Here is a 144,179-nt window from a genome sequence, read left to right on the forward strand (position 1 = left end):
TTCTAGAATTCTTATGGTTTCATGCCTTACATTTAATTATTTTATCCATCTTGAATTAATTTTATTATTCCCATTTAACTGATGAGGAAACTGAAGCAGACAGAGGTAAATTTGCCCAAGGTCATACAGCATGGCATAGTTTCAACTTTAGATCTTTGCAAATTAATTCCATCACCTCCTTCCTAGTCTTTGCCCAATGTCACCTTCTCATTGATGCCTACCCTAAATGCTCTACTTAAAATTGTAACACCAGGCTGCCCCCAGCTCACTGCACTCCAAGTTATATCCTGCTATAAGATACCGCATAATGTGTTTATTTATTTTGTTTATCTACCCCTACTAGATTATAAGCTCCATGACAACAGGGGTTTGATCAGTTTTATTCACCACTGTATCCCAAGTGTTTGAACAATCCCTGGAACATAGTGAACGCTCAATAGATGATTGCTGATTAAATAATGAACAGTGAAGCAATGACTGAAGTAATGGAGCTGAGTTTCAAACCCTGTTGGCCTGACTCCAGAGTCCACGTGCCTACTCTTCATACCATATTCCCTGCTAGCTTCAGGCAGAAAAACGGCTCTGTCCTCTGTCACCAGGAGGCCTATGGACTGAACTGATCCAGATCCAAAGTTACAAAATGGAAGAAAGGGTAGGTTATTTAGCAGGTCCTTACTTTTCCAGCCTTATCTCTTTTGCCTCAACTCCTCTTTTGTCTGAAACACTTTTCCTCTTTACTTCTTTGCATGACTAACCCCAATGTGTCCTTATAATTTCAGTGTAGATATAAGGTCTCCTAGGAAGGCTGCCTTTATTCATCCAAAACTGTGGTAGTTGCTCCTTCCATGTTGCTCATTGACCTCTGTGCTGTTGCCCTTGTAGTTTGCCAGACTGTGTTGTAAATATCTAACTAAACTGCACTATGCTTTTCTCAGAGAGCTCCCCCATTACCTGGCCAAGACTGACATCTAGTAGATGCTCAAAAAATTTATTAAACTGAATTTAGTAACTTTAAGTTATCCTCAAAATATAAACACTGCATAAACAGATTGAGTTCTGGTCTATAAAGAGTTCACACTGCTTCGGAGTTTTCTGAATCACCGCTACAAACAGTTTAGCTTGAATTATGTTATAATCAAGGCAAGCCTCTGTTCTTACCCATCCCCATAGCTCTTAAAGAGCTAAACAGAGAAGTAGAGTTCAAATTCTAAAATCCTCTGAACCACTGAAAATGTATAGTTTAGATTAAAAATCCCTTTTCAATTGGCTGAAGCCACCATAATTGAAGCCAATTGAATTTGAATGTAAACACATCTGAGTTGTGATAATACAGCCAAGACTGTGTTTACCACATACAAAAATTTAAGCAATATGGATTATTTGGTAACGTAAAGGGAGTTTTAGAAGGCAATTTATATTCTTTAAATTACTGGAAATAAGACCTTGAAAGAAGATCTAACTACATTTTTGTATTGACATTTTAGGAAAATTTGTAGTAGCAATATACTAGCATATAAACCCCACCAATGAACTAATCTGAAGTTTAAATCGAAATAACTTGTATTGGTCTATTCTAGTTTCTGATGATTCATTTTTTTCTGAGATGTGGAAGAACAGCAATATAATCTCTTTTATGTAACTAGCATAATTTTTCATAAGTAGCCCTAAGGTTAAAGAAAAAACTTGAGAATATAATATGTAATTGAATCATCTTGGAACAAGAATGGCAGAAGGTAAATGAAGATTTAAGTAGGGGATGGATTTCACACTGTTCTTCCTACTTTCCTTTGCAGTCACATCAGTGAAGCTAAGAATTCTGGTTAGAAAAATCAATAGGAATTTACAGCAAACCTTGGAGGAGGGCATTCTGATGTGACTAAGGAACTCTGAAGGCAATTATTACTCAATGCTGAAGCAACTCCTTTCTATTGCTGGGAGAGGGGATAAGTGGATGGGAAAAAAATTGAGTGATGTGAAAACCTTGGCTGAATAGTAATAAAGAAAGTCTCAGGAATTCCTTTTTATTTTTCTGCTTCTTCCTTTCTTTTTTTTTTTTTTTTTTTGTATTTTTTTTTTTTGTATTTTTTTTTCCAGTTGTTTATTCATCCACTTATTTATTCATCCAAATGTTTGTTGCATACCTACCATGGACCAGCCTCTCTAAGGGAATGTGTAATCAAGAAATAAATAAGACACAAGACCTAACCCCAAGTATCTCACAGTGTAGAGAGAGTCATACTAGAAAAGTAATCTTAAAATGCGCAGTGATAATTGCCATGGTAGAGGTTATGTCCCTGCTGAGACTTGCCTGGCCTATGGAATCCTGGAAGGAATCCACAGGAGGCAATACTTGGGCTGCATTTTCATTGAAAGTGCTAGAAACCTGCTATGAAATAGCATTCTAGGCAGAGGCATCAGCATATGTTAAGAGCTTGGCACTCTATCGGGTAGGTTTAGTTTTGGATGTAAGTAGCAGGAAAACACCAAATAATAGTGGTTTAGGCAAGAGAGACATTTATAAAGTTCCAGGGCTAGTACAGTCCTCAAGACTTTTTCTAATTCACTTCTCTACTATCTCTGGGTGTGACCCTCATTCTCTTGGTCCAAGTTTTCATCTGTCTGTAGGTAGCAGCTTAAAGAAAAAAGTCACCGTATGACACTCTCTCTTATATCTCATATCCCAAAACCTCATGGCATGCAACTGCAAAGGAGGCTGGTATTTGTAGTATATATTCCCAGGGGCCATGAGTCAAATGAAAATTCTATTATTGTGGAGGATGAGGAGATGGGATTTGGGATGAAAACAATAGCCTTAGCTATAAACAGAAATACCTTTGGGTGTAAGCAGGAAATAGTAGGATGCTCAAAAAATGGCAAATGTTTCCACATAATATAGACTGAGGGTTCAGGAAGTGGGGGGGAGGGATGAAGAGGGAGAAGGGTGTGACCTAAAGTTGGAGGCATAACTGTGGGCTACACCTGAAGAGTCTTTAATGAATCAACAATAAATATTTATTGCACCTTTAAAAATATACCAGAATGATTTATGTATATGGTCTTCATCAAGCTTCTAGATAACTTTCCTCTTTAGATATAAGGTAACTGAGGGTTAGAGGTTAAGTAATTTGCCTACAATTATTTTGGAGTATGTATAGAGTTGAGAATTGAGTTTAGGTTTGTCTGACTCCACAGTCAAGAGTCCTAAAGAGCTTGTTGTGCCCAAGATCTTGAACTTCACCCTTTCTCCTGTGACTCTATGCCTCTGGAGATTTTTCTGTATTTTCTGAGTATGCTACCTGAATGCACTGAGCAGATCTCATTCTGGTTAGAATCAAAGTGCCTGAGAGAAAGAGAGCAGTAAACTATGCCTTAGTAGCTTATGACATGAAATAGGAAAGGATTCTGCAAATTAAGTCTTGGCATTTCACCTCACGTTTTCATTAAGCTTTAACTCTGTATATAAAAAAGTTAATTATATGGTGCTTTAATCCTATATAAAAGGTCAACCAAGTCCTGTATTATGTAAGGCGTTAAAGCAATTCTTGAAGTAGAAACACATTTGAACGGTTGATCAAGGTAAATCATAGGCATTTCATGAAGCACTCTTGAAATAAGATTCAATTATTTCCAATGAGAATTTAAGTCTAGTGAGTGGGCTGCCTTGCCTACTGTAAGCAATACGAATCTTACCAAAGACAAGCTATGATACTCACCTTTATATTTTATAGGTTTATTTTTAGCAATGTATGTTTTCTGTGTGTGATTAGAAACATATATTCTCATTCTAGAAAAACTGGTGAACACAGAAGCCTATGAAGAAATAAATAAAAAAATCAGAGAACTACCACCCAGAGAGACTTAATGTTGCAATTTTAGTATATTCTTTTCTAATTTTTCAAGCGATTTGTTTATGCCTGTTTTTCATAGGTTGGAATCACATTGTTTAAAATTTTATTACTATATTTTTAAAAGATTATATTGCAAATATTATTGTCATTAAAATGTTTGTAAATGTCACTTAAATTATCACATGGTATCCCATCTTGGGAGGATACTGTCATTTAAGTATTTTTTACAGGGAATCACTGTAGTCTCTGTGTGTGGATGTGTCCGTGCACATACCTGTGTATGACTAAGATGTCTGTGGAACAGAACAGTGTTGGTTACAGTGGCAATGGATTTGGATAGACAAATGAGGCCTAGTTTCATAGAATTTTAGAGTGTTTTGCTCTTTATTTATCTTTTCCTTCTAAGGTTGAGTTTGTCCTTCCTCAAGTCCAAAAATTCTGCCCAAGTTCCATTTTGGTGGTGCTTTTAGTTAGAATGGTTGAATAGGCAGGATTCAAACAATAGCAATGTGGGGTGGCAGACCGCGCTCTTGATCACTCATCATAATGAATTATGTCATAATACTTCTGTTTGATCTAGAGATAAGTCATCCTTTGCTCCCAAATATACTATGCATTTTATGTTCCCATGCCTTTCGCATGCTATATCTTCTCTCACGTCCATGTGGTACTATTATTCATCCTTTAAGTCCATTGCAATTCACCTTCCTTCAGCTTTACTTCATCCACTCTTCTCCCTTTTCCACCCCAACTGCAGGCACAATAGCTTGCTTTCTCTGATCTGCCCCCTACCACTTGGTTCATACCATTTGTTATTATGCTGAGCAAAATAATTGTTTTCTTCCTTCATGAGGCACTCTCCTCACTGGTCTCAAAGTTTCTGAGGGCAGAGATTCAAACTCAGTGTCATTCTCATAATCTCCTGTGTCTGGCTCCTAATCTGTCTCCTTACACACATTGCTTGTCATGTTGGGCACCCAGAAAAGGCAAATTGGGTCTCAGATTTTTCATTTCTGAAATGGACATTATAATGCCAGTCTTTCACAGAGCCATTTTAGGGAGGTGTAGTGGTGGCAGTCTTATTTTAAGACAGGGTTCCTCAATGGATGTTCAAAAGTAGTGCTTGCCTTCAGGGTTCCTACAAACCTGTGACTTGGAAAATTCTTATCTTTCCCCCTAAATATATGACTAATTTAACTCTGGAGAGTTGTTCAATATAAGTACAGGTTCCAGGAGGATATTATAAGAGTGCGAGTATTTCATTGAACTAAAATATCTGAACTAGAAAAGGTTAGAACATTTCAACTACACTCTGGCACATTAATTTGATTTTCAAATGAGACAACTCTCTTTAAAAGATTTCTGTCAATAAAATGCCTGTTAATACTTGCCCAGTGGGACTTAGGGGGAGCTAATGAAATATGTTTGTAAATCATGTTAAAGATGATTAATAACTTCTATTTCAGTGCTTCACTGAATGATTTCAAAGCACTTTCTACTATAAAAAAATACTGTTCCTGAGAGAGAAAGACTGAGACTTAAAATGAGTGTGAATCTCCACAGACCACAAAATGGGACCCCTTTATTTCAAACATGTAGTGTATGTTTTAATTTCTCTCACTTTAAAATAAATGAAGGAAATGTCAACTAACATTTCTTGACTATCTCCATTGTACTAGGCATTGGCAGGAACAGAGAAGTAAATGTGATCCCAAACCTGCCCTCAGGAAGTTAAAACACTATACTTTCGATATCTTGTGCTAAGTGTATTTATAGAAGAAAACACAGAGGCAGAAAGAGCATAGCGGATGGACTGTTTGTCTCTATCAGGATCAAGTGGTACAGAATCAACTACCTGAAGAATGAATGATTTGAGCTGGATGTTTCAGGAAAAATGGAAATCTTCTAGGATTACAGAAAGTAAAGTACACACATGGAAGCGTGTCGCAGCGTAAAACTTCCCGAGAGCTAGTAGCAGTCTGAAATCACTGGATACTGTAGTGTGAGAGTGAGGTAGTCACAGGCAGAGAGGCCAGGCAGAGGTTGGCAGGGATCAGGGTAGGAGAATTTTAAAATGTCATGTTGTGGACTTTGGATGTATACCATAGAGAACAGTGAAGTGTTTTAAGGAGGGAGTAGGCTGAAGAGTTCTGTATTCTATCACTATAAAGTTGTTTCAGTCAGCTTAGGCTAAGTTATGCTGTGATAACAAATAACCCCGGATTCTGAATGACTTAACATTTCAAAATACATTTATTGCTAATGTCACATACTCATTTTGAGTTATGCATAACCCTATTCTAAGTCATATTTTCTCTGAGATGTGAGCAGCCTCTATCTGGGCATTGTTTTTTTGGAGGAAGAAGGAAAAAAAGAGACATTGAAAACCATGAGCTTGTACTCAAATCTTCTCAATAAATGACATCTCTTACTTTCATCCACATTTTATTGTCCAAAGCAAATTCTATTGCCACTCTTATGTACACGAGAAGATAGATGTATAATCTTTGCTCAGGGACAATAACGCTATGGAGGGACAGCACATATTATGGACAATAATTCAGCCTACCACAGAAGATCATATTGGAGCATATTCCAGATATAGGAAGACCTCCTTAATAATTCAGGAAATAGGCTAGTATAAATTAGAGACAACTATGAATTAAGTATTATGTTGTAAATTACAGGTTTGATATTTTCAAGTATATCCAGAAGCATAACACAAACAGAAATATATGGCATGGCTAGATTTGCTCATTGAGAGTTAATAATTTGTAATCATTATCATATTATCACTGCTGATAATTGTAACTTATCCTCTGCTGAGACTGAATGTCTTTTCATTGACAATGCAGACACATTCTCCCATTTGTTTCACAGCCATTCTGTGAGACACACAAAGACTATTATCCCCCTTTTACAGAGGGCTAAGTTGATGCTCAGTAAAGGTCACTAAGTTAGTTACTGAGTGACATACCTGAACTCAAACATAAGCAGCTCTGCCTTCAAAATTATTATTAAAACTAAGTGGGCAAAGACAGTTTAACTTAAAGGATTTGATTACTGTTCTGATAATATTATTCATATAGAAATTTGCTAAACAGCTCTTTTATGCCACAATTTAAAGATAAATATCTGCTTTTCACTGTTGTACTTATCACAAATCCTGAATCAGTGAGATCAAGTTAATGATTTATATTTGGTACTATGAAAATGGAGGCTCATACTATTTTAATTGCATAAATATTTTACTATTACCTATAAAATTATTTTTTAGCAATTAATGAAGATTATTAATATGTATTTATCGTAAAATAATCCATCCAAGTCCAAAATACACTGTAGTTTTTTCTATGCATATATAGGTTTTATTAGAAAACACTAGCCTCTCTTGTTCTTTAATCAGCATTTTGTCAGATCTCTGGTTCATGTGCTTTGTCAGAAAATACTCTGTCAAAATGAATTCAAACACTCCTAGAACACACTTCACATAGAAAAAGTTATCTGCAAAGGTTGCAATTGCTTTATAAAGGTTTACTCTAAAAAGGTAAAAAGAGAAAAATCAGTCATACCAGCTTTTTAAAAAAACCACACAGACCCTGATTTCTCATTTTCTGACATCTGAATAAAAAAGAAGCATAATGAAGGGAAGCAGTGTGATGTAGCAGGAAAAGGACAGTGTTCAGGTTACTGGAGATAGGCATTCTAATTCTGAATCTACCTCCAAGTTAGTGTGTGACCAGATAATCAATCTCCCTGGGTTGCAGCAATCCTATGTGCAAAAGAAGCATCAAATAGATGAGCCCAGATCTCTCTTATAGTTTGAATTTTCTATTATTTTAATAAAACAGGGTATATCCATTCAGAAAATGCTTATTACATCAATCAAGGTAATTTTTGTTAAGTGGCTACTCAGTCAGGCCCTATGCAGATTCCATGAATAGAAAGCAAAATAAGGCATGTACAGTCATGGTCACTGCCCTCAAAGATCTCCCACTCTGTTGGAAAGAGGCAATCAAAGAAAGTAATGCTGTCAGCACAGTGAAAGTGCAGTGCTGGAGAATGCAAGGACAGGACAGAGAGGGGCACAGAGGAGGCTTTGTATCAAGTCTAAAATTTGTTACAGCACAAGTTCATCTAAAATAATTTTTCTTCTATGTGCCATGTTTGTCTTTAGTTTGTCCCCCTTTATTCTAAACATTCCCCACTTCTTCTTACTGCTCCTGTGTGCTTTGTACATAATAGCATGTTCTATTGTTGTATATTCACTTAGATATGAGGAAACTGAAGCTCAGAGACTGAGTTGCCCAAAGCATCATGAATGTGAAATAGGAAAGTAGCCTTTGAGGCCCCAGTACTTGACTTCAAAGCCAATGTTTTTAACCCCATACAAGCTTTGTGAGTGTGTACATTTTGAATACTTTATGAATTATTTTTTCTCTGCATCATTGATTCCCTTGTCTAATTTGTAAAGAATTCAACTGCAGTTGCTCTAGTGACGGATGAGATCAGATACACATATTTTTCTTTGCAAGATTCAGTCTCCTGCTTGTTAAGGACTTGCCTGCCTTCAGCTTTGATGATGGCCCTGATTGGGAGAAGGAGGCAATGATAATCCTGCAAAGAGTTACAGGGAGGCTGGCAGGAGGTACTTTGCTTTCGCATTCAGACCACTGAAGGAAGTGTTCAGAATAGAAACAACTCATTCCCTTCTGGCATTTTCACTCCTGGATTAATTTTGCCAAGATGGATGCACAGCACTCTCACTTCCAGGCCACTTAACAAAAGCCCCTTCAAGTGCAAAAGAAAATGATTCCTTGAGGGGCCAAAGAAAAAGAGTGTGAAAAAAGAAAAAAAGTGGTTGAGTGTTAAAAGATGCCTATCCCAGGAGCCTTCTTCAAATTCACTAGCTGAACTACATGGAGCATGAAGCAGCATCTGTAGGGGCTGCGGTCAGATGGAAATGCAATAAAACATAAAGACACATATAAATTTAGCCCTCCAAAACCCATTTCAGTGACTTACAAAAATCCTCGAAGGCCCTTGTACTTAGTTACTTCAGACAGGCATGGGCAGTCTTTTCCATTTCTTTTTAATGCTCCTGGGTGTCTGTGTCAAGGACTTTCAATGGTGATGAGGTTAAAAGGTTTTGCTGGAAGTTTCTCAGGTATCAGGTCCCTGCCTTCCATATACATATATGTGTGTGTGTGTGTGTGTGTGTGTGTGTGTTTGTGTGTGTATATATATATATATATATATATATAAGAAAATTGGAACTGTGAAAGGCCACCCTCCCACTATGTTCGGTCATCACCATGTCAGCTCCTTGAACCACACTTACAAGCCTCTCTGGAGTAGAGGAAGTTCAAAGTATGAAGTGCCTACCACATGCCCAGAGCTTGATTTTACTGATGTGAAACAAAAGTTTCACTTGGCACTTTTCTGTTCAACTAAATCCATCTCCCCTCATTAAAAGATATAAGGATATAATAGTATTGCAAAGTATAGATAAAAAAAAATCAGAGCTAACTATTTTTCAGTGCTTACTATATGTGTTATACAATTTACAGATATAGTTACCCTCAAACCCTGAGTGTTACTGGCATATTTCTCATTTGTTGTTTGTTTTTCAGATAAGATAACTGAACCACGGAAAAAAAAAATTAAGTAATTTTTCCAAAGTCAAAGAGAAAAAGCCATGGTTTGAACTTGGCTTTCCAACTCTAAGCCATTTATTGCATTATCTAATATGTTTACCTTGGCCCTGATAGTGAATATCACATGACTCAGGACGCATTTAAAGAGAAATAGGTCTTTGGATTTAAAGATGAACTCGTTCATTTCATGGATAAGAAAACAGAATCCCCAAAATAATGAGTCCTGGTTGGAAGAGCACTGAGTACGCCATCAGCCATTTGGGCCTCCAGTTCTGGATCTAACACTTACTCCCTTGTGACCTTGGGAATGCTACTTAGTGAAACTCAGTTTTCTTGTTTGTGAGACAGGAGTCTCAGGGTGCTATTTTACCTCAAAATGGCTTCATCCCCCCTAGTTTCAAGCCAATCCCTTTTATTCCTCTTTACTATTCGACTCACATGTAATTTAATGGTCAGTGGATTATTTCATCACAAAAACTTCCTCTTTAGGACTCTAATGCTTTTCTTTTGCAGAGAGAAATTGATTGTCACCACTCAAATCCATTTGAGATGAAGGCTATACTTACTTATATAGCTTTAAAGGTTTCCTAAGGGTTCAAATGCTTCTTTATATATATATATTTTTTTTTCTCAGTGGAAAGTGAACTAGTATTTATGATATTTATGATATTGAAGGCACATTACATATGTGCCTTCAACTCTGTCAGATTTGTTAAATATACAATTTCATTCAGTCCTCTTAGTTTTTACACAACAAGGTAACATCATCCCCGATTTAAAGATAAGAAAGCTGAAATTCAGCATGTTGTAAAGGTCTTAAATTTGTACAGTTTTGAAGTGACAAAAGTGAAATGCAAACTCAGGTGTGTTTTTATTTTCAAGGTTATGCCTTTCTGCACTGTCACATAGCTCTAGGCCCAAAGCTTGCCATGTTGCAGTTGGATAGAAAACATGGAAAGCTGGTAATGACCACAGGGTGGGCCCTAGTGGACCATGACTGGTTTTCATTTGACAACCATTAAATCAGAGATATCTTTTGTACAACAATTGTTCCAGAGTTAAAGTACCTCAGGTGCTCTCAAATAATGTCACTATTTTTCCCTCCTCCTCCTATACCCATAGGGCTCAGAAAGGCAGTGTAGTAACTTGCTGCTTGACATGAGATTAATTCCATGTTTTCTTGACAAGTGAGGTCAATGTCTCCTTGTCTCATGTTCTTTTAATGGACATTAAAATTTAACTTATCTTAAATATTTCAATTCAAATGATACAAGCTCTCCTTTAAAAAAGCACAGTCTTAAAACATGTAAGAATAGTTCTTGCATATCCATAAATTAGTTGCCTCTTTTCCTTACTATAAGATGGGAATAATGCTAATATGGACCTCACTGTGGGCTTAAATCATCCATCCATTCTTGTGATAAGAATTTGTGTGCATCATGTGGCACAGTCTGTTGAACAAGACTGTTACATTCTGACTGGAGAAGCACCTTGCCAAAGTAAACAACAATATGTGTTGGCTTGTTGAATCTGCATCACTGTTTATTATCAAGTTCCTTTTGTAGTAGAGCTCAGTGATATTTGAACTACAAACCCAAGCATATACAAATGTCTGCTATTTTGATATTTTCATTAAAAATGGTAGGCATTTATTTAACTAAGAAGTCAATACTTAAAAACTTTAAGAGCAACTTCAAAGTAGCCTCACTTAGTGCTGGTAGAGAACACAAGTGGTTGTTTAAATTGCATGGGTGTAATATGTGAAAATAAACTCTCAATAGTCTTATGGCACATATATAGACTTACCACACAATTACCACATACATACACACATGCATACATGCGTACATACATATAAATACACACACACGTGTCAACTTCACCAGAATTTCATGCCAACATAAGAAAGACTTCAGCGTGGTAAACACAGTCACCTTTCAAGTAGAAAAAAAGGCTTTTGCTGTCATATTAATAGAGCTTTCCACAAGAGCTCTTAAAAAGGGATTAATGATAATTAAGCTACATAAATATGTGTTCATATTGGCTACAAATAATTTCATTTTCTTAACAAGATTTTTAAAATTTTTATAGTAAATCTAACATGTATTCACAGTTTTACAAGCTTATTAAAACTCTGTATGCCAGGGCTGGTTATTATGGGCTAGGAGTCTTGACAATTTGGTTGAGGAATCTCCAATCGTCACCAACTATGTGAGTTTACCCAAGGGAAATCCTCCACTCCCTTTCCTGGGAGGACTGAGTCATGGTTGCCAGGTGTCTGTGAGTTGAGATGTGGGTGGGGCTGAAGGCAGGCTCAGTACTTGAGTCCCACAGCTTTTCTATGTGAGATCTCACTCCTGTTTTAGCTGAAACTCAGCTCCCATGCCCAGACCATAGCCTTCAGCTCTCAAAGACCCCAGTGAACAGACCATAATAACGAAACGATTATTTAACAAACATTAACCGTATATTTAGCAATGATGATTTCAGGTACTTTGCTAGACACTTCACGTAGAGTATTGGATACAACCCCAGCAGCACCCTTGCCATGTCCATGCTATGATGCTTATCTCTTAGAAGAGGAAACAGAGGTTAGTGAGGTTAACTGATTTATCCCAAATTATGCATATTATAAACAGTGGAGCTAGCAATTGCTTTTAAGCTTGTCTAACTCTGAAGTCTATGCTGTTTCTACTTGTAAGACAAGAATAAAAAATTAAAAAGAAAAGATTTTTTATTATGCATGGTGACCCTTGGCCCAGATTATAATCTGTGGTTTTCTAATCAAAAGTATCTGGATACTCATTACCTGTAAACTTATTTCATGCACTAAATTTACCACTATAGCCTTGCTGAATATCCAACATTTTTGAAAACGCATAGCCATCCTAGTGGGTGTGAAGTGATATCTTGTGGTTTTGATCTGCATTTCCCTAATGACTAATGATGGTGAGCTCCTTTTCATGTGCTTATTATTCATTTGTATATCTTATTTGGAGAAATGTCTATTCAAGTCCTTTGCCCATTTTTAATTGGGTTTTGTCTTTTTATTATTGAATTGTAAGAGTTCTTTATACAGGCATGCCTCATTTTATTGCACTCAACTTTATTGTGCTTCACAGATATAGCATTTTCTTTTTTCTTTTTTTTTTTTTTTACAAATTGGAAGTTTGTAGAAACTCTGTATTTAGCAAGCCTATTGGAGCCATTTTTTGGAAAGCATGTGCTCACTTTGTGTCTCTGGTCACATTTTGGTAATTCTCACAAAATTTCAATTTTTTCCTTATTATTATGTTTGTTATTATAATCCATAATCAGTGATCTTCAATGTTAAATCTGTAATTCTTTTGGAGTATCATGAACTGTGCCTATATAAGACAGTGAACTAATAAGTATTGTGTATGTTCAGACTGCTCCACTGACTGGCCATTCCTCCTTTCGCTCTCCATCTCCTGGAATATCTCTATTCCCTGAGACATGACAGTATTAAAATTAAGCCAATTAGTAACCCCAAAATGACCCCTAAGTGTTCAAGTGAAAGGAAGAATTGCATGTCTCTCACTTTAAATCAAAAACTAGAAATGACAAAGCTTAGTGAGGAAGGTATGTCAAAAGCCAAGATAGGCTGAAAGCTAGGACTCTTGCACTAAACACTTAGCCAGGTTGTGATTAAAAAGGAAAAATTCTTGAAAGAAATTAAAAGTGCTACTCCAGAGAACACATGAATGATAAGAAAGTAAAACAGCCTTATTGTTGAGATGGAGAAAGTTTTAGCAGTCTGGATAGAGATCAAACAAGCCACAGGATTCCTTTAAAATAAAGCCTAATTCAGAGGGAGTCCCTAACTATCTTCAATTGTATGAAGGCTAAGAGAAGCGAAAAGCTGCAGAAGAAAAGTTTAAAGCCAGCAGAGGTTTAAGGAAAGGAGCCATCTCCATAAGATAAAAGTGCAAGATGAAGCAACAAATGCTACTGTAGAATCTATAGCGAGTTACCCAGAAGACCTAGCTAAGATAATTGATGGATATGGCTGTACTAAACAACTGATTTTAAATGTAGCTGAAATAGCTTTCTATTGGAAGAAGATACCATCTAGGACTTTCATAGCTAGAGAGGAGAAGTCAATAACTGGCTTTAAAGCTTCAAAGGGCAGGCTGACTTTCTTGTTAGGGGCTAATGCAACTGGTAAACTTAAATTGAAGTCATTGCTCATTTACCATTCTGAAAATTTCAGGGTCCTGAAGAGTTATGTTAAATCTACTCTGTGCTCTAAAAATGTAATAATAAAGCATAGATGACAGCATATCTATTATTTATGGCATGGGTTACTGAATATTTAAGGTCTACTGTTTAAGACCTACTTCTCAGCAAAAAAGATTCCTCTCAAAATATTCCTGCTCATTGACAATGCACCTGGTCACCCAAGAGCTCTGATGGACATGTACAAAGAGATTAGCATTGTTTTCATGCCTACTAGCACAGCATTCATTCTGTAGTCCATGGATCAAGTAATAATTTAAACTTTCAAATCTTATTATTTAAGAAATACATTTTTTGAGGCTATGGCTATTATATATAGTCGGTCCTCTGATATATCTAGGCAAAGTAATTTGAAAACCTTCTAAATATAATTTATCACTTAGATACCATTGAGAACATTTGTGATTCATGCAAGGTAAAAATATCAACATTAGCAGGAATTTAGAAGAAGTTGATTTTAATCCTCATGGATGAATTTAAGGAGTTCAAGACTTCAGTAGAGGAAGTAAATACAGATGTGGTGGGAACACAAAGAGAACTGGAATTAGAAGTGAAGTGTACAGATGTGGCTAAATTGATGCAATCCAATGATAAAACTTGAACAGATGAGGAGTTGCTTCTTGAGGAAAGAGCAAAGAAAGTGGATTTTAGATATGGAACCTACTCCTGATGGAGATGCTGTGAACTTTGTAGAAATTATAACAAAGGATTTGGAATATCACATAAACTTAGTTGATAAAGTAGTGATAGGGTTTGAGAGGATTGACCACAATTTTGAAAGAAGTTCTACTGTGGGTAGAATGCTATCAAAGAGCATTGCATGCTAAAGAGAAATCTTTCATGAAAGGAAGAGTCAGTTGACAAGGTGAACTTCATTGTTGCCTTATTTTAATAAATTGCCACAACCACACCAATCTTCAGCAGCTACCATACTGATTAGTCAGCAGCCATCAACATAGAAGCAGACCCTCAACCAGCAAAAAGATTATGACTTGCTGAAGGTTCAGATAATTGTTGGCATTTTTAAAAATATTTTTCTGTAAGATACATATTTTTAGATATAATGTCTTGCATGTTTAATAAACTACAGTATAGTCTAAACAAATTTTATATGTACTAGGAAACCAAAAATTTGGTGAATTGCTTTATTGTAATAGTCATCTTATTGCAGTGGTCTGAGGTATGCCTGCATATTCTGAATACAAGATTCTTATTAGATATGTAATGTTTTGATAATGTCTCATTATTTTTAAATGTTCATCCATATTATCTTTAAAAGATAACTTCTAATATTTTAATGTATTCAGAACATTAACAATAAAGTGTGAAAAAGCTTTCCAGGCAAAGATAAAAATGACTAAATATCCAACCATAGAAGGATGGTTAAACTGAATAGAGTGAATCCATATTCAATGTGATACATTAGTCTGGTACCCCATTAGATTGCCCAAATAAATTATTACATTAAATAAAATCAGTCGTGGATTTTTAAATAAAGTTTTATTTTTTATTTTATGACAAGAAATGGAAAATTCCCTTTTATATCCAGTCAAAAATCCACCCTCATTCTTACCCTACCTCACCTGCATCAGTTAGTATTAAAAATAACTTATTGATAATAATGTTAGTACTTTTCATTCAATGAATATTTGTAGAATGGCTATTCACATGTGCTAATAAGAGCATTCCTCAATATTACAGCATTTCCCTTTTTTATACACCAATGTAGGGACTGATAAACATCTAAAAACTCCTCCCAACTCCTTCTTCATAGACGTTTTACAATTAATGATTTTAATATAATTGCAGTCTTCAGTCTTCAAATTAGGAATGGCCTTCTTAATGTTATTACTTTACTTTAAAATAATTGTATTCAGACTTTTTTAATATACATTTAATACTGTCAAACATTTAACTTTCACCTAAAAGGAAGAGGTAATTTGTTATGATTAGGTTTCTTTTATGATTAGGTTAATATTTATTTTGTAGCAAAAGCAAGGGTAAGAAAATCTTGCTGCTAATGAATTCACAAACATTTATTGAGCCTCCAAACAAACATTTATTGAGCCCCCAAAGTATGCTAGGAACTGTGCTATGCTCTAAGAATTCAAAAATAAAATAACCATTCTATGCCCTCAAGGAACTTACATAAATGCACAATCAATTACAGTGTCATCATGCCATTTTTACACATTCCAGTGGAAACAAAAGGAACAAAATTCCTAAACTGGCTTGTGTAAGTCAGGAGCTACTTCATAGACGAATTAGATTAAACTGAGCTTCAAAGAATAAATTGCAGGTTTGCCAGGTAGATAAGCTTACAATAGAGGTGGAAGCTATTCCTGACAAAAGTAACACCATAGACAGAGATTCATGGAAGTATGAGAGAGGATTTATGAGAGAGAATTTAGTGTTGCTAAAACATGAAATGAAAGAGGAAGGAGCAACAGATGAAGCTGGGCAAGGAGAATAGGTCACGATAACTTTTTAAGGTAAAGGATCAGCATAAATTCAGGCTCAGAAGCAAGTTTGATTTAGGAACAATAATTATATTTGCTAAAGAGTTCATGTTCTTTTCCATCCTAATCCAATGACCTGGAAAAGACATAATCATTCTGACTTGCCACCTTAGACCTGTGTTTCCTAAGCAGAGAATTCATATATACTCATTATGAAGAAAAACAACTTTATTTGACCTTTGCTTCTGAATATGTTTCTGGAACTCTTGATTCAGTTCTGTCCAATGCAGCAAACATTTGTTCAATACTTGCATGTGGCAGATGTGATGTTAAGTCAAGAGGAAAGTCCCTATCTTCAATAAAATTCTTATATTTCAAGGAAATGAAATTGCAAATTAGTATTTGTAACAAGAAGTCTATATAAGGTATTATGGTGAGAAAAAAATGAAAGAAGTAATCTTTACCGGGTTTCAGAGAAGTTAATGCTTAATTGGAATGCAGAAGAATATGTCCAAATTCTAGCACAGAGGAAAGATAGCTCACAAAGTAAGATCAAAGAGGCATATAAAAATAAATATATGAAACAATATACTCATTAAAAGGTCTATAAATTGTTCACCTGTAATAGGAACTTAGGTACCAAGGGGAGAGTAATGAAACTTGAGAATAAAAAGGCAAGTAGATGCCAGATAAAGAAATTGGTTTAGAAAGTCAAATTACTTCTCCTAGGTCCTATAACTAGAAAAGAATAAAAGCAAGATTTAAACCAAGATTAATCTGACTCTAAAGCTGGCATTTAGACCATGTCACTTTTTTCATGATACAATTATAAAAATGATGTAATGTTTCCATATGAGTTCCAACATATAGACATGGTTTTGAAATCTATGTCACAGCCGTGTATAAGCACCATTCCCTCTGGCCATGTCTGTTGTAGATTAGATATGATAAACTCTCTAAAACAGAATAGTATCTATGAGAATAGAATTTCTGGATAAGTATGTTGAGAAGAATACTGAGGCTATATTAAGGCTCAAGAAGAAAGCTTGGAATACTGAGTTAACAATGTCTGGTATGGCTGCCAAAGCAACAAGTGAAATCCTTTCCAATGCTACAAGAAGTTTTTGTAACCACAGAGCCTAGCATAAAAGAATTTAAACGATGACTGTGTTTAACTCTTCTGAGTTTTTAGAGCCACCATTTAGAGCTCAGTGGCTACTAGAGCTCAGTGGCTACTAAAGAAAATAATATTGTAGTGAAGTAAATGTTGTTTCAAGGAGCAAACAAAGGCTTGAATATAAGTTATTTAGCATAATATCTGGTACAGCACAATGAATAAATATTATCCTTGTCTCCCAACCTTGAAGGGTAAAAATTCCTAGGGTTACATCATTTCTACTACTAATGCCCATGAGGTACATATGAGCTGATTCTCTTAAAAGAAATCTCTTAAGAGAGAAAGGACATCCAGAATGGAGAAGTAAGGAACTTGGAAAATCCTCTTTCCAGGAAAATAACAATTTTAACTGATGTAAATTATTCTGAAAACAATCATTTAAAGCCACTGGAATGTGTACTAAATGTATACATCTAATAGAAGAGCATTCATTCAATAAAATCTACTAAATCTTGTTGAGAACAGTGAGAGTATTTGGCATGACCCACTCCATGACTATTGCCCCCCCATCTCCATGTTACAGAAGCTTTACTTCATATAGGTATAGCCAAGAAGGTGGAGCTTCTTCTCCCCCAGATCCCAATCTGTGGCTATAGGTTCACCCCACGAGGGTCATGCTGCTTGCATTTCTCATTCACTCTAGCCTCACATTGCAGAATCACTATTTGAGATGGAGTAGATGCAGCTGAGAGGACTATGTGATCTCTCCCCCCAGGTCACCCTTTATCACCACCACCAACAAAGGCTTTAGTCATAAAGTGGAATCTCTATTCCAGGTGTGGAAAGCCAAGAATTCTTTTGCCCTGAATGCCATCTCCCCAACTTGTTCATGAGGCAGAGGTTCCACACCGGCACAGGCCAGCCAAGAAGACCAGAGACATTTCCGAGTACTCATCCTCATAAAGCCATCTGATCTTTCACACAACAGACAAAAACATACTCTGGGGAAAAGAATCCCTATTCAATAAATGGTACCAGGAAAATTGGATAGACATATGTAGAAGACTGAAACAGGATCCACACCTCTCAATTCTCAAAACATCAACTCACTTTAGATAAAGGACTTTAACCTAAGGCATGAAACCATAAGAATTCTAGAAGAAAATGCTGGAAAAAACTCTAGGCAAAGAATTTATGAAGAAGACCCCAAAAGCAATCACTGCAGCAACAAAAATAAATAAATGGGACCTGATCAAATTAAAAAGCTTCTGCACTGTAAGGCTGGTGGCAGGCACCCCTCTCTTCCCTAATGAAAAAGAAGCCCCTCCAATACCTGAATACCCACCCTAAAGATGAAACAAAGAAATTCCTCACTCCTCGCTCTGAGACATCTCCTGGCCAAAGAAGCTCCCATCCCCCATCCCTAAAAACATATATAAACCCACTCAGACTTCTGGGCTGGGCAGCTTCTCTAGTTCCACTCATGGGACTGTGAGGCTCGCCCGGGTCCCTCTCTTGGGAACTCGTTACCCCCCACCCGGGAACGCTCCAATAAAGCCTCTTTACTTATCCCTTTCAACTCTGCTCGTCTTTCTTTCTCTGGCGCCGGCTACTTCAAAAAAACCTTACATGCACACACCCAAGGAAACAATCATTAGAGCTAATATACGACCTACAGAATGGGAGAAAATATTTGCATGCTATACATCTGATCAAGGGCTGATAACTAGAATCTATATAGAACTCAGGAGAATCAGTAAGAAAAAGTCAAATAATCCCACTCAATATTGGCCAAAGGAAATGAACATAGACCTTTCAAAAGAAAAGAGATTAATGGCCAAGAAACATGAAAAAATGTTCCACATCTCTAATCATCAGGGAAATGCAAATCAAAACCACAATGAGATATCACTTAACTCCAGTGAGAATGGCCTTTATCAAAAAGTCCCCAAAACAACAAATGTTTGCATGTATGTGGAGAGATAGGAACACTCATACACTGCTAGTGGGATTGCAAACTAGTACAACCCCTATGGAAAGTGGTATGAAGATACCTCTAAAAACTAAGGCTAGAACTACCATTTGATCCAGCAATCCCACTACTGGGTATCTACTCAAAGGAAAAAAAAATACTTTTTATAAAGAAGACATCTATACTTGGATGTTTATAGCATCACGATTCACCATTGCAAAGATGTGGAAACAATCCAATGCCCGTCGATACAACAGTGGATTAATAAAATGTGGTATATGTATACCATGAAGTACTACTCAGCCATAAAAAGATGGTGAAGTACCTATTGTATTATCCTGGATGGGGCTGGAGCCCATTCTTCTAAGTGAGGTATCACAAGAATGAAAAAACAAACACCACATGTACTCACCATTATATTGGTACTAATTGATTGATACTAATGTGTACATATGAAGTAACATTCATAGGGTGTCATGCATGTTGGAAGGGGATGGAAGGGATGGGTCAATTCATACCTAATGGATGTGGTGTGCACTGTCTGGGACATGAGCATGTGTGTAACTCTGATTCGAGCGATACAAAGGCTATTTCTGTAACTAAAGCATTTGTACCCCCATAATGCTTTGAAATAAATAAATAAATAAAATTATAATTAATTAAAAAGACATTCCCTGATGAACAAAAACTGAGAGAAAGCGTTGTCAATAAACCAAAATTTCAAGAAATAATAGAGAATTTGTTTAGGCTGAATGCATTTGACTCCAGACAATAATTTGAATACACTTCAAAAAAACAAAAGGCATCAGTATAACTATTTATGTAATTATAAAAATAGCATAAATATTTATTTCTTCTCCCTTCTTCTCTTCACAATTGTATGAAAAAATACATACCTAATTGTAAATTTGGACTTATAACATATAGAATGTAATATATTTCACAATAACACCACAAAGGAGGTAGGTGGGAGCAAAGTTTCTTTGAGTAAGAAAAAAAAAAAAGATACCAAATTTTCATTCACATATCCAGCAACGAATTGATAGAATTAAACAGAGAAATAGGAAATGTCACAATAATAGTTGGAAACATCAATATCTCATTTTTAATACTTGGTAGAAAAACTAGGTACAATATCCATAAGGAAAATGAAACTTGAAAAATGCTATATAACAACTAGAGCTAATAAATACCCTCCATCTAAGAAGAGCAAACTACACATTGTTTTCAAGTGCAAATAGAACATTCTCCAAGATAGACTGTTTGTTAGGACATAGAACAAATGTCAATATACTCAAAAGGATTAAAATTATTCAAAGTATGTTTTCCAGCCACAACTATATAAAATTAAAAATTAATAACAGAAAAAAATGTGTGAAATCCTCAAATACATGAAAATTAAACAATATATTCTTAAATAACTGGAGTCAAAAAAGAAATCACAAGGAGAGTTACAAAATACTTTAAGATGAATAAAAGTGATGACACAAAATAACAAACTTGTGACATACATGTCTCTCATAGAGGGAGATTATAGCTGTAAATGCCTAAAAAAAACTCAAATCAATAATGTAAACTTCTCCATTATGACACTTCAACACATGGAACACTAAACTGAAAGTAAACCAAAGTGAGAAAATAATAAAGATTAGAGTAGAAATAAATGATATAGAGAAAAAAACAATAGTATAGAAAATAAAACAAGATTTTTGTTCTCTGAAGAGATCAACAAAATTAGTAAACTTTCAGCTACGCTGCTCAAGCAGAAAGGAGAAAAGCCTCAAATTATTAAGGTCAGGAATGAAACAGGAGATATAACTACCTACTATAGATAATTATTTTTTTTATTTTATAAAGGAACATTATTAGTAAGTTTATGCCAACACATTAGATAACAGGTAAAATGAAAAAATTCCTATAAAGAAAGAAACTATTGAAATTGTATCAACAAAAAATAAAAAATCAGAATAGAACTATAAAAAGTCATGATATCAATTTCTTAAGCAAAAATTCTCTCATACAGAAAATCACAGACACAGATACCTTCACTGGTGAAATTTACAAAACATTATGGCAAGATTAATATCATTTCCTCACAAACTCCTTCAAAATATATGAGGAGGAAACATCTTCCAAGTTATTCTGTGAGGCCAATGTTACCCTGATACCAAACCAGACAAAGATATCACAAAAAAGGAAGAAAAAAAAGACTAAGATCTTTGATGAAAATATATGCAAGAAATTACTAAGAAAATACAAAAAAGCAGTTCCAGCAATATATTATTATAAAAGAATTATACATCATGACTAAATTGTATTTATTTCAGGAATGTATTGGTAGTATATCATCTTAAAATCAATTAATGTAATATATTAATAGAATAAATGAAAAAGTCACATGATTATCTCAACGGACACAGAAAAAGTATTTGACAAAATTCACTACCATTTTATTATAAAAATACTCAAAAACTCATAATAGAAGGGAACTTCTGCAACTTTATAAAAAGCATCTAAAAAAACCCACAGCTAACATCTTAGTGGTAAAAGACTGAATGCTTTCCCTCCTGGCATTAGGAATAAAATAAGCATGTCTACTGTTCTTGCATTGGTCATTTTAATGATGGTTCTAACAAAAGCAATTAAGTAAGTTTAAGAAAAGGACTCTAGATTGGAAATGAAAAAGTAACATTATCTTTATTTGAGTTTTACATAATTGTGGACAGAGACAATCCTAAATAATTGACTAACAGATTATTAGAACTAACATGCAATTTTAGCAAGGTTACAGGATACAAGTTTGAAATACAAAAATCTATTGTATTTCTATACATTAGCACTAAATATTCTGAAAATGAAATTAAGAAAACAATTCCATTTATATAGCAGCAAAGTAATAAAAATATTTATGTATAAATTTAACAAAATAAGTACAAGACTCTTACCCTGAAAACTCCAAAACATTGTTGGAAGAAAGTAAAGAAGATTGAAATAAATGGAAAGATACCCCATGTTCATGGATTGGAGATTTAATCTTATAAGGAGTCAATATTCTCTAAATTGAGCTATGCTGGTTCAACACAATCCTTACTGGAATCCCAGTTGGCTTTTTGGCAAAAAATGACAAAATAATTCTAAAATTTGTATATAAATGCAAGGAATCAAGAATAGTGAAAACAACTTGGACAAAGCAGAACAAAGTTAGAGTGCTCACATTTTCTGAATGCAAAACTTATTATAAAGGTACAGTAATAAAGATGGTATGATACTGATATAAGGATAGATATATAGATCAATAGATTAGAATTGAAAGTCCAGAAATAAACCCATATATCTATGATCAATTGTTTTTTTGACAAAGTATCAAGATTATTGAATGGGTAAAGATTTCTCTTTTCAACAGCTAGTACTTAGAAAGCTGGATAAACATATGCAAAAGAATGAGGTTGGACCCATATACAGGCTTTACAAAAATTTACCTTTTTTTTTTTACATTTCTGCATTTATAAAAATTTATAATCTCCAAAAAGTAAATTAGTGGTTGCTTAGGGTTGGCTGAGGGATGAGAAGGATGGGAGTGACTCCTTAAGGTCATGGAGTTTCTTTCAGGGGGGCAAAAATATTCTAAAATTAGATTTTGGTGATGGTTGGACAACACTGTGAATATGCAAAAAAAGCATTGCAATGTACTTTAAGTGGTGAATTTCAAGGTATGTGGATTAGATATCAATACAGTTGTGGGAAAATATTAAACACATATATACACAATCACCATCACCTGAGAACTTTATCCTGTGACCACTTAAGATTGATGCTGTTAAATACTGAAATGGTCTCTCTTCCTACATGTTCTACTCTCCCAAAACTATCCTTTGCTTTGAGGTAAAATTATTATTTGACACCACTTAATCTTCCCAATGCACATTTTTAAATCCTATTAAAATAATGTGTATTTATTTTCCTTCTGTTGATATTCCCAAGGGAAATTTAAGAATCTGTATGTGAACAAATAATAACTTCATTATGCAAAAGAAAATAAAATTGCTGCTATTGGCAATAGAATTTAAAACAGCAAATCATGGTTGACTTCTTCACAAAGTTTAGTTTAGTTTTTTTTCCAGATGAGTTATTGAGTGATTTTTAATGTCAGAACAATTATACACCTGTCAGAAACGATGATTCGATTTCTTCTAATTGATCTCCAGTGAATTCAAAGCACTATTACACAGTTCTGCCTATACTATAAGCTGTTAAGGAAAATACCAATGGAAAAACAAGCAAACTACCAAAAACGGCAAAGGAAGCAATACAACTTGAGAACTTGTTATCTGGGACTGTGGTCATCAGCTTCTGAAAAGGAAAAGTTTGCTGTCATTTTGAGATCCCTCACAATTGACTCATTAACTTGTAATAGCTATTCTATTAAAAGTATTATTTGTCATTCATGTGGCATCACTTAAAGTGAAAATTATTTGCTAGAAAACCAACCTAACCTTCATAGCATCTCCACCTTAAATATATTGATTCTTAATCTTTTATTGCATTGAGAAACACATTGATACATAACAGAAAAAAGCATTACCATAAAATAGAGATATCAAGGTGTAGAGCACCAATCCAAGGCTTCTCTATTTTTTTCTGGAATTTATCCACTCTCCAATGTTTCAGAATCCTTCATCTTTGAACTTTGCATAACATGAAGCACTGGGGAAATGAATAACACAAACCCTCAAATATGCCAAGCAATGTCTTACTTCTCTGCCTTTACAGACGTAGTTCCTTTTGCCTGAAATAAACTTTCTCCTCTTCTCCTCTTTCCTGCCTGATAAACTCTGTTCATGCTTCAAAATCCTGGACATATATAATTGTGAAGCTATCTATAACCCCACTGAACTACCTACAAACCCCATTGGTAATCAATGTATTAATATATTCATCTTCGCTGTGACATTTCTCAAAATTGGTTATGTGCTGTAGTCAGTGTTATATTTCAAGTACATTTCAGAGTTATATTTCAAGTTACCACAATACTTGGCCAATGGCATTTTAAGCAATGGAATCATATTTCTTTTCCTGAAAATAAATTTAACATTTTTTCTTATTCTATCTATACTATGTATTCATTCTCACTTTTATTTTGTTGATTTTCTCAAAATATACTCTGCTTCTCTGTCTAAATTCTAAGTTTCATGAAAATACTAAATGTATTTTCTACCACTATGATTTTTCTATAATGAAAAATAATCCTTTAATTTCTATAGCATTTTAGAGTTTAAATACTATGTTCATTTTTATTTGATTTTAAATTTTTATAATAATTCTGTGATGTGGTATTGTTATTCCAATTTTGCTCATGGGGAATCACAGCTTGGTCATATGTCCAGAGGAACATTTTGACCAAGTGCTAAATTGATTGCAGAATTGGCAACTTGCAATTAAATTTTCTGAATCCAGCACAGGGACTACCTCTTGTGAACAAATAATTATTTTTTCAATAAGATATTTATTGGAAAGACCAGCAAGTCTACTGACCAAATGGCTTTATGTCTTTACATATGTATATGATTTTCTTACAATACTCAAAAGTTATATAGCTCAAGACCAGAATTTAAACAAAAAGTTTTCAATGTACTCAGTCTGCCAAATATCTTGTTTAGTTTTTGTATGTCCTTGGCTAAAATATTAAACTATATTCTTCCTGTGTGTAAAACATTTTGAAATTGACAGAATTATCTTCCATCTTCTTGTCTAAGAGAGGACCTCATTGTTCTTCTAGACATGAAAATAGTGTTAATTTTGATTCTGCAGATATCAAGGGTATGTTTAAGTCTTCGGTCACAGGTTCAGGACATACTACTGACATGTATGTATATATTTACATGGATGAAAACATTTTGATAGTTTCACTTACCATTATACTAATTTGTCTTTCTCATGTGATTAAAATTATTCACTTACTGTTTTGAATGTCTATGTACATTTTTACCCATTACCCACTTACAATCAGATTTTTCTTGATTTTCAAAATGGTAAATAATATCCTGATGACATAAAATTTATGGATCCAATGATATGGACATCTTTAAAGATTTTTAGGCTTATTAACCAATTGCCTTTTAAAATCCTAAATTACTGTTGTTCATTTTTTCCAAATCCTTTCCCTAGGCATATACTAAATTACTATTGTTTATTTCTTCCAAATCATTTTTTAGACATATACTTTCCATTAAAATTGGATTCATAATCAGATATGCTGTTTCTAAATTGAGCACTTAATATTGAGAATTGTATCATCATTAATGCTCTTGAACAACAGGATTTTGATGGCTGCATACTATTCTATAACAGGTTACATCATAATTTAATTAGCCTTTCAACTGTTATGTTTACATTTGTCTCTACTATAAATGATGTTTTCATGTACAACCATGTAAATAAATAAGTGATTTTTAAAATTTGTTTTTAATGAATGATTTAAATTCAATGGAAAGACAATTCTACTTCTAGGGAGAATGCTATCTATATCATAGTCTTAAGACTCAACATACATAAAGTTTTATAAATGCTAGATTTATCATTTATTTTTATTAAATCATCCAACCCAATGCTTTCCATATAGCAAACACTCAGTTAAATTTTTGTCATGTGAATTAATAAATGAATTTATGTAACTGCTATAGCCTTGTTCGCAGCTAGTATAATCAAACTTGCTGATAATTTAATACATGAGAATTTTTAAATGAATGTGAGGTGTTTTGTTTTGGTTTGATTTTGTTTGGTATTTCTGCCATCTGTTTAATTCAAAAGCAATAAGACTTTGAGCATATTTTTCAAGAATGAGTGGTCAATGTGGGCTAATAACTAGCAACTTCTTCTTGTACACTCAATTCCCTTCCTCTGATCATTATTCCTGCAGGGATTCTTAATGCCTTGATCATTATAGTATAATGAAAGGATCCTGTGTTATAGGAGGAAGCATAAAAAAATGAAAGATCACCAGACTTAACATCTGAGAGCCAAACCTTCACAAGACTCCATATTAATCAACTCTGGAGAGTAATATCTAAACTCAATGATGAGCAAAGAGGGAGTATTTGATTGGTTCCTTGAAACAATTCTGTTTTGATAACCCCCTGATATTGGTTTGACTCATGCTTCTGTCATCATAAAGCCCCCTATAGTGTGAACTAATTGGAACCTCACAAAATGGTGTCACTTGAATAGCATTACTCCTGCCTGATTGCAGGCAACTCTAATTCCCAATGTCAAGATCACATTTCACTTTGCAGTTATATGAGTCACAACATGAAAAGGATTAATTTCTGGTTGATTACCCTCTGCTGCTATAACATGAAATGCACTTCATAGCAAGTGGGCTCTTTGCATGTTTGCTAATCTGCCACATTGGCAATTGTTTTGAGGGTCCTCTGAAGAATTCTAATGAGCATTTAAAAGGAAGTATACTTATACCATATAAACCAATGATGCAAATGATGTTAAAAGCTGTATTTTGTGAGATTGGGTATATTTGTATGTGTGTGTATGTATTTACAGGATTAATTCAATCAATTCTCTTGCAGGTTGCTCAACACAATGCTCAGTGTACAATGCATTCAGAGAAATCATTTAGGAAATGTAAGCATTTAAGAAAGAAAATTGTGAAAAACTGATATCCTAGTGTAAGTAACAGGATGTTGCATAACAAAATTCTTTTTTTTTTTTATTTCAGCTCATCATGGGGGTACATAAGTTCAGGTTATATACATTGACCATGTGCCGCCCATCCCCCTGAGTCAGTGCCTCAAGCGTGTCCATTCTCCTGACAGTGCTCCTGGCACTCACCATGTAGTCATACCTCCATCCCCTCCCCCCACCCCCCACCTCCCCGGGTCAGCACCTTCAAGCATGACCTTTAAAATATCTAAGAATCCATACAACAAGACATTGTGGTATAGTTGGTGCAATCTCTAGAACCTAGTTTAGAAAGTTGGAACATGCAGAGGATATTATAACAGTACAATAATTTATCAACTTTGGATATTTGAAAGAACTTGTAAGACCCCACCAAGCATATACACATAAAGCTTTTATTTAAAGACAGAGAATATTTATAATAATAGAAAGATAGTATCATTGGTAGAGAAACATCCAAGCTTAAGATCCTTATGATCCTTATTCATACATGGAAACCCTCTGTGTATGGACTGAACCTCCAAGAACTGTGCTGTGAATCTTGGCTTCAAAAGAACTCAAAGTAGAAATTTCCAGTGGTTTTTCTACCTCTCTTGTCACATAGCCAAGCCAGGCTGATTAATCCGTTGTTCTATATTAATCCATCAGAAATAAACTGACCCTGGCAGTTCCTAGTGGAATTTCTTTTTTTTTAATTTTTTAAATTTTATTTCAGAATATTACAGGGGTGTAAATGTTTTGGTCACATTTATTCTTTTGCATCATTTTAGTCAAAGTTATAAGTGTTTTAAGAAGAACATGACCAATGTCACTACCTTTTCATGGCCAGAAGTAAAAACCAGACACCAGCCAATTACAGAGATAAGCATAGAGCTTAACTGGTTCAGCTATAAAATGACCTTGTTCTCTATAAATAGTAGCAGTAATGATGACAGTAAGTAGCCATATTTCTTTCCTATTGTTGCTGTAATAAATTGCCACAAACTAAGTTGGTTAAAACAATATAGATTCATAGTTCTGGAGATCAGAAATCCAAAATTGTACCTAAACAACATATAAAAATCTAGCAGAGTGTTTGCTCTATTTTATATACTAAACAAAAGAGAACTTTTCATATCATTTTTGGGATCATTAAAATATAATATTCAACTATTTAAATCAATATTGTTTGATGTTACAATGTAAGTAGGTATGGTGTTTTTCAATACATAAATCTCTCTAAAGATTTTTTAGGATGTGCTTAATATGGCTCCCTTTAGTCCCCCTGTGTTTTTAACTATAGCATTTGAAAAATCAACTAGCATTATATTCATATGAACTCATATATGGGATATTTTTATCCCCCCTACACAGACAAGAATGCAAACACATGCATGCAAAATATATCTTTCTTTTCAATCTACTTTTACACAACAGCAACACAACTGCCTTAACAAAGAATAATTCCAAAAAACAACTAGATTAATTTGGGTCCAGAAAACATACAGAAGCCATATGACTTAAGGAACTGTGTTAATATTTGCTGACCCTTTCTTAAGAAAATGAAGTGCTACTTGGTAGTTCCAACTAATTCCCTGAAAAGTAGTAGTTAGTCTTCTGTTTCTCACTGAATAGGATTTTTTTTTCAAGCAAAAAACAGTGAATCAATGTTTAAGAAAACCTGTAGAAATTCTTATAATTTTATAAATGAGCTGGAATATATTCTCTTTTTAGAGGTCCACTGTTAATTTCTTGTTGCACTAATGTGTTTATGGTCCTTCAGACATTATAATTCACATGTTTATGCATGTACTTCATCAGCTTTTTGTGCATATGCCAATTTTTGCTTCTAATAAAACTATACAGTGAGTATTTATCCAACTATCTACCACTGTGTTGTGTCAATCACCATATTCTTTACATTTTTTAAATTCAAAAGAAATTTTGTTTATCATTTGCTTCAAAAATTTTAAGGACTCAGCAGGCAATTTGCATATGTCACTAGTTTAACTGAGTAAGGATTAGCAAATTAAATCTTAATTAGCTAATTTTTGCATAATTTTAGGGAAATTATATGCTTTGTGCAGATGACAGGTGGGAGGTAAGACATTTAGCTTGTATTGAATTGAAGTTTTCCTTGGCTTTATGAATTTTAATAGAAAAATACCATTTAACAGTTAAAATGTGTCTCAAAGTGAATAGATCCTATCTGGAGCCACTAAAATAAGAAATTATTTTATGAAAGAAAATCAGTGATAAGCGTTTAAGTATTCCTAATAATAAATACATAAGAATTATTTTGAAATTAAAAGGTAATTTTTTTCAAACAGGTTTTATGGTTCATAGTATATGTTCTGGTTTGTAATATGATGATAAATTAATGGAATGTGAATGCTAAATCACAGTTTACACATATATTTACAATAAGGTAACAGTTGATATTAATTCAGTGTGTTTTAATATGGGAGACATCATAGTGCTGTACCACAGTAATTATAATTGTATTAACTCACAGGGGGGTGGGGCTAGCGTTTGTGTGGTAGGCAGCAGCCTTCAGATCCTTTGGCCTGATGTTAATAAGGCTGTTCTCACTTTTGTGCTTCTTCTTGTTACTGGAATGTTTCCCAGCTACTCTTCACACTTCATCTTGATATCAAATCGTCTCTTAAACCTTCAGTTAAGCATCTGTGTGCAGCAGCGCTTTTCTCATCCTGCTCTATCTTGCCAATGATGTAACTCCCCTATTCTTTTTGTTTCCATAGTTCCATCTGCCTCATTTTTATCATCATTGCATTAATCACACTGTACTACAATTGTTAATTCACTCCTTCACTCTCCTCGCTGGTCCCTTGAAAACAAGGACTATATTTGATCCACCTTTGTATCCTTTCCTTAGAGGTTCGTTGAATAAATTAAGAAAGGGACCCTTACTGTCATATTTCAACCACCTAAATTCAGTTCATTTCAGTTGCGTTCAATTCAAATCCATTCTCAAAATCATTTTTGAATGAAAGCTATGGGTTTAATATTTTATTATAAGGACAAGTTCCTGCTACTCAATATTGCATTTGTTCCCACTAGGCTTGGTCATGGAAGTCATGACTTGCTCCATCTATTCATATAGCATAGGTAACCATAATATTAGAGATTAATACCTCATTTTCTTCAGAGCACATGAGACTTTCAGAAATAAGAGAAAGCATAATTTTGATCAGAGACAAGCTGGAAAATTCTTACTAACTGTAAATGGTTATGAATAGTCAGATCAGTATTAGAAGGCAGCAGTTTTGCAAATGATTCTTTGAAGAATAGCTGTCGTGTTTGAGTATGCCAACGGTAAATTCTATATACACACATAATGTATGTGTATATGTACACACATATATTACACACACACACACACACACAGACATGAAAGGGACTATTGCCATCCACTTTGCCAGTCACTTCATTTTTCTTTAATTCTTTTAATGCTGGAAATTCAAGTTTTCTCCATATTTTCCTGACAGGGAACTAAGACTCAACCATATTAAACAATTAGTTACAGAAAGATATCAAAGGGGGACAATAGTGCATTCCCAGTAGTATGTTTGTTTTTGTTTTTGTGTAGTATGCTTGTTTTTGTTCTTGTTTTCCTTTTCACTAATCTAGGAAAGTAAGCTCTGCAGTCACATTGACTGGGCTTCAGCACTGCTATTCCTCTTACTAATTATGAATATGTGAACTTGGACAAGTTATTTAATCTTCCTCTGCCACACGTTCTTCATTTGTAAATGGTATAATAATAATAATAATCATATCTAGTTGAAATAATTACGCTAGAGATTGAATGGCTTTATACATTTAATATTCTTGGACAGATGCTGGCATTTAGTTAATTTTCAGTAAGTATAGTCCCCTAAACAAGCCCACACCCTAATCCCCAGACCCTGTGAATAAATTACCTCATGTGGTGAAGGGGACTTTGTGTATGTGCTTAAGTTAAGGATATTAACCAAGGAGATGATCTTAGTATCACTACAACGTGGGCCCAATGTTGTCACAGTGTTCTTACAACAGCAACACAAGAGGAATAGAGTTAGCATTGGGAGATGTAGTGATGCAAGCAAGAGTTGGGAGTGATATGAGGAAAGGACCACGGGCCAAGAAATGCCTGTGATGTCTAGAAGCTGTGAAACACAATGAAATGGATCATCCCCTCAGAGCCTCCAAAAGGAAACAGCTCTGCTTGTTCTAGAAACACAACACTTTGACTTTAGCCCAGTAACACTGATTTTGGATGTCTGCTCTCCAAAACTTTAAGGTAACAAATTTGGTCCTTTGGGCAACTACATTTGTTACAATGTGATACAGAAGCAATAGGAAACTAATATAGGCCAGGCACAGTGGCTCACGCTTGTAATCCTAGCACTCTGGGAGGCCAAGGCTGGCAGATCGTTTGAGCTCAGGAGTTCGAGACCAGCCTGAGCAAGAGCAAGACTCCGTCTCTACTAAAAATAGAAAGAAATCAGCCAAACAACTAAAATATATTCAAAAAAATTAGCTGGGCATCCCAGCTACTCAGGAGGCTGAGGCAGAAGGATCACCTGAGCCCAGGAGTTTGAGGTTGCTGTGAGCTAGGCTGACACCACGGCACTCTAGCCCAGGGAACAGAGTGAGACTCTGTCTCAAAAAAAAAAAAAAAAAGAAAAGAAAAGAAAACTAATATAGCTACTTATTTAATTACTACTATTATTTTTAGAGAACTGAGTCCAGTTTATTCTGCTTTCCATCCAGTTGAAAGGGTAAACAGACCATGCCCTTTCAGGTGGACTCCTCAGTCTGTGCACTGAATCTAATTTCCTCTCAGCTATTCTCAGACTTCCTGTCAGCAAGTATCCCACTCTCTTCTGTATCATTAATGTTTCTCTCTTCATTTAATCATTTCTATCATATTTTTCATTTTGAAATTAAAAAATAAAAGAAACAAATTCTCCTCAATTCCACATTCCCTCTGCTATGACATCACTTCTCTGCTCCACCCTATAACTCCCCGAAAAAGCTGACTCCTCCTGGTTCCCATTCTTCTCCTCCAAGTTCCTCCTGAGCCCGTTCCCATGAGGCTTTCACACCCATGACTCTACTGATGTTCTTGTTATGAAGGTCATCAGTGATCTCTGTGTTGCTAAATACAGTCTCCAATTTTGGTCTTCATCTTAGTTTTCGTTTAGTAGAGTTTCACATAATTGACGAACCCCTCATTAAATTCTTTCTGCACTTGGCTTTGGAGGCACTATACTATATTGTCTCACTTCCTATCTCACTTGCAGCTCCTTTATAGTGTTCTTTGCTGGTTTTTCCTCATTGAAACCACATGTAAATTTTGGAAAAGCCTATGGGTTAGTCCTTAGTCATGTCATTTTTTCCACATATATCATTCATCAGGTCTCCTCTAGCATTTGTTAATAGTTTCAAATATCATTATATGGGAACAGTTGGTAACATTATATAGTGACAATTATATCTACAGCTCCACTACTCCCTACTTCCAAAGTCTTATGTCTAATGGCCTATGTAACATGTCTATTTGTATATCTATTAGGGATCTATGACTAAAACTGTCCAAAGCTCATTCCTTGATCACCAAAGATAAATCTCAACTTCCCACGGTATTTTCCATTCAGAAAATGGCAATACTATTACTCTAACTGTTTAGGCCAAAAGCTTGCACTCATTTTTCAATTTTCTCTTTCTTTCCTAAGTGAGTCCCGATATGCCAGCTTATCCTATTAGTGCTGGTATAAAAATATATTTAAAATTTGACCACTTTTGACTACTTTTTTGGCTACTACCCTGACCCAAGCCATTATTTCATTAGTGGAGTGCCTTTTTTCTGCCATTTCTCAACCACCAGCTGTTCCCACCTCTAGGCCATCTCAAAATCTTCTCTTAACAAAGAAAAGAGAAGGATCTTTTAAAATTGTAAAATTCTATTATAATAGTCTTCTAGTCAATAATTTCCAAGTATTTCCTATTCACTTCCTTATTTGAATCCCTCTGTAAATAAATATCCCTTTCTCCCAAACCAATTCTTCTTTGCTTTTTCTTCTCCATAGCCCTGATCACCATGGGACATGTTAGGTTAAACCATATATAATTGCTGATATCCAATAAATTTTTACCCACAAAAATGAGTTTCATCTGGTTCAAATAACATGTACTTATTTAATTACTTCTATATCCCAGTAGACTGTAAGCTCAATGACAGCAGAGACTTTGTGTATTTTAGTAACTGCTCTATCCTCAAAACCAAGAATATAGTCTAGTACATAGCTGGTAGGTAATCTGCAAATAATTGTTAAATGAATAAAGTAATTATTGAACGAACTATAAAAGACAGGAAGGAAGGAAGGAAGGGTAAATGTTATCACACTTGTTGAGGGCAAATAATTGCTTCATTTATTACTTAGCAGTATTCTTAAGCATGGTACGCATTTATTAAATATTTTTTATTTAGCAAATGAATGAATAATATTGATTGCTGTTTAGCCATTTGAAATGGTTATTATGGATGGGGTTTTAGACATCAATTTTATAAATTTCAGCTTTAAATACTTACAATTTTTATAGTAAGATCTAATTCTCAACCTTGGATCATCATTTCCTGACTACTAATATCATACTTTCTCTTTAGTTTTTTAATTTATGTTTATGATTTTTTTTCTAATAGCTAATTCTGTAAATGAATACATTCCATTTCTGTAATCAATATTTATATTGTGTATGTTATTCAGACACTTTATTTTTGTTAAACATTTCTTGCTACTGTCATGTTTGGTAGGTTTGCAGTTATATCCATGTGCTTCCCTTTAACTGGGCATGGATAGTTTTATATATTTTTCCCCTTGATAGAAGCAAACAAATCTTATTGCTTCTGGTATAGAATGTGAATCTAATTTAAGTTAAATGAGGAAATATCCCCAATATGTTGGTTTTAAAAATGCATGCTAACATTTGGCATTTGGATATTCTATGTAAATGTGAGCTTTTAGCAGAATTCCAATTGAACAAATTACAGCTTTTGAATATAATTTATGGGAACTATGTAAACATCTACAACTTTATAGCCAGTGTTTCCTAAATTACTCATGAATTACTAATTGGCTTTTTTCAGCTACAGGATATGCAAATGTATTTTCACAAAGGAGAAATACTAAAAATTCCAACGGCCATTTGGTTAAAAATAAATAATGATGTTGTATGCTTTACTAACAGGAGAAGGCACTATTTTTCTTTGACCTGCTAACTTAGTTTGCATTAAAACTATCCTAGTTTAAAGAAAACTGGAAATTCCAAGAAAATACCCTTGAATGCAAAAATGGCCTTAGATGTGGGCAGAGTATATGGCCACCATCATGTAAAGCAGCTCGGCACAAAGAACTTGAACTTGAAGCCGAGGAGATCTGGCTTCAACTCCAGCTTCTGCCCTGCCCCTGATCAATCCTAGGACCTTGGGCAAGTTTCTTCACCTGTAAAAATAATATAATAATATCTACTTCCAGCCAATGTTCATAAGTTTAATAAAATAATATGTTAGAATACTGATTCACTCTTTGATACATAATGCTTTTTTTTATGATGATAGTAATGTTCATGATGATGATCTGTTTTGGACTTAGTAAGACGATCTAATGCCAAACATAATGGATACCATAGTATAATAACTAAAATTCCATCATATAGATATGTCTTTATTTAGATTTCACATTGTTGCAAAATTAGTTGTGATAATGGTAATTTACCTGGAGGAAGAAAGATATAAAAATGCAAAACCATAGTAATTTTGCATGTTACTTTTCTGTAAAATATCACAAGATATGGAAGAATGCAGAATTGTAAATGAGAATGTCTATACTTGAGAATATGCTCCATTTAATAACTTTGTAGTTTTAAGATTATTGAAGTCATTTATCTTTGCTTAATCTGACGAGGTGGGGAATAATAACAAAATGTAGCTCATAGTTTTTCATCATTCCAACAAAAACATATTGAGCCCCTTACAATGAAATTGATGACTCCTTCCCTCATGGAGTCCATAAAGGAGATAGTCATAAAAAGGAATAATTTTATCATAACATGATACTTACAATGATAAAAAAACAAATTCTAAGATATACCTGAGATCAAAAAATGGAGAAATTATTTTATCTTAAATTCAGTTATAGATTTACAGAGGAGGCAACTAATGCTTGATCAAGGACTTGAAAAATAAATAAAACAAATGAAAATATATATCAGATTTTCAAATATAATGATTCAACATTAGTATAGAAACTCTCTCAAAGCTTATCTGTAAATTCAATGTGAAACCCTCCCAAAATCACTTTATCAATCAATTTGTCTATCTCTATACATTTATCTATCTTTAGCCACCAAAACTAGACTAATTTGGAAATTGATATGTAACTTAATACTGAATAATATTGAGAAACATTATAAAAAGGAAAAAGAAGCAATAAATGATTAACCACATTAGGTATTAAAAAGTATTATATTAAATCAAAAGAATATCTTATTGGCACAAAAAAAATCAATGGAAAAAAATATAAGCTACAGAAAGAGATGCAAATATATATAGTGAGGGTAGCATCTCAAGTCAAATGGAAAAAAAACTTTTAAATAGATGATGCTGGACAGCTGAGTAACCTTTCAAAAACATTTAAATTTAGACCTACCCCAACAGAAAACCAGTAAAAACTCCAAGTGAAAGAAAAAGTTAAATATAAAAACTTAGAAAATACTAGAAGAAAAAAAGAATCTAACTCCTAGTAAGGAACATTTTTCTATTACTCAAAATGAGGTATCCATAAAATAAAAGACTGATAAAAATAAAAACACCAATGTCAAATTTAAATAAAAATAAATGGAAATGATATGTTACTCTGAGCCCTGATTAAGTGCTAATTTTCCTTATGTATGAAAAAGAATTCTAGAAATTAATTTAAACATTGAAAAAATATAAAAGGTATGAATAGACATTAAACAGAAAAATATATAAATGGCCTATAATCATATAAAATGATACTCAACATCATTTATTATCTGAGAAATTAAAATTAAAACCATACTGAGATGAAATTTACCTATCAAATTGGCAAAAACACAAAAGTTGGGCAACACAATCTGTTGATGAGATTGTGAGAAAACTAGCACTCTGGAAATATGGCTGGTAGGAATGGCAAAGGGTATAGGACCCACAGAGGGTAGTTGGAAATGTTATCAAGAGTAGGAACATATTTATCTTTTGACATGGTAATCTCACCTCTTTGAATTTATCTGAATGACATACTTTTACAAAAATGAAATAATCTATGTACAAATTATTGATTACAGCATTTGTTTTTACCAAAGACTGGTTAAATAAATAATGGTATAATTATGATATATTTTGCCATAGAACAGTATAAGAAAGCTCCCCTGGAACAGATATGAAAATTTTATCCATAATTTATTGTTAAACTGAGAGAAAGGAAGAGAGAAAGAGGCAGACAGGGAGAAGGAAAGGGAGAGGAAGGAGGGAGGCAAGAACAAACTACCGTGTGTGACATTGTCTTAGTGTGTCTCATGTTGCTATAGCAGAATACCACAAACTGGGTTATTTATAATGAACAGAAGTTTATTTTCTGACAGTCCTGCAGCCTGGGAAATCCAAAATCAAGGCACAGGCATCTGACTAGGGCCTTCTTGCCATCTCATCACATGATGGAAGGCAGAGAGCAAAGAGGCAAAAGGGGGCCAAACTCACCCTTTTAAAATGGTAGTAAGCCCACCCACAAGGGTGGCACTTTCATGACCTAAACACATCTCAAATGCCACACTTCTTAATACTGTTAAAATAGTAATGAAATTTCAACATGATGGAGGGGACAAAAAATGTGCTTGTATCTACATAATTTTTTTTAAAATGAAAGGATACATAAGGAACTATGTTCACCATATCACAATCATATCTCACATGGGAATTTAGACTTCTACGAGTTTTCCCACTGCCAGTTATTTCCAGAAGAATTTAGTAGACTTCTCATTAGATCCTGGTAGGTGTTGTCTTTTTATCCTCCACTTCCGCCAGGCATTTGCCACTTTCAATCTTTCCTTCTTTCTTGTGGAGGGTGGCTCCTAGGACATGCTCCATTCCCCTTGTCCTTATTTCTAAATACATAGATAGGTAGATAGACAGATAGATTAGATAGTGAGTGGCCTTCTGTACACTACTGAGTAAATATTTTAAGTTCTCAGTGCCTTGAGTCTGCTTTGTGTTCTTTCACCTCTCTGGGGCTCATATTTCATTCATCTGGCTGGGAATAGCATCCAGATGCCATGCTTTCCCCTCCATCCTTTCTCTTGCAAGTATCTTAGAGGTTCCAGGTCTCAAAAATCCCCTTCATATAGATTTCCCCTGTCTGGGACATCCCCACCATGTTTGACAAGTTTTGCCAATAATTACCTTTGGATTGCAGGCAGGCTTAGAACCATAACTTAAGTTTGGTAGGGTTCACATCCTGCCTTTCATTAATGTAGTGTACTCAACAATTATTTATAGGGTATCTACTATGTGCCAGACACTGGGATACTCTAGCAAACAAAATCATGCCAAAAACTTTCTCTTGTGGGGCTTGTGTTCTAGTGAAGGGAGATAGATAGTAGATAGTTACAGACAACAGCTAATAGATTGGAAGAATATATAACATAAAAAATGGCAATAAGGGGTTTTGGTTAAAATAAATCCAAAAAGAGGAATATAGCATATGGGAGTGAGAGTAAGTAGGTACATTCTTTCATAAGGTGACATTTCAGTGAAGACCTAAGGAGGTGAGGATGAGAGTCATGAGGATATCAGGAAGGAGAGCTGACTAATCAGAGACACGTGGGCAAAGGCCTGAACGTACTCAAAGTAATCTAACCAGATGTGGTTCATTATCAGACTATTTGATGTCCTGGAGCAGCCACTGCCCAGTTGTACCTGGCAATATATCTTCGTTTCTTAAATCTTAGTGTCACAGACTCTCAGTTAAATTATGAAAGCTCTCAACATGCTAACTAATACTTAACTCTTACTTTAATCAATGGGATTCATTTTCATACAACTAAACTTGAAATAAGTCTTAATATAAAGAAAAGTGTCAGTTCAAATTATAGTATCAAAATCTTTCATGTCTACTTAGATATAGAATAAGAATAAAATTATGAAAATAAATTTTGGACAGAGTTTTATATTCTCGTTTTGTTGAAAAATGTTATAAGTAATAAAAGAGAAAACATTTTCTTAATAGTATGTGATAATTCTTTAAAAATAAGTCACAAAGAATCTTGGAAGAATACAATCTATATATCAACATAAATAAAATTAAATCATTAAACATGCACAGTCTAACCAGAAAGGTGGACATCAACAGATTAAAAAATAAGGTTTATACACAGGAAATTTAAAATCTTCTTAGGAAGATTAAACATATATATATATATATATATATATATACACACACACACACACACATAAATGATGTTTCCATTTTGATGAAAGACAACATGCAAAATGATACCTTTTGGATTGCTAATTTACCCTATAAATAACTCTAAAATCTGTCCTGTTGTCTCAAGGCCCATTCTCTCCCAATACTGTCATTGTTTTTCACTTGCTTTAATGGTGATCTCCCCATTACTCTTCCTGTCTTTGTTCCTTCAAGTTCCAACCGTGCCTCTGTGGACATATTCTGAATTCCTGGTACTCTGGAAGGACGACACAGAAATACAGAGGCTAGGACAGTTGTAGCCTGAGGTGAGTGTGCCAGGCAGCTCAACTGGAAGTCAGTCTCCAAAAAGTGGAGAAGTCCAGTCATGCAAACACTCACTCAAGGCTAAATTGGGACAAAATCAGGACTTCAAAGAAGCAAAATCTTTCAAAAATGCAAATATAATCACATTATGCCTCAAGGTAAGATATTCAATGTTTCCATATCACACACGAGATTAAAAGTAAACTTCTTATCTCACCGTCATTTTCTGCCACCCTATTACATTAGACATACTCACATAGCTGCCTCCTTTGAAAACATTCTGTACATCAGCAAACAACACGTGACCCATCAAAATTAGCAATTAAATAAATAAATAACAAAATCCAAACCAAAACCTTTTTGTGAGAATATACAAGTCAATTTTGCTGTCAGAAAGTGTCTATTTAAAGGCTCCTACTGCTTTAAATACTTTAAATATTTTTGGGGCAAAAACTCTACAATTATTTTATTTACATAAAGTCCAATAAACTCCAAGGGGATTTATTTGTATATGTGCACGGTTTTCATGCACATACATATCTACACATGTATAACCAGTTTTATAACTTACAAAACATTTATTCTACTGCAGAAAAATTTTTAGTTAAGATAATAATACAGAATAATTTAGAAAATTTTAAAAAATGGTGGAAAAGAAATATGCATATATCATCATCATGGTGTAGCCAATATTGTCTCTTAGATTCTGTGGTATTAATTGTTATGTCTCCTTATTCACTTTTGATTTTATTTATTTGAGTTTTTCCTCCTTTGTTTATTTCTGCTCTGATCTTTATTATTTCTTTCCTTTTACTAATTTGATGTGTTCCTGCTTTTCTGTTTTCTTGAGATGCATTGTTTGGCTGTTCATTTGAAATCTTTCTACAAATGATGTTTTTTTCTGTTTAATACTGTTTTTACCTGATCCCATAGGTTTTAGTATGTTGTGTTTCCATTTTCATTTGTTTCAAGAAAATTTTTACTTTCCTTCTTAATTTGTTCATTAAGCCATTGGTCATTAGGAACATGTTTAATTTCCAGGTATTTGTACAGTGTCAAAGATTCCTTTTTTGGTTCATTTCTAGCTTTATTCCATTGGACTTAGGAAAGATATTTGATACGATTTCAATTCATTGAAATTTGTTGAGACTTATTTTGTGGCCTAATGTGGTCTACCTTGAAGAATGTTTCACGTACTGATGAAAAGAATGTAAATACCTATTAGATGAAAAGGTCTGTAAATACCTATTAGGTCCATTTGGCTTACAGTACATTTTAAATATAATGTTTCTTTGTTGACTTTCTATCTAGATGATCTATCTAATGCTGACAGTAGAGACCTAGAAGTCCCTACCTCTTATATTAGAGTCTAGCTCTTTATTTAGGTCTAATAATTTTTGTTTTATATATCTGAGTTCCCAGTGTTGAGTGCATATGTATTCACAATTGGTTTATCCTCTTGACGAATCGATCCCTTTTTCATTATATTATGACCTTCTTTTTCTCCTCTTTTTACAATTTTTGATTTAAAATCTGTTTATTTTTCTGATGTAAGTATTGATATTTTTCCTCACTTTTGTTTTCTATTTTTATGAAATATCTTTTTTTTATCATATCGCTTTCAGTCTATGTGTGTATTTACAGGCAAAGTGAATTCTTGTAGGCAGCATGTAGTTGGGTCATTTTTTAACCCATTAAGGCAATGTATATCTTTTATGCAAAAAATTATTTTTTTTGCCTTTGAAGGTATTATTGATAGGTGAGGAATTACTCCTATAATTTTATTAATTGTTTTCTGATTGTTTTTTGTATTGTTTGCTCCTTTCTTCATCTCCTATTGTTTGTTATTGCAGTTTAATGGTTTTCTGTAGTGATATGGATTAATTCTTTTTTCTTTTTCATTTGTATATCTTCTCAGTGATTTTTATACTTTTCCATGTTTTCAAAATAGTGATTATCATCTTTTTGCTTCTAAATGTAGAACCCTTTTGAGCATTTCTTATAATACTGGTCTAATAGAGATAAATTCACTCATATTTTTGTTGACTGTAAAATATTTATTTTTTCCTCATCTCTGAATGATAGCTTTGCTGGGTATGGTATTCATGACTGGCAATTTTTTTCTTTCATCACTTTGAATATATCATCCCATTTTCTTCTGATCTGTAAGATTTCTGCTAAAAATCTGCTGTTAAACTGGTGAGGATTTTCTTACATGTGATTTGACATTTTTCTCTTGCTGTTTTTAGAATTCCTCCTTTGCTTTTGACTTTTGACATTTTGACTATAATATATATGCCTTGAAGAGGGCCTTTGTGGGTTAAATCTATTTGGGAACTTTTGAGCTTCCTTGGTCTGGATATTCATATCTCTCCCAAGACTTGGAAATTTTTTAGGTATTAATTCATTAGATAGGTTTTCTATGCCCTTTTCCATCTCTTCTTCTGGAAATACCCATTATATGAGTATTTATTTGCTCAATGGTGTTCCATGAGTTTTGTAGGATTTCTTCTGCTTGATCAAGTCTGCTGTTTAAACTCTCACTTGTATTTTATATTTCATTAATTTAATTCTTCAGCTACAACATCTCTGGGTTTGTTTGTTTGTTTTATTTCAGCTCATCATGGGGGTACGAAAGCTCAGGTTATATACATTGTCCATGTCCCGCCCATCCCCCTGAGTCAGAGCCTCAAGCGTGTCCATTCTCCAGACAGTGCGCCTGGCACTCACCATGTAGTCATACCTCCATCCCCTCCCCCCACCCCCTACCTCCCCGAGTCAGCACCTTCAAGCATGACTGTTCCCCAGACGGTGCGCAACGCACTCATCATGTAGGCATACACCCATCCCCTCCCCCACCCCACCCCCCGTCTCAGTCTGATATCCAATTGGTATCCTTCCCCGATGTGCATTTAGGTGATGATCAGGGAAACCAATTTTCTAAGATTTCTGTTTTTAATACAATATATTTTTATTAAATTTCTTTTTTATTGAAATTATTTTCATGATTTTATTGAATTGTCTATCTATATTTTCCTTTATCTTTTTGAGTTTCTCTAAGACCATTATTTTGAATTCCCTTTTGGGAAATATGCAGGTATCCTTTTCATTGGGGTCTGTTACTAGAGAGTTATTGTGTACCTTTGATAGTGTCATATTTTCTTCTTCTTCTTTTTTTTTAATGGTTCTCGTGTGCCTGCATTTATATCTGTCCATCTGGTGTAACAATTTCTTCTTCTAAACTTTCTAGAATGCCTTTCATGGAGAAAGACTTTTAGCTGCAATGGGGTCATGTTGTGCCATCTGGAAAGAGGATGGTGACTTGACTCTGTTTCTGGGGAAATCTTCTAGATTCTTATTCTACAATCTGTGTTTGATGCATATTTTATATAGTTGTAATCAGAGTTTATATAGTGTGTACATTCTAAATTTCTTAACTTTATATCATAGCTATTTTTATGAAGTAACCCAGAATTTATGATAAATATTTAATGTATTCATTTTATTCCATAAAGTAGATAAATTAATAACTATTGTCATATTTTTGAGCATTTAGGAAACATTAACATAATGTAAAACATGATAAATAAGCCTGTGGTAAGCATATATATATTCATATATATTTCATATTATAATTTCTTGGGATATCTGTATTAAAACCTTCAAAAAAACTATATGGCTTACAATAAATAAATATAAATTACTTCTCCCAAATAATGTACAATGTCCTTTACCACCAATAATATGTGAAAATTTTAGTTCTTCCACCCTGGGTGACATTTAAATTAATGATTGTATTTTTTAATTTAAACTATTTAAATACATGATTTCTGAAGCAAAGGATATTATATGTACTGTAACATTTTCATAATTACCTTCATCATGATTTGTAATTTCCAATATATTATAGCAAGCTATAATAAAGCAATGCCTTTCAAAGTTGTATATAGATGTTTGATAATAAATGCTCACCTATGTTGCATGTTTAGCATTTTTATCAGTTTTGCATAATTATTCTGTCATTTCTCAACTATCTGCTCTTACTTTTATACTGCTGCCAGCTCTATTTTCACCTTCTATTTTCCAGTGTCCCATAGAGTAAACCAGTCACTAAACTCCTTAGAATATCCAACACGTGCAATGTATATCAACTATATGCCAGGCACTCTGCTAGTTTTGCTCTAGTTTTTTAAAAATTTGATCTTTATATAAAGTATTTTTATGCCTACTTTAAAAATGGTTTCTATGAGAAATTATATTATATGTGGGAATGGTGAAGTATAGGATATGATTTTTAATAAATAAATTGTATGATCTATAATACATCTATGCACATTTTTTATCCCTTACTTTCTTTATCTCTCTTTCTCTCTCTTCCTTCAATCTTTACTTCTTTCCCGTTTCTTCCCTTTATTTGTTTCCTATTCCTTTCCTTGTTAGTGCAAATTGTCTGGTTCTTAGCTGGCCCCAAGTAGATGCACTTTCTGGGGAATTCATTACATGAATATAAGTCAATATTTTGTCTGTTTGCTAAGTGACCAATGCTGTGAGAAATCCTAGGGTTCACAACAGTGACCTCTGACTCTCAAGAATTTTTTTTTATTATTTTTAAAGAATTTTATACTAAAATTTTATAGTTATTATTTTGTTTTCTTGGCTTATTTGACTTAAAATAACAATTTTATCATGAAAGGAATTAGTATTTATTGTACAAAGAAACAAAATTAAGATAAGCTAAAAGACTAAAAGAATAACTTACCATAACTTTATCCAAATTACCACCTAAAAACCCATGGTTAACCCTTTGGTTTTTCCAGATATATTCCTCTTTATTTTTAAAGGGATGATGCTACAGCTAACTTTCTAATGTTCTTCCTATTACTTCACAATATATATTATTTTCTTTTTTAATTTCAAAACATTAAAGGGGTACAAATATTTTTGTTACATGGATACCTTTTACAATAATGATTTGTAGTCCCACCAATAGTGTATAAGCATGTTCCTTTATCTCTGCATCTAATCCAACATCTATTGTATTTTGACTTTTTAATAATGTCCATTCTGCCACACGTAAGGCATTATATCATTGTGGTTTTAATTTACATTTCCCTGATGATTAGTGATATGGAGCATTTCTTCATTTGTTTGTTGGTCATTTGTCTATCTTCTTTTAAAAAACTTCTGTTCATGTAATTTGCCCACTTTTCAATGGGATTGTTTGTTTTTTTCTTGCTGATTTGTTTGAATTCCTTGCAGATTATGGATATTAGCTCTTTATCAGATGTATAGTTTGCCAATATTTTCTCCCATGCTGTAGGTTGCCTATTTACTCTGCTGATTATTTCCTTTGCTGTGCATCTTTCTCATTTAATTAAGTCCCATTTATTATTTTTGTTGTTGCTATATTTGCCTTTGGGGTCTCAGTCATAATTCTTTGCCTAAGCTGATGTCTAAGAGTTTTTCGTACATTTTATTCTAGATTTTTTATGCTTTCATGCCTTACATTTAAGTCTTTATCCATCTTGAATAATTTTTGTATGTGGTGAGAGATGGGCCTTGTTTCATTCTTCTGCATGTGGCTATCCAGGTTTCCCATCACCATTTATTAAACAGGCTTCCCTTCCCCAGGGTATGTTGTTGTCTGCTTTGTAGATTAGTTAGTTGTATGTAGGTGGTTTTATATCTCAGTTCTCTATTGTGTTCCATTAGTCTAAATCTCTACTTTCATGCTAGTACCATGCTATTTTGGTTACTATAGCATTGCAGTATAGTTTAAAGTCTAGTAATGTGATGCCTCTAGATTTGTTTTTTTTTGCTTAAGATCACTTTGGGTATTCAGGCTCTTTTTTGATTTCAAATGAAGGGTAAAGTTATTTTTTTCTAGATCTATAAAATATGACATTGGTATTTTGATGGGGATTGTATTGAATCTGTAAATCATTTTGGGCAGAATGGATGTTTTAACAATGTTGATTGTACCCATCCATAAGCATGTGTTGTTTTTCCGTTCGTTTATGTAATCTATAATTTCTTTCATCAGTGTTTCAAACTCTTCTTGTAGACATCTTTCACATTCTTGGTTAAGTATATTCCTAGGTATTTTAATTTCTTTGTAGCTAATGTGAATGGTATTGAGTCTTTGATTTGACTCTCAGCTTGACTGTTTTGAAATTCCTAACTATACTGTGATTCATAAAACCAATTATTGCAGTGTATATATGTGTGTTTGTGTGTGTGTGTGTAGGTGTGTGCATATGCATGATTTTCGTTGAACTGATAACAGCAAACTGGATTTGGAGAAATACTTGTGATGTAGTTCTTTCATACCCAGCCCCATTGTAGATGTTATGTCAAGAAGCCCAGTCAGTTCTTTTCTCTTTATCCACTTCATATTTCTGAGCACCGATCTTTTCAAATTTTTAAAAAATGATTTGAAGCCTGATTCTTAGGCAGTTAATTTATCAAGTCTTTAAGCTGGGACAAATATTTTAGTTCCACTCAGTACATAGCTTTCTCATTTCTCTTTCAGGTCAGTAGATAAATCCTTCTCTTAATATTTCATAAATGCCAGGAGTTAGTTAAAAGTGCCTAGATAGCATTAAACTAATCTCTTTGGTTCTTGACACAGTCTTTATTTTATTCTTTACCCTAGAAGATGTCACATTTGCAAATCATATTTATATTTCATCGGAAACACTGTGAACTGTGATTTCTTCAAAAATATAGTGTTCTGTAATGAAGTCTTAGCAGTATTTATGGGAAATTTTGCAACCTTCAGAAAGCCGAATTTCATAGCTCATAAAATTCTTATCTGATAAATAGATACCAGTACTAGAAAAGAAGCCAGTAAGTTAAACTATGTACTTCACTGGCATTTAGGTCTATGTTTTTTTTCTTCTTGAAGGTCAGTATTATGATCTCCTCCCTAAATTAGACAGCTGACAGAAATAAAACCACCTGTTGGTATTTTTATTTAATGTGCCAATTTTGAATGATGCATGAAGTCATCTTATTTTTAATGTGGTTGTATTTTTGTTTCCTATTTCTCTTTGTGTTCAACAGTTTCTTTGATTCGCATTCTATAAACCTAGCCATGGCTTTGAGGATCCTCCCCTTTCTCATCTTCCTCTTCTTCTTTTCCATATTTGCCATGCTTTGTTTTTTTGCTTTCTGTACTCTTTTTAAAATACCATATGAGGCATCCTTGTCTTAATATTATCATTATTTTCAGAACGACCAGGCTGACGCAACTGAGTTTACATAGAAACATTGAAGTAAAATGGTCCTAGTCAGGATTATTATTATTATTATTTTGCTCACTGTATGGCCAAATTTCTGATTTAGAGTCTATGACTACATTCTGTAATGGAAATCTACATTTCTGTAAAGGAAAATGGGTCCTAGTTTTGTTTTACTGCCGAGTGCCAAGCTTTCAGTAACACTTCTGTGGAATAATTTCTATCAGAGAACTGGATGCATTTGAAATCTTTATATTTTAATCTTAGAAAAGAGTCCCATTAGCTTAACTTGCTCCTGTTTATAAATAATGATAAGAAAGCATAGTCCATCCTGTAGGATCATTCTAGACGTTGAGTAAGTAAACAAACTAGCAAACTTCAAATGAGATAAATTCATTAATTCCCACATTTAGAAATGTATATAATGAAGGAAGGTTTTTTTCTATTATTTGGAGGCCAATTTTCAGCCATATATATATATATATATGCATAAAATATATCTCTGTGTGTAATTATAATATAGATGTATTCATATATGTGAGATTTTTTTCAGTGATTTTGCTTCATACCTCTGAAAGGGTAGGCCAAACAGAAAGACAAGTTGGAATCAACACTTCCAATTGAGGAACTGGAAGTGTTGTGAAATTCAGTGGGAGTTGTGGGAAAAAATCTCTAAAGCCCTTTTTCAAACTAATGGACCAGAGTATTTGTGATGTCCCTAGTATATCACAAGTGGCCAAGAAATACTGATGTTTTTGTTTCCCTTCTGTTTCCCATCATTTCAAATGCTTTTCATTGCCCACGACCAGAAACATAGAAGTTATGTGAATGTTCAAATGAATGTTAGTAAGTCATCCTTAATTTTGAAAGTTTACTGAAGAATACTTATGTACTCTACCTCTTTTTGACATTTTATTGTGGTCATCTTGGTGCTATGCTCAATACGACTTTGTTAGTTGAAAATTCTAATATAAAGCCTGATAAAGGAGTCCTGAATTTATAGATTCTACAAAAGTACATGACAAAGCAGTTTTTTAATCTTTGGATGAAAATCTATTGAAACTATTTTGTATTGTTCATTGCTACAATATTATTGTGCCATTTACTCAACTCTTTTAAAAATTGCTTCTGAAGACCAATGTGAATTCATGCCCTAAAGGCAATATAAAATTAGATAACGTGGAAGAAGATTATCTTGGGTAGCATCTCTTAAATTAATATATTTTAAAAAACAATTAAAAAGATAATATTCTTCAAGTTAATTGTCCCTAACACCCATTAATAATAAGAACCTACATTATTGCTATACACATTCATTAACTATCAGGATTTTGTGGTACTTAAATATCAAAACTGAATCCTACTGTGACAATAAATTAAAGTTAAATTAATATTAAATCTACACCTGCCTTCCATAAAACTAAAATTGATTACTTTGCTTTTGTCATCAAAACGAAATCCCTAAAGATGGTGATTTATTAAAAAAAAGGACCAAAACCAAAAGTCGTGAATCTTGGGTTCAGCTACACCACTCACTAAGTGGCTTTAAACAAGTCACTAACCTCCATAGATCTCCAACTGGTTTATATGGAAAAGAGAAGTTTGGAGTAGATTAATGTTTATGCTTATTGTTAGCTTGAAAATCCTGTAATATATAAATATACTCTCTTGATTTTAAATTTTAGACACAAGGTGGCACTATTAGTAGTGATTTTAATTTAATTCACTGATAAAGCTAGGGGAATTTCAAGATCTGTATATCCAAAGAAAGCACCTAAATGCATAAGGACACAGGATAGAATGTGCAAACACAGGTGTATACACACACACACACACACACACACACACATACACACACAGAGCCTTGGTTGATTACTATTAACATCTGGATGAATACTCAAAAGTTCAGTCAAACAACTGTTTGCGTGACACCAAGATGATTGATTGATGTTTTTTTTTTTTATTTTCATGAGAATATTTCAGTGTTAGGTAAGCAATCAAGAGATATTTTCAAAAATGTAAGATACAGATTGGTAATGATATGATTTCAACATAAATAGGAACTCCTGAACAAAATATATCAATTTTATAGGAAGTAAGGAAACGTGTTGAAAAATGGGCAAATTTCATAACTGAATTTGCTATTAAATTAAAAACAATGCTTCCTGGTAGGGAAACAATTTTTAAAAATAACAGTAGAGACATAAATTTTAAAAACTTGAAAAGGTGTAGGTCACACAGATAATTTAAATTCTAATCTCTAAAACACTTTTGCTGAGATCCTCCAGTCTATTGCTGCCACTCCCCAAAACATGCTCCACAGATACTGAGGATCAAGGAATGTTTTGTAGCTAAACCAATGATTATTGAGTGGAATATTACTCTGATAATAAATACATTTTTCTTTAAATCTGACTTTTTTCCCTTTGAGTGTTATAATGATTCTCAAACCTTTCATAATCAAGTCCAAATGCAATTTCTCCTCTTTAACATTTATCCTGATCTAGCAAGAATTGGTCCCTCCTAACTAATTTTTAAAATTCATGTACTTAAATATGTTGTAGGTTTTAGCAATCCCTTACACCACTCCCTTCATTTTATTGATGATAAAACTGAGCTCCAAAGAGGGAATATGAGGGCAAAAAGCTTCACATCTGATCAGTTATAGGGGCAGAAATCCAGTCCTAGTGTTCCTTCTGCATGTGCTATTATATATTTCAGATGATAGACAGTCCTTTCTATCTGAAGTACAAATCAAATATACCTGACAAAACTGTAAATTTTTTTACAAAGAGTCCATGCTTTTCCTCATACTGTTTAGCATAGTATTGGGTAATATGGTGGTGCTCAAGGAACACATTTGAATGATTAAATCTAATGAACAATTTTAATGAAACTAATACTCACTTCTTCCATATTTATTTGTCCCCTCTGCAGTGCTTCCCTCCAGATAATTACATTTTAGATTATTTTTCATACCTCTAAGAACCTATCTATGGTGAGAAGTGAATTTTTTAAAAAAGTTTTATTGTAGGCTATACTGAAATGGATAGTAATTACAAGTTTTTCTTATTAATCAGTGGTTATCACTCACCAGACACCAATTTAAATTGTTGCCACTGAATGAATAATAAAGCTGTGGCTTACAACATCCTTGGTTCAGTAGACATTGGCTGAACACATACTACTTCCTGGAAAAGAGTCTACCCTACATTAGTTACATGACTTTAGTCAGTGATTCAACCTCCTTCAGCCTCAGTTTTCTCCCCTTTAGTGAGAATCATGATCATTACTGCAAAGAGTTGTTTTACTGAATAAATATTAATAATATGCGATGTACACAATCCCAGGAACACAGAAGTCTGGCACGTATGTTATTTGGGTGAAGTTGAAATCCTGCCCTTATATTGTAGAAGACACAAGGTAAATTAGTATACAACAATAATAAAAGTAAAGTCATTTCCCTTTACCAATTGTTGGTCTATTGTCAGTAATAAGCAAATACATATGCAATGTCCTCACCAGTCTTTGGAAACACTTAACGGACACATAAGTTATAATAATCCACATAATTCTAGGTTTTATTCTAACCTATGAATGTAGAACTTTTGCAAATGCCACCCAAACATCATCCAAGTGTTTATAGGGGTTCTGCCAAGAAGTCCTACGTGTGCTCATATACAATCCTTTGATGTTATCTGTTCCCTTTTTGGCGGTCTTCTGCTTCTGAGGCCTGTTGGCAGGAGAGTGCTTCCCACATCTCCATGCTAACCTCTCAATGCCTCCTGCTCCCAATGTGCAGACGATTCAGCCTTTGATGCACTCAACACGGTTCCTCACTGCTTCTTCAGGGCCAAGTACAATGCTTGGCATGAAGCAGGTGCTTAAAAAAGACAACAAGAACCTAGCAAGCTTAACTCAGAAAATTTTAGAAGTAAAAATATATATATACTAGAAATGGAAAGTGTGAGATACATCTATAAATATAAGTGAGAATAAAAAATAAGGAAATTTTATTTGTATAAATATGCAAATAATTTTGAAGTACATTGTATTATTTTCTGGCAAAACATACATTACTAAAATTATTCTGATTACACAAAAATAAATATCAAGAATATTACATTCAAAAATTCGGTGCTGTGAAAATATTGGAGGCAATTTTTAAATTTTCAAAACTTTAACCTGTTTTAACATGAAAAAACATAGTGGTCATAAGCAAAATAGCAACACATTTAACTGCAAATCTGTTAATAAGCAAATTTTAATATAAAACATTCCTTATGGGGCTAAACACCACACATAAAGTTTGAAGACAATGGCATGCTAAGGGGAAAGCAGAGCACATAGAACAGACTACGGCTTTATCACATATTTTTTTTTCTATAAATGAACTTTTAAAAAGGTAAACATTCAAATAGAAAAATGGGCAATACATATGAACAAGCAATTCAGAAAAGAGATCATGAAATACACATGACATGAAAAGATGCTTAAACTCACTGTAAAACTCAGAGAAATAGGGACCTGGGAAATGGGCACTCTGAGATGATATGATGAAAGTATAAACTGGTTAAAATATTTTAGAGGGCAATTTGAAGCCTCAATTAAAAATTGAAATACCAATTTTCATTTTTAGGAATCTACTATAATAATATCTTGGGCTTATAAATACACACACACACAAACACACATATATAGGTAGGTAGGAGAGTCATCACAGTATTATGGTAGCTTTGAAAATAGTAGGAAACTTAAATGCCAATCAGTTGACAAATAGCTAGATAATGTATAAAATGTTTATCCAATAGAAGAGTACCAAAGTCACTTCAAAACATCCAGTACAGGTATAGGAAATGAACTCAAAAGATACATAATATGTTTTGTTATGAAAAAAATCAAGTTGCAGCTATATATACTATAAAATTCCATTTAAAATTATGTACATATATATAATTATGGCTCTCTACGCAATACACATACTCTAATTTATGCTTGAATAATGAAAGCTTCATGTTTATGTATCAAATTATTAACATTATATTATTTCTGAAGGTTGTGGTTGGAGGGAGGGATGAAGGCAAGGGAAATTTTCACTTTTGACTTTTTATGTCTCCAAAACAAAAGGTGACAGAATAGCAGATTTTTTACAAACTTTTATCGCTTTGGTTTTCTACAGTTTTCAAATTAAAACAAAACCTTAAAAAAGTAACTCGTGGTGCTAAGGTGCTATTAAAGAGATGGGACCCAAGGTGTGAGGGTCAGTTAGGGGAGGTGCAATGAATGCAGTATGTGCAAGGGAGAAGTAAGTCTTCAAGTGAACTTTGGATATTTTGACTATTATGAGGAAAAAAAGTATGGTCCTTTCAATATTGTCCTAGTTGTCTTTAGATTTCATCTGGTGGATGTAGTGCATCCCTTTTAAGTTGGTTTTCATACTGTCCAGTTCATGTCTTTGTCATGCATTTGCATGAAATATGACAGAGACATTGTCTCATGCATTGTCTTTCAAAACTATGAGCTGTGACATTTTCATGGATTGCAGAATCAGTTTAGTGGGTCCTGATCAACATATTTTAGAAAATAAAATTAGGGTGATATAGAACATAGTATATTATATGTAATAAGATACTCTATTATTTCATGAAACTTTGGCTTTAGGTGTGTGGATGTGTATACTAGCCTGAAATGTAAAATGCATTTCTTATTTTGACTCAATGACAAATTGAATGTCATTGTCAACCCAGATCTAGAAATAACAGAGTGTCATCTTGTGGATGCCTCTGCATCTCATGTGATCTGTAAATTTGTTTGAGAGTGGTTCAAGACAGGACTTCATATTTCATACTAGCAAATAACAATTTTCATTATTTGGATTTCTACTGTTACAGCTATATGCTTTCAGGTATTAGAGAATCTGTTTTTGAGGTTTTTTTTTTTCCATCTTGTGATGACTACTTTAAAACTGCATGCATTTTTAAAGGGCTTACACTTTAATGTTGTGCATTTTAAAATAAGGTACATGGTGATGTATTAGTCCTCAGAACCATGGAATAAACATTTTTATAGTAAAACTAGAATGGTCATATTATGAAAAAATTCAAGAGTCATATGAATTTTTAAGATAAGATAGAAGACTTCAAAATATTTCTCCCTTGTAGCAGTCACTTCAGGTGCTGGCCCCGAACTCCCAAAGGCACACATTCTCTCTCCTGCCCCAGGAGCACTTCAATGGAGAAGGCTTGCTGTGAACCAGTGTAAACCAGAACCATAATTAATAAGTAACATCTTTGCAGAAATTGATTGGCACCTAATGAATTCCCACCTAGTGTAAAGAGGTTTATGAATAGAAGAAAATGGGAAGGTAATAACTTCTAGCTATACTGGGCAATTTTGTTTTCAAGGAACAGAGTTCAATCAGATCACCTCAAGCACTGGGGATTTATTATCAACACAGGAATAAGAACAAGAAGAAGAGGAGAAAGAAGAAGAAAAAAAAGGCATATTATGAGAACTCAGGAATAGTCCCATAGCTTAAAATGGAGCTTCCTTCAATCTTAAATTGTCATTTAAAATCCAAGGAAGCAAATGTTATGGCCTCTTAAGCAGAGGTGATAATGTTCTGCGTCTCTGCTTCTGCAAGATGACAATCAACTGCTTGGTCTTCTGGTTATATTTTTTTGGTTTTTGCATGGTTGTGTATTCTATACACAATGTCTTTTGTAGTTTCTACTGGTTGATATCTCGACTACCTATCAATTTTTCAAAAAAATGATTAACTCTCTGCCTCCTCAGTGCATATTCCCAGAGAGCATTTCCAAGTGATCTGGCTACTAAATGTACTTCCTGACACCTGCTGATCATGGTGCTTAGGAGTGCAGACTCTGGCACCTACGGCATGGTCCAAAACCCAGCTCTACCAAGTAGTAGGTATGTGACCTTGGGCAACTTATTTAAAATTGTATGCCTCAGTTTCTTCATCTATAAAATAGTATCAATATCATAGAATTATTGAATAGTTAATATATGTTAAATTCCTAGAAAAATGTGTCTGACTCATGTAAGCCATGAATAAGTGTTAAGTAGTCAATTAGAGCTTTTGTAACAGTTCATCTCAGTTTACTAGATAAGCTATGAGTATGATCAGTGTGCTGGGGCCACAATATACACGACATTACTTCCTAAGTGCATATGAATGAGTATCTATTGTGCGCCAAGCACAGCAATGAACCTTTCATATTGGTAGGAGAATACAAAATACAAGCAAGTATATTCATAAGTGAGCAAAGTAATATGGGAGAGTGATAAGTACAACGTAGAAAAGAGGGAGGAAGACCAGTTGCTTGAGTGATTAGAGTAGTAGGATCCCACTGAGGATGTAACTTTTGAGTTGAGACCTAAATGACAAAAGGAACTTGTCATTAGACCGTTGCAGAAGAAAGACAGTCATGTATCACTTAATGACAAAGATACATTCTGAGAGATGCAATATTAGGCAATTTCATCATTGTGTGAACATTGCAGTATGTACTTATACAAACTTAGAGGGTATAGCCTTCTACACACCTGGGCTATATGGTATGGCCCATTGTTCGAGGCTGCAAACCTATACAGCATATTACTGTGCTGAATGCTATAGCAATTGCAACACAATTATGTTTGCACATCTAATGATATATAATAATAATAATAATAATAATAATTTTTAAAGCTTTTTTGTTAAAAATTAAGACCCAAATGCACACATTAGCCTAGGTCTACACAGGTTCAAGATTATCAGTTTCACTGTTTTCCACCTTCACATCTTACCCCACTAGAAGATCTTCAGGGGCACTAACATTCATGCAGCTGTCCTTCCCTATGACAACAGTGCCTTCTGAAATACCTCCTGAAGGGCCTGCTTGAGTCTGTTTTACAGCTAATTTTTTTTGTAAGTAAAAGGAATATGCTCTAAAATAACACTAAAGAGTATTATAATTTATACTACATATATTAACGAGTCATTTATTATCATTATCAAGTATTATGTACTATACAGAATTACAAATACTAGACTTTTATAAGACTGGCAGCACAGCAGATTTGTTTACACCAGCATTGCCACAAACTCATAAGTAATATGTTGTGCTATGTTGTTATGATGGCAACAATGTCACTGGGCCATAGGAATTTTTCATGTCCAATATAACTTTATAGGACCATGTGGTCATTGCACCTTTGACCAAAAGTTGCTAAAACATAAATGAAAAGATAGTCATGTGTCCTGAGCATATTAACCTAGGAAGAGAGTGATAGTTGATGAAGTGAGAAGTATAAATAAGATCCAATAATGTGGGATTTCATAGACATTTAAGAAATTTGCTTTTGTTACAAATACAAATTGTATCCTATACAACTTCCAATAGGTTACAATTTGTATTTGTAACAAAAGGTCCCAGGTGGGGAGGTTGATTTGAGTTATATTTTTAAAAATTTAGTTGCTCAATTCTAGGTGGGTAGGAATGGAGCTAAGAGACTGTTACATAGACATTATAGGAGTCTGAGAGAGAGATGATGATTTCTTTGGGTAGGATGAATGGATAAAAGTGAAAATAAAGAGAAATGGATGAATTTTCAATGAGTTTTGGACTGGGCAGGATTTGCTACTGGATTTGCTAATTGGATAATGGAAAGAGTGGAAAAGAGGAATAAAAAGTGACTCATAGGTATTTCATTTAAGAAACTAAGTACATAGTTGTACCATTTAATGAAATGGAAATACTAAATGGGGAGAAATTTGGAGTGAGGGTATCAGGAGGAAGGTACTCCAAAGTAACATTGATCTGTGTTAAATTCAAAATGGCTGTTAGATACCCAAATAAGGATGACAGAAAGGCTATGAAACATATAGGACTGGAGTAGGACTGCAGTTTAGTTGTGAGATCAGAATTGGAGTGTGTGTGTATGTGTGTGTGTGTGTGTGTATAATCATCCAGTGCCTTTAGGGATGACACTGGTAGTCACTGGAAGAGATAACCTAGTGAGTGGATGGAATTTGAGTAAGAATTATGCCCAGGCCCAGGGGCAGAGATCTTTCAATATTCAGAAATCAAGCAGAGGAGAAGGAACAAATAATAGAGACTAAGACTAGGTCAATGGGGTAGAATAAAAAGAAAGGAATGTGATCACGAATGCTTAAAAAAGGACTCCTGCCCCTATGTCACTAAAAGAACCCTTTCAATGACATTGAGAGTGTAACAATATTCTGAGGACAGCTATCCTGCTCACTCCACCCTGCAGGCCAAGCACACACTGCTGCTCACACATCTTCACATTTCATGAGGCAGCATCAAAAGCACACATCCACTTTTTAATGGTGATGTGGCAGGGGCAACTCCTGTAGAAATAATATTGATTGCATCCAGAGATAATATCACTGGGGTACTTCAAAAGGTACTTGTTGTTCTCTAAGCCTGTAATATCTTGTCATATCCTTTTTTTTTTAATTTCTGCAAGAACTTGTTCAGATATTGTTGTCACCGTCTTTCAACCTAGGAACTAATTAATCGATGTATCCTCTACCATTGCAACCCATTCCAAATGTTGAAGTTAAACAGGAAGCTAGTCAATAACTTCAACAGAAGTTCCTTGTTGTCAACAAATGCGGTAAGAACACTTATTTAGGTAAGATGCAGAGTGGCACTTTGTATTCCTTAACCCATACATTGACTAATACATTATGCATTGGTGGTGGGGAGGATAGCAGAATGCCCCTTTTTAAATTTGATCTTGCTTCCTTCACTAATGTAAGATTATAAGGACTCCTTATAAAGGGAGTTTGTGGATTAAAAAAAAAAAGTATTGTGAGGCCCAGTGCATCAATGACTCTAGGACTGCACAAGAATAGGAAAAAGATCAAAGCAGTGAGATAGAAAAGCAGCTGAAAAGAAGGCAAGAGAGTTAAATGTAAAATAGAAATTTTCCACATTTTCCCTAATGTTTCCCATGAGAGCATGCAAAATTATGCAAATTTATGTTCCTATATTTGTAAAAACAAACTCCTTCCTGCCTTCCTGCCATCTCTTCTTTCCTTCCTATTTATTGATTACTTGTGATGTGCCAAGTATTGACAGGGCTGATAAGTAGCTGATACTCACTCATACGTGCTTAAGCTTGTGCAATAATGAAAATTCTACTGAATTCAGCCTTGTAGTCTCTTTTTCCAGACTGCATTAGACAGGAAGGCTATAGGGGTGGGGAGGAAGGGATGGACGAATGGTTGGCTGCCAATCTCTCTGCTGAGGTTTGTTCATCCCTCCAGATGGCCCTCTTGGACAAGTCCTAAGATCATCTGCCCTAGCTCTCTCTTGTGTACCTAGAGCTGCTCCACAGGAACCCACACATCCTTTGCTCTGGGATCACAGGGCAGCCCCAGGGCAGCAACAGCTCTCCTTTGCTTTACTGTCAAAGCTGCTAGCCAGATCATCCCCACCCCTCTATGATTTAGACACAAGTCAGACACTTTTTTTGTGTAAAATACACTCCCAAGGGCCTATATGGTTGTTATTTTGTTTATTTTGGTTTTGTTGTTGTTGTTTTTCATGTTTCCATAATAAGGGCAAGATTGATTGCTGGTTTTTCACAATAGTTGCCAGTTAAGTAGTGACTTCACCTTTTCTTCCCCATTGATAGAGCTATTGATAACCATTGTTTTAAGTAACACAGTAAGCCTAACTATCAAATTTATAAGTACTTCTGTTTCTAATCTCTACAATTATGATCCACAAAACTGACTTGGCAAGGAAGAGAGGACTCTCTTTCACCACCTAATCTTTTTATTTGCAAGCTGGTAGAAACCAACTCTTTGTTACCTCTGAAGGTGAAAGATAGTAGGTACAGAAAATAAGAAGAGGGAAACAGAGAGAGGAGGCTAGTATTGAGCGCCCACCCCATAAATCTGTTGGTATAAGTTCTAATTTTCAAAACTGCCCAAAGAAGTATGTATTGCCACCTCCACTTGTACAGAGGAGGATAGAGGTACGTATAAATGGAGGCATAAAACTACAAGATAGTTAATTGTCTTTTCCTCTCCAGGCAGAAGTAGGGACAGCCTTGCTGTTTGGATAACCAATCACATTATAACTCCTTGCAAGGCAAACAAGAATCTATTCTTGATAGTGTGAAGGGGAGGCACATTCCTTTGTATATTTGTATTTTCCCTTTCATCTTTTAATTTTTTAAACCAAGGCTTCAAGTGGGAAAGAGAAAACTTCCCTTCCTGTTGAAATAAATAACAAACTAGGGGTTTAGCCACCTGATGTTCTTTGAAATGTCAATTTCAAGGAAGAAAATTAGTATTGGAGAGAAGAGGACTAAATTTCAACTGTGCCTTTCTAAATTGTGCATGCAAATGGGCAATTAGACCTGCGATGGGTAATTGCATGCCTAAGTGAACCCTTCTCTGAGTAGCTTAGAAGCTGATTTTAAAGGTTGAATTTGTAGAAGTCCTTATACATTTCTTCTTCTGCTTAGACAGTCTATGAAAGCTCATCCCTAACTATCTCTCTATTCCAGGCATTTTCCAGCAAAGCAAAAGTCACCTGAGGTGACAAAAGAGCAAGTGAGGAAATAAAAAATGATAAATATTCACAAAACTTAATGTTTCACATATGATGCAATAACATTTGATCATTGCAGAAAAATTTAAAATTGTGAAAGTTAAAATAAATGTAAAATAGAATCATTAATAAGCCATTTATCCATCAAAAATGCTAATGTTAATATTTTTGTCCTTATCTTTCCAATCTTATCAACATATTCATAAAATGTTTATGTATATATAACACTATAACAATGTTTTACATTTAATAATGTATAATGAATATCCTTCTATAATCATTTTATCATCTCTGTGCTTTACTATTTTAATATATCTCAGAGCATGAAATTGGCATCTAAATGTTTAATACTTAGGTTTTTTTCTTAATTTTCACTATTATGAAATATGTTATTATGCAATTGCATGGTAAACATCAATGCCTGGTTTTTTGCTTGGTTCACTATTTCTTGAAATCACTTCCCCCTCATGAAATTCTGATTACTCTTTTTAATTTTTGTCATATATGTGAACGCTAACTCTGTTTTATTGTTTCCATTCATGTTTCAGGTGTGGTCAGTGTCTTGTAAAGGTCAAACTTTCCTCTCCAACTCAGCATTGCTCTGAGTGATCTTCTGGTCCTTTCAAGAGCACCTCTCCCTTTCTTCAAGCAAAATCTATTAACTTCCTTTGAAATTACTATGCTGTGGAAAATACAATTTTAAAAAAAACTAATCTTACTGATTCTATACCCCTTTCGCTCCTACTCTGCCAAATAAAGCAATACGTTATAAAATATATTCAAAATTAATTTAATTATATATTCTTTCAGGTATTCTGTTAGTGAGGGGGAAACTTCTTTCCTTCAAAAGTTCACTGAAAGATCAACTCACAATTAAAGCAGATTAATGAGAGAAAGAGGTTTATTTACTGTGTGCACAGGGGAGAATCACAGAGTGATAACCCAATATCCCAGTGGGGTCCAGAAATTTATATACCTTCGTTTTAGAGGGGAGGAGGGGGGGAGGAGTATAAGTAATTCTGTTTAGGGACAATAAATGGTTGCTAGGGAGGATGAATAGATGGGGGAAACAGATTTGACTTGTAAATTAACCTGAGAGACAACTATCATGTTTTAAATGATTTAGGCCAGGTCTGATTGCATTCTTGATCTTCTTTCCTACAATATATTGAGATAACAGGGAGGGGAAGGAAAGTCAGTAGTTCTTTTTTGATGGGTCCCTCCAGTTTATGCAAATAGAGGGAAGCCCCTTCCAAAGTATGTTGATCTCTAAGGGCCTTTAATTCAAACTACTCTTTATACCAAGAAGGCATATTTTAAGGTGAAATTTTCTGAACTCCTTGAATTCCTATTCACTTAAATCATAAAACGTGAATTATATTTCTTTGGAGATTCAGGAAAAATCAAGAACTAATAGTCTTGGAATAAAATTCCTTCCTTCCTTCCTTCCTTTTTGCTTTTCCATATATATCCCCTGATTATAGATATCTGTATATCCCCTCAAATAGGATGCATGCTTCAATATTCTCAATGTAATAACTCTAAGTATTTAGTAACAGCAGGTTTAATATTGTTACCAAAAGCTCGGCACTTGTCCTTGAGGCCATATCGGAAGAATAAGAGCAAGTGGTTTGAGGAGAAAGAAAGAGAAGTTTATTACTTTGCCAGCAAAAAGGGAAAACGGCAGACTATCCTCCCAAAATACAAAATTCCCATACATAAGCAGAAACACAGAGCTTTTAAAGGGAAGGCCCTCAGTTCTAGGCTACCGTGGTTAATGATTCTAATTGTCCCATCTCTGCTGAAAACCAAGCCTGTGACTTCTGCCTAGCTTGGAGGCCCACCCAGACCTCTGCCAGGTGCAGGGCCTGGGATGGAGCCACAGTTCAGCTGAGCTAACTCCTGTAACACAAGGAACAAAAGGCATTCCCCTGCTCCCCCACCACCGAGACTACCTGCCCAGGGAAGGGATGCAGTCCTCAATTCCCAAAAACACTGGGAGAAGTTTTAAAACGACAGAAAACATCTTTTGCCTTTTTTTTCCCCCAGGCCATTTCCTCTGTTACATATTTCCGACTCTAAATTTTATGCTTCCATATGTATGGGAGGAGGGGTGGCTACTCTGGTACAATATCAGTGATGAAAATTATAATGATAATTTAATTTCCCAAAGAATTATGGTCATAGGCTCAGTGATACACATGTCAACAGGAAGGTCCCTTGCTAAAAATATGCTTATCAAAGTATGGAAACAAATAATGAACATCTCATATGTTTAGAAACAAGACTGACATATCTACTTTGTGAGATATTTAGACTGACTAAAAGTCATTAGCACACAAATAAAAATAACATTTTTTAAAACAAATTTAAAATTTAAATCCACACTATTAACATTGAAAATAACAGGATTAAAAAGTGTTCATTTTTGTGATAATTCCAGGGAAAGGACTAGCCTATTGTGATCATTTCTGTAGAAGCAGCAGGAATCAAAATTCATCACTTCTGGAATTTTAAATAACAATGATTGTTTCATGATATGATGAACCTACCCACGTTTACTAACATTTTATAAACCACTAAAGGATTATGTACTTTGAAAAGCTATATGAATAGTGAAATTGTTGCCACCCAACCAGTTTATTTGCCCTCTACCCAAGAGGAAGCCAATGCCCTGCGACAGCAGGGTTTGCACCAGAGAAAGAGTTTAATAATTCTGCATAGCACTAAACAGGCAGATGGGAGAAATTTCTCAAATCTGCCTCTCTGAGAATTTGGGAGAAAGGGTTTTTAAAGACAGTTTGGCAGTTGAGTCTGCTATTTGGTTGGGTTCAGGGTGGAACCATAGGGTTGTAGAAATTATCTTCTTTGCTGACCAGGTTCTTGGGGGGGGGGTCACAAGAACAGTTGAGTCAGTTCCTCAGTATGGGCCACTGGTCTGGGTGTATCAGCTGTTCCACTGGAATGCAGGACTTGGAAGATCCCTCAGAAACTATGCTTAAATCTCAAAAAGGTGATGTTGTTTATGCAGAAAGCTAAGAATTTTTATGACCACCAGCTATGTGGCTCCAGAGTAACAAATTTAGAGAAACAAACAGGAGGACAGTATCTAATTATTATCATTATTTTTAGCTAGGTCTGTGCCTTATTTTTAGCTAGCCCCTTACACAATTCTCACCTTGCACCCTTTATTAGTTTGTAAAGGTGGTTTCAAAACCGTTTATCTCATTGATAGAAAATTAATGAGTATAGGCCAGACACACTTTAAATTGAGTAATTCTATTACATAAAATACCTTATAAATGTTTTATCAGGTTGTTGGATTGCTTATTTTTGAGTTTTATTTGGATTTTTAAACTTTCAAGAGTTTGAAGTTTACCATTTGAACATCTAATTTAACCAATAGCATATAAATATATACCTTAGAAAGCAAGTTGAACTGATTTTTAACAAATGCATTTGAAAATTATATTTCTTGGGTTATTTATATAAGACTCAGTTTATCCATTTAGCCACAATTTATTATGTTCAGCATTTTTGACAGTCACTTTTAATGAACTTTAATGCATACTTTCTTTTTTTTAATTTCAGCATATTTTCTATGCAGAGAAACAGCATGTTACAAAAGTATGCTATGTCCTTTCAATATCTCTAGTTTTACCCTATTTCATTCTCTCTCTCTGAATACCCTCCAGCTCTACTAGAATTCCTTCCACTCTTTACTGATGCCAAGCTCTCTAATCCTTCAGGGCATTTTATCTTCACGCCTTCTGTCACTGTCCTTCACCAGCTTATTTTCTTTTTATTTGTCCAGAAGACCAACTCTGATAATTTGGGTTACTCAGAGTGTGAACTATATAAACTTTAATAAATGTTCTATCTTCTGTGCTGTCATATTTACCATTTTAGTATTATTCGCTTCTGGACTGTGATATTTCTGAGAATAAAAATAATGTCTCTCTTGCTTGCCTTTGTACCTTCAGTGCCAAGCAGTGTCTGGCATAGACAAAGGAATCAATAAGTATCTAATGGACAGTCAGATGGATGAATAGGTGGAGAGATGAAGCAATGATACAAAAAACAGGCCACATTTGGGAATTATTAGGAAGCAGTGGAAAATATATGAAGTCCACTTGATTCTTGTTATTTGCAGTAGTTATGTTCTATAAAGTTGCCACAAATGCTAAATTAGCAAATACTGAATCATTGTTCCTAGGGAAAATACAGGTTTGGTTCCTTTGAGCACCTGTCACAAAATTTTTGTCAATAGATCAACCTGTAATATTATGACGTGCGTGTGTCTGTTTAAAGACAGCTTATTTAGTATATGTTGTTGATTCATTCACATTAAACTCATGGCAACAACACTACAACTTATGCCTGAGTGAAGATTATCTAACATGTGTATACGCTCTGTAAAGCAACTCACAGCCTTCTTGTGTGTAGGTATATTAGATAGCACTTTACCACAATGTTTGGGGGCCATTTTCAAGAGCAAAATCACCATTGAAAAACATAAAATGCAAAAAACATGCACTGAATAGACTGAGAAAAGGAAACTTGCTTCCCATTAGAAAGCTGAAATAAGAAGAGGATTGCCTTATTCCACCCCAGCTAGGAATGTACATGTCAGGTAACTCAAATTTTTTGCCACTCTGCACATGTGCATGTCCATGAATGGTTGTGAAAGGTCCACGAGTGTTAATTTTTTAAGTTACAAATAAATTTCAGCAATCAACAAATTTGCGAATAATGAGGTTTGATTGTATTTGGTCCTTGTGAACAAACAGGGATCTTGTCATCAAAGAACTTAAAGTCCAATTGCAGATGAGAAACAATAAACAAATACAATAAATATAGAACAAGGCAAAAAGCACCTAAGGATGTACAAAGCAAATATTAAAGGAGTTTGGAATAAGTGGTCACAACTGTAACTAAATGAGGCTTCATGGTAAAAGTGACCTGTGAGCAATGCTTGAAAGAATAAGTAGGATTTTAAAAGAGGGATATAAACAGAAAGAAAAATTTGCATGGAAAGACATATCCTTGGGAAATGACTGAATGTTTTATAAAACTTAATACTATGATCTAAATGTCTGTGTGTCCCCCAAATGCATATATTGAAATCTCCGCCCTCCAAGGTAATAATGGTAGGAGGTCATGAGGGCAGACTTCTCATGAATTGGATTAGTGCCTTTATAAAATAGACTCCAGAGAGATCCCTCCCCTCTACCATGTGAGGACAAAGAGAACAGACAGCTATGAGCCAGAAAGCAGGCCTTCACCAGCCACTAAATCTGCTGTGGTCTTGGTCTTGAATTTCCCAGCCTATAGAAATGTGAGAAATAAATTTCTGTTATTTACAGGACACCCAGTTTATGGTATTTTGGAAATGGACTAAGACACTTTAAAAAGCCAGTTAGAAAATAATCACAGGCCGGGCATGGTGGCTCATGCCTATAATCCTAGCACTCTGGGAAGCTGAGGTGGGAGAATCACTTGAAGTCAGGAGTTCAAGAACAGCCTGAGCAAGAGTGAGACCCTGTCTCTACTAAAAATAGGAAAAAATAGCCAGGTGCATGGTGGCGCACTTCTGTAGTCCCAACTACTCAGGAGGCTGAGGCAGGAGGATCACTTGAGCCCAGGAGTTTGAGGTTGCTGTGAGCTAGGCTGACACCATGTTTCTTTCTATCATCTGTCTATCTATCTATCTATCTATCTATCTATCTGTCTATCTATCTATCTACCTACCTATCATCTATCTCCTCTTCTCCCTGCCCTGGAACCTCTTAGTTGGGCTTTCTTTTCTTTTCTTATATATATCTAAATCTGATTATGATACTTCCTCCAGCTAAGACCATCTAGTGTTCTCTTATACACATGAAATAAAATCCAAACTCCTCCCTTGGCTTAAAAATTTCATATTATGACATGTGCTATCTGCCTACCTCTATGATTTTGTCTGTCCACCCTCCCTCTTTCCATCCACTCTGCTTCAACTGCCTTGAGCTCTATATGTTTCCTGAACATGTGAAGCTTGTCCCTGTTCTATGGCTTCCACGCTACTTGCCTCTCCGTATCTGGCTTCTTCATTTAGTTCAGATCACAGATTAAATGTTATCTCCCCAGAGAGGCCTTCCTTGATAACCCAGTCGAACACTGCTACCTGGTTACTTTCTATCAAAGCACCCTATTTTAATTCTCTATCTAGCACTTATCACTGTCTGATATATTTCTTGTTTATTTGTTTATTTTCTGTCATCTGCCCTCCCACTCCTTTCCCTGGACAGGCTATGGCTATTCAAGGTCAGGCAGTTTGTCTCTACTGATTACCAGTCTATCGCCAGTAATTAGAATAGTGGCTGACACATAGCAGATGCTTTAGAATTACTTGTTAATAAGTAAATTCAGAAGAGAACAGGATGTATTGGGGGATATCTGCCGATGTTTAACAGCTCATCAGAGAATTAATCAGGAAAAGTTTGGGATCCAGTTGACAAATAGTGGCACAAAGAGGCAACTTGTTGAAGAGAAAGGAGCACTGGTCCAGCCCTTGTGACGATACTGGAGTTTTCATCTTGTCTCTGCCACTACCTTGCTGTGTGACCTTGGGCAAGGGCAAGGAATGTCTTTCAGAGCTTAGAGTGAAAAAGCAAGAATACCTATGGATGTTTCTATATACCAAATCTGTTATATATTATTATCCCAGTTTTATGGATGAGGACACCAAGGTTCAGTCAGATTAAGTAATCTATGATTCCTGTGCGGCAGAGTTGGGATTTGAAACACCTGTGTTTGGCTTAAAGTTCCCTTCCAGCCCTGAGATTCAGCAATCTTGAAATGCCATTGTCTTCTACACCCTTCTATAGAACAGATTTTGCCCTAATCAGACATCTATAATTTTTTAGCCTGGATATCTTTTCTCTTTGTAGAAAGGAGAAAAGTGTGCACATTGAATGCAAATTCTAAATATAAGATCTTTGAAACTGAGTAGCTTTATTTTTCTTGTTTTTGTTTTTTTAAAGAAATTTTGTTTTTTTAAAGAAAAGAAATGAAAGAAAGAGTACTAAGTAGAAGTAATATCTACAGAATTGTCTTTGCCATTATTCCTGAGGATTTATATTCTTTAAAACAGCCTAGTTTGTCTTTAAGCATTTTATTGTTTCAATCTCCTACTGTTTTTTGTGTTAAATGCTTTCTAGATGATTTGTAAGGTTGATATTTAAACAGCTCTTACACTGCCTAATCATATAGTTCACTCCTTTGAAACATCATCTTTTTTTCCAATTTCCATATCTTTATTTAGATGTCAAATTATGCTACCACTGCCAATGTTAATTCAACAGCAAGCAGCAAATATATCACATATACCTATTTTATTCTTCTGCAATTCTGATTCAGTGAAAAACTCCCTCTCACTTATTTCACTTGCTTTTTTTTTTTTTATTATTGTTCTTTTAAGTTCCAGGCATGAGTTTTATTAATTCAAAATTTCAAAAGCAAAGATGTTTCCTAAATGCATAAGAGTCACTGTGACATTAATAAAAGCTATTTGGGGCTATGGGTGAGTAATTGCCTAGTAACATCCTACTTGACTAAAAGAGAATTATCCTTTAAAGCAAATGATATTCCCTGGGAGAACATGAGAGACAGATTGTTATCACTCCAGGAACTTTTGAAGAATATTCATGCCTTTTCCAATGGCTTCATATATCCACGAATGCCCTTCCTAATGATAATAATAACAATAAGAACACAATACCAGTAGCTATACCCATAAATTCTATTGTTATCCCCAGTTTACATACGTAGAAATTAAGTTCAGAGAGATCAAGTAACCTCAGCTAGTAAGGGGTTGAAGTGGAGCTCTAACAACAAAATGTGAGCTTCTGACTAAAACAATCAGAGATTTTAACCACTATGCTTTACATGTCCTGGACTGCCCTACCCTAACTGGACTTTCTTGTCTGGCCCCAGTCTGATCTGCCCAATATTTTTCTTCCCTTCATTCAAGAAACATTTATTAGGCATTTAGAGTAAGGCAGTAGTGATAGAGCAATGAATAAGGCTACCTTTAAGCCATTAAAAAGTCACCAGGGTGGTAGGGGGAGGGATACATGTAAACAAGACTTAGACCAGAGAGCTATCATTACAGTTTGGCAGTTTGAGATATTGTTTCCAGAGTCTCTCCAGGTTTTAGACCATGTGTTGGATCAATGTGTTGGCTTGCGGTAAAGGAGAACAATTATGGAATGCTTACTATGTGCTAAGCATTGTGCTAAATATTTATATTAATTAAGGTAATGCAAGCTTAATACAAAAGATATCTGTTTCTTGCTCATGTAGTGGGTGTTCTTGGTTGGGCAGCTCTCTTCCAAGAAGTGTTCAGTGATCCAGACTGTTAGGACCTTGTTCTTCTGCCATCTTCAATTTGTAATTCCCAAGATTTCCCTAAAGGCTTTCCTTGTTTCAGCCAACAGAAATGGAAAAAGTGCAGGAAGGATTACAATAGAGAAACTTTTATGGACCAGGCTTGAGAGGGGACTTTGGCTGTAACTTAGTGGTATAAAAACATCTAATTGAAAACGAAGCTGAAAATGTAGTCTGTCAAGGAACCCAGGTAAATTTACAAATAAACAAATCAGAAGTATGGATGCTATGATGCTACCTATTTAATATCAATCAAATCACCTTTTCCAGAAGATGGTCCTAAAAAGTAAAACTTGGTAATTTTGTGATGACCTACCATCTACTAGGATACTTTTACAGAGGCTATGGAACAAAAACAGAGAAAAGAGAAGAAGCTTGCAAAATATTTTCAAGATGGTAATCAACTTGTCTCCATAAACCTTTGAGCTAAAAATCTAGGTGGGGGGGCAGACATCTGTATGTGAACGTGTGTATACAATGGACAAACAATAGTAAAAGGAAAAGCTTTTATTGAACACTTATTCCCTAGGTGCTATATATAGGTAATTTTTTTGATAATGAAAAACAATCTATTATTATTCTCATTTTACTGATGAGGCTCAGAGAAGTTAAGCAAATTGCTCAAAATCACAGAGATGTTAATTAATAAAGCCTGGATTCAAATCCAGATAATTCTGTGCAAAGTTTATGGCCTTTCTCTCATACCAAACAGATTCTATGAGAGGAGCTAATGAAAATAAAATAATTTTATTTATGATATTTATTGCCAAAGAAGCATTACCAGGGTGCTTTGCTATGTGGAAACAGAACAATGGTTTGACCCTTACATCTTAAACAAACTCTTGCACTGGACCCTCAAACAATATGGAAACAAAAACTCTAATTTATTAAAAGTACAAAAGCACATGAGCCTATAATGTAACTGTCCTCAAAGAATCAATTTAAAATGAAAACTCTCAATCTTCTTTGATCAGGTCCAACAAAACTTCATGTTGACATGATACCCTCCTTCCTCCTGCACCTCCATCACCATATTGGCTAAGCCTCTTCACTTGAAAAACTAGAAAAGTTAAAGAAAACCTACATGAAGTATATTTAAAAATACTATATATTAAGGGAAAGAGAATATCAACATGAATATTCGGAGATATCTTAAACCATTATAAGCTATGTATTTATGTATTCAAAGACTTACAGAGTGTACAAGGCAGAGTAAGGACTGATAATCATTACCAGTTCTGAATAATAATGGTTTTCAAATAAAGCATTCAAAAAAGCATATCTAGAATAGACCATTTGCTATAAATCTGTGATGCAGTGATAAAACTCAGGAAGAGATAATCATAAGCTATTAAACTTTCTGTTTTGAGTTTCCATTTGATAACAGAAGAACATAGTGTAGTGTTTTATTTGGCTTTGTTCATTATACACATTTGCAAGCTGACTGAACAGCCCTCTGCGCTGAGAGGTAACTTGATATGCACAGCTAGCCCAATTTCTTGGGTTGAATAGGCCCTCCTCAAGTACAGCTACTATTCTGAGACAGGATCATCTCCTACTTTATTGCTGAGTTTCTTGAGATTCAGGGGAAAAAAAAAAGCAGTACAAGAATAAATAACTCCTGTTGTCAGAATGTATTTACACCAGCACCAGTCTTATTTCCACCCCTACCTGGGTCTCTTTTAAGGAACTATATATGAAAAATGCACCTCTTGTGATCCAATGGAGTACCATCATTTTCCTCCAAACTGCCACTCTCACCTCCTCACATTGTCATTCCCCTCACTTTCTAGCCATTATTGCTGAGATGATTTTTTCAAAAGAATATAGTTTTTGTTTATTTGTTTGTTTGTTTGTTTTAAAGCAGGGGCATCTTACTCCAGGTATCAAATAAAATAAAAGAGACAAATATCTTTCTATCTGCTTTCTGCTCCCTGAGGGCAAGTCTTTGTAGGTCACCACTATATTTCTTAATGTATATCACTCATGTGCCTGGAAACTGCTTAGATTTTTGTCTTAGGGTTTTAGTTTTCTAGTTTTTTTTTTCCTGAAAATTCATACATATTGTATAGTTTGATAAGAGAGGGTGTTGTACGGGCTGTTTCTTAGACATCATTTAAAGATGTATTGTTAGTGGTCAGCAAATGAGTAAGTGAATGAATGAATGAACAAATGAATGAATAAAGTAGCGAGGGTCACCAAAAAACTATAAGACCTTCCCTCAGCTAGTGATGACACTGAGGAGAAGGCCAATTCTGTGTGCAATCACTGAGAAAATTACTGCAATTCTCCAATAGGCTTAGAAAGACAGGCTCATTCCTGAGCAGAATAATAATATAAATGTCAACATCTTCCAAAACAAAAGACACCACTACAGTTCCTATTGTAAACACATTATTTATTTCAAAATACTCCTATTGATAGCTTGGCCTTGGGAATAATCATTGCACAACAATGCTCTCAAAATGCAAGGCAATGAGTATGAAAATGAATGTTTCATAGATGATAAACATAAATGCAGGCAGCATTTAATATTTTAATTAAAAAAAAAAACTTTTCTTTTGAATTCAGACCTCCAGAAGATTGCTTAGAAATACTCTCTTCACTGGAAATGTAAGACAAAAAAAAAAAATCACCAAATAGCACTGCTCTTTCAGTAACAGATAAAAAAGGAGCAGATAAACAGATAAAAAATGTAATGAGAGATTCCAGCTAGCTACACAGGGACTGGGCCCATCTTAAAAACTAATAGAAGACAAAGGCAGTTCAAAGCAGATAAATGTAGCCTAATGATGGCTTTGATGAGCCTCTGTCTCTCATCTCTTTGTGCACAGTAAAATATGAGGAATTAAAAAGAGCAAAATAGTCAGACTTATCTCTATGTGTCACCAATGAGTGATGAGAACTGGAAAGACAAAGGATGAATTTCAGCAGTTTTGATGGGCCTTTATCAGGTATGTCTGTATGAATTACAAAATATGAGACATGACAAAGAGTAGGAGTGGAAAAACAAAGGAAGAGATAAGTTTGATGTGTGAAGAGTAATACATTAAACTTTTTGTTATTGGGATGTGGAGTGAAAAAGAGATGACTATCCTGTGGTTTCCATACAAATAATTAGGCAACTGATTATCAGACATGAATGTCCCAGTAGAATCTGTGTATTGCCAGACATACATTTGAACCCAAAGTCTTCTACAGAGAAGAATTCTGAGTATAATTCCGCATGGAAATACTCAAGTGATTTATTGAAGAAAAGTAAGTCGCAGACTGTGTGCGCTTCCATGTCAGTTAGTTTGACTAGGTTGGATGGAGCCATCAGTCAAATTGGTCTTCAATTCAGATAAGTTTTCCTTTCAATATGATTGATTTTTAAGCTAAAATGACAGTTCATTTCAGTCAAGCTACATATGTGTGTGGACATGACCAAAATATAAGTTGTGTGATTTTGTCTATGAAAACATCAAGCTGTGGTGGAATTCTGCCTATCCCATTTACTGGCTGTGTGTTCTTAAGTCACTTAACATTTTGGGTCTCATTTTCTTTAACAGTCCACTGAATGTGATGATACCTATAGCATAAGAATGTCTAAAAATGGAAGGGAAAATGTATATAATTGCCAATTACTATGGTATGACCTGTAGTAGACTCAGGGGTAGTATTCAATTGGTTTGCATAATGATGGGATAAAAAGTTGACATTGCAAGGTGGAAAAGGGGAGGATCTTGGTTTGGGGGAAGGATAAAAGAAAATAAGCTTTCTGGTGTTTCCAAGAAAGGACTTGGGAAAGAATGCTTCAATTATGGAAATTTAAAATTTTTGCTGGAACAAAGGAACTAGTAATGATGTACAGTGTTTGTGACTCACTGTATTAGTTTGCTAAGGCTGCTGTAACAAAGTATCACAAACTGGGTGAGCACCAGAGATTGATTGCCTCACAGTTCTGGAGACTAGGAGTCTGAAATCAAGGTGTTTGCAGGGCCATGCGTTCTCTGAAAGTGCGAGGGAAGGATCTGTTCCAGGCCTCTCTCCAGGCTTCTGCTAATTCCTTGGCTTGATGCAGCACAATTCCAATATTCACATGGCCTTTTCTGTGTGTCTGTGTCCAAATTTCTCCTTTTGATAAGGACACTAGTCATTTTGCCTAGTGAGAGCCTGCCCTACTCCAGTGTGACCTGGCCTTAACTAGTTTCGTTTGTAATGGCCCTATTTCCAAATAAAGGCATATATTGAGGTACTGGGATGATGAATTCAGCAAGAATTTGAGGGGGACACAATTCAACCCTTAACACTTACTGATGACTTTTTCTAGAAGAACTAAAAAGGTGCTCTGCTCTCCATGTTGACGAAGGGGAAAGTTAGAGACTACATTGATGTGAAAGAATAGGACTGGAGGGAGAGCTGATACTCAGGTTGTAAGTATGAGACCCCTTCAATGTGTTGATTATAGCAATGAACAGTTACTGAGGAGCTAGTTTATGCAGGCATTAACAACTGCAGTAAGATAGGACCTGGCGCTTTGAGGATCTTGGGGTATAGTGATAGTTATACACCAGGAGATAAGGGTAGTGCACTGTTAGCTACAGGCCAGAACACAGTGGGATCTCAGCAATGTCATTCACATATTTATTTTCTTTATTCCTGATGCTGTTGTTATATGTCTTTTTATTTCTTAGAAGTTTATAAAATAATAAGTAATTACCAGAGATACTACATGCTGAGGATATCTTCCCAAAATATTTTTTTTTCTATTAAAAATCAAGAAACTTGGCATAAATGCTTTTACCTGAATGGTCACTGAGTAGTGTAACTGGGCATAGGTCTAGGTCACTTTCTATTGTACCCTATTGTTAAAACTTCTCTACTCACAATAATATAAACACTGAAATTTATGGAAAATGTAAGTAAAGTTCAGGTCAATTTCTTAAGATAACCTTTAATTTTGATGTTAGATTACTATTTGTTTGGAATGTGTTACAGTGAGTATCGTATCTAATGATTTTGATATATTTGTGTAAAGTTTTTTATATACACACACACACACACACACACACACACACACAGAGATGAAGAGATTATTTTCTTAAATAGACTGAAATTAGACTTTTTTTTAAGTGGACTGAAAACAAGATATTTCAGGCAAATTTCTGTGGTGCTTGAAATATAAATAAAGTCAACCTGGTGGAGAAGAAAGAAAAGGACTTGTAGGGTTTTATATTTATGCCTCATTTCAAATCCCTCACTTCTTAATGTTCAAACCACATGTGATTTATGGGAATTTAATTAATACTTCCTAAATCTCAGTTTTTTTTCTTAGAATAATGAAGAAAATAATGCATACCTCACAGTTTTATTGTGAGGTTAAATGGATCATTTAAGTCCCATGATAAAAAAGTCAGTGAAGTCTCTTTTGGTGTTTCACATCGAACACACACTAGTGTTTTGCTACTCTCCTCCCACCTTTTGCCTACAAACTACAACTCGTCCCCATACAAATATATCTCCCCCAATAAATACCCCTACAACTTTCTTTGCCTAGTAAAGTTAGGAAGTTTCAACTATGATTTTGTGTTAGATTAAAACGTTTTAGTCGACCATAAAAATATTTGGAAAGCAAGATGTAATTACCCAGGCTGCCCTTTGGGCTAGTGAAGCTGAAAGGCTAGCACTGAACCACCATATGGGCTGCACATGGTGGCGCCTATTGGAACCAAGCATTTAAATCCATTTCTTCCTGAGAACAATTAGATGAAACCATCCAATTCTTCCAGGAGCTTTGAAAATGATCACCTGTTGGACCCAGACTCTGGGTAAATTGCTTTCATTTGAATACGATTTGGAATTTGTTCAACTAATCACAGTCTGTTAATTGCATTTTGGAGGAAGAAAGAAATTGAATGAAGCAACTGGTTCTTGTTAGATCCGAGCCAGCCATGGGATTCAGCATGTGGCTACAGCATTCTACCTTGTTAATCTCAATAAAAGACAGACTTTGCAAGCTATAATAATTAAATCGCCCTTTACAAAACAAAATAAATTCTGCATGGGAACATGTTATGCTACACTATATCAGATGTTATATGTGTTATATATCCTTATTTACATTAATAATCTTTATCCAAAAATGCCAGATACCGATAATCTAATATATCTTGATTATCCAGGGCTAACTATCTATGGTGTTTTCTTTAATAAATTTTGTTTTTTAGAACAGTTTTAAGTTCACAGCAAAATTTAGCAGAGTACAGAGATTTCTCATTTACTGGCTGCCTTCACAATACCATGGTGATTTTATACTTTGGCAAAAGAGGGAATTTTGCATACAATAGTAACATTATGTTTCAGTTCTAATAAAAATATTTTCTAGTCTGGGGCAATGGAAAGAACATGATCTTCTAGTTATGTCAAGCAGAGTTTGAATACTGGTTGTGCCATCTTCTTGTCTAGTGAAGATATACAATTTCTCTAACCCTCAGTCTAAAATGACTAGTTCTTACTTTCAGCATTATCATGAAACAAAGCCTGAAAACTTCATATATTACGTTTAGTATAGTGTTTATCCCACAGTGAGAGCAGTAGTGCGTGTTATTAAGCAGAAGAAGTAGGTAGTAAAAGTATAGTTATATCACATTATTATTTGGGTGAATGAAATCCCATCCCAAGTCCAATCTCCTTCTTCTTCTCTATGATCAATATTGATTAATCTATATCTACCTCTCTTGACCTTTCTCGAAACAGTGATTTTATTCAGCACCCATGATTTGAATAAAAAGTAGAAATCATCATTGCCCTCAACTAGATTATAATGTACTTTAGGTGATGTGAATAGTACACAATGGTACCAATAGAATAGAATTACTTAATATTTTTTGTTTTGTTCTCGTAAATATAAGACCAGATGACTGTAGAAAACTTGTAGGGTACAATATAAAAAAGAGAATAGAAATTATCTGCAATTTCAAAATTAAAAGACCTCTAGAAGGCATTTTTTTTTCTCATCTCAGATTTTTTTAAAATGCCCCGAAGTTATGTGGGCTCTATCACTTTAGGTGATAAGTGCCCACATATTCTAAGTAAAGGAGCTGGATTCATCACCATAGCTCAGAATGGTAGGTGATAAAAGTTGACATATTCTGAGAAGTACTTGGTATATCACCTCTGAACTTGCCAAGATGTGACCACAATGATCCAGAATCCCTAGCTAACCCATTCATCACACGTTTCCAAGCTATGAACAAAACAGCTAAAGTTTTATCATAATGGAAAAAGAGAAGAGGGTTTCTTAAATGGATTTTGTAGAAACAGAAAGCATTATAATGTTTTTCCCAACCCTGCCATTGTGAATTGGACTTCTTGATACCTGAAAATAAGTTTTGCTGAAGAGCTATGTGTCGTGCCAAACACATTGTTCAGTTGGTGTGGAAGGGAAAACTGAGATAGCAGATTGTATGCAATATTGAGAAAAAATAAAGCTCTTTCTGATTGAGCCTCAAGGAGTCCAACTCATTAATAAAATGGTTATGTAATCAATCACACATACATACATACATACAAAACTGAACTCAAATTGCTGTTTTCACATAACATTGTAATATAAGCATTTTCTCTCCCTAAAAATTCTTTATTTTTTAAATCAATTCCCCTCTTGTGGCACATTGAGACCTTTTTTTACTATGAAAATTAAGGTATGCATGAACAACTTTATGCATAACAATTATTCAGCACCTCTGGTTAATTTCCTTTGCATGAATTACCAGGCCTAAAGCTGTGGCCATTCTAAAAAATCTGGATACTTATTGCCAATCTGCTCTCTGTACAAGTTACAATAATTAGAAGCCTCATCAGATTACACTAACTAGAGGTCTCATCAGCACTGTATGAGAAAGCAACCACACCATGGAAAGTACTATGTAATAAGTAACCAAAAAAAAAAAAAATAACCCTTATATTTTTCTCATTATACAATGTGATAGACTTTTTTTAACAAATTTATTTTCCATTTTCTCTTCTGACAATTGCCTTCTTTGCTTCTTTGTCCATTTTACTATAGGAATCTTAGTGGGATTTTTAGTTAATTTCTTAGAGGTCTTTGTATATGAAGAATTATAAACCTATTATATTTATAGCACAGCTTTTCTGCACTTTGCCACTTGCTTTTTAGGTGTGGTTATTTTATATTGCCTCATTAATTCGAAGACATATTTTAAACACTGAATTTATTACATGTTTAAATTTATTGTTTAAATATGACATGTTTACTTTTTGGCCCTTGTAGTGGGCCAATCAGTGCCAAGAGTATGCTAATTCCCATTAATTATTCAGTTTAATATTTATCCATAACGTCCTTGATAAGTATTTCAACATTAAAAATAAAAAAAAAAACCTGAGATGCTCGTAAATTTAGTGATTTATGCAGTGTAGAATCTTAAAAATTGAAATTACGAGCAACTTCTCATTAGGTAATATTCAGTGATTTCTCCATAATACTATAAAGTAGTAGTAAATAAGTATTAAAATGCCCTGCTATTTTAAATGAACTAATTGTGTGATTTTCACAACTGTAGTAAGTAGGTGGTACAAATATGCTCACTTTAAAGATCAAAATCTGCAGCTTAAAGAGGTTAGATTTTTTTTTTCCCCAAAGTACTAAAAGTAGAATTTGGACCCAGGAACTCTGGCTGAAGAGACTATTTAGCGTTAACATCTGTGCTATATGTAAACAAACTAAAAACCAGATAATGATCACAAACGTGAAAATAATACTGCAAATTCACAGTAATCCAGCATTTACTAGGTTTGTAAATTATGATTATTTGATCAAAAATGTCTGACACATCAAGATGTCTCTAACACTTCAAAGCCACTGTTAAAGAGAAAAAAAATGTGTCTTTATATACAATTTGTTTTTTCATTTACTGTGAACAAAATCCATACACACCCTAAATATTTTATTCAGAGAAAAATGTTTACAAATAGCACTGTGAAGCCAATTTTCTTTTATGATTTAGAAACAAAACAAGAGAATGATCAAAATTACATCTGATTTTTTAAATTACAAATTTCAAAGACTTCAAACTCTTCATGGTCAAAGCAGTTTATTTATTTTGAAACACAAAATGATAAAAATAGATCATCTTAAAACTTATTAGCAAACCATTATTTTATTTACATTTCATTTAAATTTAATTAAAATGTTTATAATTAAGTGGACAAAAGTCAGATTTTAAAAACATTTCTATCTAATATTTACTGCTAAAAAACATATTATAATGAGCTTTGTTTAAGGCAGTATTATGGTCTTCCCAGCACTTTTGTATTGCCTGACACATAATAGATAAATACACATCACAAAATGCAGCAGGTTAATCCACATTTGTTTAACGAGTATACAAGTTCCTGATACCCAGGGAAGATAGGAACTGTGGATATGTGGACCTAAAATGTAAAGAACTGGACACATGTATTTAATAGTGTCATTGTTTTTCTAAATTTTTCCTGTTCTTATACTGTCTTTTCTGCTTTTTCTGAACTATTAAAATGCTTTTGGAAATTGAAATATTTATCTTTTCTCCTTTCTCCTACTTAGTACCTGCCAATTTTAAAGGCTTCAATTTTAATGTTCAAGTTCCTTTCAAAATAAAATTGAAAATGTCTCTCTTTGTTGAGTGTATATATATTTAAGAACAAAAGCTTAAAATAGCTTTCATACTATTACTTTTAAAAAGATGAGTGACTTTAAAAATAATCTTCCTCATTGTATATCCAACAGCCATTAACAAAAAACTAGCAAAAAATACAAAAAATAAATTAAGAAGCTGAATGATCTTGACAGCTGTATTGAACAGTGTTACTATATTGCAGAGAAAGCCATAAATAAGGAAGGACTCTCTGAAACAATTAGAGAGGTGAAGGTCTGAACCCTGGAAAATTATTCTAGTGTTTTTATCTGTCCCAAATGTCTCTTTATTATTTACTGCTTCTTTTACTACAATCAAAATAATGTTAGTGATGACATAATAACTTTAACGGAGTGGGATAACTTGGAATTTGGGGGCATGAGACTTTCCTTAGACATTATCCTCTTTATCATGACTGAGCAGTCTAAGTCTCACAACTTCTAGGAACAGAAGGACATCCTATTTGGGTGAATCAATGTTTTTCTGTTGTCTTCATATTGCTGACCAGAGTAACTCCAAAGCAGAGCGATTGGAGCCAGTCCTGAACACATGAGGAACCAGGGAGCAAGTCCTAAGATCACCTTCCCAATTAGAGCATTTCAAGGGGTGACAGGGAAAGGAATGACTGTTTTTGTTTTCCAATTTTATCATTTGCTAATTATATGCGTGTATTTATAATTTAATGCTCACTTCTATCCTTTGAAATATATTATTATTGTCAACAAATGTTAAATAATTCAGAAAAATGCTTTTATTTTATTAATTCTCTCATTTACTTATCGATTATATTTACTGAGCATCCATTGCAAACAAGTATTGTTTTAGACCAGAGGTTGGCAAACTTTTTTGCCATAAAATGCCAGATAGTAAATATTTTAGGCTTGTGGGCCATATGGTCTCTGTCATATTGATTAAACTCTGCCACACAGTCAGAGGCACTATGAACATGGCATGGCTGTATCACAATAAAACTTCACTTACAATAATAAGAGTGTATTGTATTTGGCTAACTCCTGTTCTAGACACTGACAATGCAGTAGTAATTAGATAAAATGCTTCTTTTTATGAGTTTATATTTTACTGTGAGGAGGCAGAGAACCAATACATATGTGATATATCAGGTGATGATAAATACATTTAAGCAAAATGCCAGAATAAGGAGGTAGACAGTGAGTCTTCTTTCATGATATCAATTGTACTCCATTCATATTGAGCATTGCTCATAAGTGTAAGCTAGCATTTCCTTTACTGTCATGCTTAAATCAAACATTCCCTCAACTCAAATGTCCCTTAGCTATTCTGATGTAACTGTAAAACTTCAAAATATCCAAATGGTTGATAAATCAGAATTCCTAGTTGATACATCCAGTGAGTATATTTTGGTTCTTAACTCACTTCACTGCAGCTTCTTCTTTCTTAAATCTCTTTCTTCTCTTATCTTCTAATGTATATATGTGTTGGTTCCTCTCCTCTCTAGATGGCTCTTTTTTTTTATTTCAGCTTATTATGGGGGTACAAGTTCAGGTTATGTATATTGCCCATTACCACCCCATCCCCCCAAGTCAGAGCTTCAAGCGTGTCCATTCCCCAGACAGTGCGCATCACACTCATTATGTAGGTATACACCCATCCCCTCCCCCCATCCCCCACATCTGTCCAATACCCAATTGGTGTTATTCCCAAATGTGCACTTAGTTGATGATCAGGGAAACCAATTTGCTGGTGAGTACATGTGGTGCTTATTTTTCCATTCTTGGGATACTTCACTTAATAGAATGGGTTCCAGCTCTCTCCAGGAGAACCAAAGAGATTCTATGCCACTGTTATTTCTTATAGCTGAGTAATACTCCATGGTATACATATACCACATTTTATTAATCCACTCATGTATTGATGGGCATTTGGGTTGTTTCCACATCTTTGCAATTGCGAATTGTGCTGCTATAAACATTCGGGTACAGGTGTCTTCTTTATAGAATGACTTTTGTTCTTTTGGGTAGATGCCCAATAATGAGAGTGCTGGATCGAATGGTAAGTCTACCTGAATCTGTTTAAGATATCTCCATATTGCTTTCCACAGGGGTTGCACTAGTTTGCAGTCCCACCAGCAATATATGAGTGTTCCTGTCTCTTCACATCCACACCAACATGTAAAGTTTTGGGACTTTTTGATAAAGGCCATTCTCACTGGAGTTAAGTGATATCTCATTGTGGTTTTGATTTGCATTTCTCTGATGATTAGAGATGTTGAGCATTTTTTCATATGTTTGTTAGCCATTCTTATATCTTCTTTTGAAAAATTTCTATTCATGTCCTTTGCCCACTTTTTGATAGGGTTGTTTGATTTTTTCTTACTGATTTTCCTGAGTTCTACCCCTTCTTAAAATCTTCCTTTTGTAATTTTTTTTTCTCTTCTCATTCTGTAAAGGGTAACCTTCAGCACTCTTCCTGGCCTATATTTTCAACTTCAGGGACCTCATTGACTCCCGTAGCTTCCATTCCCAAACTTTCACATCTGGTACAATTTTATCTCCTTAATTTTAAACTCATATTTTCAGCTCCTATTGAAAATCTCCTTTCGCATGCCCCACAACTGCCTAAAACTCAAACATATTATCTCCCAAACAAACATATCATCCTACCCTATACCTAAATGTTGTTTCTTTTTCTATATTCTCTTTCTCAATTGATAATTCACCAGTCATCCAGCAATAACAGTTATCTGCTAATTCATCAGCAAAGTTGGAAGTATTTAATCATAATTAGGTAAGACCATTGGTGCTAAAAATTTACATGTTCAACATTAAACATGAAAAAACATAGGCTAAGCACTTGTCTTAGTCTTGCAGACTAAGCACTGGACAAAAGTGGATTACCATCCTGTTTCTACCAAACACTACATGACCTTCTATAATTATACAAGTTCTCTAAACCTTTGTTCTCTTATCTCTATAAGTGAGATAATCCTACCTTCTTCAAAATGACAGTGAAAGTGAGATGATACAAAGAAATGTAATTCTGCTAGCACTGTATAAGTCCTCAAACAAATATATCTCTTTTTCTCTCCTTTCTCTTTTATAATTGTTTTAGCATGATCTCATTTGAGCTTGTAATAGGCAGAAAAATACAAACATACAGAGATGAATATAAGTAGATCCTTGGTTTAGCAACCAGATACTAAGTGTGCAAGTATGTGTGTGTGTGTGTGTGTGTGTGTGTGTGTGTGTGTAGGCAGTAGCATGTAAATCAATAACTCAATACAATGTGATACAAAATTATACGTGGAACTCCTTTCCCTTCACAGTCTCCTGAGCCTTGTAATTAAGTCAGAGTAGTAAAAAGCAGCTTTTCACCAAGTGCTAAAACTTTGAGGAAATGCGCCTGATTGTTTTCTTTAAAACTATTACACATCTGCTTATCAAAATCGGCCACACCAAGGGTAATTAAATGAATAACTGACATCAGACTTGTTTTGAACTTACTTAAGAAGAATAACCACTGAGTCTTTTGTGATTATAGGCCAATTAACTAAATTCTCTAATTCTTATGTAAAAATAATAGCACCTACTACAAATAACTATTTTAAGAGATTAAATAAGATTTTACAGGTTATTTCTTAGTATGGTGAATGGCAGACAGTAAACACTTCATAAATGAGTATAGCCATTATTATTGTTGATGTGATTGTTAGATCGGCAAAATGCATTTCAATTATTCTCAGTTTGTGATGAAATATCCCTATAGTTTTTACTTCTTTATTTACATATTTATTATAATTGATTTGATATTTCTTGGTTTCTCCCCTAGGATGAAACTAATGTACTTTTCTACCTCTCAATGAAGTATTTGCATCCAGAACTTCCCACAGGAGCAGTGAGGGGAACTTAGAAGTACTGAAATGAAACTGTCTGTGGGTTGTAAGGATGTGAACACTTCAGTTTGTTGTTATTACTGTGTTGTGACCAGGTCTTTTTTTACCCGTTCTCATGTAGATATTAATGAAATAACAATGAAAATGACACCGTGGGAGAGGAAAATATATACCTCTCTAGTTCTCCTTTCCTTTATCCCAGTTAGCCTTTCATTTATTTGACTAGTAAGGACAATTATACTTCCCTCTAAACTCTGTAGCTTGTGTTACTTATTTGTTATTTTAATTGGCAGTGAATCCTGGGGACAAAGCATGTCTCAGGCAATCAAGCATTGCTATGTACAGCACTCAGAAGGCATAGGATTTTATGCCAAATGGTGAGCTGTTTTCATTAATAACAATACAAGCTACTGCAAATCCTTATATCTAAATATTTCCCTCAAATGTTTTGCAATCATTGTGTTAACAGACCTCTCCTCAAGCAGTGTGGGCCAACAAACTAGCCGTAAGGATGGTAGAGAAACCCTTTAGGGAAATACCTAAAATGTCTTCATTTTCAGTTTCACCAACCAATGGGATCTCCCAGAGGAAAATGTGAAACTCTCCAGCTGTTGCTGCTATATTAGAATCCATCATTGTGTCCTGGACAGCAGAAATAGCTAGGAGGCATGAACAAATCTGGAAGATTTTTAAAAAGAGAAACAAAAATGAACAGCCCAGAGGAAGAAGGGATTAGTTAAACCAAAAGCAAACTGTGAATCCATTTCCCTAGGATAAGGCAACTTGGGAAAATGCCTTTCTGCTTCATTCCTTGATGCAAATGTAGAATAAATCAGTGTCCGTGCATGAGGAGCAAGGCCTGGAAGAGACAATGCATCTTCCAGACATCTTCCAGAACTGGCTGTCATCACTAGAGTCATGCTTCTCAAACTGCAACAAGCCTACTCCTGGGAATTGAAGGCAGAGAGCTGGAAGTATATGATATGCAAAAAAAGAATATATATCTTAAAAAATTGACACACATTGCAAAATTATATACAATAACTCAGTCCTTACAATAAACCAATGATTTTTTTTTTCTTATCGTTTGTAGATAAATTGGTTTAACTAACTTTCCTAGAGTCACACAGCTAGTACAAAGCTTGATTTCTTACCTCCCCTGGAGAATCAATTTTACTCAGTGATAAGTAACTTAAAATATAATTTATTAAAACAAAGTGGATATGTATTCCAGTTGCATAATTATAATGGCTTTTGTTGCTACTTTGTTTTATAGAACTTTAGACAATCTTCTATTTCAGTCATACGTTGCTTTGCCCTATACTTTCAGGCGTAGGGTATGTGTTTATCATCCCTATCAACAGAAATATTTCTGAGAGTATTGAAAAATAATATGCTGAAGAATAGACAAAGGAGACTCTAGGCCCATAGAAAATAAATATATGAAGAACATACAGAGTCTTTGGTAATTTGGAGTATCAATGGCATTTAACTAGGACTGAGTAATATTGCCCTGCCAATTAGCCTCCATGAAAAAAGTTCCTAAAAGGAGCTAGGCATCCGTGGAAGAATAGCTAAATGGAAAACATGGTCCCATGTGATAATATTAGGCTCCTTCCCAATTCCTTCATGTAAAACTATGGTGAAGGTGGGTTGGAGCATGTGACTTAGGACCTAAGATCTAAATGGGATCACTTATCTCCCCCTAAAGAAAAGGTAACTGAGTCTTATCATCTTTGAGCTTCTTTGTGGTTCAGGACTGTGATGCAATGACCAGCATGATTAGGGACACGTGCAAAGGAAAGAGAGGCCTTGGGTTAGCTTATCAACTCAGGTACATAACAAGTATAGGAACTAGAAGAGAGCTAAAGACAAAGCCACAGGTGGGTGCATGACCTTTTAAGGCATATATGATTCCCAGTCAATGTATCGGACTCATGTTCCAGGTTAGCAACTTTTCCTTCCCTCTCTTGGGAACTAAAGGAGCATAGAGGCAGCACACATATTGAAGACAAGGTCTACTACCCTTATTGCCCCAACATGGTTTAGTCCAGTGGTCCCCAACTTTTTTGACACCAGGGACTGGTTTCATGGAAGGCAATTTTTCCAGGGGATGGGGACAGGGGGATGGTTTCAAGATGATTCAAGGGCATTGCCTTTATTGTGCACTTTATTTCTATTATTATTATTATTATGTTATAATATATAATGAGATAATTATACAACTTACCATAATGCAGAATCAGTGAGAGCCCTGAGCTTGTTTTCCCGCAACTAGAAGTGTCATCTAGGTGTGATGGGAGACAGTGACTGATCTGACAGGAGGCGGAGCTCAGGAAGTGACGTGAGCAATGCAGAGTGACTGTAAATACAGAAGAAGCTTCGTTCTCTTGCCCGCCGCTCACATCCTGCTGTGCAGCCCAGCTCCTAACAGGCCACAGGCTGGTACTGGTCCCTGGCCCACGAGTTGGGCACTGCAGGTTTAGTCTGTTAACTCAGTTTAGCAGCCACACCAATGATCAATCATTCAGAGCTGTAGATAGTTTCCTCATATGTAGATACTCCTGGAGTTTTAAGAACACCCTTCTCTACTTCCACGTGGTTACATTTAAGTTCTCATCATTGTTCTGTATCTTCCTTTGAGCAGCAAGATGGAGAGTTTAGCTAAAGATCCCAGAAGTTCCTTATGTGTGTCAGGACAATAATTAACTTCACAGCCACACTATAAAATAAGCCAAAATATTACATCCTCTAATTCTAAATCTACTTCTTAAATTATGTCTTGGTATATTCTCTATGCTAGGTTATCTCAACTGTCCAAATATTACACTGAGAAATTATCTAATATGAATTATCCCCTACCTCCTTTAATAAATTCCCAAAAGAAAAAAATAAAAATCTACATATAAAATAAACCTTCCCCCACCCATGTGGTAGTAGGAGCCCTGATTTCTCTCTTTGATTATTCCTCTAGAAGCACTTACTTCCTCCAGAAGCAATTTCATTTCTGAGTAGCCTGGGCTACATTTTCAGCATCTGCATGATGGGATTTTTTTCACCTTAAACAGGTCTGTCTCCTTAATACCTCGAAGTTGAATGACTAAACCCCCTATTTTCTCATGTGTTCATTTTTCCAGAGTTCAGTGATTCAGCAATCACATGCCATAGAGCAGCCTCAGTCCCATACCAACAAAATTTAGTATGATATGTAATTACTGCAGCAATAAACAGCCCAAAGCAAAGGTAATGTTTCTGTCTTGTTTCTATCTAAGTATACTGTTATCTATCAAAATCAAAATAGAAAATGTGGGAGAGAAAAAATACTTTTAGTTTCGTTTTACCAAGATGTCATCAAATACATGCTAGTTTTCTCAGGCCAAAATGTTGTATGATATTCAGAACAGTCATTGTGATGACATGGGCTTTTCTCAGATGGTTCAAAATGCCTCTTAGCCCTATAGTATTTCTGCAAGTGTTCCCAAGTCTGTGCATTCAGAGGTCAAATAATAAATACATTATTTACTATATGTTCCTCCCCAAACCCCTGCATCCCATTAGTTTATGGTAGTTAATTCCCCAGGCTTTGGTTAAACTTTATACTTCAATGGTACCACAAATATTCCACCATTTCTGTTAAACTGGGACCCTACTTGCCCTAGACACTTCCCTTAGATCCATTTGACAAACAAGATGGAAGGGAGGATTGGGTGAGAGAAATCTAGAAATAAAAGCAAAACAAACAAACAAAGTAAGCAATCTGTGGAATTTCCTCTTATCTAACATAAACAACCCAAGAGCCACAAATCTCACACACTAGTGATTTTCTGCTTTAAATAAATGAATGCCCAACCCACATGAGTAGATTGGGAACAGGAGAGTGGAGAGTGCAATGACAAGCTAGGATAATAGAGCTCTTCTACAAATCAGTGTCTGAATATCTTGTGACCAATCCTTCTGAGTGAAGTGTGAATTCTATCCCTGGGCATCTAGTTTACCTTCACAAGAACAGCTGCCCTTGTCCAAAGTCTATAAAGGAAACTTCCCTCTTTTCCCCTTGTTGCTGTAAGTACCAATTCTGTTCAGGTTTGCTAAATAGATGAACCTAGTGTCTCAGTGTCATAGCTTTTTATAAATGCCTCTGAAAGCTGTGCTTACATTTAATATATAAGTATATTTGCAAATTTCTATCTACTTCACCCTCCCACACATCAAGGCCATTGTAATGTGAGAAATTACCTGTTCAAAGAATCCCTATAATTGCTCCAAGTGATGAAAGAGAAGAATAGTGAGAAAAAGTATGTTTTACCTTCATAATTAGTGCCAAACTGGCTTAGAATATGATCTGACACCAGGCCAACGGCCTAAGATAAGGCTACTTAGTGGTAAAAGAGAGAAGAAAAGTAAGCCGGAAAAATGTCTGACTTGCCCTGAGGTGCAAGCTCTTATTTAATCTGCACATCCATTCACCTTCCTCTTCAGCGAGGAAGAGAGAACTAGAAAAGACATATGACAAGGTGCACTAAAGTGAGGGTTTGCTGGGGTCTGTTGACTCTGTGGAGATAGAAAGGAGGAGAGGAGGGATTTTGCATGGGTGCCTGATGACACTCAATAGTGAAGGTTTCCACATTAACTCTATGGACTCTTAGACACTGAAAATCCACTTTATGTTTAAGGAAGAAAGAAAGGTTGTGGGTGGAGAGAAAGGCAGAGAAGCTGATGCTTTTTCTGTCTCAACTGGTAAACCAATGGGAGGCAAAGGATGTGAGAGCTCCACTGAGTATTATTGAATGGGACTTGGAGACTAATACACAGAGAGACAACAGCCTTTACCAATGGAAAGAATGAACTACTCAATAGCCTATAGGATTCCTCTGTTAAAATATCAGATTCATTGAAGTTATGGTCATTTGAATCAACTCACTGGATAGCCAGAGTAGCACATGTATTCAAAGTTGACTACAGAAACCCATAGCTGATTTCAATAATAATAAATTGATAAATTATTGACTAAATACCATGTGTCAGATAACATAAGATATCCTTTCTATATTACCTAATTAATTAACTTGAGGGTCACAATCATTCTAGATATTACATTCATTTTACAGAGAAGTACATCAAGGATTGGAGATGTTGAAAAACTTGCTTGATAACACTGAGTGTGTAAATGACAACACAAATATCCATTCATGCACACCCTCATCTGATTGACAACAAAGACTCTTTGGGGTCTGTGTTTCTAGATTTTCTGACTTTTAAGAGCAACTGAAAATTAGGATTATAATCCCTTGTTCGTTAAATATTGGCTCCATTTTCTCCCAAGCATGGAGAATACCAAAACAAACATTTTTGTGGGTAACATTCAGCCTCCAATCTGCTGTTCGCAACTTCTGCTGAGTCTAATAGCTTACAGTTTACATAAAGAGCATAAGCATATAAGTTCAACAAGCAGGTTAAGAATATAGAGATAGAGCCTAGTTTCATGTTTTATGTAATCCCATATGGCATTCTCTTGTAGCTTATTATAAATATTCATTGTATGCATTTTATGTGACTGGCACTATGCTAGATATGGAGGATATAATAATAAATAGTAGATAAATATTTCTTCTCATTGGAAAGAGACAAGATAAGAAGCAAATAAAATTCAGTACAATATGCATTCTATAATAAAAAGAGGGCAAGGTTGTGAGGGAGGGCAAAAGAGTAACCAACTCTTGAAGCGTCATTCTTATTAGAATAATTGAAATCTGATTTGGTATGTAAAAGATTTCAGCTCATAAAACTTGCCAATACATGATAAACCATCTTTGTTTCTGGAAACTGGAGGTTGTGAACAACATGGTTCAGTAGAATAAAGGCATAAATGACAAGAGCTATGGTTAGAGAGGTGGGAAGACACCAATTCATGAGGAGCTTTGAAAAACATACTGAGTCCATATGGAGTATGAATTATATCCTGAAGCCAATGAGGAACCAAGAGATTTTTGGGAGAAACACCACAATGAAATTTGTATGTTGCAGTCATCTGTCTAGTCACACTGTGGGAAAATTGGAAAGATCAAGACTAACATCATGAGAGAAAATAGAAGGTTATCTCTAGAATCAGGGCAGAAGGTAATTTGCCCGTGATAGCTTCATAAATGCAAGTGGGCACAGAAGTTCTTAGGAAAGAGAATCAACGGGTTTCCTTGGGTAGAAGGGGTTAAGGGAGATATCTACCTTAAGGTGTCAAGTGATTGATGGAGACAGGTACAGTGAATGGAAATACTGAGAGAGAGACAGGTGCCTCAGGTCTTGAAAGCCTTGCAATTTTCTTCAAAATTCTTAGTAGTCCAGAGACAAAGAAGTCAAAGAGGGAGACTGATTGAGAATCGGAGTTTCATTATGCTGGTGAGTGGCTGGAATGACATTATATGCAGTCTAAGTTGGATAGAGAAGAAAGAGAAAACAGAAAAGAGATGAGGAATAAGAAACAAGCATAGGGACCTCTAGCGATTGGATTAATACTTCTGGTTTCTGGTTCAGCACATAAGGTGTTTGGAGCTTGGAATTCATTATTTTCCTTGTCCACAAAAGAAAAAAGCGTGAACAAACTGGATTTCAACAACTCTTCTTAAGTCTGTCAGAGAACTGAGATCACAAGGCACAGTGCTGCTCCCAAAATTGAAGAAACAGACAAGTGGATACAGAGAATCACAGCTTACTAGAGCAGAAACCCAGGATCAGAAATCTCAGCAGGAACCAGTGCTGGGGTAGGAAAACCTGAACCCTAATGGATGAATTGCTGAAGACTCAGTGTGGATAAGTTGGAGAGTTAAAAATCCTGGGAGCAGGGGGCAGTCACTGGGGACCCACTGCATTCTAGTGAGTTTTACCTCCAGGAGCTGGACCAGGTTTTCAAGTGAAGAACGACAACAATCCCCTTGGCTTAGGCAAGCAGGGAGAGGGGAGTAGCTATTTTGAAATATGCCCACAGCATCTTGTTCTTAACAAGGATTAACCTCAAGAGAAATCACTTTCCTAGAGTCTAACACACCGGGGAAAGGGAAATACCCAGCCCCAGCCAGCTCTAGTCTTCATGTCTTATCTAAACAAAACAGAGAAGCACAGTGCTCTGAGACCTAACCATAGGAAGGTGGTGATGGGACATCTAAATAAGGTTGAAGGTCCAGAAACATGGAAGAACTTCGTGAGAAAGCTGAACTCTTATAAGGTTGTGGTCCAAGGGAAGGATGCTTGAATTTAAGATTTCAGAGGCAGGCCAACCATGGGGGTGCTGACCAATCCAAAATCTATAATCTGTTCAAAAATGTCTAAAAGAGCATTTAGGAAAGGAGTGAAAGAGCTGACCTGTAAAGAGTGCAAAGCATTTAGAAAGGCTGGACGGCTGGACAAATAAAATACATAAGTATTTAAATGTAACACTGCAAAATAACGACGCTTACCAAATGTCTATTAGTCTGGTCGTGGTAGACATTCAGAAACTTTCTCATGATTATCATATTCATAAAGGTCATGCCATATATTTAGACACCAGTATAGCAAAAATCAGAGATAAAATTATTTTATAGGTGGTATAAGTTTATGGAAATCTCTAAGGCTTTTATTATCTTGGGGATCAGAATTAATCGGGTGATGCTGTTATTTTTGTTTTATCTCAGGGTACAATGTGTTATTTTGCCTACCTTGTTGCTGTTTTTCCCCCAACTGTGGTGTGTGAAATACTTAGTTCTGTTGAAAAGAGGGCAAAGTCTTGTTTTGTTTTGTTTTTTAATTCCACAAGTCTTACTTCTACTACAAAACTGACTAAAAATCATGACAATCATCAATTGTTTCCTCAATCTAGTTGATCCTAATGAGCCCACAATTGTCTGCACACTACCTTATCCCTTTCAAATAAACAATGAGAAATGATTGCACATGGTGATGGCTCTCTCCTTAAAAATCACAAAGGTCTAGAAATTGGCATTACTTTTTTTTTGTTTAGTAGCTAGCATCCTAAAAATCATCCATTCTAATACTCTGAAAATAAACTGTTTTGTAGTGTTACCCTAAAGCATTTTTTTGACATTTGCTGTAGAAAATAACACCAAATTACCAAATAAAAAATTAGAAATCACAGATCTACAGTTTTCTAGCACCTTTCATATTCACTTATGTGAATGAAGACCATTCCCTTTTATGAAAGAATGTGCATAAGTTTTGTGAGAGTTACCTGCTACTTTTAAGTTAAGCTTTTCTTGTTGCCAAAATAATGACCTCATAATCAAGGTTGACAGATAGATAGATAAACAGATAAAGCAAGAGAGAGAGAGAGAAAGAAACAAAATGAGCACTTGATAAATATTAGTCAGTACAATACCTACTATCAAGTTTGATATCTACAACACTGTCTTGTGTTGCTGTGAAGAAATACCTGAGGCTGGATAATTTATAAAGAAAAGAGGTTTATTTGGCTCACAGTCCTGCAGGCTTCACAAGAAGCATGACGGCAGCACCTGCTTGGCTTCTGCTGAGGTCCTCAGGCTGCTTCCACTCATGGCAGGAGGCAAAGGAGCCGGCAGATGTAGTGATCACATGGTGAGAGAGAGGAAGGGAGAGAGGTAGCAAAGGTGCCAAGTTCTTTTTAACAACCAGCTCTCAGGGGCACTCCTGTGGGAACAAATAGAGCAAGAACTCACTCATTACCGAGAAGACCTCACCAAGCCATTCTTGAGGGATCCACCCCCATGGCCCAAACACCTCCCATTAGGCCTCACCTTCAGCATTGGGGATCAAATTTCACTATGGGCTTTAGAGGGTCAAATATCCAAACTACAGTACTTAACTATGCTAATGGTTACAGTAATGAATAGAAAAGGAATTTTATAAATGTTAGCTAAATTCAATTTATATTTGTTATGGAAATGAAACCTAAATGATCAGATAAACAAGAGCTAAGGATTAAATATGACACAAATTATGAGCCCTGGAAATAGAGAAGTAGTCACTGAGAGACAGAGACAGAGTAAGAAGAATGAAAGTTAAGAGTAAAAAAAAAAAAAATAAGAGGTGACTATTTTTCATTATGTTCAGTTAAAGCTAGAAGTGGCTCAGAGAGGAAAAGATAGTGAAGACAGCTGGAGATAAGCAAGTGCAGAGGAGGCAGGGCTCAGGTGGAGAGTCCCACTGGTGGGTTATTGATGGAGATGGGGAAGAATGCGAATGCAGAACTTAGATTTCTCAGGTAGGACCAAGAAGACAGAAAGTAAAGACAGGAAAATTAAAGTGAAATTCTTAAAAAGACCCAGTCATAACAGAAGGAGCAGTGACTACTCATTAAAACAAAGTTGGAGGATCAGATGAAAGATCAGATATGTAAACGAGTCCGAATTAGTCAATTCTTAAAAGAGGAGAGAGGGAATACGAATATGCAAGTTAGTAAAGGAAAGGAGAATTCAGCCCCTGCCCCTCACTGTTTTGTACGAACCATAAATGTTTACCATGAGCTTACCATCTTTCACCAATAGTAGCTTATGTAATTTTTTCTACTTGCAAAGTGCTTTCTCTGTCTGTGCTACCATCATCACCCCTGGAGATAAGCTCAAAACCTATTTCCCTCATGCCAACTTCTTTAGAATTCATTCCCCTTCCCATACTGCCATTATGCTGGTTCTTTAATCAAAATTACCATCTATCTTGCATTATAAATATTCTGTTTACCTATGTAGCAACTATTATTTAGCACCCACAATGAGCCTGACATTTTGTTGAGTTCTAGGGGTACAGCAATGCCCTCAAATATCTTACAATCTACTGGTAACAGATTGAAATATTACCAAATAAATATAACAAAGAATTGACTGGGTCAGACGCAGCGGCTGATGCCTGTAGTTCCAGCATTCTGGGAGGCCAAGATGGGAACGTATCTTGAGCTCAGGAGTTCAAGACCAGCCCGAGCAAGAGGGACACCCCATCTCTACTAATGAAAAAAAAAAAGAAATATTAGCCGGATGTGGTGGCACATGCCTGTAGCCCCAGCTACTCCAGAGGCTGAGGCAGGAGGAGCACTCTAGCCCAGGAGTTTGGAGTTTGAGGTTTTAGTGAGCTATGATGATGCCACTGCACTCTAGCCGGGGTAATGGAGTGAGACTCTTTCTCAAAAATAAAGAAAAGAAAAGAAAAGAAAAGAAAGAAAGAAAGAAAGAAAGGAAGAAAGGAAGAAAGGAAGAAAGGAAGAAAGAAAGGAAGGAAGGAAGGAAGGAAGGAAGGAAGGAAGAAAGAAAGAAAGAAAGAAAGAAAGAAAGAAAGAAAGAAAGAAAGAAAGAAAGAAAGAAAGAAAGAAAGAAAGAGAAAGAGAGAGAGAGAGAAAGAGAGAGGGAGGGAGGGAGGGAGGGAGGAAGGAAGGAAGGAAGGAAGGAAGGAAGCAAGAAAGGAAGGAAGGAAGGAAGGAAGGAAGGAAGGAAGGAAGGAAGGAAGGAAGGAAGAAAAAGGATTGACTGTATGATAACAAAAAGCCCCTATTTAATAAATAGGCATAAAGGAAAAGATGATAAATTCTACCTGAAGGTTGTCAAGAAAAGGCATCAGAAGGGACGCTCTCTATGTTGTTGAAAAAATAGAGATTCAACTAACAGAGTGAGTGAAGTAAAAAAAAACACAGCAGAGGAGCCATCAAGATTACAGTTTTGGAAGTCTGCTGTGTTTATCTGTCATTAACATTTTAAAAATCATTTGAGGACAAAATATAAAACACACACACACACACACACACACACACACACACACACACACACATCTTCTAAAAATTCTTTCAACTGACTCCTCTAATCTACTCCCAACCCTTAGTTCAATGCCTTGCACATGGTAGATTCCTCCTCACTGTCTACTGGAAGAATGTACAAATGATAATGCAGCTTTGTCAGCTGCTGCATATTGTAAAAATAAGAAATGAGCTTTTTTCTAAGTGAACAGTAGCTGCCAAATTCTCTCCTTGCTGTATGTTTAAGCTGCAATAATAACTAGGAACTCCTGCCAGCACCAGGATATCATATAAATCAATGCTCCTGAAGTCTGGTTACAAATAGATCATTTATATTTGCACATTTGTTTTTTATAGTTTTCATAATGAAAACTAGATTCCTACCATTGCTGTATATGTACTCAGCTTTTATAAGCAAGACTATGTAGAAGATGAGTTGCTCCAAGTTTGTAATGCAAATTGCTTAGTGCACTAAAAAGGCATTGCTTTCCCCCATGTAAATGTTTTATTTGCATTTTAAGTCTCTTGTAAAACTCTATTAACCATCATTCTCTTATTTTAGTAATTTCCTCATCTTGGAGTTTTGGAGGCACAAAATAGAAACATTTATATCTTAAGTATTATTAATATTTACAATAACTTTTAAGAAAAAACCTAATAAACAATATTGTTGCAAGTGTAACAGAAAGCATAAAAGCAACAATACAAAACATGAAAAATGGAGGCAGTGGAATTGGGAAAAATTCAGAATCTCACTCCTCTAATAAACCAACTGTTTTCATTTACAATGGTTATTTTAAGACTTCAAATGCATTCATTGATAAAGAACAACTGTGGAATTAATTTTATGTGAGTGTAACAATCACTTTTATCTTTTCTGTAATAAAACTATCTTCTTGGGGATGAGAGCTTGGATAATTCCCAAGGTTCATCTTCTGTGCATTTTCTCCCTCACACTCTCCCTCTGCTCTCGGAGGCCTAGTCCAGGGCACAATATCGTGAATGACTACATCAGCCAACCACCTCGGACACCTTAGCAACGTGTCGTCTTTGGAGGGCAGCCACGTTTTGTTAGAGACAAAGAAAGAGGGGTGAAAATTTCAAGGAAAGGTAATGGTTGGGAGACGGCACTTCAGTGTCCCTGGCTGGGTTGATTCTAGGCCCCACGACCTACGTACTGTGAGTCTTGGGCAACTTGCTTAATTTTGCTGAGCCTTTTTTATTTTATCTGTAAAATAGATACAATCGTAGTACTTGCCTTAAAGGGTAGAAGAGTAGTAGATGATGTAACATGTAATATGCTGAGCACATAATGTACAAAAATGTCCATGGTATTTTCAAAATCTGAACCATATTCTCCCTCTCCTACCTACCACCAGGTGTGCTGTCTTATATGTGAAGAGAAATGTCAGCCAAACATAGAAGGTTATATGAACATATTAAATATAGAATCTGGGGCAGGGGGAAGTTGGCCATTTAATGGAAAGAGTAGATTTCTTCTGTTTTGCAATCTGATGGCACATAGCCATATAGAGTTCCATTTAGTTTGAGCTATGCTGGATCTGGTTGAAACTATTCTTATATGTGTCTCAAAATATTATGAAATTAGCAGAATAAGTACCTGGGTTCAAGTCCCAACCCTGTATCTTTCCAGCTCTGTGATTGAAAAGCTGTTTTCCTTCTCTGAAACTTATTTCAGTAAAATAATGTGAGTTATCTTAGATAATCTGTCAGGTTCCTTAGAGCTCTGCCTAATTTTTTACATGGCTTCACCCATGCCATTAATTCCAGGAACAAGAACTGGGTAAAAAAAAAAAAAAGGCCAAGTGGAAGGCAAATACAAATGCTGCTGTGTTTTCTTCGTATCTTTAATATGTCATTACCATTTACCAATAAAGTAAGGGAAACAAAATTCAGATTTTGGTAAATAGCAATATTTTCTGATTCTGAAATTTCCTTATTTTTATACTAATTCATTCATTCAACAATAACTTATTAAATCTCTTCTATAAGCCGAACACTGTACTGTTTTCCGGGAATTCAGAAATGAAGTTAGATCTACAGCCCTACCACCCTGAATGCACCTGATCTCATCTGATCTCGGGGGCTAAGCAGGGTCAGGCCTGGTTATAATACTTGGATGGCAGAAATACACAGTGTACCAAGAATCACCATACATAGGGAATCACCATACAATGGGAAATTGTACCTAAATGTACCTTTATTTAGAAAATATTCATTACAAAATTTTGTCTTTGTATAGAGACTACAATTTCCCATTTTCCCTATGTATAGCAATTTTGGGGATACCCTGTAAAGTTAGGATTCCTAACCTCTAGAATATGGGATTCCCATAGGTGGCAAATATATATAAGCAAATTATCACAATACGATTACAGCTATGTTTAATGTGTACAAAAGCATCATGGAAACATAGAAGTAGATGTTTTTAATGGAATGGTGAAATAGGAAACAATGGGCTTTGAAGTCAGGCAGAATTCCCACTCAGCAATTTATAAATTGCAACTTTGGGCAATTTGCATAATCCTTCAGCTTTATTATTTGAAATATTGTTTGACAGTGTTTTTATAGTAGGAGCTCACTAAATATCAGTTCTCTTCCTGGCTGCCTTCTATGAAAGGGTGACGCTGGATCCAGGCCTTGAAAGGAAGAATAAGAGCTTCCTTGGTAGATACAATGAAACGGGTATGGGAAAAGGGTGGGATGTGGATGGAATAATACCTATGAAGACATGGTTTTCACCTTAGAGAGTGGTTTCCTATTATTGGAGGAGGATTTAATGGTAAAAGTATGGTAGACAGTTTGTAAAGAGAATTTGTTCTCAGAAAAGAATTTTGACTGTCATGCTATCTTGTAGGCAGGAAGGAGGAATTGAAATATGATTAGTATATTCTTAATGCATGTTTCTAAGATAATCTTGGTGTTAATGTGGTGACTGAGTTGGAGACTGGGACAAGGAGGAGGGTGGTAGAAGTTGTTCCTAACTCTTTTAGTGTTGAGGGGGGAAATAAAATATAGACATAATATGGATGGATATCTTCATAAGGGTTAAGTTTGAGGTGTGAGGGCAAGTGATGGTATTCAGAAGCCTATTGTAATATTTAGTAGAAGTTTAGGGATGTAAATTTAATGTAATCAAAATTAATAGCTCTGTCCCTTTATTTACATTGACAGATAGTATTTTGAGATAAGAGAGGGAAATCAAACAATATGCTCTAAAGCATAGGACATGGTTTAGTGAATTAAGATCCAAAAAGGACTAAATAATCATTTTCAATGATGCTTCTCATTTCCAAATGCATTTTTACATTTTAAAAGTAAGTAGGAAAATTCCAGTCTCATGACAGTTCCTCCTCTTTGAGGAGATTTTTCTTAAGAGGTGTTTCTGAAACTGGGTTTTGAATAATAGTTGTTACTTAAGTTGAAAATGGGTATTTTATTTAAAGGAACAAAAGTGTTCCTTGCTCAAAGAAGTTTGGAAATCACTAGAACGTTTTTATGCAATCTTCTGTGAGATTTACCATACTACTCTACATTCTGAATTTTCAAATAGGAAGTATTTCTCAAGCTCATTTTTTTCAACTTTATTAAAGTATGACTGACAAATCAAATTGTATAAATTTAAGTTCGACAATATGATTTTATATATTTTGTATATATTATATATATAGTGAAATGATTATCACAAACAAGTTAGCATATCTATTACCTCACCTAGTTATCGTTTTTGTTTGTACTGAGAACATTTAAGATCTATTCTCTTAACAAATTTCAAGTGTACAGTGCAATATTGTTAACTATAATCACTGCGGCGTACATTAGATCCCCAGAGCTTATTCATCTTATAACTGAAAGAATTGAAAGTTCCTTTTACCAAGATTGTTTAACAATGGAATCTATCCTCATTTCACTTACCTTCAACATTGTAGGTACACTATTCTAAGCTACAGACTTTAGGAAATGCTATATTTTTGAGGTTTTGTTTGCTTGCTTGCTTTTGGTTTTGTTTTTTAAGTTGTATATATGGTGATAAAACATTAACAAAAAAGTTTATGATAAAAAGCATTATCCCCAGCTGTAGACCCAAAGGCAGCCTTTCTTAATTGTATGTTTTTAATTCTTTTAGTGACATTTTCTGTAACTCTAGGTAATACATCTTATTAACTTAATTTATCAACTTTAGGTAGTATCTATTGACTACCTAATATGAAGATAAGCATTCAGTTCACATGCCTGGTTGCTATCCTTCCCCTTGATTAATACCAATGTTTGATATTTATATTAACATTTTAGTTTTTCTATTGATTGCCATTACAATCTCATATGATAAGTTTATATCCTATTCTAGGCCATCAATTTTTGATATTATCTCTTAATACTATTTTTCCTTCTGCTTTCTGAGACTTATCATCTGGCAGCTCCATTTTTATTTTTGCATGATCAAAATTTTTAATATTTCTCTCCTACAGCCACAGTAAATTCTTTGTGACTTTGTGCGTCATTTGAATGCACGAAGTCACACAGCTGAAAATCAATCAAGAACATTTACATTGATATGACTAAATAAATATTCTTCAGTGTTGGACCAAAAGAAAATTTCCTTTTGTGGAAATCCAATGTCAAGACACCTTGGGCCACTAAAAGAAAAATGTTCCTAGAAACACGTTTAAATTAATTCTTTTATTCTTGCACTCTAATAGTAGATTACAATCCATTGATATTTTAAATAGCTTCATATTTGGACCATAACCGTCCTGCATTGTAATTGCGATGAGTTTCTTTTTCAGAGTTTCTAATTACTTATCATTTTATTGCATTATTTGTTTTTAAAATATCCTAATTTTCCCCAAGATATGAATCTTTTTCTACTCTGCCAACCACCCCTGACCCCCATCTCCATAGCACCCTTCTTTCCTCCAGGCTCCATCGGTCGGAGCCTTTTGTATTCCTGCACCGATAGCAACTACTGTTTTTTATTCTTACTGCCCAGAATTAATCCTAGGACTTTCCTTCACTGTTTTACTAGGCTGAATCCAGATCCTGTGCTTTATTTACCTTTTCTTGATTTGGCACATTTACTAGAGTATTTTCTTACAGGAACTTTGTAAGGAAGCGTAATGTGAAACATAAACTTTCTGAATGCTTTCGTTTTGAAAATAATCTTGATTTCTCATCATACTTTATTGATGTTTTAGCTGTGTTTCAAACACTAGGTGAAAATCATTTTCCCAAACTATTAAAAACATCATTGTCATTGTTTTCTAGCATCTAGTGTCACTAATTAGAAGCTGATAATAGTCTCATTTTCATTCCTTTATGTGTCACTATTTTCTCTCTCTGGAAGAATTTAGTATCTGTGCTTTGAAATTCACAATGATTCAATGAGGTTTGGGATTTTTTTTTCATTATTTTTATTATTTTCATGTACAAGTTACTTACTTAGTGGTTCTGTCAGTCTGATATCTTTCTTCAGCTATAAGTAAATTCTCTTCCTTTACTTGTTTGATCCTTTTCTCTCCATTTTCAGTTACCTCTTCCAACAAATCCTAATGATATCATGTTGGACATCTTGGATTGAGCCTCACTGTCTCTTACATGTTCCTTTTATTTTGTTTCTATTTTTATTGTTATCATTATATATGCTGAGATATTTTCTCACCTTTAGATTTTAGATCTTCTACTGATATTTCCTTTTAAATGTCTTTAATCATATCTTTTATCTCTATTAATAGTGATTTCTTATACTTTTTTCCCTTATTACATCAGTTCTCATTTTATGGGTATAATAACCTCTCAGATTCCTCTGGATATAATAATTAAAGAAATCTTTTAAATGCTCTTATGTTCCTTAAATTATTTCTGGGTGTTTTTTTTTTAGGATAAATATTTCTGTTTTGGATTTTTTGGTAATTCTCTATGGAACGGAATTGTCTCATAAATATAGTGATTCTTGGTACCCTGTTGACATTTTTAAATGTCTGGTTTCCATTGCTATTAGATAGTTAAGGCTGTTTACCAGTTAGGTTGATCCCCTTAGACTAAGGTTTTATTTGATTCTCAGAGATGCATTTTTCGAAAGAACAGTTCATTATTCATGGAAATAGGAAAGGAACTGGAAGTCCTGGTTTTCCAGCTTCAAGGACTGTCTTTTGAAAGAACATTGTCATGATTGACATACTTCTATATGTTTAAAGCTCTGATGACTACTCTAGAAAAATTATATTAAAGAACAGATAAAAATATTTGAAAATATTGACTAAGAACGACATGAAATTAAGTCTGTAATGCATGGCACATCTGCACTGGTGCAGGAAACACCTGTGCCAATGATCTGCTTATGAAAAACAAGACTGAAAAAAAGTTGAGATAACTGGATTGCCCTCTTAGATTCATAATATTTTTTGTTTTTCTATTTTTTTATTGTGTTTAAAAAACACAACTTGAGGCCTAACCTCTTAACAAAATTTTAAGTGTGTACTACAGTATTATTAACTATAAGTACAATTGTGCACAGCAGATCTCTAGAACTTTTCGTCTTGCATAATTGAAATTTTATACCATTGGAAAACAACTTCTTGTTTCTGATTACCACCAGCCCCTTACAGCCACCAGTCCTATGCATCTGTATGTTTAACTGCTTTATGTATGTCATATGAGCAGGATCATGCAGTATTTGTCTTTCTGTGACTTATGGCACTTAGCAAAATGTCCTCAAGGTTCATTCATGTTGTCATATAACAGGATTTCTTTCTTTTTAAGGCTGAATAATATTCCATTTTATCTATATGTATGTATATATTACATTTTCTTTCTCCATTTATTCATTGATGAGCATTTACATTGCTTTTGCATCTCTGCTCTGAACATTAAGAATGCAAATATCTCTTTCAAGATCCTGATTTCAATTCCTTTGGATAAATACTCAGAAGTACATTGCTGGATCATAAAGTAGTTCAGTTTTTAATTTTTTGAGGAACTTCCACACTATTTTTCATAGTGGCTGCACCATTTTACTTTCCTACCAAAGCAGGCAAGAATTCCCATTTCTCTAATATCTTGGCCAACACCACTTATTCATTCATTCCTTTATCCTACTGGCCATTCTAACAGGTGTGAGATGGTATCTCACTGGGGTTTGGATTTGTAATTCCCTGATAATTAGTAATGTTGAGCATCTTTTTCTGTTTGTACTTTTTGTGTCTTCTGTGGGTAAATATCTCTTCAAGTAATTTGCCCATTTTTTAATCAAGTTATTTATTTCTTGTTGGTTTTGGTGTTGCTTTTGTAGTTGTTTTGCTATTGGGGTATATGAGTTGAATTCCCGATATTTTATATATTAATCATTTATCAGATATGTAATTTGCAAAACTATTTTTTCCTGTTCCATAGGCTATATTTTCACTCTATTTTTTCCTTTGTAATGCAGAAGCTTTTTAGTTTGATGTAATCCACTTTTTTTTTTTTTTTGCTTTTTTTGTTGTTATTGCCTATGTTTTTGGTGTTATTGCCTATGTTTTTGGTGTCATAGCTGAGAAATCATTGCTAAGACCAAAATCAAGAAGTTTTTTATTTATGCTGCCTTCTAGGAATATTACAATTTTAGGACTTACATTTAAGTTTTCAATCCATTTAGAATTTATTTTTATATGTGGCATGTGATAAGGGTTCAATTTTATCATTTTGGATATGAATATATATTTTTCCCAGCACCACTTATTGAAGAGACTGTCCTTTTCCCATTGTATATTATTATCACTCTTGCTGAAGATCAGTTGGCTGTATATGCATGGGTTTATTCTGAGCTCTCTGTTTAATTCCATTGATTTATATGTGTCTCTTTATGCCAGTACCATACTGTTTTGTATTCTATAGCTTTGTAATATATTTTGAAATCAGGAAGATAATGTCTCTAGTTTTGTTGTTCTTTCTGAAGATGGTTTTGGCTATCTGGGGTCCTTTGTGGTTCCATATGAATTTTAATATTTTTTTCTATCTCTTTTAAAAATGACATTGTAATTTTGGTAGGGATTATATTAAATCTGTAGATTTCTTTGGGTGGTATGGACATTTTAATAATATTAAGTCTTCCAGTCTATGACCACTAGATATCTTATTACTTATTTGTGTCTTCTTTAATGTCTTGCACTAATATTTTGTAGTCCTCTATCTCTCCTTCATTTCTAAAGGATAGTTTTACCAGATATATTATTTTTGGTTGGATACTTTTTTTTCTTTCAGAACTTTGAATATATTTTTCTACTCCCTTCTGGTCTATAAAGGTTTCTGCCATGAAATCCACTCTAAGTGCTAAAGAAGTTCCCTTGTAAGTGACAAGTCACTTTTTTCCTTGCTGCTTTCAAAATTCAGTCTTCAACTTTTTAAAATTTGATTACAGTAGTCCCCCGGTATCTACAGAGGATACATTCCAAAACACCCAGTGGATTCCTGAAACCGTGAATAGTACTGAACCCCATTCCATTGACTGGCACACATTTATGTTCATGTCTTCTACCCATAAATTTAATGCCTTCTCTGTCTTAACTAAGCACTTACTATACCCTGTGGCCATAACTTTTGCAGTTTGAAGTAAGACAACAAAACTAGCCATTTTTTTTTCTTTTCACAAATTCATGGATAGAAGGTTTGTTCTTACCGTAGATCTTAGCAACCTCAGCATGGAATTTTTTTTTTTCTTTCCTTAAGTTGAAAACTTTCACCTTTTCACTTAAAAGAAGCACTTTATGACTTCTCTTTGCATATCTGAATTGCTGTCATCACTATTCTTGCACTTTTGGGCCATTATTAAGTAAAATAAGGATTGCTTAGACATAAGCACTGGAATACCATAACCATAACTTGGATCTGATAACAAAGCCAGCTACTAAGTGACTTACACACAGGTAGCATACACAGTATGAATACATTGGGAAAAGGGATGATTCACATTCCAAGTGGGAAGAAGCAGGATTGCATGAGATTTTATCACACTACTCAGAACTGCACACAATTTAAAACTCATGAATTATTTATTTCTGGAATTTTCTATTTAATATTTTTGGGCCACAGTTGACCACAGGTAACTGAAACTATAGAAAGTGAAATCACAAATAAGGAAGGACTACTGTATAGTGTGTCTCTGTATGGACTTTTCTGGGTTTTTATTTTATTTGAAACTCTGGGGATTCTTGAATTTGGATCTCCAATTCCTTTCCCAGATGTGAGAGGTTTTTGCCCATTGTTCTTTTAAATACACATTTGACCCTTTCTTTTTTCCTCTGGAACTTCTATAATGAGTATATTGGTCTGCTTGATGGTATCCCATCAGTCCCTCAAGCTTTATTCACTCTTTTCATTCTCTGTGTTTCCGTAACATTGTAATTTTAATGATTTGTTTTTGAATACACTGATTTTTTTCTTCTGCCTCATCAAGTCTGCTATTGGACTCTCTAGTGAATTTTTCTGTTCAATTATTGTATTCTTCAGCTCAAACATTTTTGTTTGTTTGTTTTACATTTTCTATCTTGTTTCAAAATTTTTTTATGAATCATATTCCTAAGCTTGTTGAGCATCTTTACGATGGTTATATTGAATTCTTTGTCAAGAAATTTATAAGCCTCTGTTTTCTTAGGGTAAGTTTTTGGAGATTTATTTTTGCTCCTTTATTTGGAGGGATGATTGTCTACTACTAGGTTTACCTTGACAATTTTTGTTGGTATCTGTGCATATTAAAAAACAGCCACTTCTCCCAGTCTTTATGAACTGGCTTCATACAGGGAAAGACCATCACCAATTAGCCCAGCTAGAGATCTTAGTGGCCTCTCAAACCTATTCTATGGTTGTATCTTCTCTTTCTTATATGTATAAATTCCTAACTAGAGGGATTTGCTTATTTATTTTTTTCAGGAGTTCACAATCTCTTATTCCCTGTAGCATCTGTATACTGTATCATGGGTCTTCAAGAGCCCAGCACACTACCCAGCTGGTTTTATTCTTGTTCTTGTTCTCAGCAGCACCCAGGCATCTAGAGTGTTCTATGTCTGGTCAGCACTCCAAGGCAGGCCAGTTCTTTATGCATATATTGGAAATATGTTTCTGTCTTCTCTTTCTCTCCTGAGGGAGAACCTGTGGGTTAGGAGTTTCCCAATTGTGACATGCTAAGCTGGGGTGAGGGGGTCTTCAGATGAGTACATACTAGACCAAGCCTTGGCCATTGTTCTCAGTGGCCTCCAGGCATCTAGAGTGTGTTGGATCCTGTCAGTGCTCCATGACAGGTAGGAAAAAAGCCACTCCCTTTTCCAGTCCCTTGAAAAGATGGAATATTGGAGACATGTTCCACTCCTCTTCATCCTTCCTATGGGAAAAGCCTCAAGTTGCACCTTCTCCTAATCATACAAAGCCATGCAGGCCACAACAAACCTACAACTTTGCTTTGTTTGTAGAAGCCCTGAGATATCGAAACTATGCCTTTTCCATTTGTACTCTGAGTGAGTTCAGATAGAACCAGTTCTGGCACCAAAAAGCTACAACATTGGATACATGCTCCGTTTGATCTCTTTCTCCTGAGGGAGAAGTCATGAGCTGGATGTTCTCTCTCTGCTAAACAAAGCTGGCTTGGGGGAAGGGATAATGCAAGTAAAGTGGATTTTTTCTTCTCACCCATTTTAGTGTAGCTGTTCTGGGCTTTGTACTTGCCTGGGTTCCTGAAACTTCTTAAGTGAATCCTGGAATTCTCATAAAAGTATGTTTGTCCATATATCATTGTTAAATAAGTGTTTCTTTGGAGGAATGAGAGCTGGGACTTCCTACTTCACTGTCTTGCTGACATCACCCCCCCATAATATCATATAAATATTTCTATTTTTGTCCTCATACTTCTATGTTATAATTTATGATTTAATTAGTCATAGCCCTACTTCCTAAGCTATGAACATCTTTATCCCCTGTGTCATATTTATTTTTGAATCACTTGTTTTTGAACCATTTTTGAATTACTAGTGTCCTGCACACTGAAGAGTATGCAGTAGATACTCAGTGTTAGTTTACTGAATAACTAAATGAATGAGCTAATGAATAAGTGAAGACTCTTGAGTTTCATATTTAATTGCTCTTTGACCTCAGTCAAGGCATTTCACTTGTCTGACATTATTTTTCTCATCATAATGTGAGGATAATATGTATCTACATTTATTTATTCTCATAAATTTTATAAAAAACAAATACTGTAAGATATACTAGTTCTTTTAAAAATCTTCTGTCCTTTATATATATAACTATTGTTATTATTTCCATTGTTATCATTATAATCTCATCATCCTCATCATCTTCATTATCATCATTTTATGTCAAACAAGGATCAATTTCTGTCTGTTCAAATCTACCTATTTGATTATAATTTCAAAGTTCACCAGATTGATGCAGGTGTTTTATATTTTCTAACCTTCAATCACTTATTATGCAAAAAATGCTTGTTAGGATTTCTGAAAAAGATATAAATTTACTAGAATATAATATTGGCCTTATGTCTTCACAGAAACTCTACATGGCTTTAATGTATTAATAAATACTACATTTGGAAGATTTGACAAACAGTGTTTAACATGAAAAGTAACAATTTCTATAGTGGTTAAAATACCATTCAAAATACTTTCATACAAATTTACACAATTTAATGGTAACTAACCTATAATAGAGTTAAGATATGTTATTATTCCAATGTGAATGATGAGGAAATTGAAAATGTGAAAGGTTAAGTCATTAGTCCAAGGTTCAAAGTTAATGAATAACAGAAATGATAACAGAACCATCTACAATTCCCTAATTTAGTGCTATTTTACTATATGATATTAATGAATGCATCCAAATTCCAACTTCCCAACTTCTCTTGCTAATATCATTTACAACAGAAAAATTTCATCTTTAAAAATATAATAGGAGAGGTGAAAAGTAGAGGAAATCAAATACACTTGGCATCTTTCAACTTATCCACCAGCTGTTCTTACTTCTAATTTATAAAATGGTTTGACTGGACCCCCAAATAACAAGGCTTTAATGACAGAGAGAATTGCTAATTCTTTTCCTTAGCCAATTTTTATTCCTTGGCCAATGAGCTAATTATTGAAAGGAACTTAGTTATATTTTTCCCAGCTCACTTTGAGACAATAATCAAAGAAGCAGGAAGAAACATGATAGTGTCTAGGGACAGTTATTGCAACTATTTTGCTTGCAGCTTAAAGCATATACAAAAAGGCAATGTGGTGGGAAATGAGTGTTACTTTCCACAGACAGAGTATTGCTTGACTCATGTGGCCAAAGAGCAGAGTCATTTATATGGAATCATTGTCTCCAGCAAGATCATTAAAGGAAATAACTGTTTCCAGACCAGATGGAAATGTAGTGTCAGACCTAAATTAGGGAAACCATTGGCTACATGTGAATCACAACCTATACGCATAAGCCTGATCTGATTAACTGTTTTGGAAATTGCTTTTGCAGTGAAATTTAGAACACTCAAGAAAAAAGATAACTTTCATAGGATACTGAGTGCTTGACTTTAAGGGTGGAAACTTGAGAATTGTATTAGACCACCCAAATTAACCAGCTCACTCCCTTCGTTTAAAGAATAACTACCTTTGTTGAGGTATTTTTATGTTTTAGGAAGTGCTGAGTGCTTTGAATATATTAGATCAAATCCTAGGAACAATCTTAGTGGTGACATGAGGAGGCTCTGAGTCCAAAGACTAATAATAATAATAATGTTGATATGAAAATAATTGCTATTTACTGCAAACTTATTAAGTGGTAGCCATCATTTTTTAACCCTCAAAACATCCTTTTGTTGTATATGCTATTATTTTTATCTCCACCTACAGATAAAAAAATTGAAGCCAAAGAGATTAAGTAACTTGCTCAAGGTTATTACACTTGCCAAGAAGCCAGAATTAGAACACAGGCAATCTAGTTCTAAGTCCTGCACTACCAATCATAATGCTAGAGTCATAAGAACTGAGGAGTACAGACTGTCTTACCATATAATAGGTACTTGATAATAACTTGTATAAATAAATTAAATAAAGAAACTGAGGCTCACTGAAGAGAAAAGAAAGAGAAAGGAAGGGGAGGAAAAGGAAGAGAAAGGAAGGAAGGGGAAGGGAGGGAGGGAAAATCTGCCGAAAGTCACTCTCTCTCTCCAACTACAAACTGATGTCAGATGTTCTCCAACAAATATTATGCCACAAAGTTGGCTTTAGGTCTGGCCATATTGGTGAGCCTGTGAACATTCTAAATGGTGATATTAAAGATGCTCCATATAGAATGGAAGCAAATAGGGCTAGGAAGGCAAGAAATCAAGCCAATTCTTCATACGGTGCCATGCATACAGAAAGGGCTGGAAGAAGGCAGGAAGGCAAGCCACATCTTCGCGGCTGGCAAACATGGACACATACATAACTCTCTTCATTTTCTTTTACTTTTTTTTTTTGTTTTTTATTCCAAAGCTTTTGGTAAATCAATTTATTTATGTTTTATTTGGAAATAATTTCAAATATACAGAAAATTTGCAAGAATAGCACTAGTACAAAGAACGCCCAATACCTAGAGTAACATATTATTAACGTTTTACTTAATTTGTTTTATTATGTGCACTTCAGTGTGTATCTCCTAAGAACCAGGATAATCTCTAATGTAACCAGAAATAGTTATCAATTATATTAAATATAATAATGCTTTAATCTTCCAACATATTTCTATGTTTTTGATTAACCAATAAATGTTTTTATGATATTTTTTCCTCTAGTACAGGTTCAAGTCTAGGATGATATTTTATTTAATATTTAATTATCATGGCTTTAATTATGAACATTTTCCCAGCACTTTTTGGTCTTTTATGACATTGACACTTTTTAATAATAACACATCCCACCCTTTTAAAAGTAAAATATTTTTAATTTTTAGATATGTTTTATCTTTCCTCATGGATAGATTCAGGTTATACATTCCAAGCTTTAACACTACATCAGTAATATTGTGTTCCTGTCAGGGTATCACTTCTGGAGGCACACAATATCCATCTACCCTTCATTGATCAGTCAGTCAGGTTGTTGTCTAATTTCTCCATGGTGCAGTTCCTATTTTTTTCCCTTTATACCTATAAGCACCCTGAGGAGAAATACATTGAAATAGTATAAATAGCCTACTTCTCAGCCAAACTTCCCTCTAAATTTAAAATCAATTAATGATGATTTTCTAGTCTAATATTTACAATGATGACTGAAAAGTAATGATTTTCCAAGTCTAGCATTTTGCCTATATTTACCAGTTTACACTTAGCATTCTACTCCAAGCAAGATTCCTACCTTTTTCTCTGTTATGTGCATGTATGTGTGTATACATACATATGTACACATGTGCATTCATACACATACATACATATATATACACATATATATTTAATCAGTTTGTACTCATGGATTTCTATTTTTTCCCAAAGATTTATAACTGATTACTGTACTTAATTATATTGGTGCCCAAATAGTCCCAGATTTGGCCAATGGGAAACCCTTCAGGATGGATCCTATATCCTTGTGATATGCTCCCATCATCTAACACAATTTTTTTAACTTTCTTTCTTTCTTTCTTTCTTTCTTTCTTTCTTTCTTTCTTTCTTTCTTTCTTTCTTTCTTTCTTTCTTTCTTTCTTTCTTTCTTTCTTTTTCTTTCCTTTCTTTCTTGTGTTATTTTCTTATATAGAAGTTGCTTAATAAACCAAATACATTGTACAATAATAGTATCATCTTTTCAGACTGTTCTTTAGCAACAGACTGGGCCAGGAGTCATGATGCCTGGGATCTAGTTTGTGTTTCATACAGTGAACCAGCTGTTAGTCAGACTCCTCCAAAAAACAGATGCCATGACAGGATTAAATATATAGTGACCAGCTTAGGGGAAAGGATTATGTGATTAGAAGGATGAGGGAGCTAGGGAAGGCTGGGAAAGTATCAGATTGAAGTACAAGTCTGAGCTTGAGTGAATAAGTGCAGGAGTGAAATTTGGCTGAAAGTGTCTTAGACTCCTATGCAGGCTAAGGTTAGTTCAGCAAATCCTTCGGGAAGTCATCCAGCCAAAGTAGGTCATCAGATAGGATATGTGTTTCCCAGAAATAGTAGTCCTACTGTACTTAGTCATTGGCTAGGAACAGCCCATGGGAGGCATAATCTCAGCACAAAAACAGAGACTCCAAAGCACAGCAGCTGGAAGCCTTGGTCTGTTATGCTCCTTTCTCCTTATAGTAGGAAGTCTCAGCACATTCTAACTGCTGTCTCAGCAGCACCTTGACTTTTAGGAATATATGTTCCCACTATTGGACAAGTCTAATCACACTGTCCTTCTCTTCCATAAATATGTTTGAAAAATAAAATCATGTGGATGAAAGCACTTTGTAAAAGTCAAAACTCTAGAATTTTTACTCCCATTATTATTAGATGCATCACAAAATCTCAGTTGATATCAGGAACTACAGGAAAAAAAAAAGCAATCTCTACCATGTAGTATATACATTTGACCATTTGCTGGTGCATAAGTTTAACAAGAATACTTACTTAGGAAAATATATTTCAGAAAAACCAAAGCATAAGTAGAATTCAGTCAGCCAAGGAGGAAAGTAAGAACAGATGAGAGTTCTCTGCAGAAGAATCTGCATGTGCAAAGGCCTGGAGGTGAGATCAAGTATAGGATGTTCAGGAAACTAACAAAAAATCATGGTGGGGATTGGAGATGGGGGAAACAAAGTCTGTGAGGTGAAGGGCTTTGAAATCGGGGTGACAGGATTTGTAATACTAGCCCATATTCAAGTATTAACACATAGAAGATATTAAGTAATTTTTGGAGAAAGGGTGTTATTTTTGTCATGCTTTCTCTTTTCTTTTTTCTTTCTTTTTTTTTTTTTTTTTTTTTTTTTGAGGCTCCCACTATCTTTTTTCCGATGTGTTCTTTGGAAAGAGAAGTGTGTATATTACACAGAAACATTTCTTAGTTCTCCCTGAAAAAGAATATTACATATGACATTCTCCAAAATGGTGTAACTGTCACAAGATCTTTAAAGTTAGAATCATAACTTGAAATTAGTATTTACTTCCAATAAATTGAGTGGATTTTCTAAATTAGCAAGTTCTAATTTTCTCATGGTGGTGTCAACCTCAGTTCCCTGTTAATTAAGAGACGCTATGAGAAGAGTCCAAGATACTGTTTAGTTGAGCCTGCATGATCAGAGATTGGAGCACACAGACACACACATGAACTCTTTCCAAAGCATTTGTTTGAAGCGGTCCAAAAAGATCCACGAGCCACAACTTAGATCAAAGAAAAATTAGAGGTAATCCTCAAGTCAAGCTGAATTCTCCATGGGTATTTGTGGCAATTTGCAAGTTTGGGGTTTGAGGAGACATGAATAATCGAGCAAGAAGGAAATTGTGAAGTCCAAAGATGTTTATTGATAGAACTTGAGCTTATTTCACTTTTCCCATGTCAGAGAGATGAAAAGATTTCCTCAGATTTTCTATAAACTTGATTCACTCCCAAGAGGACAGCTGATAATCCCCACAGACAGGAGGAATTACTTTCTAGATGTACATAGATATGGGGACAAGGTTCTTATTGCTAGCTCTGTGAATGGTTGGTATATCTGGCTATTGTCCATTTTTAAATTTTGCTGTTTGATTTACATTAATTGATTCCCGATGTTCCATCTTCCCTGATCCACCTCTGTTTTAATAAAGGGACAATATAGAGGACTAAGACTTGTCCTCTATTAGACTTGTGCCATATGCTAAGCATCAAATGAGCATTTTAAAGACCAGTCAATTGCCTGTATGTTGAGCCATTTTATTTCAAGCACATGTTTTCAATCAGCTAAACAGAGACAGATCTGAACATAGGTTAGAGTGGGAGTAGCAGCTGTAATAGTAGAAGTGTTGCATAGCAATGAAAAAAAGCACCACATCGAAAGAGATACAAGAACAGTCCAATATGGGGCCACTCAGCAGTATGAGATAAGCCACCGGGCATAAGCACTGATCAGGACTCATTCTAACAGTATTGGGCTTGGGAGGCAGAACGACAGACCTGAGTACAGACCTCAACTTTGCCACTTCCCAGTTCTGTGGCTTTGTGCAAGATGTTTACGTTATATTTTTAAGCTATGGTGGCTTCATCTTTAAAAATGTAGAGAATGATACTTAACTTCAGATTTATCTGAGGGTTCAATATGATAACAAATATAAAATATAGTAAGCTAGACCTCTATTATAGGGAAAGTATTATAATTTATTATTGTTACTATTATTGTTACAATTATTAATAATACTATTAATTATAGAATCATCATCATTTTATATATCTTAGCAAATAGCTAATAGTTGGCCTCACTTAGTTCATTTAATTTGCCTTAAAATTATCTGAATGTGTAACCCAAACCATGATGTAAACAGTTGCAGTTTATTATTAGGAAATTTATATATATATACATAAAAATATAAATATATATATACATACATACACACACACATATATATTGTAGGATATATATAGATATTTGTAGTATATATATTTTTACAGGATATGTATTTTATATTCTATATATATTTGTAGGATATATATTTATATATATTGTGATAGGATATTATATATATATATTTGTAGAATATAATTATCAAGAGAGGTGAATAAGTAAAATACATTACAATGAAATTTTGAAATGTGAACAATACTTAGGAAATCATAGATAATGGAGTAATTAACTTTGGTATAATGAAAAAGAAACCCAAACTATAGAGATGACATTCAAATTCAAGGTATCAGTGGCCTTTTAATGTTACATATAGTTAAAAAATAATTTTTTTCTGTGTAATTTCAAACACAGCCAAACATGAAAAATCTTATAGTTGAGTTGTAAATTTAAATAAGGTCTTTCTTTAATGGTGTAAAGAAAAAGACAAAAAAACAAACTTTTAGATGGTTTTCCTCTTGGATTTTCCTTTTTGAGAATCCTCACTACACTAAGTAGATATTTGAAGAGTGGATTTGGGAAGAACAATCATTTATTTTTTCCATATGTTGACACTAGGTCTAAATTTTCTCTATTAATCAACTTTGTTCATTACACCAAACCACATGTAGTAATCAGAGGTTTTAAAAAGAGTATAACAATGTGGAAAAAGATTATCTAACAGTAGCATTCTATAGTAAAGTGATAAAATTAAATACTTAGAAATCTGAAAATTTTCAATGGTAAGACTGCTACATTAAAAATGCATGGTTTATTTCTCATTGCATGAGGACATTTCCCTAAATTATAATGTTAATTTAATCCTGTAATATAGTTATTCAATGCTATAAATATATTATTAGTTTAACCAACTTGATTTTTTTGCTTATCTTTGTATAGTAGGTTGTATTTAACTTTCATGGAAAACTTTTTCTATGGGATAATGAGAATAATAAGGCAAAAATACCCAAGGTACATGAGGAATGTGGAGTACTAATTTCCTGTGAGGACTACCAATACAACTTAAATATTTGTGGAATGTCTGCAACATTAGTAATAGAAAGACTCCTTTGTCAACTGCACTTTGTAACTAGAAAGACCTAGCAAAACTCCCTCTATCCAATTATCTAAACCAAATCATATTATCCAATATTTATTGAATGTATAATTTGTGCTAATCAATTTTCTGAAACTAAAGAGTATGAATGTAGAGGAGAATTTATTTCTCTTCTTCCACGTGTTTTACATTTAGATAAAATGGAATGTCTTTTCTCTAGGCATTAGTAGACAATTAACAGACAACAATGTTAGAACTTTATATAAAAGGTAATATTGTAGATGAGGTTGACTTCAGAGAGGACTTTAGATATAGTATAAGATGTAGGTGAGCATATTTAAGAGAGAAGGGCCTGGCCCTCCAGACAGTGGCATAGGACGAACACAAGCAAGGAACCAAGAAGTAACATGATATGTACAGATGTTATAAGAGGATTCTTGCTATCTAGCACAAGTTTTGGGGAATGTTGTATGAGGCTTAAATTTATTACTTCAATCACTTATTGCCTACTTTTATTTTCTTTTTTAATTTTTCCAAATTTTATTTAGACTATAAAACTTTAGATTGAAAAAGCTCAATGAACCTCAAACAATATAAAGTTCAAAACCATACAAAACCAATCACTATATTATTTACGAATAGATACATATATGATAAAAACAAAAAATAACAAAGGCAAGATTAACCAAAATTCAGAATAGCAGTTACCTCTGGCAAGAAGGATAGAGCACTCAAAAGAGTTTAAGAGTATTAGTAAATTATTTTTCTCAAGTGACATAAGGGGTAAATTAGTATTTATTTTTATTCTTCAAACTGAATATATACAAGATATTTTTTGCATGTATGATATATATCACAATAAATAGAAAATAAATCAGTGAAGTTCATCCATTCTTCTGTGTTACTTATAATAACAAAAGCCAAAAATCTGGTCATCACCCTTAACCACTCCCTCACCAATGAAATCCAATTAATTATCATTTTCTACTGATGCTTACCTCCATTGTCACACCCTGGCCCAAGCCACCTTGATTTATCTGAAACACTGAAATCCTTTCCTCTCCCGGAAACCCCTGCTCTGATCCAATCTCCACACAGTGGCCAAAGAAAACACCTTAAAATGTGATTAACCCTGCCCCTTTATAGCTTGAATCAATCACACCACCCTCCTTGCTATCAGAAGCAACAGAGAGACAAGGAAGTTGCCCAAGGCCACACAGCCAGCAAATGGCAGAGCCAGGATTCAGAATCTGCTAATCTTACTTGAGAGTCCACATGTCTTATCCACCTACTGTTCTACCTTGGGTGATACTGGGAAAGGCCTAGCACTGCCTAGCCTAGGGTAATCTCTGGATGAAGACAGATTTATTTTCCCTCAAACCATCCACCATACCTCCTTTATCTGTCTAACTCCTAGTTATCTTTGACTTTGAGCTCAAACCATGCTTTCAAAGAAAGTCTCCTTAATGCCCATTTCCTATGGCAGCCTCCCTAATATCTTTCCTCCTAGTACTTTGTACATTTCTATTTAGATCCCCCTTCTACTAGACTGTGACCTCCATAAGGGCAAGCTCCTGTTTTGCCTACCATCATAGTGCACAGTGCACCCTTACCCACTCTGGTTTCTCTCCATGTCCATTACTCAGCAAAAGTGATAGGTCACCAACCAGACCTCTCATCTTGCATTCCAACAACAGGCAGTCTGGTCTGCTGACCCCATCCTCAGAGCTGTGTGTGAGCCAGGTGACGTGGGGAACAGAGACCAGACCTGGCCCATTGAACCCCAGATAGCCTCCTTCATGAAAGGGACCTAGTGGGAATGAAAGAGCCTTTGGTACCTCCCTGGGGGTAGTGAATGGGTCATAAAGAAGCCCCTTCTACCTCTGTTTTTTAAAATCATGTCCACTTCCCTAACTCAGAGCTTGGGTAGAAGGCACCTGGATACCCACCTTCAGTATGCTGGGTCTACTAGCAACATAGAGCAAGATGGCCAAGAAGGACAGGGACAGGGTAGGGGTGGAGGGCAGAGGCAGGCACAGCCAAGGCTATGGGGTTTCCCCAGAGGCCCTGAATAAACTTGAGCCTGCAGAGGTCCAGCTCCTCTTCTTGGCAGCATGTTCAGAAATTTTGTACATGATCTTTCTGCTCTGCAGCAGAGGCAGGGTGCCTTCATGAATCCCTGAATCTTTAGTAACCCACACAGGGCATGACAAAATTTACATGTTCAAGAAATGGGAGGTACAGCTAACCCCCATGAGTCCTCCAGGTCTGACTTAGGCAACTTCTTGACAAGTCTGTCATCCCTGAAACATCCTTTTGTTGTCTCTGTGCTCCTCACCATAGGTCTTCACAGCCTTGGTGCTCCCTGTATTGTGGGCTCAAAAAACATTTCTTGATTGAATGGGAACTTGCAGGATGACTGTCCTGTGAGCAGTTGCCTCAGTGTTCTCTGCCTGGAATCCTCTTTCCTCTTCATTCACCTGCTCAGTTTATTTCAACATTTGAGGGATAATTAGATGTTACACTTTCTTACTGGGCTCAGAGATCACCTCCCCTAGAAAGCCTTTCTAACTCTCCCCTTTGGGGCCTTCTCTTCCTTATGGCTGCTGCACCTAGGGGGACCTCTCAGCCCCTTGACCACAATGGTCCCATGAGCATAAAATCCAGACCTGATTCATCTCTCTGTAGCCATTATGTGGCTGTGCTTGGCACTGGACTGGTTGAGGAAACACCTAGAGAAGGCACCCTCTCTTAGGTGAGTGACCACCTCTGGAGCAGACAGATCATGGTTGGAATCCCAGCTCTGCACTTGATAGCTTAGGCAAGTTCTTTTCTCACTATTAATTTGCTGCCTAGTAAAATTGCCTGCCAAGTCCAAAAACTATGTTCTAAACTACCTGGCTGAACTGCCAGGATAGTTATTATCCCCTTGACACCATGGGAGAGCAGGGTAGGGTAATCCCCTTAATACCTGGTGCTTGGTCATCCAGGTATCTGTGGTAGATATTAATAGAAGGAGAGGCCTCATCCTTATCTGCCCTAGTCTAATGTCTTCCTCAAGTCACTTAGAAAACAGAGTCTAAAAGCAAGAAATAAGTACTGATAGTTTGTTTGGTAGATGCAAACCGAAAGCATTGAGAGTGAGGAATGGAAGTGAGGGAGGAATGGGAGGTAATGCAAGGTGATATATTTCCAGGTGGGATACTGTTTTATGACAAGACAAGACTGGATGAGGCACAGCAGGTGTGTCCACCACCTACTTGGGAAGTCTTTCAAAGGCTGTTCTCTTTTGGAGAAATAGCAATTCATGGGAGGAAAAAAGCGAGGATTTATGTGCCTTGCTATCTCCTATTTCCCATTTCCCATTAGTCTAATTTTACCCCACGAATATTAACTCCCCCACACTTCTAGGTTGCTAGTGGCAACTTGGGATGCCAGATCCCATGCCCTGTGTTAGGGAAATCCATCCAAGTCTGGGAGTGGGAAGAGACAGAAACTCTTAGCATGTGGTCAGTGAGTACCAGAATCTTATGTGGTACATACGCCATGTCAAAAACAGTTGCTGGGCGTGGTGGCTCATGTCCAAAACAGTTGCTGGGCGTGGTGGCTCATGCCTGTAATCCTAGCACTCTGGGAGGCCGAGGCGGGTGGATTGTTTGAGCTCAGGAGTTCGAAACCAGCCTGAGCAAGAGCGAGACCTTGTCTCTACTAAAAATAGAAAGAAATTATCTGGCCAACTAAAATATATATATAGAAAAAATTAGCCAGGCATGGTGGCACATGCCTGTAGCCCTAGATACTCAGGAGGCTGAGGCAGTAGGATCATTTAAACCCAGGAGTTTGAGGTTGCTGTGAGCTAGGCTGACGCCACGGCACTCACTCTAGCCCAGGCAACAAAGTGAGACTCTGTCTCAAAAAAAAAAAAAAAAAAAAAAAAAAAAAAATCAAAAAACAGTGCAATACTGGTTTTCTCATTTTCCAGAAGAAAAGACAAGGCATAGTGAGATTAAGACCTTTTCTAAGGTCACATGGCTAGTAAATAGTAAATTTAGGATTTGAACAAAGTCTGACTTTGGAAACTGTAGAAGTCCAAGATAAAGAACTTGGATTTTGTGTAGCAGGCAAAGCTGCCCATTTCTACTGTGCTTCATCTTCCCATCTGGCTAACCTCCAGCAGAAGTAGGTGGCCCTAGAAAGATTAGGGTGTCATGACAGTTTTTAAGGATTTTGGGGAATCTCTGACTAGGTCCAGAGCTTCATTTTGGCTTTAGCACTGGCTTGTAATCTTCCTCTGTCTTCATCTAAGTCTCCACCTACTAAAGAGATGAGTTGGTCAGAGGTAGACAGGATCTGGGTAGAGAAGCCAAAATTAGGGAAATCGGGGGTTGACCTAAAGACCAGGAGCAAGACGACCATTCACATCTCCATTGTTGATCTGTGGGTCAGAGGATCCTGGAATCTGCTGATGAATCTTTTGGTGTTGCCTGTGATTGTCACAGTTCATGAATTTTCAGCCACACTGATCACATCTGTGTGGTTTATATCTTGTGTGTATCCATGTGTGTCTTCCAAATTCATCAAAATGGAAGGAAGACCATGTACAGCCTTCCCACACTCATGTGTAGGACCTCTCATCTGTGTGTTTGTGTTGATGACTCACAAGGTGAGAGTGGTTGGTATGAGCTTTTCTGCAGTTCTCATACTGGCCCCTATAAGGCCTTGAAACTAAGTTTCTCCCCCTGTGTGCCTTTTCCTGGGCCCTGGAGTTTGGCTCTGCTCTCTGTGGAGCAGATATGGGCAGATATGAAACCTTCTTGGGAGTCTGGCTGGCTCACAAGAAAGTCCTGGGATTCCAAAACCAACAATGATTGGGACTCAGCTGGGGACATCTCAAGGTCATGGAGATCTCTGGGAATAATATCGGTCCAGAGAGGGGAGCATAGCCTGGGCCTCAGTGGCATGCGTGGTTGAGGCCAATAACATTTGAGTGTTAGAGAGGCTCTGTTGGAAAGTACTGTTGAGGGGCCAGAATAAGGCATTGTTAGGGCCCTGATGTGGCACATCATAGGAATTCTATTGGAAGCTGATACTGGCAGCCCAATGGGGGACATCCTTAGATTCCCATTGGGTCATGGCCATCTCTGTAAGTTTGGGCTTTCATAAGGCTATCATCTGGGGCCCCTTGAAAATCATCATCTTTTACTGGGAAGGAGATACTCTCCAACAGTAAAGTGTCTTGGAAGGAGTGAGAGTTACCTGGGGATAGTAGCTCACACATGCTTAGGCAGTGATATATTGAACTGTGGCTCCACTTCATCCACATTCTGCCTGGATGTCTCAGCAGACACCAAGAGGGTCCTCAGCATCTCTATACCCTGAGCGAAGTGTTGAATGCCTGGTAGGCCATGGTTCTAAGAGGTGTGCACTCCATGCTTCCAGAAGATGGAGACATGTCCAAGATGGGCATTGACTTCTCGTTACCCTGTACCATCTGGTGCTCTGCCTGCCACTGACTCAGCTCCTTAGCTTCCTGCTACATCTCAACCTGGGATTCATTGCACATCAGTTATGTGGGGTCCAGACCAACTTCAGACCAGACAGGAAACCAGCTACCACCTTGGTGTCACAGGCAGGTATCTCAGTAAGCCACAGTCACTGCACTCAGCCTTTAATTAATGCTGTGCCAGAGCATTGCCTATTTAAAGTTCACATGAAGGCTTTGTCTAGAAAAGGAAATTTATAACAATTAGCCCATGAGATTCATAGCTCCTTGAGATCTGGATCTGTAGAGATACCTTTCTTTTTTTCTGTCCCATAACCCCAAATATATTATGGTCACATAATAAGCATTGAACAGAAATTCATTTAACAAAATTGAAATGACACTGCTTACTTACAGGTTGTCTACAAAGTTAAGTGTGTAAAATTTTATTAAGCTAAATAGTTTATTTGTCTCAAAAAATCTGCTATATCTGGAGGAACAGAAGTTTTTGGTAGGGTTTTGACTGTTGGTGGTTTTATATTTTACTGAAAGAATTTAACTATATTTCAGCAAGGTAAACATAAAAAAAGGTTAAAAGGAGTAGTTTTTTAGATAGCTAGGTACCTAGTATTTGACAGTATAAATTGAATCTGTCCCTTATCTTATAAAAGCAGAAGACACTGAGAATGAGTGAAGAAAATTGGACTTCTAAAATGATAAAATATTCAATAACTCTACTGGAACGAAAATCTTGTTTTTCATAACTTGATTTCTAACCAAATTTATGTTATATGAAAAAAAACTGCATAGAAAACATTTCAGCCTCCTATTTCATTTTGAAGCATATTAATAATAACAAAAACAATGGAAACACCACGATTATTTGAGTTTCTGCAATGTGTCCACTTTTTCTAAGTGTTTTGCGTGTTACCTTGCTAAACTTTACAATGACCCTATTTTATAGATAATGAAAATGAGGCTTAGAAAGGTTAACAAATGCCAGAGGTTCTTAGGAAGTATGCAGCAATATCTATTTCAAATCCAAGGTCTGCCTGATCCCAAAATTCATGCTCCTTTCCTGTCAGTATTTCTCAACCTTTAATTATCATCTTAATTATTTTTGCTATATCTGAATATCACTTGGACTATTTTACATTGTAGTAAAATTTACATAACATAGAAAATACTATTTTAGCCTTTTTCATTTATTTATTTATTTATTTTGAGACAAAGTCTTGCTCTGTCGCCAGGGCTAGAGTCCCATCACGTCAGCCTAGCTCACAACAACATCAGACTCCTGGGCTCAAGTGATCCTCCTGCCTCAGCCTCCCGAGTAGCTGGGACTACAGGCACGTGACACCACACCTAGCTAATTTTTTCTATTTTTAGTAGAGATGGGGTCTCACTCTTGCTGAGGCTGGTCTCGAACTCCTGAGCTCAAGCAATCCTCCCACCTTGGCCTCCCAGAGTGCTAGGATTACAAGCATGAGCCATTGGGCCTGGCCTATTTTAGCCTTTTTAAAGTATTTAATTCAATGGCATTAAAGTACACTCACATTGTTGTGCAACCATCATGACTATCCATCTCCCAGACTTTTTCATCTACCTAAACTGAAACTCTATATCTATTAAACACTAACTCCCATGTACCCCTTCCTTCCAGGCTCTAGTAACTACTATTGGACTTTCTGTCTCTTTTAATTTGATTATCCTAGGTACTTTGTATAAGTAGAATCATATAATATGATTTGTCCTTTTGTGTCTGGCTTATTTCACTTAGTATAATGTTTTCAAGGTTCATCCATAATGTAGTATGTATTCCATTTCTTTTAAAAGAATTCCATTCCTTTTAAAGTCTGAATACTATTCCATTATGGGTATATGCCATATTTTGTTTATCCTTCCATCCATTGATAGACATCTGGGTTGTTATTACTACTGTAAATAATGCTGCTATGAACATGGTTGTACAAATATCTGTTCAAGTCCCTGATTTAAGGTCTTTGGGTTATATGCCCCAAAGTGGAATTGCGGGAACATATGGTAAACCAAACAATTATGTTACTTACTTAATATATTTCTAAAAGTCACCCCATGTAAATTAAATAAATTTTTAAGGGATACTTTATTATTGATATAGTCAATAATTTATTATTATTAATATAGTCAGGATACACTTGATTAAACTTAAATGATAAATAATTCCCAAAAGAAAATGTTATATCCCGCTTATGCTTAATATCCCATGGGGAGCTGTGGGAGAAGAGGGAATTGTACTCTACATAGTCAGTCAGGGACCCAGGAGGGCAAAGGCTCCAACATTCCTAGAACTTTTCAGTTGCTGTGGCAGAAAAAAAAAAAAGAAGAAGAAAAGACAAGACTTCTAGAGGGTCTCACAAAGGCAATCACATGCTTTACCCCAAGAATGACTCACATAATATCCCTCTCAGCTCATTGGTGAGAAAGCCACATAATCCTGACCAACTACAAAGTATGGTGGGGTAGGAGGTGAGGGATAAAGACCTCCTATGTATCCAGAAGCGGAGAAAGGCATGCAGAGTGTGTACCGTAAGTTTCTACCAAAATGAGGAACCAAGCTCACTGTCTTTACAGATTATAAACAAAAAATACATAATATATATAACTATTAAAAATAAGCTTTTACTGTCTAAATTCATTTAAACCATCACCAGAGGCTTGTAGGCTGCATTAGTGAAATATTGCCTTATGCTTGAGAAATGAAATCCACTCAATGAGAATAGCCTTTTATTGTTTATCTCCAACTAAAACAGAGACTATTCTAACAAGTAATAAAATAATGAAGAGAATTTGAATAAAAAGGAAATATTGTTCAGAAGAAGAAAATAGTTCAGTTGCTTATTAATTTATACAAATTTATTGTCTAAGTACTACTCTAGGCACTGAGGGTATAATACTAACAATGATAGAAATAAGCCATACATTCAGAGAACTTGACCGCTTAGCAAGAAACACAGACATTAAAATGAGAAATAGCAGGTGCAGTGATTATGATAAAGGAGATTTTGGAGCATATAACCAGACTTACCTAAAGTAGCATGGGCAGAGTTCAAGAAAGTTTTCTATGTGGACATAAATAATAAATTTATGTGTAGGAATCAAGAAGATGAGGGGAAGATTATTTTAGGCAGAGGAAATATCATTGAAAAATTCTTGAGAGTGGGAAAGAGCAACGCAAATTCAAAAAATATTAAACAAATTCAAAATTTCTGAAGTATAGAAAACAAGAAAGCTTGAATCATTAAAAAGAGATGGCACTGAACAATACATGCTCTCAGAGCAGTGGGAAGAAATGACTCCTGTTATGTAAAGTGGAGTTTCTTGTCTCCATTTTGTAAGAGACTCCATGGAGTCTAAGAGAGATTAAATCATAACCCCACAGCCTGTACCTATCAGAGCCCGCATTTGAACCCAGTTTTTGTGATTTCATTGGCAGTGCTTTTTACAACTCCACAATTGTCATATAAATTAAATATCATATCAGAGTCTGTTTGCTTTTGAGAAACATGGTAGGAAAATAAAACCTAGGTTATATAAATTTGTAATTGCAACAGGTTTGGGAAAAAAATAACATTCAAAAGATCTCACACAAAAAAGTATGAATTAAAATATGGCTAATCAATTATAAGAATTTAAAATTATTCCAACTTGGTAATTATGAAAATCATAAATTAAAACAATAAGATATTTTATCCTTTTCAGTTGGCAGGTTTTGTTGTTGGTAGTGGTGTTTTTTGCTTTTATGACCTCTTAAACACTAACACTTTAAACACTGTGGAGACTATGAATTGGCAAAGACTTTTTGGATTGTTATTTGTAGCAAGAACTATATAGTTTATCTCATCTCATTTTTCACCATGTAATTCTGTTCCCAGAAATTTGATCTAAATAATCAGACATATATGCAAAAATTTAGAATATACATATATATCTAAATATCCATCTTTCTAATTTATATCCCAACATTGCTAATAGTGACAAATTAGAATAACTAAATGTTTTTTGTTCAGAAATTTATGAAATTGCATATAGCCATTATAAAACACACCATAAAGGAAATTCAAATGTAAAATAGAAAATTTTTAAAAATTATAAATTTCCAAAATGCACTTTAAAATAGTATATAGGGTATAAATCAACTATATGAATGAGTTTGTGTGTAGAGCTAAATTCAAAGGTTATATATCAAAACATTAACATTTGTTGTTCCAGGATGAGTTTTGACTTACTTTCTTAGACTTTTTCCCCTAATTTTCTGTAAGTAACATTCATTACTTTTACCAAACAGTATTTGGTTAAGAACCATGCTTAATACAGAGGATCTAGAGAGCAAATGATAAAATAATTGTATGGCATATAGAACAAGAAATTCTTTAAATAAATTTGAATAGAGATACTGATATTCTGGAGCACTATAATGCCTTTTAAAACAATTTCCATATTGTCTACATATGCATATGCTACTATGCATATGTATAACAAACTGAATTCCTTTCCTCCACAAATCTTTTCCTTTTTTTGCTCTACTCTTTTTTTTTTCTCTACTCCTTCTAATAGGATGTATTCATAGCTCCATCTTAGACAATCTGTTTCCATTGTCCTCTGGATTGCAATTCAGTGAAACCACCTCCCAATAGACAGCTGGGCTAGAGAAAACACCTGAAATGAAGTAAGCCTGCCAGATTCTCCTTGCTGCTAATTGGGACTCCAATTTGTGTCTAAGGGATTAAATATTGAGACTGTATGAAGCTAGAGCTATGGTGGATGTGCATATGCCAACGTGGAGAAAGGGTCTGCAGAGAGAATGGGTAACATGATTGGATAAAAGGAGAGATAATGGACAGCAGGAGTAATCTGAGCTCCTGTTTTCCAGTTCCTGATTCTAGGTTCTGTGACTCTTACCCCATAAAATATCCTTCCAATCAATTCTCTTGTATTAAATTATTTAGAGTGAGTTCTACTATTTTCAATGCATTCAAATATCCCAGGTTAAGATGATATATAATAGTCATTAAATAATCTATGTTTAGTTTATATATGACTTAAATGTGGCTTCAGAATTACAGAGAAAGATTGAATTTGAGAGTTCAGAGGGTATTTTAGGAAACCTCTAGGTCAATTTCCTGTTATAAAAGACTTACTATAACAACATGACTAATTTTTATTCATCTTCCTTTTGCTTACCTACAGCAAATGAGGGCTATCTCATATGATAGCTCTTTACCTTTCGCTTTGTATTCTCTTTGATCTTTATATCAGACCTTCAGTAAATGAATATATTTGCAACATTCCCTTTAAGTCTTCCAGATAACATTGGAACTAATGATAATTAGTCAATAATTTCAGATCTTATTTTCATTTTTTTTCTAGCCCTCATCTTATACATCCATCCACAGTTAGGCATTGCCCTCTTTAAGATGTATTTTCCTTCACACTTCAGGATTTTTTTTTTTATTATTGTCAAATAATACACATGCATCATGGCTTCTGTGTGATGAAGTGACAAGGCCATGGTATGTCACATAATGTATTGTAATAGAATATGGACTTTGGGACCACACAGAATTAATTTACAAATAATGTGATCATAAGATAATTCCCTAAGTGCTCTGAACTTTAGTTCCAACACTAGTAAAATAGTTACAACCTCTAATCAACAGGGCTGTTGCCACTATGCATTGAAAGATCAAGGCTAACTGATAATAGAAAACAATGAAAAATTTAAAGTCGAATAATAGACATTAGAGACTCAGAACAGCAGGAAGGTGGGGGGGGCGAGGAGTGAGATGAGAAATTTTCTAATGCATACTAAGTACACTAATCAGATGGTTACACGAAAAGCCAAGACTTCACCACCGCACAATATATTCATGTCACAAAACTACATTGTATCCCCACATCTATAAAATTAATAAAAAAATTAAAAATAGTTGGTTGAAAAAAACTGATTTTTAAATATCCCTTGTTAAAAACAACTGTGAAATATCTCTTCTATACCTACATAATACATGAAACATAGAGTCATTAATGATTTGGATCAGCATTTATAGTCTTTTTTTCTTTTCTTTTCTTATTAAGCCAGTCAAATTTAGCAGTGGGGGAGGAGGGGGTTGTGTATAGCAACTACAGTGGCACTACTCTTAATAGTTCTGATAAACCACTACCATCAGACCAGTCAACATTTATGTAGTCTTAATATTATTAAACATGCTGAAAGATGTTTTTGCTTGAGTTAATACTACATGTCATGCATAGTACTAGGTAGGTGTTACTAATTTCATGTTTTTAGGTGAGGAAATTAAGATTTGGAAAGATTAAATAATTTACCCAAGGTCCCATAAAAAGTAGATTAATCATAGTACTTGGTGCAAGGCAAATTCAAGTTTTGTTTTTTGGAATTCTGTAAATTTTTTTCCAAATATTTTCAGGCAGAATTTGGTTGAATCCACAGATGTGGAATCCAAAGTTATGGAGGAAGAAATGAATATGGGAAGATGTGCATCAGTTACATGCAAATGCTACATCATTTTATTCAAAGGACTTGAACATCTGCAGATGCCAAATATGCAAATATTAATTGGTCTTGGAACAAATCCCCTGTGGATACTGAAGGACAACTGTACTTAACACACTAAATGTAGCTGAAAGAACAGATAAATTAAAAAAAAAGAATAAAATTATATACTCACTTTATTCTTTTCTTAGTTGACACATAATGTACATATTTATGGGGTACATAGTGATGTGTCAATACATGCAAAGTTTAGTAATCAAATTGGGATAATTAGCATATTCGTCATCTCAGTCATTCATCATTTCTTTGGGTTAGGAAAATTCAATATCTTCTCTGCTAGTTATTTTAAAATATATGTTATTGTTAACTATAATCATCCTACACTGCTATTGAAGAGTAGAAATTATTCCTCCTATCTGGCTATAATTTTGGCTTTAACAATTCTCTCTCTATTTTCCCCTTTTCACCCTCTTCCTAGCCTCTAGTATCCTGTGTTCTACTCTTTACTTCTCTGAAATCAAATTTTTTAGCTTCTACATATGGGTGAAAACATGCAGTGTTTAACTTTCTGTTCCTGACTTATTTTAGTTAACATAGTGTCATCCATGTTGCCACAAATGGCAGGATGTTATTCTGTTTTATGGCTGAATAGTATTACATTGTGTCTGTATACCACATTTTCCTTATCCATTCATCTACTGATAGACATTTAGGTTGATTCCATATCTTGGATATTGTGAATAGTGGTACAATAAACATAAGACCGCATATATCTCTTCATTATACTGATTTCCTTTCCTTTGGACAAATTCCCAAAAGTGGGATTGCTGGATCATATGGTAGTTCTATTTGTAGTTTTTTGAGGAACCCCCATAATGTTCTCCATAGTAGCTTTACTAGTTTATATTTCCACCAACAGTGTATAAGAGTTCCCTATTTTCTGCCTCCTGACTAGCATTTGCTGTTTTTGTCCTTTTGATAATAGCCATCCTAACTGGGGTATCTCATTGTGATTTTGATTTGCATTTCCTTGAGAATTAGTGATGTTGAACATTTTTTCATAGATTTACTGCCCATTTGTGTGTCTTATTTTGAGAAATGTCTGTTGAGATTATGTGTGCATTTTAAAATCAGATTTTTTGTTGGTTGTTGTTGAGATGTTTAAATTCCTTGTGTAATCTGGGCATTAATCCCCTGTGACATGAATAGTTTGCAAATATTTTCTCTCATTCTGTAGGTTGGATTTTCACTTCACTTTGATTGTTTCATTTGCTATGCAAAATCTTTTTAGTTTGATATAATATTATTTGAATACTTTTGCTTTTTTTGCCTGTGCTTTTGAGGTCTTATTCATAAAATCTTTTCCCAGACCAATGCCCTGAAATATTTTTTATTATTTATTTGTATATTCTTCTATTAGTTTTATAGTTTTTGGTCTCACATTTAGGCCTTTAATCCATTTTGAGTTGATTTTTGTATAGGGTAAGAGATGAGGGTCTGGTTTCATTCTTCTGCATATGGATATCCAGTTTTCCCAGCACCATTTATTGATATGTGGGTTAATTTTTGGCTTCTCTATTCTGTTCCATTGGTCTATGTGTCTGTTCTATGCAAGTACCATGCTGTTTTGGTTACTACAACTTTGTAGTATATTTTGAAATATGGTAGTATGGTGCCTCCAGCTTTGCTCTTTTTGCTCAGGATTGCTTTGGCTATTCAAATTATTTCCCAATAATTTATTCATTCAGCCATTCCATAGCTATTGTTAAATAGAATACTGACTTCCTGGTAGTATACAAAACATGGCAAATATAGCTATGAACAGAGCAAAGTTTGGAAAGAGATATTTGTTCCTGAGGAAAGTAGATTACTGTAGCTGCTTTCTTATGTCACTAAAATCATATAAAAACCAGTGACATGGCCAGAATTTCCTACTTTTATGATTTGCTTTTTTTATTTTTGTTTTTGCAAAACTCTTTTGATGGGGAGTTTATTACTTCACAAGATAATCCATTTCATATTGAAACTGCTTTTTGTCCCTTCTATTGTGTCCAAAAGATCTTCTCTATAGCTTAGAATTACTTGATTCTGAAATTTGCAATAATTAAATAGGTAATTTTGGCTAATGGTTTATATAAAATTTGTTGACCTGCAGAATCCTTTGTTTAAATAAAATTGTTCTGAAAATACAAACAACAAGCATAGTGCTGCTCTGGATGAAGCTGGTGGTGAGATCTGAGCCCCATAAGTGAGACCACTTAATGGACTCCATGGAATACAGTTTGAAAATTATCTTGTCTGACCCCATCACTTTAAGCATCATAAAGTGGAAATATAGAGAGACAAAGAAAAATCTAAGAGCATATGCCTGGTCAGATGAAAAGCAAGAATCAAAATGCAGGTCATTCAATCCCAAACGAGTGCTTTTCTCTTTCTAACACACAGCCACCCAACTCACGTTGCGAGTTGCATGTTCTGGGGCACCATGGAATGTGGTGGGTAACTTTCAGACATTCTACCTTTCACTATACTGACCTCTTGTCTGTTCCCTAAACATTCTCACCATTGAGCATTTGCGCTTCTATTACCTCTGTCTTGAGTGCTTTGGCCTAAGACTGATTTTCATTTTGTTAATGTGCTTGATTTATTGATTATTATCTATCTTCTGCCAGAATGGAAGTTTCATAAGTCTTTCTTACGGACAGCTGAATCTGTAGGACTAGAAAAGTACCCAATACATATAGAGCAGGCACTTGATAAATATTTTTTATATGAATGCACAAGAGGTAGAGCTATTGGGGGTGGGAGCTTCCTGCCACCTGTGGTGGTAGTGAGTTGCTTATTGGAAAAGCAGAAGTCAAGTGACCAGTCATCTAGAATGCTTAGTAAAGGACTGAAGAAGCCTAGGTCAGACCCTCTGAGTTCCCTTATAGCCCTGGTTTTCTATGCTCCAAAGAGATTGTGATTGTTTCTGCATGCAGAAAATGCCCTTGCTTTCCAGTCTGGAGGAAAGTTTAATTCTGATGCAGTCTAGTACGTAGTGTTGTAGCAAATGTCCCATTCACAAAGTTTGAAAGATACGAATGTTAGATGTTCCTTTTTTTAATCACCACAAGACTATAAAACTTTGTATTTACTCCCATTTACATTTTGTAACATTTTCTTTCCTATCTAAATCACTAATTATAGCTAGGGATACTTTACAAGTGAGTTTTCATTCCCTTCTCACCATTCCCAATGCTGTCACATTTTGCAACTGGTTGATAACTCACCCACATTAGTGCCATTATCTACCAACTACTCCTGCATTTCCCTCCCCAGGTTTCCTTCCTCACTAATGCCAGCTTTTTCTTGTTCAAATAAGTGACTTTCTACCTCTCCCCTGTTATTAATATTTTCCTGTGGCTGCTGTAACAAATTACCACAAACATGGTGGCTTAAAACAACAGAAATTTATTCTTACATAGGAGATCAGAAATCCTAAATTAGTATCACTGGCCCAAAGGGAAGCTATCGGCAGGGCCACACTTCCTCCTGAAGCTTTCTGGGAAAATATGTTCTTAGTATCTTCCAACTTCTGGTGGCTGCTGGCATTCCTTGGCTTGTGGCTTCATCACTCCAATTTTCAAGACTAGCATTTTTAAGTGTTTCTCTGTTCCATCTTCACATCAAGTTCTCCTCTTTTTTATCTGTATCCAATCTCCCTCTGCTTCCCTTTTGTAAAGATCCATGTGATTACATGTAGGGCCTACCTGGATAATCCAGAATAATCTCTCATGTCAAAATCCTAATGAGTCTTAAGTAATCAATTAGCCAGATAAGGGCTGAGTAATGGTGATAAATGGTACAGGCTGATGTGGAGGCCTGGAGGCCTTAAAGGTTATGGGGTTCTGTTTGTTATCTTAAGGGGCCTAGATTTATATCCTTTAAACACATCATGTACCAACAGTAACACCCTCCTATAAAAGGGTTTTATATTTTGAACAAAACCTCATAAGAAATCCCAACATAAAAAACATTTTAAAGAACATTTTACTTAGTGATAGTCATTTTTCAGATCTCAACTAAGCAGTATTTTTTCAGGGAGATTTTCCAAACTTCATGGGATATATATTCTATCATATGATCCTATGACATGTAATACTTCTTCTGTCATAACTCTCAATACTTTTGATTATAATTAATTGTTTAATAAATCTTGCCTGGAGTTTCTAAAGAGGTAGGACATGAAGGGTTTGTTTATTGCTTTATATCTGAGATCCAGTACAGCACCTGACACATAATAGGTTGCTAGCAAATGTTTGTAATATGAATTAATATAAAAATCAGACAATAAGAACTTAAAACTTATATTAAGTTCCATAAATGCCAGTACTCTCACATCTCACACTGTAATGTTTTAAGTGATCCTACTGCCTCAGCCTCCCGAGTAGCTGGGACTACAGGCATGTGCCACTATGCTTGGCTAATTTTTTCCTACATAGATTTTTAGTTGGCCATATAATTTCTTTCTATTTTTAGTAGAGACAGGGTCTCGCTCTTGCTCAGGCTGGTCTCGAACTCCTGACCTCGAGCAATCCACCCGCCTCGGCCTCCCAGAGTGCTAGGATTACAGGCGTGAGCCACCATGCCCGGCCACACACTGAAATGTTTTAAGAATTTACTTGCTCCTTATCTGATGAGATTTACTTGAGCCTCACATAGTCTTAATTAAGCATGACATACCTGATGTACTGGTTTATAGAAATTTTGTTTGTTTGGGTTTGGTTTTAGCAGAAATACACAGGCCTGAATTTAAAAATAGATCAGGGAAGCATTACACCCTTCCTAATCAAAAACATATTCCCAGAGGCTCAATTTTGTGTCTAGATATGAAAGGAAAAACTATATTGTGATAGCTTTACACAAATCATTTTGGTTGGCAGCAAATCTTAATATAGGAATGATCTTTAATATGTTAAAAATTTATTTGACATGTTTAAGTAGATGTGCTGTTTTTAATTAAAGATTTTAACCAACAAAATATATTTTAAGTTAATCATGTTCAGTCCTTCTGAATCACTTCTGTGGAGCCATAGTGTGCTGCAGAAGTGTTTGGAAACCACAGCTATAGACAATCCAATGTAACTAGGGAGTTCTGACTGTAAAAATGTATAAGTTATTAGGAGAAAAGAGTATATAGGTGAATTATTCCATAAACATAGGTATAAGAAAAATCTTTTCAACTGAGTAAAAGTCCATATACAACTAAATATATATTACATAAAAATAAAAAACAAAGCCTTAATGTCAAAAATTTAAAAGAAAACAAATTAGTAATAAATATTTATAATACACATCCAAGAGAAAAGACTAATACCCCTAATTCATACAAGGCTCTTAAATATAAAAAAGAAAGAGGAAAAATTCTATAGAAAAATGAGCAAAAGCCATTAATAGACAATTAACAAAAAGAGAAATAAAAGTGGTCCTTAAACATATTAGAAGATGTTCAACTTCACTCTATCTGCATGATAAGAGAAATGCAAAATACCAAAAGCTATGGAAGTCTCTAATCATAGGGGATTGATTAAATTAACTGTGATATACATACACAGTTGAGTACTATGCTGTTATACAAAAGAATATAGAAAATCTCTAAACTGATAGGAAGTGATTTCCGGGAGATACCATTAGTGAAAAAAAGTCCAAAAAATATATATGGCATGCTACATTTTATTTAAGAAAGAGGTAAAAAATAGAAAACATAAATATATATGATTATATGTGTAAAAAGAAGTAAGAACCATAAGACAGCAAACAATTGGAATTGCTTATTTATATGGGATGAGTTAGGCAGAAAGTGACGTGAAGGGATAGAGGAGGAAGTAATAATTTTCTGAGTGAACATTTTTGTATAGTTTGACCTTTCAACATGTGTTAATGTTCTATATATTCAAAAATAAATTTGATAAGAATGGAAAAGAAAAAAAAAAAACCTAAGACTAAACTGAACAAAAAGGAAAGAAGGAAAAAAGTGCAATTAATTTTTCTTTCATTTTTGTACTATTTGACTATATACCCTCAGTTATGGGCAATGGGGCATGAGGAAGAAATGTCAATAAACACAAAACTCTTTTTAGCAAATTTGGTGTTTTGTTTGATTTTGTTTAGTTTTTTAGTAGTGGTATGGGCAAAGCAATTCTTAAACTATTTTAGGTGTTTTATATGATTGGTCCAATGAATAAATATGCTGTTATTAATGGGAATCAGAGTTTTGACTATGATAGATATGTAATGCAGATACAGCATGATAGGAAAAACACACACACAAAAAAACTTATTTGGGGAATGAATTGGAATTTGAGGTATTAGTGTGAATTCATGATTTCTAAAATATTACATGTATATATGTGTGTGTGTATACACACACACACACACACACACACACACACACACACATATGGTTCCTAGCTCTGTTTGCTGACAGAGCCAGAAATCAAAGATACGCTGACAGCAATGAATAAACCTTGCTCCCAGACCTTGGTGCCTAACACTATTCCATACTATCATGAAGCAGAGACCCTTAAAGAAATGGCTGATTTCAGAACTAAGGCAGGGCGGGTAGAAGATGAGCCTGGAATATTTTGTTATGTTAGAAAGTAAGAAAGTGCTCCAAAAAAATGATGGGCGCATGTCACAAGAACAAAGGAAGTAACTTGATAGGATTTCTACTCATCAAATCTGGGACAATTTGAACACCAAAATAATTAAGTACAATAAAAAATTATAAACCATTGAAAAAATAGGAATTAATTTGGCCATATCAAATAATAAATAAACCATTATATCAATTAATCAGGAAGAAGGGAGGGCTTATGCTTTTGATAAAATGCCAAGAGCCCACTGATTAATGTGGAAAGAGTATATGAGTGGGAAAATTAATGTTTTGTATTGTCACAATAAAGACTGGATTAGGAAAGAATCATCAATGGATGCTAATACAGGGATAAATTTGGACATTTGAACATTCTCTCTCTCTCTCTCTCTCTACATATATATATATATATACACACACACACATACACACATACCTAAATACATACCTACACCCATATATGATGGACAGATACATGTCTGCACCTGTATATGTATGTGTGGATATATACGTGTGTGTATACCTCACACACACATGTACATGTACACACATTTTCCTAATGTTTTATATAGCCTCTGACTATTCTATCATATCTCTTCCAAATCTTTGGATTTTTAAATCCAACCCAAGTTGGATTAGATTTCACTATCCAACCCTTCTATTTACAAACTGTTTATCCTTGAGCAATTTATTTAGCCTTTCTGCTCCTCAGTTTCCTCATTTGTTAAGTGCCTCATAGAAATGCAGTAAATATTAAAATGAGTACACATATGCACATAGAGGCCCAGAAAGGCCTAGCACAGGTAGATGCTCTTTGAGTGGTTGCTATTATTGCATTTCTACTATTAAGGTTTATGTTGGTATTATAATGGTGTCCCTTTGGACCTGGCCATCTGGACTGCTTTCTTGTTGGCCGAGATCAGTTTCTCCAGGGTTTCTCTAGCTAGTCTAGTGTCCACTTGCTCCCACTCTCCGATGACAGCTACCAGTAAGTATCTGAGCCAAGGTCATAGTGGTTTTAATAGCTACCACTAAAGTTGTAAGTGCTGGAATTTAAGGAAGCTGAATCTAACCACATTTTCTGGCAGTGAAACTCTCATAGTAAATGCAAGTGAAAGGAAAAAAAAATGTTTGATTTGTGTACCAAGAGGTAGAACATAATATTAAAGCACCTCAGCCTTGTTCGTAATGACTCAGAAGCGGGCCTTCCCCACATACTCAACGCCACATAAATCAGTTCCTCAGTTCCAACTTGCGCTTGACAGTGCCTTTAATCTGTGAACTATGAAATGCAAAGAAATCTCCTGTGCACTCCTCTCCCTCCATCTGCGTGTGGCTGTCAGGCAAGCAGTCAACGGCACTCAGTAACAGAAGTTAATTGGAAGGAGACAGTGTCTCTAGCGCCTTTGGTAATTATCGAAGTCACTCGCCTGGCATGGAAGAGAGCCTCTCGCCTCCACACTGTTGATAAAGAGACTCTTTCCCCTCCTTCTCACAGAAGCAAAACAACGCCAAACAAAACCAAGCACTTTCTGTTTGTTTGATAAACCCCAGAATTGCTTTAAGGTTGAATAAACTAAGCTTTAGGTCCAATTCAATTCAAACACATTTTAAAGCCTTTGAGAGGAAGGTGTATCTAATTCACCTGTGTCCCTGGAGCTCAGCCCCATCCCTGACTCAAAATAGGCACTCTGTAAATGTTAAGGATTTTCATTGTTAATACCTTTATTCTTTTTTTTTTGTTTTTTTTTTAAGAATGTGAATAATTTTTATTAGCATCATATCTATTAATAATACATAATTAAATTGCACATATATTCAAATACATTCTTTAATAAGACTCTATTAATGAAGGATACTAATAAAGAACATGTTCTTATGACCCTATTCTTCTATGAGTATGAATAGAGTAGATTTTCCCTACACCCCTCAATTTTCTCTCCCTCTCTCTCTGGTCCTGAAGCATTGATTGCTTGAGCCCAGGGGTTTGAGGTTGCTGTGGGCTGGGCTGACGCCATGATACTCTAGCCTGGGCAATGGAGTGAGACTCTATCTCAAGAGAAAAAAAGAGAGATGGAGTCTTTCTCTTCCCTTTCAATCTGGGATGGCCTTGTGCTATGCTTTAACCAATGAGATAGCAACAAATAAAATGTAAGCAGAGACTTGAAAAGTGCTCGCATTTAAGGGCTTATACCCTTGCTCTTGTAACTCTAAGATGTAATGTCAACAAGCCTAGGTTGGCCTTCTGCAGGATGAAAAATACACAGCCCTGTCCTCCCCATCACCCCAAGTGACAGCCAGTCAACCACCAGGTATGTGCGTGACATCATCTGGGACCAGTCAGCCTTCAGCCAACTCACCAACTGAGTTCAGGACCGTAAGTGAGCCCAGCTGGGTCCAGAGAAAAGCATGAGTTAAATGAATGCTGGTGGTGTTTTTTTGTTTGTTTGTTTGTTTTGTTTTGGGTTTTTTTGGGATAGGGTCTCACTCTGTTGCCCGGGCTGGAGTGCCCTGGCGTCGGCCTGGCTCGCAGCAGCCTCAGACTCCTGGGCTCGGGCGGTCCTCCTGCCTCGGCCTCCTGAGTGGCTGGGACTGCAGGCATGTGCCATCATGCTCAGCTAGTTTTTTCTGTACATTTTTGGTTGTCCGGCTATCTTTCTATTTTTAGTAGATAGGGGGGTCTACGCTCTTGCTCTGGCAGATCTTGAACCCCTGAGCTCAAACGATCTTCCTGCCTCGACCTCCCACAGTGCTAGGATTACAGGTGTGAGCTGCCACACCCAGACAGAATGCTGGTGTTTTAAGCCATTAAATTTTGAGCTGGTTTGTTACATGGCAAAAACTAACTGATACATGAGATAAAGGAGTAAAGTTAGATTAAGTGATTGAGTAAAGCCTCACTGAAAAGAGGACATTTAAGCTGAGACTTTGAAAATGTCAGGGAGACGCTGGTGTTAAGAGGGGGTAGGGGATTCAAGGCATAGAGCGCTTGGTGTTTGGAAGGAATACCTTTATTCTTAATACCAGTCTAGTTCCTGTTACATATGAGACTTTGAAATGGGCACTTGTAGGGGAAATAGTTCAATTCTCGAGTTGCACAAACTTGGGTTGAAATCTTGGCTCTAGAATTACCAGCAATGATACTGTGGGCAAAGAGCAAACTGCTTCATCTCACTGAGTATCATCTCTTGCCAATGCCATGAGAATTATACGTAACTCACAAGGTTGTGTAGATTAAATGAGTTTAAACTACTAAAGTGCCCAGTATGCCAGCTGGTATATACTAAGTGCTTAATAAATGATGGCTTCCATCCCTAGCTTCTTAATGTGAGACACTCTAGAACCATTTGTTCCATTCATGACTAATATCTTGTTTCTGGTCTTTGACTTTAACATTATTAGTTTAGGATGGGGCACCAAGCCCTTGTTTCTTTGTCTTTGTCCTTTATCACCTCCAATTCTGACATCTCTTCCATTTGTTTCATTTTGGCTAAAAGTCATCTTTTAAATTAAAATTCAAAGAAACAATAGTTTTATTGTGTACTCCTTAAGTGGTGAGCACAGTGGCACACCTTGGAAATCAGTATATAATCGTTCCTTCCCTCAGGGAATTTGTAGTTTTTTCAGGGAGACAGGAACATACATATCCAACTCAAATACAGCATGAAGCATTTTGGATGATAGAGATTCTTAAAATCAAAGGGCTATATGAACAAAGAGGATGGAACAGCAAACTGCTCATGTTAGGAAGCAGGAGAGTTGCATTAAGGAAGGATTCCTATGGAAAGTGTCCTTTCAAGTGAGCTGTGAATTATGAGCAGATTTTTGAGGCTAGGGCAAAAGCAGAGAGGACAGCTTGTGAAAAGCTATCACAAAACAATGTATATGACAGGAAATGAAAACATGTATTTGCTTCCATATAGTTATATGCTATATTATACAGAAGAAGAGCATCAGCATTGTTAATGAGCTATGCAAGAATCAGATCTCTTTACAAAGGTAAATGGTGGTGGTATAGAAGGAAATTGTAGATAATCTATACTGCTCCTGAGGATGGGGAAAGACTGTAGCTGCCCCATTTGGGGTGATGCTTCAGAAGCTGGAGCTTCATCAGACTCAATGGTCCTCTGCAAAGCAGGAGGACCTTGCAGCTTAGGATCAGTCTGTATCCAGGGGCCACAGAAAGGCCAACCTGGATTCTATCAACTTTTCAAGAGGCAAATGCCCAGGGTAGGATTTATGAATCACTGGTCATGTGATTCATGCAAGGTCAGGAGGGAAATAGGCTGAAAACAGATGGGAGGCTGAGTAACAGCCTAAGATAACTGTCCAGATGTTGAGGCTCTTCCGTAGGAGCCTCACAGAAGTAATGGATGAGTAGGAAACATTGGAATGCCAGGAAGCCAGTGGACATTGAATACAGGAAGTGAGTGAAGCAGATAATTTGTGTACTTTAGAGACAGATGGCATGGTAATTTGAAATCAGAAAGAACTAAGGAACTGCTATTTGAGTTTTCTAGCCCTAACTTGTTCAATAAAAACAAGATTTTGTATTTAAACAAATGATTAGATTTGTCAGTAGAAATGTAAACAGAAGCATAACTTATAAAGCTGTATTTTCTATTCTCTATATTTCAGTCCTACTTTTAAAAAATGCATTTGGAACTACAAACTAATAATTTTATAAATTCAGAAAGTCAGTAATCGTCAATAAGGATTTTCATACGTAGCCTGATAAGAGATGACAGCTGCCTTCTAAATCACATTTTCACTGAAGTGAAAAACCCTGAAAAAGTTCCCAAAACATGATTTATAATGCTGATCAAACTCGAATTTTCCATAAAATTCATTTGGTGTTACTTTATCATAAATGATCATAAACTCAAATAGTAATGATTATTGAATCTCCATTGTAATTTCAGCTGTTGCCTAACTAAACAAATTGACCATAATAGTCCATCCACATAACCTTATGCAGGAGAAAGTGTTTGGCTGAATAGAGTTAATGAACAAAGTATTGGACCTAGGGCTTCAGGGTGGTGAAAGAGAAATCCATTTCTAGGCAGGAGCCAGATATGTAACAGACTTTCAGCTTTAAAAATCCAAATCTATGTACATGCTTATTATTCTGTTTCCAAAGTGTTTTATTAAGCCCATCAACAAAACTCTATTGAGTACTTGCTGCTGACAGGAATTTTTGATAACCTCAAATGCATACTTCTGTAGTGAGATTTTCACCTAGAGTACAAAACCATCTGTTCATAGCACTTATGCCATTTATGTTATATGAAAAAGCCTCTTTATCACAAAAAAATGTGAATTTATCAAGAATCCTTGTATTATTTCTATTCCCATTTTACAGATGAGAAAAAAAAATAAGTCTCTGAGAGGTTAACTCATTCAACTGACCAAGATAACCCAGGATTTGAGCTTAGGTTGATAGACACCAAATTTCCTTCCCTTTCCACAATCTTACACTGTCTCTCATCCTATGCTTTTCACTAATGCAACAATTTATTTTTTCAAAAGAGAGATGTTTGATACAGCCTGTATTTTTCTAATTTCTAATTCTTTTTTGTTTAGCTAGTTTTATCCTAGAATGTTGTTTTCAACATTAAAGAATAAAGAAGTACAATAGATTCAAAGTCATAGTGTTGCAGGGTTTTTAATATGGAATTGCATAATAATTGGATTAAGCACTACTGAGTACACATTGTGAGGAAAAAGTTTTTTGTTTTTAATGGGTCTGTGGTCATAGCTTTCCTGCTTTGTTCTCATGGGTATATGTGTCCTTCTGAGTGCTATATTCTTTGTATAAGGCCAACTACAGCTTTTTTTTAGCATCAAGGGAGAAGTCATTGTACATATTTTGTGTTCTGTTCATATTGGGTCTGTTTATGGTCCCTTTATGATTATGGTCTACAGATAAGCAAAGATAGGAAAAGATATATTCGAGAAAGTTAAATTTTACTAAAAGTGTGATTTTGTGCAAATTACTTAACTTCCCTGAGCTTCAGTTCCTTCTTTCACGAAATGGAAATAATAGCCAAATATCATAGGGTTATGGTGAAGATTAAATGAGACAATAATTTAGATAAGTGGATAGATGGATGACTAGATAGATGGATAGATAGGTAGGTATAGATAAACAGCTAGATAATAAATAAATCTGAGAATAGTATATAGCAAGTGAAATCTAAGTCTTAGGAAAATATAAGATGTGTATTTAATAATGTTAATATTTATTCAATACTTTTTATATGCAAAGCCTATTCGTACTGCCTTATCTACATTATCATATATTAATATCCATAACCCTAAGAGAAATGTATCTTACTATCTCTATTTTACTGAGGATTAAACTATAATTTAGATTAGATAGGTATTTTGCCAAAGTATTCATATCTATCAGTGAGTGGGAACGAGATTTAAATCCATGTCTTTCTGACTTTAAAACTCCTACTTTATAATGGTTCCTTGTATTTTTAAATTTACCTTTTTTGTTAAGAGGGATGTATATGAACTGGTATCTGATGTATGGATGCTTGTTTATTGGGAAAGCACACATGGACTTAAAGTGGTATAATTAGGTATCAAAATGTCAGAAGCCTAGAAAGAGCTAAAAATTGTACATTCTAGTAGATAGTGTTATAATTAATCATATCTCATAAAATAAAATGCCAAGAGCCATATTTTGACTCTTTTGAAAATTCCTTTGGTTATTATGGGATGCAGTTGCTAGTTTCTGCATAAAAACAAGTTGAGAATGGAAAATATATGAGAAATTCTCTAGCTTAAATAAGCTTTAGATCAAGTTTCAAAGTTTTCTGAGTCAACCTCATCTCTATCTTTTCTTTGCTATCCCTTGACCTACAGTGGCCACAGCTAGTTAGTACCAACACTTCCTAAATCATGGCTAGCAGGAAGGGGATGGCTGTCAATTTTGTGATTTAATATCATTTTAATAATGATTATTTTAGTCAGTGTGGGCTGTTTTAACAAATCACCATAAATTGGGATTAAATAATACACATTTATTATCGTAGTTCTGGAAACTGGGAAGTCTAAGATCATGATGCCAGCAGATCTGGTGTCTGGTGAGGGCCTGTTCCCTGGTTTACACAGGGCCATCTTGTTGTAGCTGCCCATGATGGAGAGCAGGAAGAGAGAAAGAGAGAAATCTCTTGTGTCTCTTCTTATAAAGACCCTAACCCCATTCATGGGGGCTCCACATCTATGACCTAATTACCTCTGAAAGGTCTCACCTCCTAATACCATCACATATGATATTCAGTTCATAACAATGATGGAATGTATTCATAGAATTAAAATGAGGTAGTAGAAAGAGCAGTGGACTTAATCTTTCTGCTTTGATTTAGTAAGTGTATGATTCTAGACAAGTTATTGTCTCTCTGTCTTACTTTCCATGGGCTTTAAGATCAGAAAACACCAGATTCAAATCTTGGCTCTGTTCCTTAATAATTTTTGATCATAGGCAATACATGGTTATATCTTCCATATCTCAACTATATTTTTGGTAAAGCAAAGTTAGTATGAATACTTGCTTCATAGGATTATGAAGATTAAACTAAGAAAATAGATATAGAGCATTTGAATATGTGTATTAAACATAAGGTGTTTAATAAATGATAGTATTACCAAATTCATATTGTATTTTTCCTATCACTTATATTTTGCCAACTCTATATCAGGCACTTGTTCTAGTGGTGAATATAAGATTGATGTAATTGAAGGCCATGGTAAAAATTATATTGAATAATGCATATATACTAACTAATAAGGACCAGGCATTTAGTAAATATTCAGTAAACTTTAGAATATGAGACAAGTAATATATAAGTAAGTAAGCAAAGGCATAATTTGGCTTAGCAATGAAGAGTGAAAAAATAATTTATTTATTCATTTTTACTTTAATTCTTTTATTCTATTCAACAATCTTTGTCACCAATTCTGTGCCTGTCACCAACACTATGCACCAAATGGGAAGCAAAGGTTAATGAGACTGGATTCCTTGCTTGTAGGTTAAGAATCCTTATTCTGAGATCCAGGCATCTGTGGATGAGTTTCAGAGAGTCCTTGAATTCTCTAAAAAAAGATGCCAAAATGAGCATCTTTATTTTTCCAGGGACAACATCTGTCACTTTCATCACACTCTTCCAGGCCCCTCTAAGAGATCTCGATACAGAGAAAAGGGAAACTGTGCTCCTTAATTATAGCTTTGGGAGAATTATTATCCTTAGCTGTCTTCACTTTGAATTCAGACATAACTGGATTCAAATTCCAAATGCATTTCCTGGTTTCTCTATAACTTAAGTTGAACTTCAGTTTCCACATTTGTAAAACTGGGATAGCTATCCCTACCTCTTGGGCTTGTCTCAATAATGTATGTCAAGGAGCTTCTCACAATATCCGTGACTTAGAAAGTATTCAGAAGTAGTAATTCCTTTCTCATTTGTGCTTCTTTCCACAGTAGTGCCTGGCTCAGAGACCAGCAGGAGCTCATTCCCAGATTATTGATTAAGTCACCGATGAGAATCCCGAACTTTCAGAGACCGGTCACATATAGGAGTGATACAAAGGGTCCAACATGAACACAACTAGTGCTAATCACAGCCAAAGACTTTGGCTCCTGCTGCTGGTCTCCATATCATAATCCATATGTATCAGTTCACATGTCTCATATTGTACCTGTCACTTCCAATACAATCCTTGTCACAATTTAATTATGAGGCCTTGTGATTCAAATCTCCCCAGGCATTACAGAAACTACCGTAAAGTGGATAAGTGACATAAAGTCAGGTTGATCCCTCAGATGTTTCCCAAAAAAGAGGAGACAGAGAAGCTTAGAGTTACACAGCAGCACATGCTAACAGCAACTCATAGGAAGAAAAGAGGCTGGCAAGAGCCACAGAAAGGTATACAAATGCTGAGAAGAAAACTGTAAAATGGCAGTGGTGGTGGAAGGGTGTTTGATAGAATAATTAAATAAGTCACTGTGAGAAAATAGAGTAAAACCTAGAAAAATATTGAGTCATATATTATATAGGAAAATACATGTTACAGTCTTGCTAATAGTGCTGCAGATTAATCATGATGCACATCTTGTCTCCTTTTAGTGAAAAACCATAACAGTTTGTAGCACTCTGACCATAAAGCAAGTGCCATGAAATCCTACAGCATTAGCTCGGCTATAAACCCAGTGTGGTCAGTGAAGGGTTGAACTGCATGTCTGAGTTCTCTAGATGACAAAAACCTGGCTTCTCAAGTGCCAGACCTGGGATAAATATACCATAAGGGTATTAAATGGAAGGTATTTTTTATGAATAGAATTTTTCTTTTCTTTAAAAACAAAGTATTTTAAAGAGAATTTAACATTTTCCAGTTTGTTAGAGGATATTAGTGATAATATATTTTAATATATTTCCATGACACAACAGTGTTCCCATTTATCACTGTATAAAATCGAAATCCCTTACCACTAAACATACGCATATGCATATATAAATATATTTATATTAGGAACCAAAAAATATATGGAGACACAATGATAAACAAGCCTGTGATAGACTCTGCCTTCAGGGAGCTTCTGCTCCACTGAAAGCAAACAGTAAAACGTTACAATTGGGGTGGTGATGGGGACGGTAAATGTTACAATGAGAAAATCAACAATAATATGAGATCATGTAACAGGGACACCAAATCCAGGTTCAAAGACTCAGGAGAGATTTTGCAAAAGAAGTGACAACCCAGACTGACCTTAAGGAAGAGTAAAATCTAACCAGCCAAAGAGTGGGAGGTTAAGGAAAAGACAATTCTAGACAGATGGACTGAACTACCAGACATAAGTGATGCATGGGATGTGTTCTGGGAAGTAGAACAGATTCAGTGTGAATGGGGGAAAAATTAGCAAATAAACAGAACTTTGCAAAAGGGTAAATGTAGAGAAACAGATTCAGGAGTAACTGCATAAGAAAAAAAAATTTTGCATGTCACTGCTCTGTGAAAACTTCCAACATTTGTGATAAATAATCACTTTTTTTTTAATCCCCTTGGGTCCAGAGCCCCATGAGACAACCTTGATTGATGCACCTAGAGAAGAACAATTACAATCTGATGTTCACATATTAGGCACGGATGGTCTTTGGTTTCTGCTCACAAACCACTAATGTGAAGAAACTTTCAAAAATCTTTGTATAAAAAGGATGAGACAAAAATCATTGTCACCATGAAACTTCCATTATAATGGAGAAGACAAATAATCAACAAATAGAAAAAATAAATATATTATGTAGTGTTCATATTCAATAAAATATGAAGAAAATTAATGCTTGCTGACAAATTAAATGCAAATGGCATAAAATGGGCCCCCAGAATAGCAGTTATCTAAAATTACTGACTCAGTTTAAATCAGGGAGGCTCTTACACAGAATATTAAGAAATAATTCTAATTGGATCCGTTGAATCCTAGACCTTTACCTGCTAAGGATATATATATATATATTTTTTTTTTTCTGTTTTGCTATGCACTGTTCTAATGCACATTGCAGAACAGATCATTTCCCACCTCTCTGAAACCATGCAGATTACAAATTACTCGGATTTAAATTTGAGAGTTTAAACTGTTCTGTGTGTCATTTGTGTTATTCTAATAAAAGAACCAGTTCTTATTTTTATTAACTTTATTGTAATGTTAATTATTTAAATGTATAAAACCTATGTCATACTACAACCTGAAGTGGCATGCTGCCATTTTTTGGTTTTTAAGAGAAACATACAAAATAAGAAATATGACAAGTAGAAAGCATATTAGCAAAACTAATAATTAACTTCATTTCTTTATTCTTTTTCTTTTTAAAATTTTTATTCTAGAGCCAAATTAAATAACAAAGAATAAGTCTGATCAAAATAAAACTCCACAATTTATCCATTTGTTTACTAAGAGATTTCTATTTTTCTCAAATCTACAGTTGTTTCCACTGTTTTAAACGTTACTAAACAATAATTTAATTCATGTCTCAGGTTTCAAAATACTTTATCTTCTCTAGTATTGTTTTAAGGTTTAGAAGCATGCTTTCTCATCCATGTTGTACTTGCATATTAAAATTTAATGACAGAATTATTGCTTATGATCCTTCACATTTCACTCTAGCTACTATAGAAAATGATGCATGTATATTTAGAAAGCTTTGCAGTATAATTCAATTACGGATCTAAACACAGATTGTATTTTCCCCTGACCATTTATTCTACCTTGAGCCTTGGCCACAGACTTTTTAATTTTATATTTGTTCTTCAATAGTGTGTAGAAAAAAATGCACTAAAAGCTGCCGCTTTCTCAACATCATGGTCACAGTTAGTTAAATATTAATGCCACCAAGCACAAGGCAGGGCATGCAATGAGCATGAACTGGACTATAAAACCACTGTAATGGCTTTAGATCCCTTGGGTCTCTAGTGGGCTCTGTACTGATACAGTAAATGAGGGAAAAGTTTCATCAAGATGCAAGTTTAAATAGGAATCTGCCCTGCCACATCTGCTGACAAGATTAATTATAGATCTTTGAACATGATGTGTTTTTTTTTTTAATTTCTTGCATAACTTTACTAGTCTGCAGCCAGCTGAAATATTAGGTATGGCTTTGTATAATTCTCTTTTCCAGAATGACACTTTCCTATATATTTTAACTTTTGATAACTTACTGAGTCTGTGATAAAAGCTTCCATTACTGATTTGCCATTAGTCATTGCATCTGTCCATTGAAATTGGGACAATCTTTTTGCAGTACTAGCAATATGTTGAAAGAAGTCAAGGGCTCTCTCCATGAGAAAATTTAGCTATTTTCTCTCAGGCATATGTCCTCAAATGAAAGAAAAAGGCAATAAATATAGCACAAATTATCACCAAGATAGTTTACCTTGTGAATAACATGCCTTAAAAAAATCCAAATGATCTTTTTTAAAGTAGAAATTATGACTTTTTTACAGCCAACACACCAATTGAGCCTTAAAGCTCAAAACATTTAACAACGTAATCACAACTACCATTTGTGACCACTTACTCTGTACCGGACACTGTGCTAAACTCTGTGTATACATTAACTTATTTTTGTTCTTATACATATAAGAAAAATTAGATTCAGAAGGGTTTAGTAATTTGTCTACAGTCACACAGCTATCTGTAAATTTGCTCTTTGCCATTAGCCTATATCACTCTCTACTTACCAGACTGAATGACAATTGTCTTACAGATTGTCTGGCTCCCTTACTAGACAGGGAACTCCAAAAAATTAGCAATTTTCACATATTTCCGTATCACCAGTGCTAAGCTCAGAGCCTAGCAAAGAGGATGTATTCAGTGATTGCTTCTGGACTGAAATAATTGATCTTGGAGAGCCCCTCCTCAGGATGAGGATCAGTGCAGAGGTTGCAGAGATTAACGGAGCTGTGCCCAGTCAGAACATTGAAGCCACCTGACTGATGACACTTGAGTAATGCCCAACTCTTAGGCTCTTTTTCTAGTAGTTAATGTTAGGTACTGAAGAAGTTTCATTTGTGGATCAGCTACACTTGCAATTTTGATACTGAGTTATAATAAAAACAAGTCTCAAAACAAATTTCACCATATGCACAGAAATTTATTAAACACAGATATTCATTAGCAATCAAACACGAAACAGTTCATGTCACATAGATTGTAATCTTAAAAGTCATGTGGTGATTTGTAGGTGTTCTGACCACCACCTAGTATGATAAATTCACTTGTGGTGGATGTGAACAGAGGCAGGTTTCAGTAACTGAATTTGAATTTGAACTGAATTGTTGTGTCATTACAAATTCTCCTATGCGAAACGCTAAACATAGATTGTTTTAGAATCAAGCTGTGACCACCATACCTGAGGATATAGTTTATAGGCCTCACTCACTACTTATATCATGATTATGAAAGGAGAGTGGAGTCTTACTAAAGTCTGTGAACAAATTCACATATCTTAAACTCTTCCAATTTCATCAAGAACTTGTATCTAATAGTCATCATGCTATTAACAAGCCACTAATTTCACCAAGGCAAATTCATTTTTAACATTTATTAGATTTCTCTCCAAAGCCTCAGGTGTGAATGGTAAGATGGTGTAGATAACAATAGGACTTGTAATTGACTCTGAAAGCAAGTCTTTCTGATACAATGCCAGGTGAACACCACTGGAATGTGGTTCTTGATTAGGGTAACTGACTGAAATTTGTTTGTTTAGCTAATTAGCATACAAATAATATCACATCGTTCATGGTAAATTTTGCATACATATAATTTATATATGTGTATACATCTGTATATATGTGTGTACATCTGTGTGTGCACGTATAATCAACTCTACCGTATTCTTTTCCATAGACCATCTGCTCTAGAGTTAGAGTTTTGGATTTGTGACTTAGGTGGTTTCCAGTAGATTCTCCAGAAGTATAACCTTCTGGGAAGACTTGTTTCTAACCCCATTCAAATTGTACATTTTAGTTCAACTCAGTTAGAAAATTATTTGTAGAAATTTAATATAAGCTAATTCAAATGTATGTATTTGATACATTATAATTAATAGATCTTATTCATGTGATTTTTCCCTGCCCAAGTAATTTATTAATACAAATTGCTCATCCAGAAAATTGATCATTTTTTTCTATTTTCATTTCCATCCATTTATTTCACAAATATTTATCAGCTTTAAGCTAGGTTCTTTCTTCTCTTTTTGCATATCCAAGACCACATAACACTGGGCTCAGTACACAGTGGTTACACAGCATCTTATCATGAGGCCATCATTACTGAAGTTTGCAGGTTTCTTTTCCTAATTTTAAAATGCCTTTTTCATTTTAGATCACCCCAGGTAGCTGTCTCGCAACATCAATCTATTGATTCTCCCTGCACGGGCCGAAGAAGAAACCACCAGATCAGGTATGACTTCCAGTATCAAAAATCATCCACTCAAAATTAAATATATATAATGTACTTCAGACTGGAACTTTAAAAATATTCTTACAATAGAACTTGAGGCAATTGATTTTGGAAATTACTAGAAGTAAGAGAGCTTTTTTTTGTTTCCTAATACAAGATCTCTTTTGTAGAAAAGAAACTATTTATACAAGTACTTGTAAAGGCTTCTACTTTGCAATTTACTCCACCTAATAATTACCCTATCAACACATATTCTGTCTAAATGTCTTCAGTCACAGTCCTTCTAATGTAATCTGGGTGTTCATTGTTCTTCTCTTGATATGCACTGGAAACCCACAGCATCTTCTTATTCTAATCAGTATTTGAATGCATTGTCTCTTGAAATGAAAGTAACAATGATTAGTAAGACATATGTTTCCCTTAAATGTGAAAATGTAGGGGCTAAAACCACAAATTAAACTGAATAGTCATAGTCTTTGCATGCATTTCCTGAGAAGGTAAGATAAAAATTATTGTCAAGTGAAAATCAGGTACTGGCCAAAGTTGTAAAGATCAGAGACCTACAAAATAGATGACATTTGGAAATAGCTCAACTGTCCTCTCTGGAAAATGGACACACAACTATAGTACATTGGTAAAAGGAAATATTATTTGCCTTCATGGATGGTAATTTTGATAAAGAGACTGGGAGAAATATGGGAAAAAAACAGAATAATCAGAATTTCATGTCAGATACATTAGCATGTAACAAAAGATTAGAAGAGCCTATGAATCCATTATCATTACTTATTTGTATATTACTATTCTTATTAATATTAGATATTTTCTCTGCTTATTGGCTGAAAATGGCTTAAAAATCATTTGTTTAGGACATTTTAGTTGCAAAAGATGTAAAGATTTAATAATATCTTATTTCTCTCATATTGGTCATAATTATCTCCTGTTTCTATATTTATTTCTTAGCATTTTTCATTAAGATTTCTAATTATAGGAGGTCATGAGAAAAAAAATAAAATATGATTTATGTGTCAGTGATTCACAGTTAAGGAAAGAGTTTAGAGCAAGACCAACGTGATTCCCTTCCCTTCCTGCCTCCCTCCCTTCCTTCCTTCCTTCCTTCCTTCCTTCCTTCCTTCCTTCCTTTCTTCCTTCCTTCCTTTCTTCCTTCCTTCCAAAAACAGTGAATTGTAACTCATACTTTTTACTTAAATAAATTTTGTGTTAATACCTTCTTCTCAAACTTCACAAACACTTGCTGAGAATATGTAATGAACAAAGCAGCAGAATAAAGATGAGCAGCTCAAAGGAGTCAACATGAAGCACCTTTGGAGTTAATACCTATGCTTAAGAGGTCATTAGTCTTCCTGATGGAGGAGGAGGTGGCATTACAGTGGGATTTCTGTGTTTCATGATACCTTCCCTACTTCCCATCATAACCCCCACACATACATGCACAGTTCTTTCTGCTTTTGACCATGTGCTTAACATGTTTCTTAACATGTGCTTTTGCTTATTTTAATTTCATTAACTTAGCTAAAGGCTTTAAACTCATATCACTTGAAAAACCAAATAAATAATGAAATAAAGTCATAGTATTTTATAATGCTGCTATTACCTCCATGAAGCTGAGCAAACCTCTTAAACCTTCCTCCTTCCTACTCGCTGGTTGAAAGGCCCCTCTGGAGAAAGACTAGTTTCTCTTACATAAAAATCTAAAGTTTTTGCTCTTTCCTTTTAAATTCTTTGGGGGCATCATACAAAGGGATCTATTTAAATATAGTTTGATTGTCTCATTTGATAACTACTTGATCATTTGAATCTTTATAGGATAAATAGAGCATAAACTTATAAACAAGTAGACTTGGGTCCAAGACCCTCACTGTTTATTAGCTGTGGCTTATGAGCAAGCTAGTTTAATTCTCTTTGCTACAGTTTCTGCATTTGCATGTTGGGAATAATGACATTACCTAAAAGGGTTTTTTCCAAGGACTAATCTAGGAAATACATTTCAAGCTCTTAGTATACTGGGTAACACAGAGCAAACACTCAAAAATGTTAGCTGTATCATGAAATTGCTTAGGTTGTTAATCAGAGTGATATATCTATATCTATCTATGTATATATCTATAGATATATATATATATAGAGAGAGAGAGAGAGAGAGTTATTACAGGTAATAAGAATGGCTTATCTGGTTTTCAAATAATCAGAATAGGAAGAAATGTCAATAGTAAAAGTGCATTGAATATAGCTCAAAGTTTGAATGCCTTAGGTCTTTATCGCTATTGATTATCACTATAATCACAGAAAGCTAGTAGTACAGAATGTTCCTTACATGAACTTCAGTATCTGAGAAAGCTGTGGTTTCACCATGGATATCATCTAGCCTAAGGATTTCTTCAGATTGGATTTTTTGGTTTGATTTGGTTTGGTTTCTTATGTAGAATTCTACTATATATAAAAGTTATATAAGGAGAGATCATCTGGTTAGGGATGGGAAAAGCTTAGATTCTTGTCTGTTCAACTCTCCACCAGCATCATGTTTGCTCTGAAGACCCCTCGATTCTTGGA

Source organism: Lemur catta, chromosome 7 (assembly GCF_020740605.2).
Source record: "Lemur catta isolate mLemCat1 chromosome 7, mLemCat1.pri, whole genome shotgun sequence".
NCBI classification, from domain to species: Eukaryota; Metazoa; Chordata; class Mammalia; order Primates; family Lemuridae; genus Lemur; species Lemur catta.